The sequence below is a fragment of the Sciurus vulgaris genome (assembly GCF_902686455.1).
Source record: "Sciurus vulgaris genome assembly, chromosome: 5".
Taxonomy (NCBI): Eukaryota; Metazoa; Chordata; class Mammalia; order Rodentia; family Sciuridae; genus Sciurus; species Sciurus vulgaris.
In genome coordinates this window covers 120,069,120-120,210,205 of record NC_136465.1, presented here as the reverse complement: position 1 = coordinate 120,210,205, position 141,086 = coordinate 120,069,120, and the positions used below count along the sequence as shown (strand labels likewise).

The 141,086-nt window shown below is 45.6% G+C and overlaps 8 protein-coding genes, 3 long non-coding RNA genes and 1 pseudogene across 15 annotated transcripts; 5 read left to right on the top strand and 7 right to left on the bottom strand.

The window, feature by feature from the left end:
- The first annotated feature begins 27,161 nt into the window (after positions 1-27,161).
- Positions 27,162-31,924, top strand: LOC306660725 (beta-1,4 N-acetylgalactosaminyltransferase 1-like; annotated as a pseudogene). The gene is made up of 7 exons (XR_013766661.1): positions 27,162-28,651; positions 29,166-29,330; positions 29,474-29,580; positions 29,999-30,039; positions 30,183-30,365; positions 31,331-31,429; positions 31,618-31,924. The product of XR_013766661.1 is annotated as a beta-1,4 N-acetylgalactosaminyltransferase 1-like (transcript).
- LOC306660724 (beta-1,4 N-acetylgalactosaminyltransferase 1-like) lies at positions 31,678-34,547 on the top strand. Its single transcript, XM_079139139.1, is given in 6 exon segments — positions 31,678-31,808; positions 32,423-32,563; positions 32,817-32,898; positions 32,901-33,001; positions 33,003-33,057; positions 33,634-34,547. Coding segments are annotated over 6 exon segments (612 nt in total). The 5' UTR covers positions 31,678-31,793; the 3' UTR covers positions 33,852-34,547.
- LOC306660726 lies at positions 31,786-32,995 on the bottom strand. Of its 2 annotated transcripts, none has more exons than XR_013763724.1 (3): positions 32,862-32,995; positions 32,412-32,560; positions 31,786-31,924 (listed from the first exon to the last, which is right to left on the bottom strand). It is a non-coding gene; the product is annotated as an uncharacterized lncRNA (long non-coding RNA). The 2 variants fall into 2 exon arrangements; XR_013763725.1 differs by lacking the exon at positions 31,786-31,924 and adding an exon at positions 31,948-32,075.
- Positions 34,548-34,607: 60 nt separating the features above from the next.
- Positions 34,608-41,271, bottom strand: LOC306660723 (solute carrier family 26 member 10-like). Its single transcript, XM_079139138.1, is given in 18 exon segments — positions 34,608-35,004; positions 35,120-35,174; positions 35,266-35,348; positions 35,428-35,461; positions 35,603-35,719; positions 35,787-35,856; positions 35,971-36,077; positions 36,443-36,538; positions 36,625-36,702; positions 37,450-37,563; positions 37,666-37,813; positions 37,962-38,044; positions 38,741-38,893; positions 39,169-39,258; positions 39,260-39,334; positions 39,529-39,686; positions 40,209-40,319; positions 40,756-41,271. Coding segments are annotated over 18 exon segments (2,067 nt in total). The 5' UTR covers positions 41,096-41,271; the 3' UTR covers positions 34,608-34,849.
- A 156-nt stretch (positions 41,272-41,427) lies between these two features.
- LOC306662620 lies at positions 41,428-44,628 on the top strand. Its single transcript, XR_013764164.1, has 2 exons — positions 41,428-42,570; positions 44,461-44,628. It is a non-coding gene; the product is annotated as an uncharacterized lncRNA (long non-coding RNA).
- On the bottom strand, positions 42,920-49,869 carry ARHGEF25 (Rho guanine nucleotide exchange factor 25). The gene is given in 17 exon segments (XM_079142499.1): positions 42,920-43,382; positions 43,629-43,840; positions 44,139-44,319; positions 44,432-44,632; positions 44,835-44,912; positions 45,107-45,157; positions 45,338-45,430; positions 45,519-45,608; positions 45,729-45,798; positions 45,996-46,099; positions 46,279-46,345; positions 46,513-46,589; positions 46,671-46,766; positions 46,899-46,969; positions 46,972-47,100; positions 49,327-49,441; positions 49,696-49,869. Coding segments are annotated over 17 exon segments (1,845 nt in total). The 5' UTR covers positions 49,795-49,869; the 3' UTR covers positions 42,920-43,271.
- Positions 49,870-50,202: 333 nt separating this feature from the next.
- On the bottom strand, positions 50,203-55,620 carry DTX3 (deltex E3 ubiquitin ligase 3). 2 transcript variants are annotated; one of them, XM_079142500.1, is made up of 6 exons: positions 55,200-55,620; positions 53,824-53,888; positions 53,563-53,639; positions 52,491-53,220; positions 51,216-51,433; positions 50,203-50,871 (listed from the first exon to the last, which is right to left on the bottom strand). In XM_079142500.1, exons 3-6 carry the CDS (start codon positions 53,589-53,591, stop codon positions 50,796-50,798), a joined length of 1,053 nt encoding a protein of 350 aa, XP_078998626.1. In that variant the 5' UTR covers positions 53,592-53,639; positions 53,824-53,888; positions 55,200-55,620; the 3' UTR covers positions 50,203-50,795. The 2 variants fall into 2 exon arrangements, with proteins under 2 accessions (XP_078998626.1, XP_078998627.1); XM_079142501.1 differs by having other exon boundaries at positions 52,491-53,239; positions 55,200-55,615.
- Positions 55,621-56,600: 980 nt separating this feature from the next.
- Positions 56,601-67,630, bottom strand: PIP4K2C (phosphatidylinositol-5-phosphate 4-kinase type 2 gamma). The gene is given in 11 exon segments (XM_079142510.1): positions 56,601-58,622; positions 58,784-58,887; positions 59,050-59,317; positions 59,684-59,709; positions 59,712-59,796; positions 60,396-60,434; positions 60,619-60,765; positions 62,914-63,057; positions 63,558-63,654; positions 64,631-64,728; positions 67,355-67,630. Coding segments are annotated over 11 exon segments (1,263 nt in total). The 5' UTR covers positions 67,529-67,630; the 3' UTR covers positions 56,601-58,541.
- A 102-nt stretch (positions 67,631-67,732) lies between these two features.
- Positions 67,733-73,476, top strand: LOC306662629. The gene is made up of 2 exons (XR_013764165.1): positions 67,733-67,859; positions 72,171-73,476. It is a non-coding gene; the product is annotated as an uncharacterized lncRNA (long non-coding RNA).
- Positions 73,035-117,321, bottom strand: KIF5A (kinesin family member 5A). 2 transcript variants are annotated; one of them, XM_079142507.1, is made up of 30 exons: positions 116,796-117,321; positions 113,076-113,280; positions 91,394-91,481; positions 91,226-91,299; positions 90,736-90,840; positions 90,435-90,483; positions 89,962-90,017; positions 89,543-89,630; positions 89,159-89,283; positions 88,197-88,301; positions 87,870-88,018; positions 87,591-87,739; positions 87,136-87,311; positions 85,591-85,659; positions 84,945-85,151; positions 84,550-84,696; positions 83,654-83,842; positions 83,195-83,312; positions 82,770-82,834; positions 82,561-82,670; positions 82,093-82,194; positions 81,209-81,269; positions 80,900-80,971; positions 80,639-80,743; positions 77,781-77,997; positions 77,406-77,559; positions 76,828-76,910; positions 76,274-76,301; positions 75,703-75,818; positions 73,035-74,782 (listed from the first exon to the last, which is right to left on the bottom strand). In XM_079142507.1, the coding sequence occupies exons 2-29, from the start codon at positions 113,202-113,204 to the stop codon at positions 75,740-75,742; spliced, it is 3,099 nt and encodes a 1,032-aa protein (XP_078998633.1). In that variant the 5' UTR covers positions 113,205-113,280; positions 116,796-117,321; the 3' UTR covers positions 73,035-74,782; positions 75,703-75,739. The 2 variants fall into 2 exon arrangements, with proteins under 2 accessions (XP_078998633.1, XP_078998634.1); XM_079142508.1 differs by lacking the exon at positions 116,796-117,321 and having other exon boundaries at positions 82,561-82,667; positions 113,076-113,541.
- Positions 116,248-132,865, top strand: DCTN2 (dynactin subunit 2). The gene is given in 15 exon segments (XM_079142514.1): positions 116,248-116,439; positions 117,338-117,406; positions 127,913-128,009; positions 128,211-128,272; positions 128,601-128,699; positions 129,179-129,339; positions 129,512-129,659; positions 129,977-130,042; positions 130,258-130,296; positions 130,436-130,513; positions 130,604-130,675; positions 130,989-131,091; positions 131,196-131,291; positions 132,414-132,464; positions 132,467-132,865. Coding segments are annotated over 15 exon segments (1,383 nt in total). The 5' UTR covers positions 116,248-116,403; the 3' UTR covers positions 132,673-132,865.
- A 158-nt stretch (positions 132,866-133,023) lies between these two features.
- MBD6 (methyl-CpG binding domain protein 6) lies at positions 133,024-140,410 on the bottom strand. The gene is given in 15 exon segments (XM_079142509.1): positions 133,024-133,988; positions 134,150-134,213; positions 134,431-134,483; positions 134,587-135,000; positions 135,118-135,219; positions 135,222-135,292; positions 135,464-135,506; positions 135,508-135,618; positions 135,889-136,550; positions 136,717-137,769; positions 137,961-138,123; positions 138,242-138,344; positions 138,634-138,770; positions 138,962-139,025; positions 140,025-140,410. Coding segments are annotated over 13 exon segments (3,027 nt in total). The 5' UTR covers positions 138,747-138,770; positions 138,962-139,025; positions 140,025-140,410; the 3' UTR covers positions 133,024-133,913.
- Between the last annotated feature and the right edge of the window lie 676 nt (positions 140,411-141,086).

Here is a 141,086-nt window from a genome sequence, read left to right as displayed (position 1 = left end):
ATGAAAGGAATTACAATGTTGCTCAATGATAGTATGTTCATGGATTCACTCTCGAGTACTGCAAAAAAATCAGATTATACATAAAAAATTATTAAATACATAAAGATTACTTCATGATATTCAAAGCTTCCATTTAAAAAAAAAGATAATTTCAAAACCGAATGCAATTATTTATGTTGCTTATCTGACTTTCCCAATTACTGCAGGAATTTTTGTGTTTGGTTCACTGCTGTATCCCCTGGCAACTGGAACAGTGTCTGAAACATAGAAGGCACTCAATAAATATGTGTTGAATAAATTAATAAGTAGCTCCAATACATAAAGCAGCAAGTGACAGAATAATAAAGCATATGCACAAATCCATAATTATAGTGGGAGACATAAATTTGTAAGGATACCGAAGATTTGAATAGCGTGTTTAACAATCATGACCTAAGGGACATACAGAAAGCATGGTAACCAACAATAGAATACACAATCTTTTCAAGCATAGTTGTGGCTCAGTGGTAGAGTGCTTGCCTAGCATGTGTCTCAGCACCACATATAAATAAATGAATAAAATGAAGGTCTATCAACATCTAAAAAACTTTAAAAAAAGAAATAGTCAAGAAATGACATATACTGAACCATACATGAAGTCTCAACAGATTTAAAAAGATTCAAATCAAATGTAACGAGTTAGTCATAACTTAATTAAGCTAGAGTCATAACAAAGAGATAACTAAAATAAATGCAAATGATCAGAAAAGAAGAAATTTCAAAAACCCAATTGGTTCAAAGTAGAATTATAACATAATTAGAACATATACATAATAACAGAATAATATTCCATTGTCTAGATGGAAAGACTTATTTATCCATTTACCCACAGAAGGGCATTTGATTGCATTCAAGTGTTGGCAATTAATCGCAAATTTTCTATAAATATGGAGACTTTTGTGTGAACATAAGTTTCAACTCTTTTGGATTATATGGGAAGATTGCTGGATTATATGGGAAGAGAGTTATTAGTTTGGTATGAAATCACCAAATTATCTTCCAAAGGAGCTGTATCATTTTGTAATGAAAGAGAGTTCTTGCTCTATAGCCTGGTCCACACTTGATGCTGTCAGTGTTTTGGATTTTGCTCATCCTAATAGGTGAAGAGTGATATTGTTATTTTAATTTGCAGTTCCTTAAATATATATGATGTAGAGCATCTTTTTAAAATACTCTCTGTATATCTTTTAAAATGTGGTTACTTGTTTTCTTACCTTTCAATTTTAAGTATTCTTTGTGTATTTTGAATACCAGTTCTTTATCAAATATACCTTTTCAAATATTTTCTCCCATTCTGTGGCTTGTCTTCTCATCCTCTTGAAGGACTTAGTATTCTTGAATATAAAATACTCCCTATACTGAGTTGTGGTATAGATTCAATGCAATCCATATCCAAATCCCAAAAGGATCTTTTGAGGAAATTAACAAGACTATCCTAAAATTTATATGGAAATGCAAAGGACTCTTAATAGCCAATCTTGTGGAGGGCAGTTACTGGGGATTGACCCAGGGGCACTCTACCACTGAAGTACATCTTCAGCCCTTTTTATTTTTTATTTTGAGACAGGGTCTCACTAAGTTGCTGAGGCTGACCTGGAACTTGTGATCCTCCTGCCTCAGCCTCCCAAGTTGCTGGGATTACAGCAGCAATTGGCTTGGTCAAAATAATTTTTATTTTTTAAATTTTTTTCCAAAAAAATTTTTAAAAGGAATAAATTCAGAGGATTTACCCCAACCCATTTCACAACTTAGTATAAAACCTCAATCATCAAAATTGTCACCAGGGACTGGGCATGGTGGTACATGCCTGTAATCCCAGAGGCTCAGGAAGCTGAAGCAGGAGGATGGTAAATTCAAAGCCAACCTCAGCTACTTAGATTGTAAGCAACCTAGGGAGACCCTATCTTAAAATAAAAAGGGCTGTGACTGGGGCTCAGGGGTTTAGGACCATTGGATTCAATCTCTGGTCACCCCCCTAAAAAAAATTGTCATCCACGTGGCTGGGCATGGTGGCACAGGCCCATAATGCCATCAACTCAGGACGCTAAGGCAGGAGGACCACAAATTTGAGGCCAGCTTTAGCAACTTAGCAAGAACTTCTCCCAAAATAAAAAGTAAAAAGGACAAGGAATGTAGCTCAGTGGTAAAGCACCCCGGGTGTTTCATCCACAGAACCAAGAAAAAAAGTTGTCATCAACTTGTATCCACACAAAAACCTCCACATGGATATTGATAGAAACTTTATGCTTAGTGCCCAAGACTTGAAAGCAATCAAGATGCCTTTCTGTGTGTGAATGGATAAATAAGGTATAGAACATCCAGACAATGGAATATTATTCCATTTTTGCGTATATGTTCTAATTATTCTATGATTTCTACTTTGAACCAATTAGGTCTTGTGAAATTTATTCTTTTCTAAATATTTGTGTTTATTCTGTGGGCGCCTGGGAGTATAGTTCAGTGGTAAAGCACTTGCCTATCATGCAGGAGGCCTTGCGTTTGATTCCCAGTACCAACCCACAAAACACACACACACACACAAACTACAGCACTGGGGTAATACAGATAAATGAAATAGATTTGCAAGTCCAAAATAAATCTTCAATTGATTTTTGACAAAGATGCCAAGGTAATTCAATGGAAGAAAGGGTAGACTTATTAACAAAAGGTGCTGGGATAATGAGATATTCACAAGCAAACTTTTCATACTTGACACACACAAAAGTTAAAACAGATCACAGACCTAAAAATACAAGGTAAAACTATAAAACTTCTGCCAGGCAGTGGCGCACTTCTATTATCCCAGCAACTCGGAAGGCTGAGGCAGGAAGATCACAAGTTCAAGGTGAGTCTCAGCAATGTAGTGAGATCTTAAGCAACTTAATGAGACCCTGTCTCGAAATCAAATATAAAAAGGGCTAGGGATGTGGCTCGGTGGTAAAGTGCCCCTGGGTTCAATCCCTGGTACCAAAAACAAACAAATAAAACTATAAAACTTCTAGGAAAAGTTCTCCATGTCTTGAGTTAGGTAAAGATTTATAGATATGACATGGAAATACGACTCATACAATTAAAAATTCTTAAACTGGACTACATAAAGATTTAACCTTTTTGTGGAGAACAGTTCTTTCCCTTTCCTATCACTTTCTTGTAATTATCAAGAGTAACAGAAGAATGTGCTTGGAATACAGTATCTTGAGATAGGGAGGGATTGCTTGCCTGCAACATTCAGGCCTTGTTCCTCCTGTCCTGCCTGGAAAATGTAGTATTTTGAGTTAAGGAAGAACTGCCTGGGATAGCCCAGGCTTTATTCCTCCCTCCCTTGGAAGCAGGACATCCTTCGAAACCTTGCCAGGTAAGTCACGTGGACCCTGAGGTATATATAGCACAGGTGGGTTACCTTTCCAGGTCCTTCAGCTGTGGTGTCAATGGGGATGCATACAATCAAGGTTTCCTCAGCACCTGGTACCTTTTTTTTTTTTCTTTTTCTTTTTCTGCAGTTTTGCTGTTCTGGGTTTGAACCCAGAGCCTCTCAAGCTAGGCAAATGCTCTACCACTGAGTTACAGCCCCAGCCTCTGGCAGCTTTCTTTTTCTAAAATTTTTTTTTCATTTCACTGTTTTTCCATCCCCACCCCCTCCCACCCCTTTTTCCTCTGCACCATCCAAAATTCCTTCATTCTTCTCTTCGCCCCATCACCCCCCATTGTTATATATTGTCATACACTTATCAGAGAAAACATTTGGCCTTTGGTTTTGTGGGCTTGGCCTATTTCACTCAGCATTGTATTTTCCAACTTCATCCATTTACCAGCAAATGCCATAATTTTATTCTTCTTTATGGCTGAGTAATATTCCATTGTGTAAATATAACACAGTTTCTTTATCCATTCGTCAATTGAAGGGCATCTAGCTTGGTTCCACAATCTAGCTATTGTGAATTGAGCTGCTATGAACATTGATATGGCTGCATCACTGTAGTATGCTGATTTTAAGTTCTTTGAGTATAAACTGAGGAGTGGGATAGCTGGGTCAAATGGTGGTTCCATTCCAAGTTTTCTGAGGAATCTCCATACTGCTTTCCAGAGTGGCTACACCAGTTTGCAACTCCACCAGCAATGTATGAGTGTGCCTTTTCCCCCACATCCACACCAACACTTATTGCTTGTGTTCTTGATAATAGCCATTCTAATTGGAGTTAGATGAAATCTTAGGGTGGTTTTAATTTGCATTTCTCTAATTACTAGGGATGATGAACACTTTTTCATATATTTGATCACCTGTATATCTTCTTCTGTGAAGTGTCTGACCATTTCCTTAGCCAATTTATTGATTGGGTTCTTTGTATTTTGGGTGTAAAGTTTTTTAAGTTCTTTATAAACTTTGGAGATGAGTGCTCTGTCTGAACTGTGTGTGGAAAAGATTTTCTCCCACTCTGTAAGCTCTCTTTTCACATTATTAATTGTTTCCTGTGCTGAGAAAAAAACTTTTTAGTTTGAATCTATCCCATTTATTGATTCTTGCTTTTATTTCTTGCGCTATGGGGGTCTTATTAAGGAAGTCTGGTCCTAAACCAACGTGATAGAGATTTGGGCCTACTTTTTCTTCTGTTTGGTGAAGGGTCTTGGGTCTAATTCCTAGATCCTTGATCCATTTTGAGTTGAGTTTTGTACAGGATGAGAGATAGGGGTTTAATTTCATTTTACTGCATCTGGATTTCCAGTTTTCCCAGCACCATTTGTTAAACAGGCTATATTTTCTCCATTGTAAGTTTTTGGTACCCTTGTCTAGTATGAGGTTACTGTAGTTATGTGGGTATGTCTCCATGTCTTCTATCCAGTACCATTGATCTACCTGTCTATTTTGGTGCTAATACCATGCCGTTTTTGTTACTATTGCTCTATAATAGAGTTTAAAGTCTGGTATTATGATACCTCCTGCATCACTCTTCCTGCCCGGGATTGCTTTGGCTATTCTGGGTCTTTTGTTCTTCCAGATGAATTTCATGATTGCTTTTTCTGTTTCTATGAGAAATATCATAGGGATTTTAATTGGAATTGCATTAAATCTGTATAGCACCTTTGGAAGTATGGCCATTTTGATAATATTAATTCTGCCTATCCAAGAACATGGGAGATCTTTCCATCTTCTAAGGTCTTCCTCAATTTCTTTCCTCAATGTTTTATAGTTTTCATTGTAGAGATCTTTCACCTCTTTGGTTATATTGATTCCCAAGTATTTTATTTTATTTTTTTGAGGCTAATGCTAATGGAGTTGTTTTCCTCATTTCCCTTTCAGATGTTTTATCGCTTATGTATAAAAATGTTTTAGATTTATGCATGTTGATTTTATATCCTGCTATTTTGCTGAATTCATTGATGAGGTCTAGAAGTTTTCTGAAGGAGTTTTTTGGATTCTCTAAAGAGAGAATCATGTCATCAGCAAATAGTGACAGCTTAAGTTCCTCTTTTCCTATTCGTATCTCTTTAATTTCTTTAGTCTGTCTAATTGCTCTGGCTAGTATTTCAAGTGTGATGTTGAATAGAAGTGGTAAAAGAGGGCATCCCTGTCTTGTTCTCATTTTTAAAGGGAATGGTTTCAGTTTTTTTTCCATTAAGAATGATGTTGGCCATGGGCTTAGCATAAATGGCCTTTACAATGTTCAGGTATGTTCCTACTATCCCTATTTTTTCTAGTGTTTTGAGTATGTAGGGTGTTGTATTTTGTCAAATGCTTTTTCTGCATCAATTGAAATAAACATATGATTCTTATCCTTAAGTCTATTGACATGATGGATTACAGTTATTGATTTATGGATGTTGAACACACCTGGCATTCCTGTCTAAAATATTTTTTGCCAATGGACCTTTATTTTATTTATTAATGTGCAATACTGAGGATTGAACCCAGGGCCTCACACATACCAGGCAAGCACTCTACCACTGAGTCACAATCCCAATCCAACTTTCTTGAGTCTTGGGAGACTCACTTACAATGGATCTTAGGCTTCTGTCGTCCCTTGCTGTCTATGAGAAGTAATAAGCCTGCTGCAGGTAACTTGTTGAATATGAGTGTCCTGTCTAATTAAACTGAGTCATCCTTGTACCCAGTGCATGGAGAGCCTGCTTCACAAAATTGGCATAGCTTTCTCTGCTTGTGCTGGTTGGGAAGGCAGCAGCCTCAGACTCAACATGGAGAACGACCCCAATTGATATCATGGACCTGTCCTTGCTACGAAGTTTTGCCAGTAACCACATCATTGGTGACAAGGACCATGCGTCCATCCAAATGAACATGGCCAAGGTTGACAAAGTTATGTGCAGGTTTAACTGCCAGTTTAAAATGTAAGCTATCTCTGGAATTATTGGCAGGATGAGTAAGTCAGATGACTCCATTCATTCAGGCCAGTAGCATCATCTCAAAGAACTTCTGACTAGAGAGAATTGTGAATGTGGAATATTTGTCATAAATAAATAGAAACAAAACAAACAAACAAACTTTGGCACAGTGAACATAGAGGGTCTGACAGACCGTAGCTTACAATCAAAGAGGAGGCACTCACTATCTACTAGTACCTGGCCTAGGACAGAGTCCTCAGCCTGGGGGCACAGGGCTAGACATGCAGCTAGATGATTGATGAGAAGGAAGGGTGATAAGTGGGACATAGGTCATAAACCCAGACATACTCCTGCAGATGTGGGTGAGCTGAGTGGGCCAGAAAGAAAGCAATGCTGGATTCCCTGTTGGGTATTTACGTGATTGCTCATTGCAAGAGCTGAGAACTTGGAAAGTGAGCACTCAGATAGATCCTGAGTTATGGGAAAGGGGGACTCAAATGGCCTTTGGGGCACTTGAGAGGGAGCTAACACACACAATGTGGATCTTTACAAAAGGATACTCACTATCCAGAGGAGGGACATGGAAGGAGGCCAGGGAACCCTGACTGGTGTATTTGTTTGATAAAGGGACATTGCAGATCCAAATGCATCTGTCTCAATGGTGCAAATAGGAATGCGGCCAAGGTCTTTGGGTCCTCACTGGAGGACAATGGCCCTATACTTCTATCAAAATAAAGAGGAAATAAAAGGTGAATTCAGATTTTTCTGAGATTCTTAGATATTGGAGTCCACATGAGAGTATTTCCATTTCCTTAGGAGAAAAAATAAATAAACTGAAGACGGTGACAAGTTTTGGAATGGATGTGGTGACTAACATATGATACTTATCTGGCTATTGACCTTATCTACTTATTGGTGGGACCCTGTGGGCCATTCTGAGTGCCAGTGACTGTGATTTCCACCACTGAGAGCATTATAGACATTGAAATTTTGGCTGCTTGTGACACAGGACATAAACACCACTTGAGGGGTATGCTTCTTACAGCTAAGAACGCAAGCCACAGTAGTGGCATTTATCCGCTCCTGTTTGCACCTAAGCTAACCAAGCAATTGTGTGTTATTCAACAAAGGCAGTATTGAAAGCAGATCCTTAGCAGGATGTGGTGGCGCACGCCTGTAATTCCAGTGGCTATAGAGGCTGAGGCAGGAGGATCTCGAGTTCAAACCCAACCTTAGCAAAAGGGAGGCACTAAGGAACTCAATGAGACCCTGTCTCTAAATAAAATACAAAATAGGGCCAGGGATGTGGCTCAGTGGTCAAGTGCCCCTGAGTTTAATCCCCAATACAAAAAAAAAAAAAAAAAAGGAGATCCTTCAGCTGCTTTTATTTTAATTTTAGTTTTTTGAGATAGGGTCTTGTTATGTTGTTGAGGCTGGCCCCAAGTTCCTGGGCTCCAGTGATCCTTCCACCTCAGCCTCTCAAGTATCTTAAGGACTGTGCTACTACCCGCAACTGATACTCCCTTTTTGAATGGCAGACCCTTGCTTGCTGGACAGTCTCAACAAAACTCTATAATCAAATGGAAACAGTACATTCAAGATGGGACCTTAGCTGGGCATGGTGGTGCAAGCTTATAATCCCAGCTATAGGGAGACTGAGATAGGAGAATTGCAAGTTTGAGGCCAGCCTGGGCAACTTAGCAAGACCCAGCCTCAAAATAAAATAAAAAAGGGCTGGGGATGTTCCTTAGCGGGAAAACATCCCTGGGTTTAATGCCTAGTACCACACACACACACACACAAAAAGATGAGGCTCAGCCAGGACTGCAAGGGACTAGTAGTCTCCATAAACAAATGACTAGCTTACCAGGAGGAATGAAGCAACCCATAGGGATGATCTGGCTCCTCCTGTGGCTACCTGGAGTCTAAGATTCAGAGTCATGTCTACCAAGAATATGACATGGTTTACTCATTGCTTTGCAAAACAATTAACAGATGAGGTTCACCATCTGGGGCTGCCATCTGGCCAGTGACTAGTCATTTTTTGTTTGTTTGTTTGTTTGTTTTTTACAGTGCTGGGGATTGAACCCCGGGCCTCGTGCTTGCAAAGCAAGCACTCTACCAACTGAGCTCTATCCCCAGCAACTAGTCATTTTTTGACACTGGGCACAGATATTTTGCACAATGGAAGAACTACATGTCAAACTACGTATAGTGATGATGGCCATGCAGGCAACCTTTACCACCATATCTTGCCAACAGCCTAGCCATCTGGTCAGAAGAATGGCAACTGAATGACTGGAATACTAAAGGACCCCTGTTGAGGGCCATCTTGGACAAGATGGCACCTGGCAGTGAGCCAAAGGGTGCTGGCTACCAAAATAAGGTAGTACCCAAAAAAGGCTGCTTGCTGTTACTAGTTCCTTGGAGTCTTATGATGTGTTAACACCAGGCTCAAGGATTGGCTATCTAATATCAGGCGGTGCATGGACAGCTCATGATTTATATAGTGTTATGCTGGCATTCCTCTGCATGCTCTCCTGCATGAAAGAAAGCTTTGCTATAATTGGCTGATGAGCTAGGAGCCTGGGGGAGGAGAGAGGGAGAGAGAAGGAGAAGGAAGATAGTAGAGAACAAAGGAGACAGAGAAACAGGGAGGACGCAATAAATCTCGTCAAACTAAAGATTAGTGGTGTCTCCTTTCTCCGCGCCGGTTCCTCTGGGCAGAACAAGTGGTGGCCTGTATGGGGAACTTCTTTCTCCTTCTACGTCCTCCCAGGTAAGTAACTTAAGGTAAGCTATAGGAAAACTAAGTAACTTAAGGTAAGCTACAGGAAAACTGTAGGATAGCCTCCCGGAAATCTCTGGACAGAGTGTATAAGGGGGAGGCCACATAGTCCCAGTAAAGGAGGCCACATAACCCCGGTAAAGGGAGTCCACATAACCCCAGTAAAGGGAGGTCTCATAACTCCAGAATGGGATCACAAGTGTCAAAAATCAAATAATAAGAATCATACAAGATGTACTTAAGGCTAATGGGACTGCTGTAAAATGATCTACTGTAACAGCATATGTAACCACACTGGCCAAGGTTAGTCCTTGGTTTTTGGAAGAGGGAGTTCTAAATATTCCACAATGGGAACATCATAAAGAGGATCTTATCAAAGCAGAAAGCAATCCCCGTTACCTAGAGGTACTTTTCCCATGTGGCAGCTCATTAAGGAATGTCTAACATCTGAGAAAGGCATAATAAAAACTTTAGTAGAAGAAGGAAATATGTGTCTGGAAGAGATAAAGGAACAACTAAGTGTAACTTCTCATAAAGAGGAAGAGGAGGAGGAGGGGCTTACTGGGGAGGAATTAGAAAGAGCATCCGGGACACAGTCACCCCCATCAGTTATGTCAGGAAGGAACACCAATCCCTTCCTGGAGGCAGCAGCTCCCCCCCCAAGCAGCCTGCCCCCTATATCCCCCAAAGTACCCTTGGGAGGAGTTAGCTCGTGCTATAAATCAGATGGGTTTTTCACCGCAGGGAGAAGATACCCCCATTAAAGAAAACTCAGCAGTCCCACAACTCTTCCCTGTGCTAGAGGACCAAAATAGACAGAGACTCCACCAACCTCTGGATTTCAAAACAGTAAAAAATTTTAAGGAAGCAGTAGCTACATACAGTCCTCAGGCCCCATTTATAATTAGTATGTTGAAATCAGTATCAGGACTAAATCTAGTGCCGGAAGACTGGAAAAGGACTAGGCAAAAATTTACAAGGTGTTACCTGCCCCATTCAAGCTGAAGGACAAACAGGGACTAAGGGGCTGGGTTTTTCAGAGGGGCCACTGAACCATTAAAGATAACATGGAAATCCAATAATCCTATCTGGGTCCCCCAGTGGCCCCTTTCTAAAGAAAAAATAAGGGTGGCCCATAGATCTTTTTAGTCAACAATTAAAGGAAAACCATATCATTTCCTTCCACTTCCCCTTGGAATACACCCATTTTTGTCATAAAAAAGAAGTCTGGGAATGGCGACTCTTGTAAGATCTGAGAGCCATAAATTCCAGTATGCAGATTATGGGCCCAGTGCAACTGGGTCTACCTTCATTAGCTGCTATTCCAAAACATTATCTATAGACATAAAAGATTGTTTCTTTTCCATTCCTGTTCATCCCGAGGATAGCCCTCGATTTGCCTTTTCTGTTCCTTCTTTAAATAATGAAGGGCCTAATACTAGATACCAATGGGTGGTCCTTCCCCAGGGAATGGCAAATAGTCCCACTATGTGTCAAATTTATGTTGGCCAGGTTATATCACAGATTAGGCAGAGTTGTGAAGAACTTTATTGTCTCCATTATATGGATGATATTCTTTTGGCTCATAGGGAACAGGAGACTTTATTAGGGGTATTTGACAATATTATTGAAACCCTAGGAAAATGGGATTACATGTGGCCCCAGAAAAGGTGCAAACCCACAGCCCTATTACCTTTGTAGGACATCAAATATTAGATACCTGTGTTAGGCCACAAAAAATTCAATTAGCCACGGAAAAGCTTAAGACTCTAAATGATTTCCAAAAATTATTAGGTGATATAAATTGGATAAGGCCAAATTTGGGAATCACCACTGGTCAACTTAAGCCTCTGTTTGATATTCTCCAAGGAGATTCAGACCCTACATCCCCCAGAAATTTAACTCCTGAAGGTAGAAAAGCCTCGAGGTTAGTAGAACAAGCTTTAAAAAATGCTCATAGTGATAGAGTTGATCTATCCTTGCCTTTTAGCCTCATAGTGTTAGATTCTGAATATACTCCTATAGGTCTATTGTGGCAGACTGGACCCCTGATATGGATCCATTTGCCAAAAATGTTGTTTCCCCGTATCCTGTGATGGTGGCAAATCTAGTTGCATTAGGACTTAAGACGGCCCTTCGAGTTTTTGGAGTTCATCCTCAGACAGTTATTGTCCTGTACACAGCAAAACAGGTTGAAATATTAGTTAACAATAATGAAGATTGGGCAATTGTCTATTGTTCCACCATGGCCACATTTGATAATCACTTGCCAAGTTCACCTATTGTAAGCTTCTTCAAAAGACATCCTGTTATTTTCCCTCAGATTGTTAAGGCTCAACCTATCCCAGCAGCAAAAACAATCTTTACAGATGGCTCCTCCTCTGGTACAGATACAGTAGTTTCTGATAAAGTACAGACTAAAATTACCTCTCGTAAGTCTGCTCAAAAAACTGAACTAGAAGCAATAATAACTGCCTTACAAACATTTCCTGAGGAACCTTTAAATATTTATACTGACAGTCTCTATATTGCCCAGCTTGTGCCACAGCTTGAGACAGTTGGACCCATTAGTCCTCAATCTACCTTACAACAATGCTCTTATCAAGTACAAACTCTTCTGTGGGCTCACAAAGAACCTTTATATATAGGCCATATCAGAGCACATTCAGGCTTACCTGGGCCTTTAGCTCAAGGAAATTCTACTGCAGACTCAGCTACTCGAGATCCTCATGTATTTAATATTATAGAAGAAACAATTAATTTCCATAAAGATTTTCATGTCAATGCTACTACTCTCAAAATAAAATATAACATTACAAAAAAACAAGCCAGAAATATAGTAAAACAGTGTCCTGCCTGTGCGCCTCATTTATGTGTTCCTCATTTTGGAGTCAACCCTAGAGGACTCCTTCCAAATCATCTATGGCAGATGGATGTCACCCATATCCCCGAATTTGGTACTTTAAGATTTGTATGTGTAACTATAGATACCTACTCAGGATATATATTTGCTACCGCCATGATACAGGGAAGCAATCTCTCTCTCATTCAACTAAGGTGCAGTCAAAAGCAAGCCTATATAGAGGGAAGTAATACACCTGTTTATAGTTATACAGGGTGCGAGGCCAATTTCACTTCCTTTAATCAATCTTTTCCCCCTACTCCTGTATGTGCCACATCTCCGTTTGTGTTCATTCTGTCTAACAGTTCAATGTTTAATATTAACATTACTAATTACAATGATAATGATACTGAGGACCTTAACTGCACTAACCAAGAGTGTTATGTATCTAGTTGTTGGGATGCTTCATTGTTTCCTCTGGCTGTGATTGCCAGGATTCCTAAATTTATTCCAGTCCCAGTGACCTTAAATCATAGTGAGTGGAATTTTCTACCCGTGAGAGCAAAAAGAGACTTTAGTATCTCAGCTATTATAGCCATCACTGTTGCTACGGCAGTGGCTGCAGCTGTTGTCACTGCTGCTGGACTTGCCCTAGGAACTACTATTCCTACTGCTCACGTGCTCAACAACCTGTCACGAGCCACTGCCGAAGCATTGACAGCCCAAGAAAACATCAACACACATCTCACCACGGGAATCCTGATTCTAAACCAAAGAGTGGACTTACTACAAGAACAAGTGAACGTGTTGACTGTTACCACACAGACAGGCTGTCTAGTGCATGCCCAAGCATTATGTGTTACCCCTATACTCTATTCTAATATTACTGCTGCTGCAAATCTGTCCAAACAGCTTGGAAGCATGCTTAATGGAACATGGACTAAAGAGTTTGCTAATTTGACTACTCTATTAAGAAATTCTATATTTGTGATAAATAGTACTCAGGTCAAGGTCCCGGGTATGCCAGAAGCCATTAGTTTCTTACAGTCAGCACTACAATTTGGAAAACTATGGATGGGAAGTTTTGCTATGATAGAATTGTTGACCTTGCTTTTAATATTGCTGCTCAGATATCTATTGTCTTTAAGGAGTCATCAAAGACAGCAAGCCTTAGTGGTATGGCAAGCCCTTATGGCCATGGACCAAGGCTCTGATCCACAGATTTGGCTCTCCCAATTACAGGGCTGGTAGTCAAAGATGGGTAAACACAGGGTGGACTTTATACCAACCTAAGACATGGATCAAAGCATGCCAACAGCTCTTTGACTCCCAATGACGGGTAGGGATAAAGTCTGACTCTAGCACCTAAGACAGGCACAGTCGCTGTCCTTTTCTTTTAATAAAATAAAGGGGGAGCTGTTGAGGGCCATCTTGGACAAGATGGCACCTGGCAGTGAGCCAAAGGGCACTGGCTACCAAAATAAGGTAGTACCCAAAAAAGGCTGCTTGCTGTTACTAGTTCCTTGGAGACTTATGATGTGTTAACACCAGGCTCAAGGATTGGCTATCTAATATCAGGCCACGCATGGACAGCTCGTGATTTATATAGTGTTATGCTGGCATTCCTCTGCATGCTCTCCTGCACGAGAGAAAGCTTTGCTATAATTGGCTGATGAGCTAGGAGCCTGGGGGAGGAGAGAGGGAGAGAGAAGAAGAAGGAAGATAGAGAACAAAGGAGACAGAGAAACAGGGAGGACGCAATAAATCTCGTCAAACTAAAGATTAGTGGTGTCTCCTTTCTCCACGCCAGTTCTGCTGGATGGAACATAGGAGTAGGCACTGGCTCCTATGTGTGGTAACAAAGATCTCATAAAGGACAGAAGCCCAATCAGTTAACACCTTCTGTCAGGACCCAGGAAAGTCTTTTGTACAGCCACAGACTGCTAGCCCAGCAAAACTTCTCACTCCCAGGCTCCTATCTAGGGACTTTTCCAGTGAGTCTGCTTCACATTTTGCATTTCAAAAGTTACCATTAAGAAAATGAAACAAGGGCTGGGGAGATAGCTCAGTCGGTAGAGTGCTTGTCTTGCAAGCACAAGGCCCTGGGTTCAATCCCCAGCACTGCAAAAGAAAAAAAAAAAAAAAAAAAATGAAACAAGGGGCTGGAGCTCAGCACTTGCCTAGCATGTGTGAGGCACTGGTTTGATCCTCAGCACCACATAAATAAATAAAATAAAGACACATAAAATAAATAAAATAAAGGTATTGTGTCCATCTACAACTAAAAAAGAAAGGAAAGAAAATGAAAAGAACTGTATGGTGGCCCCTGTCTGTAATCCCAGCTACTTAGGAACCTGAGGCAGGAGGATTCAGAGAGTTGAGAATTTGGGGCCAGCCTGGGCAATTTAGCAAGACCTTGTCTCAAAAGAAAAAAGGAAGAAAAAAGAAAAAGGACTGAATATGTAGCTCAGAGGTAGAACATTTACCAAGCATGTGCAAGGCCCTGAGTCCAAACCCTGACCCAGTGCCCTTTCTCCCATGAGGGAGAAAAAGAAAAGAAAACAAAAAAGCCAGATGCAAAAGAATGCATATCTCATGACTTGGTTTCCACAAAATATCCGGAAAAAGCAAATGTTCAGAGAAAGAAAGCAGATCACAGTTTGGCTGGGCAGGGAGTGGGAGTGGCTGTTGACTGAAAATGGGCACCAGGAAAACTTTTGTGGCAAAAGAATGTTCTAAAATTGTATTGTCGTGATAGATGCACAAGTGCACATCAAATAAAAACCATAAACTCACCCTATGTGCACATATGACTACACTACCAACCAGTATAATTCTACATCCTGTACAATGAGAATGAGAAATTATGCTCCATTTATGTATGAGGTGTCAAAGTGCATTCTACTGTCATGTGTAACTAATTAGAACCAAAAAACTCATACCCATTTCAAGGAAGAACTTTATAGCTTGTAAATTATACCTCCATACAATTATAAAAAAATTTGCCAATAAAAGATTTTGAAATAGAGGTGGGGAAAGGAATGATAGTAGAATGAGACAGACAGACCTTATGTATGTGTATGACTACATGAATGGTGTGAAATTACATTGTGCACAACCATAGAAATGGAAAGTTACAACCTATTTGTGTACAAATGCAGTCTGTAAAAATAAAAATGCAGTCTGTAAAAATAAAAATTTAAATAAAAAAAGATTTTGAAATAAAAGATGAAAACTAAAACTAGGTTTTAGGCAAGTCTATGAGCATCTAGGAACTCACATTTGGAAATTTAAACTATAGAAAATGTAAGAAATAGCCAAGCAAGATGGTGCATGCCTGTAATCCCAGCAGCTCGGAAGGCTGAGGCAGGAGGATCAATAGTTCAAAGCCAGCCTCAGCAAAAGTGAGGCACTAAGCAACTCAATGAGACCCTGTCTCTAAATAAAATATAAAAAGGACTGGGGATGTTGCTAAGTGGGTGAGTGCCCCTGAGTTCAATCCCCAGTACCCAAGGGAAAAAAAAAAAGAAAGAAAATGTAAGAAGTGATTAGTACAAAGCTGGAAAAATGGTCAGTCTTGGGGAGAGCAGGGCTAAGACTGGAACAAGGCATGTGGATGGATTTATGGAGTGGCTGGCAAAGTCCTGTCTTTTAACCTGGATAATGATTACAGTTTCTCCCATTGGAATAACTCAGGAAGTTCTACATGTGATTTGAGTTTATTCTTTTCGTAAGGAATCCCACGAAAACCACGCCGGACACGGGAAATCACATAAGGGAGTTTATTAAGCAAACAGAGTGTCTCCCTGCAGGGTAAGAGAGAAAATGAGAGGAAAAGAGAAAGGAAAGAGAAAGGGCATGTGCAAGAAAGAGTGTGAAAGGCAAGGAGGAGAAAGAAAGTGAGTGGGGGGTAGAAAGCAAAAGAGGAGACGGTGGTGAAGCATCTTTAAGAATCCCTCTGGGCTAACAGGGGACCAATAACGGAGAAGGATACTTGCAAGCTGACTGATGAACCAATAGCTAGCTAGGATGTTCACAGACTGACAGTAGTTGGGAGGCGGGGAAATGGCTGCAACGAAAAGGGTGGGGAGAGCAGCTTTGTACATTACACTTTTTTTTTTTTAATTTGTGTGTGTGTGTGTGTGTTGCTGGGGATTGAACCCAGGACCCTGTACATGCGAGGCAAGCACTCTACCAACTGAGCTATATCCCCATCCCTGTGTTTATTTTTTAGAGTTACATTTTTAAATTCATAAAAAGATTAAAGGAGGCTTTATTTAGGCTGCTAGATGCAAAACCGATGTAACAAAATCAATCACATTTCCACATACCAGCAAGAAATTATGAAATTAAATATTTAAAGAGATATTAGCTGGGTGTGGTGGTGCATGTCTTATATTCCCAGCTACTCAGAAAGCTAAGGCAGAGGATTTCAACTTCAAGGTCAACCTGGGCAATTTAGCAAGACCCTATCTCAAAATAAAAAATTTTAATAAAAGGGCTGAGGATCATAGCTCAATGGTAGAGTACTTACCTAGCATTTGCAAATTCCTGGATTCATTCTCAGTACTGGGGGGTGGGGGGAAAAAGATGTTATTTACAAAGGCATTCAGTAAATAATCACAAAGACATAAAGAACCCCATAAATCTATCAAAACTGTGTAAGATTTCTGGGGAGAAAACTGTAAAACTTTATTTTCAGTCATTAACAAGATCTACAAAAAAACCCAGGCATGGTGGCACACACCTGTAATCCCAGCAGATTGGGAAGCTGAGGCAGGAGGATCCTGAGTTCAAGGTCAGCCTCAGCAACTCAGCGAGCCTCTGTCTCTAAATAAAATATAAAAAAGGGCTGGGGATGTGGCTCAGTGGTTACATGCCCCTGGTTTCAATCCCCAGAATCAAAAAAAAAAAACTACAAAAAGTAAAAAGAAAGTGAAAAGATATTCATTTCTTCTTTGACTTTTGAGTTACTATGTCAAAATTTCCAAAGGTATGATTATTTTGTTAGGCTATTTTTGTTATTGATTTATAATAATATCAATAATTTACACTATCAAAGTTGGTTAGAGTATGTGGCTTTCTATGATATTGAACATTTGTTTATGTTCTTGAATTGGAAGATTAAATACTTTAAATACTAAGAATATATTAGTTCTGCACAAATTGAACTATTAACTAAAGTGAAATCCCAATTAAGTTCTAAATTATTTTTGTTGATCCTAGCAAATCAATTTTAAGATACATGTGGCCAAAAATGCCATGAAGATGAAGGACAAGATGAAAGAATTTACCCTACCAAGTATCAAAACATCTTATAAATGTATAATTAATTAAAACAGTGTAATATTGGTGCAGAGAAGGATGAATGAAGAGAATAGTGTAGGGAGTCCAGAAACAGACCCCTTGATAGATGACAGGAAAGCATTGCAGATAAACCTTTAATAAATGGTGCAGGGACACGTAAAAACCCATGAGGAAAAAACATTAAACCCTAAGCCACAGTTTAGATCTGGAATGGTCCCCAAAGGTCCGTTTATTAAAGGGTTGGTCTCCATCTCAGCCCTACTGAAAGATGATGGAAACTTTAAGAAGTGGGGCCAACTGGATGTCTTTAGGACATAGGCATGTGCCCCTAAAGGGAATTAATGGACCCCAGTCCCTTCCCCTTTCTGGCTTTCAGTTTTGTACCACCACAAGCACCCTCCATAATGTGAGGACTTATCAGAAACTCAGAAACAATGGGGTCACAGTGGTGCTGTAATCCCAGCAACTCGGGAGGCTGAGGCAGGAGGATTTCGAGTTCAAAGCCAGCCTTAGCAAAAGGGAGGCACTAAGCAACTCAGTGAGAACCTGTGTCTAAATAAAATACAAAATAGGGCTGGGGATGTGGCACAGTGGTCGAGAGCCCCTGAGTTCAATCCCTGGTACCCAAAAACAAAAACAAAAATGGGGCTAACTGATCATGGACTGAAACTTTTAAAACTATGGGTCAAAAATAAACCATTTTTCTTTATATATTGATTATCTTTGCTACTTGTTATAGTAAAACTATCACACCCTACTTCACATCATTAATAAAAATCAAATCCAGGAGTATTATAAAACTAAGTAATCAAGACAAAACTCTGAAGTTTTGAAAGATAGTAGGAAAAATCTCTTCACAAACTGTACACCAAAAAGCACCACCTATAAAGGAAAAGGTGTTTTACTTTATGAAATTAAGAACTTTGTCAAAAGCTACCATAAAGAGAATAAAAGAGCCTGATGTGGTGGCACACAGCTAAAATCCCAGTGACTTGGGAAGCTGAGGAAGGAGGATCACAAGTTCAAGACCAGCCTCAGCAATTTAGTGAGATGCTGTCTCAAAATTTAAAACAATTTTTAAAAAGCACTGGGGATGCAGCTCAGTGGTAAAGTGCCCCTGGTTTCAATCCCTAGTACAGAGAGAGAGAGAGAGAGAGAGAGAGAGAGAGAGAGAGAGAAAGAAAGGAAAAAGAAGAGAAGCGTTAAAATTGAGAAATGTTGCAATGCTTGACCTTGAAAGGACAAGTATTCATGATATATAATGAACTCTTATTACACTGAAAATATAGACAACCCAATAGAAAATTGAGAGAAACATTTCAATAGACATTTTTTGAAGTGAAAGAATACAAATAACAAATAAACTTATGAAAATACTCTTAGCCTCATAAATAATTAAGAAATTAAAAATTGAGTAAATGGAGTTGGAGAATAGCATGCTAAGCAAATAAGCGAAACCCAAAAAACCAAAGGCCAAATGTCCTCTCCGATATGTGGATGCTAATTCACAGTAAGAGGGGAGGTGCTAGGGAGGAACAGTTACTTTATATTAGGTAGAGGGGAGTGAAGGGAGAGGAAGGTGTATGGGAGTAGGAATGATAGTAGAGTGAAACAGACATTATTACCTCATGTACATATATGACTGCATGACTGATGTGATCCTACAATGTGTATAATCAGAAAAATGTGGAATTACACTCCATTTATATATGATTTATCAAAATGTATAAATGCATTCTACTGTCATGTACAACTAGTTAGAATAAATTTTTAAAAATTGATATCAAAGTGACATTTCATTACCCAGTAAACAGTTCAATGGTCTTACTATACCAAATGCTTCAAGGGCATGAAATAGTTGGAACTTGCTTATATTGCTGGTAAAAGTGTAAATTGGTGCAACCACTTTGGAAAACAGTTTGGCATTACCTAAATAAAGTTGAAAATGGCTTTCCTATGACCTAATCATCCATTCATGTATACAAACGCCACCCTGAGGTAGTACTTGGAGAGAGTGTAAATTTATATAATCTTCCTGGATGACAACTTTGTATTAACTATTCAAATTTAATATGTACATTCTCCTTTCATTTAAAAATCCCATTGTTAGGGCTGGGGTTGTACCTCAGTGGTACAGTGCTTGCCTCGCTGGAGTGAGGCACTGAATTCAATCCTCAGCACCACAAAAAAAAATAAATTAAAGGTATTGTGTCCATCTACAAGTAAAAAAATTTTTTAGAAAATTCCACTGTTAGGGGTTTACCCTAGGGACACTGTAAGTATAATTTATAAATAAATTACTAGGTGATATGATATAAATTCAGAATGATATAACATATTCTATCATCCCAAATTATTTGCTATGATGTATGGGATAGAGTGAAAAGGAGCAATTTTTAAGTAAACATGTTGCCTTAAGCTAATAAACACATTTGCAGATCCACAAGGATACCACACCCAAAGATAAATGTGTATTATTCATACCACTTTACTACTAACAAGCACTTATTGCACACTTTACATTTAAACAACTTGAAATAATAAATGCATTTATAAATATTTAAAACATAATAAATGCATTTATAAATATAAAACATAATTTGTAAAGAAGTAACACCTGTGGTACACAGCCTTGCATACTAGGAACATAAAGCATATGCTATAACATCAAAGAAACAGAATGTCCAGCAATGTCTAAAATGCTCAAAAATCCAGTTAACATTAAAATCCTGGCCTGGGGCTGGGAATGTAGTTAAGTGGTAGAGCACTTGCCTACCTTTGAGTTTGATCTCCATCACCTCAAAAAATAAATTAATTAATTAATAAATTAATTAATTAATTAAAAAATGAAAATGAAAATCTGTAAGAGCATATTTATAAATCATGTATTTGTAATGAACTTGTACCCAAAACACATTTTTAAAAACACCAACCTCCTTTAATTCAATTGTAACTCAATATTTAAAACAAGTGTTGAAAAATTGAATAGCTATTTCACTAAAGAAGATAAACAAGTAATAAGTAGAGGAAATGATTGGGAATCATTAGGGAAATGAAAATTCAAACCACAATCCGATATCAATATATACCACAAGAATTACTGTAATGAAGCTGGGTGCAGTGGCTCACACTTGTAATCCCAGCTACTCAGTAGACTAAGGCAAGAGGATCACAAGTAGAGGCCAGCTTTGGTCACTTAGTGAGACCCTGTCTCAAAATAAAAATAAGAATAGAAGGATGTAGCTCAGCAGCAGAGTGCCCTTGAGTTCAATTCCCAGCACCAAAAAAAGAAAAGAAAGCACCTCTTTGATCTGGAAATGAAAATATTGTGGCTAAGAGCTGCTAGATGACAGAACAAGAAGCAGCGGCTACTAGAAACCACAGACCCTTTTGAGAACTCACTGGAGATTCTGCAGCACGATAGGGGTGTGCATGATGTTGTACCCCTAGCTGGGCTTTATTCAGTAATAGCTGCTTGCTTGGACTGATTGCAAAGAGCAGAAAGGACCAGGCTAACCAGCCCTCACAGCTACCTTGCTGAATGGGACTAAGCCTGCAGCTGGCTGAGGACAGGATCAGCAACATCTTCTCTGGAAGAAAAAAAAAAAAATCCCCGCTGCATGTCAAATGTGAATTCTAATCATGGACTGTGGAGACAGTCTCAAAGCCATTCAACATGAAAAGTCACCACTTGGAGAGAGGGAAAGGTGGTATAATGGGTGCTAAATGTGCCAGTCCCACTTACAACTCCAGACTGGATTGGCACATTCTACAACCTTTTCCTAACAAATCTGGCTATGCTAAAGATGATATTTCCCAAACTCCCTTGCCCTTAGTGTTCTTTGTGTCAATCAAATGCCTCCCTAAGAAACTTAAACAGGGCTAGGTCTTAAGCTGGGGGAGGAGGAAGAATCTGAGAGGGAGAAGTCTACAACCACTTTGTTAAGCAATATGGAGATTCCTCAGAAAACTTGGAATGGAACCACCATTTGAGCCAGTTATCACACTAAAATCAACATACTACAGTGACACAGTCACATCGATTTTTTTTAATATTTTGTTTTTTATTTGTAGATGGACACAATACCTTTATTTTACTTTTATGTGGTGCTGAGGATAGAACTCAGGCCTCATGCATGCTAGGTGAGTGTTCTACCACTTAGCTACAACCCCAGCCCAACACATTGATGCTTATAGCAGCTCAACTCACAATAGCTTAACTATGGAACCAACTTAGATCCCTTAAAAGGATGAATAGATAAAGAAAATGCGGTATATCTATATATGCAATGGAATATTACTCAGCTTTAAATAGGAATGAAATTCTGGCATTTGCTGATAAATGGATGGAGTTAGAGAATATCATGTTAAGTGAAATAAGCAAAATCCCAAAAAACCAGACCAAATGTTTTATCTGATATGCAGAAGCTAACTCACAGTAAGATGGAAGGCTAGGGAAGAATAACGTTACTTTATATTAGGTAAAGGGAAGTGAAGGGAGGGGAAGGGGTATGGGGGAAGGAATGATAGTCGATGGAAACAGACATTATTACCTCATGCAATGTATGACTGCATGACTGATGTGATCCTGCAATATGTATAATCAGAAAAATGAAAGATTATACTCTATAAAAAATTTAAAAATAAATACAATAAGCCATCCCCAATTGGAATTTAAATTTTTTAATTATAAAAGACTTTATTGAGACAACTGGAAAATTTGTATACAAACTGCATATGAATTAACTGTGATTATTTAGGAGAATGTTCTTGTTCTTAGAAGATATATATGGAAGCATTAGGAGTGAGGAGTCACAAGGCTTGCAATAAGAGAGAAACAGAGAGGATATATTAGTATTAGTTAAGGCTAAATACCATGATAGGATAAAATGCTGAGATAGAAGAATTAATATGAAAAATTAAAATTTTAATTATTATAATTCCATTATAAAAATACATTTAATTTTTTAAGTGTGATGGTAATGCACTAAAACAATTCCTCAATACCACCACTAAATTAGTAAGTAGATACTCGCTTTCTTTCTTTCTTTTTTTTTTTGGTACCAGGGATTGAACCCAGGGAAACTTAACCACTGAGCCCCAGCCCCAGCTCCCTCTCTCTCTCTCTCTCTCTCTCTCTCTATATATATATATATATATATATTTTTTTTTTTTTTTTAATTTAGAGGCAGGGTCTTGCTGAGTTGCTTAGGACCTCCATAAATTGCTGAGGTTGGCTTTGAACTCACTATTCTCCTGCCTCAGCCTCCCAAACCACTGATCACTTTCAACTCGCCTAAGTAGAAGAGTTATTTTTACATTTTTACTTTGAGTTTACAAGGTGGCACACGCCTATAATCCCAGCAAGTCGGGAGGCTAAGGTAGGAAGATGCCAAGTTTGAGGCCAGCCTGAGCAAATTAGCAAGACCCTGTCTCAAAATAAAAAGCAAAAAGGACTAGTGAAAAAAAAATAAAGGCAGAGTGGGGGTGGGGCTGAGGCTCAATGGTAAAGTGCCCCCAGGGTTCAATCACTGAAAAATAAATAAATAAATATTTACTTAGAAATAATTTCAAAGTTAGAAATTTAAAGAATAATGTAGAGCACTCCAATGTGTCTTACATCCAGTTTTCACCAATTTTTAGCATTTCACCAATTTTTAGCATTTGTTATATTTGTCTTATCAGCCTCCTCTCTGTATATATAATTTTATGTGATTTATAATAAAATTAATAATTATTAAACTAACATCAATTTTCTACTTTATCATATGCATATTTTATTTTATATATCTCATATACATTATTATTTACTTTTTCTGCACAATTGGAGGTTGTACACATCATGCCACTTTACACTTAATATTTTAGGGTATATCTTCTAAGAACAAGGAAATTTTCTTAGATAACCATAATGATCAACTTCAAGAAATTTAACATATTTACCATTTATATTTTCCCTTATTACTGGGGATTGAACCCAGGGTCGCACATATGTTTGGCAGATACTTACCACTGAGTTACGCCCCAGCCCCCTTTTGAGACAGGGTTTCCCTAAATTGTCCAGGCTGGACTTTTGTGATCCTTCTGCCTCAGTCTCCTGAGTACCTGGAATTACAGCTGTGTGTTATCATGCCTAGCTCTTTATATTTTTAGTTGTAGATGGACACAATTTTAAATATTTTTTATCTTATTGGTTCTAATTAGTTGTACATGACAGTAGAATGCATTTATACATTTTGGTAGATCATACATAAATAGAGTATAATCTCTCATTTTTCTGATTTTACACATTGCAGGATCACATCATTCTTTTTATTTTTTTTAATATAGTGCTGAGAATTGAACCCGGCGACTCACACATGCTAGGCAGGCACTCTGCCACTGAGCCACAGTCCCAGCCCCCCTCTTTATCTCATAACAAAGATAAAACATTAACTTTTATCTAATCTATCATCCACATTACAGTTTTCTCACTTGTCCCCAAAAGGTCCATTATAGCTTTTATTTCCCCCTTGAGTACAGAATCCTTTCTAGGATACCATGATGCATTTAGTCTTTTTAAATCTGGAACAACTTCTCTGGCTTTCTTTGGAAAATGACATTTTTTCAAAATACAGATTAGTTCCATATATATAAATATTCTTCATCTGGGGTCTTCATATTTAGAATCAAGTTAAGTAACCCCAGGCAGAACACTGCATAAGTGATTTGTGTCTTTCTCAAGATTGTATATCAGGAGCACACCATATTTTTTTGCAACTCATTGGTGACATTAATTTTGACCATCTCATCAAAGTGCTATTGAGGTTTTTGTTGTGTAGTTAGAATTGTTCCTCTTGCAACTAATTAACCATCTATAGAAAGACACTTTAAACTATGTACAAGGCTGAGGTGTAGCTCAGGAATAGAGCCCTTGCCTAGCATTCATGAGAACCTGGGTTCAATCCCCAGCACCACAAAATTATAAATAAATAATAAAGATTAAAATAAGCTGGGCTCTGTGGCACACACCTGTAATCCCAGTGGCTCAGGAGGCTGAGGCAGGAGGGTCACTCTCAGCAAAAAGCGAGGTGCTAAGCAATTCAGTGAGACCCTGTCTATAAATAAAATAAAAAATAGGGCTGGGGATGTGGCTCAGTGGTTGAATGCCCCTGAGTTCCATCCCCAGTAGCCCTCAAAAAAAAAAAAAAAAAAAAAAGATTAAAACAAAACAACCATGTACAAATCCTACTTCTAATCAATTCCCCCCCCCCCCAAGAATTAGCATTCATTGATGATTCTTGACCAAACCAATTTTCGTTTTATTTATTTTTGTGGTAGTAGAGATTGCATCCAGGGTCCCTTTACCACTGAGCTACATCCATGGTTTTTTTTATTTTTTATTTTGAGACAGGTCTCACTAAGTTGCTGAAGCTGGCCTTGAACTTATGATCCTCCTGCCTCAGCCTTCCTATTTCTGGGATTACAGCATGCACTATCACACCAGGTTCCCAAATCAATCTTTACTATGATGGCTACAAAATGGTTATTTTCCAACTCTGAGAATTCCCTCCATGCTTATTAATTGAAATTCTCCTTCCCTTTCGTTCACTTAATTTAATATGTATTACCAGTGTGGACTCACAGATTCTACTTTTTTAGTGTGGACTTACACATTCCTATTTTTCAATGGTTCATATTTCATTCCTACCCCTAAATTATTTTGGGTGTTCAAACTGTCCTAGATTCAGTCAGTGCAAGCCCTTTCAAGCTGGCTCCTGTGGTGTTCCTTTTGACATACTCCTACCACTTCTTTTTTAAAGCACTCATTGATTTCGGATATTTCTGGTTTTTCTGTAACTTTTTCTGTCTCAACCCTGGGATAAGACCTGGAGTGAGTCCAAGAAGGCCTACTCTTTTTTAGTGGGGAAGGTATTGGAAGATCTGGGTATCTGTTGTTCATTGTTACTGGGGTGACTTTACTTTTAGGCTCCTTAGTTAGCATTTATAGCTCTACCATTTCGAGCATTTCTCCTTGTAATGTTGACACCACATTATTAACACAGCCTTCCTTTCTTAAAGTATCTACTTAAACAATTGCTCCTGTTGCTCTGAAAGATCTGTCAGCCCTGCATGCTGGAACATGCTGTTAATCCTATCCATTCAGGACACTGAGACACAAGTTTGAGGCCAGCCTCAACAACTTAGCAAGAAAGACCTGGTCTCAAACAAAAAAAAAAAAAAAGACCTGGGCTGTAGCTCACTGGTATAGGGCCCCTGGCTTTTCAATCCCCAGTACTTTAAAAAAAAAAATGACATTGGTGATATTGGAGGATTACAAATGGTCACACATATTTTGCAGCCACACTAATCAAGAAGTACAGCTTAACCACTACTTGAATCTAGATTAGCTTGATGACTTGCTTTGACATATAAACTTATGTGCATATATGTCTACACACATGTATATATACATATATGTATGGAGAAATAACACTGTATGAATTACAAGCAAGACCTCAAAAGGTATAACCTGAAATAGCCATATAATGAAGTCCTTTCTCTGACGATGGAAGTCCACATGAAGAGAGTTCAGCCAACAACAGCACCAACCTCCCATCAGGCAGGGAGGCAATTTGTATCATCTAGAGCCAGTTGAGCTGCCCCACGGCAGCAGCTACATGTGTGAGCCCAGACAATATCAAAAAAACCACCCAACTAAAACTTGTGTACTTCTTGAAGAGATGCCTTTTGAATATTTTCAAACTCTGATAATCGTTCTCACATATTTTAAATGTTTCAGTGATTTATTTATACTGCATATTTTCATTATGTTCTTTTATCTGTATACAGTGTACAGATAAGTATACATTTCTGTATTTTCACAAACTAAGCACACTTAAGTAATCATCAAAGTGGGTTGCAAATATTTTCTCAGTTTGACATTTCACAAGTTTGTTTAGAGTAATTTCTTCACTTAAGTGTTGTTTTTGTTTTTGTGGTGAGGGACATGAACCCGAGGACCCTATGCATGCTAGGTAAGCACTACACCCCTAGACCCTTCAAGTGTTTATATAGGCAAATTTATTAATATTTCCCTTTATCGCCTGCTTAGAGATCTCCTCTGTACTCCAAGATCGCAAACAAAATAAAACAAAACAAAAACTTGATTTCCTTTACTACTTTTATGGTTTAATTTTTAACAGAGTATTTGATAGATTATTTTAGGAAGGTGGGAGTCCCCCTTTTTTCCCAGCTGATGAGTCATTCATTTGTATACAATTCATTAAATAATTCATCCTTCCCTCCCCCCCACATATTTTCATCATGTTCTACATTTCTTACTATATGTTTTTTCTATTAAATCTTGACACATCTTTTATGAGGACCACAGAAGCACAGTTCTTTGATTCTGGACAATGTCTGCTTTCTATGGCCTAAGGCTTGACAGCAGAGATACTACCAAACTGATTGCTCTTTGGGGTTCCCCTGCTCCTGGCAAGTCTGCATAAGGGGCAGTTAGGAAAAACAGGCCCTTGAATTATGCTTCTCTCTTGAGTGTTTGGTAGGCAGTGGCGGTTGCCAAGGCGGGAAGTGAGGTGGAGTGGGGAGGGGAGGGTGTGAATCTGTCTTTGTCCTCCATGCAGAGTGCTTATTTTCCAGGACTTGTTTCCTTTTTTAATTTTTTAAATTTGTTTTATTTATTTATTTATTTATTTATTTATTTATTTATTTATTTTCATTAACTTCTTTTCGACAGTGATAAATATTTTTTTTAATTCTTTTCATACATGTATATAGGGTAATAACGTCTGTCTCACAATCTACCTTTCTTCCCATCCCCACCCACCTGACCCCTCTGCTTATCAGAGATTACATTCGGCAGGGCTTTTTTCCTTTATCTCACCCTAACCAAACCTTCCTTGAAAAGGCATTGTAGGGCGTCCACCCTCTCCCAACGCCCTATTGCCCATCCTTGCCTACAAGCTCTGAAGGAATGGGCAGTAGAATGGCTCTGGTTGGGACAGGCAGCTGAGAAGGTCAAGGTCTGGGGGCGAAGGGATGCGGAGCTAGGAGGGGAGGACCTTCCCGCGTCGGCTCAGCGCCGGGGCAATCTCCTCTGAGCCCCCAGAAGGCGCCGCGGCGCTCTCATTCCCCGCGCGGAGCCGGAAGCCTCTGCCGCAACAATCCGGGAACCGAGCAGCGCTGCGCCGCGCGGTGTGAAAGCCAGGCGGCGGCCTGAGCCCTCAGGCCCTGCAAGTGGGACACCTTGCCAGGGATCCTAGCTTTGTTCCTCGAACTGGTGCGGCGGGTTCTTAATTTCTTTTCCCTCGGCAGGAAACACCCAGAACCATCCCCGCGCCGCGATCTACAAAGCCCCGAGAGTCGAAGGCGGGAGGGGTCGGGCGCTCTCCGGAGGCAGGAGGATCCCTCACACTCTCAGGCACGCCCAGCTCCCGCATCAGGCCGTCCCCAGCTCCATGAGGACCCCCAGGCCGGGGCTGAGAGCCCGGAGCAGCTGGCACCGAAATCTTGCGGCGGCCTTAGAGCGTTAGACAGGTCAGTGCCCAGGCGGGATGCGGGGCCGAGGTGGAGGCGACAGGAGACACGCTCGCCCGTCCATCCTGTCCCCCGCGCAGCTTCCCAAGGCCAGCCAGGGGGTCACCTCCGCCGGGACACCCAATAGAACGAGCGTGATTCTGCATTTTTCCTGATGGGCAAGGTGTGGAGCCGCCCCTCTGCAGCCCACCCCAGCCCAGGTGATGCTCGGACGGGGGGGGGGGGGCAGGGCGGGCGGCGGCATAGGGAAGCCCCCCGCTCTAATAAAGCGGTGCTTTTCTACTTAAAAATTGCGACGTCGAAGCCACCCCATCCAAGTGTCTCTCGCATCAAGATGCCAGACATTGGGTGCGAGAGGAAAACGAGATGCGGGAGAAGGCGAGAAGAAAGGAGACCGGGAGACCCTTGAGGCCGAGGGAATGAGGGAAAGGGTACCGGGAAAATGACTCGCGATTAAAATTCTAGTGCGATGTTTGGAGAGCGCCCTTGGGAGCCCGCAGGAGCCTCCGAGGTCGCTAGGGTCAAGGACTCCAGCCCTCACCATTCCTCCGTGTCTCACCCTCCCTACCCCCAACCCCAGGATGCGGCTGGGCCGCCGGGCCCTCTGCGCGCTGGTCCTGCTGCTCGCCTGCGCCTCGCTAGGTCTCCTGTACGCGAGCACCCGAGAGGCGCCAGGCCTCCGCACCCCTCTTGCTCTATGGGCGCCCCCGCAGGGCCCCCCCCAGGCCCGAGATGCCAGACCTTGTCTCTGAGCCCCGCTACGCACACATCCCAGTCAGGATCAAGGAACAAGTGGTGGGGTGAGTGCGGACAACTGCAGCGGCACAATGCTTGCTGGGGGTGGCCTGGGGAGCTTTTGTTTCCTCGGCTGCTGGGCTCTGATGCCTCCCTTCTCCTGAGTGGAGTAAAGTGGGAGGTGAAGCAGGTGACTGAAGCTTGGGCTGGGGGAATATTTGTCTTCCCTTAACCTTGTCATGGCAATGGGAATGGGAGGATGTGCAGGCAGAGGAAGACCCTGAAAGACTCTCCGATGTCCAGGTCAGACATGAAAAGAGATTCCAGAAGGGTTCCTTAATGATGGGTACCACTATGTAGGTCCTGAAATCTACTAACTAATTTTATTCCATACCCCTGTGAATTCCAGATTTAAGGGATGAGTCACAGGCATGATCCCCCACTCCTGGGGACTATCTGAAAAGCAATGTTTAAGGGAACAGATATTAGATGGGCAGAGTAGAAGGGCCAAAGTACTGGCCCTGTGTGTTTTGTGGAATGAGTGTCGCTGTACTCTGAAGATTCCTCTTCCCTCTTCAGGTTGTTGGCTCAGAACAACTGCAGTTGTGAGTCCAGTGGAGGGAGTTTCCCCCTTCCCTTCCAGAGACAGGTCAGAGCCATTGATCTCACCAAGGCCTTTGACCCTGAGGAGCTGAGGACTGCCTCTGCTGAGAGGGAAAAAGAGTTCCAGGCCTTCCTTTCAAGGTACCAGGGGAAAAAGAGAGCTGGACTTTTTGGGAAGGGTGGGGGAGGGTGGTGGAGGGTTGTGGTGACTGTGCCAGGAAAGTAAGCCCCTCTCCTCCTGACTCTTCCTCCATCCTCTTCTCCTCTGTCCTCCCCTCCTCCAGAAGCCAGTCCCCAGCTGATCAGCTGCTCATAGCCCCTGCCAACTCCCCTCTACAGTATCCTCTGCAGGGCGTGGAGGTTCAGCCCCTCAGGAGCATCTTGGTGCCAGGTGGGGAGGAGGATAGCCTGGGTCACCATAAGGGTGGCAGTGCCCAAAGGTTGGGTGGAATGGGAGGTGAGGACTTCTGATGAAAGGGAGCTTGAGGAGGAGGTGGGGGAGAAGGGATTCTAGGGTTGTCAGAAATTATAGAAGACTATAACTGGGGAGGTTTGGGGGAAATAATCTATTATTTGCTAACTGACCAAAGGTTAGTTGGATATGTAGGTTAGGCTATGAAAGAGATACCACTTTGATGGGAGGAAGTAAAAAAAGCAGTTACTTTACGCTGTGTTATGCAATGTCCTGCTGAGGCCTCAACAAGATGGATGGGTGAAAGTTCTGTGTTGCGTGTGGTGAAAGAGGTGAGAGAATGGAGCAAGAATTCAGGGCTGTCTGTGTGGTTCTGATCCTCCATCATTCCTCCCAGGGTTGAGCCTACAGGCAGCTTCTGGTCAGGAGGTATACCAGGTGAGAGAAAACAGAACAAGGAGATCAGGTGGGCATGAGAATGCTGGGAGGGAGACAGGGCCACCAAGGGAGGGATGGAGGAATTAGGGAGACAAGAGGTGGATCTAGGGCTTGACCCTGCACTTTCTGATCCCCTCTGCCAGGTGAACCTGACTGCTTCCCTGGGCACCTGGGATGTGGCAGGGCAAGTGACTGGAGTGAATCTCACTGGAGAGGGGGCAGCCAGATCTCACCCTTGCCAGCCCAGGGCTAGACCACCTCAACCGGCAGCTACAACTGGTCACTTACAGTAGCCGAAGCTACCAGACCAACAACAGCAGACACAGGTGTGAGACCTGGATGGAGGTAGGGCAGGCGTTGATGAACAGAAAGGATGGAGAAAAGCTGCTGTGAGCAAATATCACAGGGTGTGGGAGGTACCCGGGGAATGACCAGAGCTGCCTGGCCACACAATGGGTGTTTCAACAGGGCAAGCAAGGCCAGAGAGAGAGAGAAGGGGCCTTTGTTCATCTGGGGCCAGAGCAGGCTAAAGAGAAACATGAGTCTTGGGTGTTTCCCACTTCTGGCCAACCATGGCAGGCCCCAGGAAATGACCTGCTTCTTGAGCCAGAAGTCTCAGGCTCTATTCTCAACCCATCACTTACTAGAGGGCAAAGGTCTTTAAATTCCAGAACTTCCAGAACTTCCATTTTTCCTCTAGCAAAAGGGGCATAACAGCCCCCTTCTCCTCTCCAGAGTTTTTCCTATCTTAGGGCCTTTGCACTTGCTGTTCTTCAGCCTGGACTGCTCTTCCGCCAAGATTTTTGCATGGCTGGCTGCTTCTTATCATTTACATCTAAGCTCAAATGTCTCCTCTTCACTATTACTTTGTCTTATTTTCTGTCCTACACTTAACAATACCTGAGCTTTCTTAATTATAGACAGACTAGGTTCCTATCAGCTTTGTTGTTGTGTAAATGCGGGCAAGTTACTTTTCTGTACTTCACCTTCTTTTTCTGTAGTAGGAATCTACTTAAAGATGCTATCATGAGGATTAAAGTAATTCACATATTTAGCATAATTTTAAAGTGTCTGGAACATAGTAAATGCTCAAAGAAGTTTAGTTTTTAACTAACACTTTTTCATTGTCTTTCTCCCCACCCATTAGGAAGTTCCATGGGGGTAACAACCTTGTATTCTTGTCCACCAAGGCCTAGAAAGGCAGGACAAAGAGTAGGCACTAAAATATTACCGGATGGAAAAGAATGTTGTCCCAACCTTAAGGGCCCAATCCCATGTCCTTTCTCCCCAGTCCGGTTCTCCACCAAAGGACATGAGGCTGCCTTCACCATCCGCATAAGACATCCCCCGAATCCCCGGCTGTACCCGCCTGGGTCTCTGCCTCAGGGAGGTGAGAATAGTGGGGGTAGGGAAATAGTAGTCCAGCCTTGGTGGGAAGCAAGTTGGGCTGGTGTGGGCAAGGAAGTAGTAGGTCCTGCCCTGGTGGGGAGTAAGTTGGGACAGAGTGACCCTAAGAAGGGTTGTCTTCCTGCTTCTCTTCCCCCATTCTTGTCTGCATCCAACCCTATGCCCTCGCAGCCCAGTACAACATCAGCGCTCTGGTCACCATTGCCACCAAGACCTTCCTTCGTTATGATAGGCTGCGGGCACTCATCGCTAGCATCCGCCGCTTCTACCCCACCGTCACCGTGGTCATTGCTGACGACAGCGACAAACCAGAGCGCGTTAGCGGTCCCCACGTGGAGCACTATCTTATGCCCTTCGGCAAGGTGCGTAGTCAGCAAGGCTGAACTGAGGCTCAAGAAGACCTTGGAAGGGGGCGTTCCCACAGTCTGCAGCCAGGGTAGTGATTTCAGGACCACCCGCCTCAGAATCCAGAGGGTGCCTGTTAAGCATAAGGATTCCTGGAATGTGAACTCTTAAGAAGAAAGAATTGTGCCTATTTTATTCGTTCTGCATTCTTAGAATGATGCTTATTAGGTGGGGCTGGGGAGATGGCTCAGCTGGTAGAGTGCTTGCCTCGCAAGCACAAGGCCCTGAGTTCGATCGCCAGTCCCGCAAAAAAAAAAAAAAAAAAAAAAAAAAAAAAAAAAAATGCTTCTTAGTAACCTACCAAGGCGCTCAGTAAAATAATTAAGGAATGAATGCACGTAGGAATAAAATAAAATGAATTCCAAGACCCTCCCTGAGAACACTGACTCAGGACCTCTGAGAATGGGGTTGGGAATCTGCATTTTTTAAATTTTAACCTAGCTTCTGATCATTGGAAAGTTTGGAGAGGTGCACAAGCTTTTGCGAGGGGTCAGGGGAAAGAAGAAAGAAAGGTGGCAAAGGGGCAATCCTATTTCTACAGATGCTCCAACTGTACACACCTCTCCCGCAGGGCTGGTTCGCAGGCCGGAACCTGGCGGTGTCCCAAGTAACCACCAAATATGTGCTGTGGGTGGACGACGACTTTGTCTTCACAGCGCGCACGCGGCTGGAGAGGCTTGTGGATGTGCTGGAACGGACGCCGCTGGACCTGGTAGGGAAGGGGCCGGGGAATGTGGGTAGGAGAAGAGCCTTAAACAAGCTAGGGCTACGGTGGGAGAGATGCGGTTGAGAACCGCCAGCCTTGGGAGAGAGTCCCACGAAGTGGAGTATGGGGGACGGTCTGCATTCTGTAGGGGTGAAGCAGAAAAGGATTGTGGCAAGGAAACGAACCGAGGGAAAGGGAGCACAGGCCTACCCTGTTTGAGTCCTGGTCCCCACCTGGAACCATCCTCCCATTCCCGCAGGTTGGGGGCGCAGTGCGGGAGATCTCGGGTTTTGCTACTACCTACCGGCAGCTGCTGAGCGTGGAGCAGGGCGCCCCAGGCCTCGGAACTGCCTCCGGCAGAGGCGTGGCTTCCATCACGAGCTTGTTGGCTTCCCAGGCTGCGTGGTCACCGATGGCGTCGTTAACTTCTTTCTAGCGCGCACCCGATAAGGTGCGAGAAGTCGGCTTCGACCCGCGCCTGAGCCGCGTAGCACATCTGGGTGAGTGGCGCCCCCTCCCGGCAGGGCCTGGGAGAACATCCACACGCACACCCCCACTAGGCTCCATGCACGGAGGGCATGGCGCTTTCTCCCTGCCCACTCCTTCAATTACCCAGGGTACCCTAGAGCAATTCTGCAAGGATTCACCAATTCCTGCACCCGGTTGAGAGACAGAGTGCCCAACCTATCCTCCCCCCCCCCCCACCCCGGGCATTCTTTTGAAACTCCTACACCTAGCACAGCCGCTGGGTCCGCTCTGAACTTCTCCTGGGTCACCACCCTTTACTCCACTCCCAGCCGCGCTCTGCCTGGTTCAAACCGCACTCCAAGCAGCCCATGAGGTACTTATTCAACCTCTGGGGGGGGTGGGTCTTTCCATTTCAAAGCACAAGAAAATCAAGCTGTTTTACACAGAGTATAACCAAGACCCAGAAGAGTTAATTTACATGCCAGAGTTCTTGGAAACTGAGTTTTCATAGGCACCTTCATTACCCTAAATTTTAGTTTTTCCTTATGGGTTGACCTTCTGCACGCTCAGAAGCCCTCATTATTTACTCCCCTCCCTTCCAACCCCAGAATTCTTCTTGGATGGGCTTGGTTCCCTTCGGGTTGGCTCCTGCTCCGACGTCGGTGTGGATCATGCATCAAAGTTGAAGCTGCCATGGGCTTCAAGGGATGCTGGGGCAGAGACTTATGCCCGGTTCCGTTACCCAGGATCACTGGATGAAAGTCAGGTGGCCAAACATCGCCTTCTCTTCTTCAAACACCGGCTGCAGTGCATGACTGCGGAGTGATGGCCACTTGGGCCTTCCCCCTATCGGGCTGGGCCTGTCTCCTTGTCCCTGCCACGATTGTCCAGCCAACCCCTCCATCCGCTGAAGATTCCTGACCACCTTGCCCTTCACCTCTCCCCTTCAGAACCTGATCCCAAATAGGGGTTTGTCCTGGTGACACCCCTCCTTTCTGAGTGCCCAGGGGCCTGAGGAGCCATAACCTCTCCCACAGCCAGTGCCAAGTCCTCCCCCCACCCCATTCTTATGGGGCAGGAAATGGGGGGTGGTAATTTTTCCAAGTGCCAAAGAGCCCAGGAGGACTCTAAAACCCTGAAGTGGAAGCACTCTCCCTCTTGCCTCCTTGGGACTGAGGGGGTGAGAAAGCTCCCAATGTGCAATCCCAAGGCTGTGCCTCCCCACCCCCAGCTCGGGATCCAGGACTCTGTACCAGCTCCAGCCCACCCCCACAGAGACAACTTGTGACTCTGGAGTTGGGGGGGGCTGGTGAACACATGGTGAAAGCCATTTTTACTTGTTTCTCTGTGATGCTGTGGGCAAGGAAGGAGGGGCACTAGGGGGGGCATGAGACACCCAGACCCACTTCATGGATCCCAGAGGGTCTCAGCTTCATTTTATTCATCACATTAAGTAAGAGGCTCAAGAATCATGGCCCTCTTCACATACATACACATAAACACATCATTGGGGACCTTCATATTCCAAGTGACCTGGTCAGATCCACACTGTTGCAAATCTTAGGGCCAGTAAGTTTCCTGGAGGAGAGAGTGGACAGGTTGGGAACAGATTTAGTAGCCCTTCCCTCATGGAGATTTGGCAGTGCTCTGAGTGGCATACCACCCATTTTGGAACCTTAGTTCTTCAGTTCTTCACTCATAATTTGTCCCTGTCTCCCTGACTTGTCTTGAATCCACTAATCATTCTTCCCTACCCCTTCCTTGATCTTCCTTCTTTCCTGAAACTAACTCTGGATCTTCAGGCACTCTCCTGCCCTCCCTTGCCTAGTGCAGCACCTCCTGGCTCCCACTCCTGATGCTGCTGCCCCTTACCAGTCTGTCCAAGGCATGAGCAGCTGCATCCTGGACACTCACAAACAGCTGTTGTGGGGTCACTCTGTCCAGGACTCCTGCCCGGGCCAGTGTCTCCAGCACAGAGGCTGTATAGGGAAAGTGTCAGGCTCTGGGGCCCTTAATCCACATTGTGTCCTCTTCCCTCCCCAAGAGTCCAATCATTCTCTAGTCACCAGTCCCTCCACCCTCCATACCACTCACCATTACATTGAGCTAGAAGAAGGTGGATCCCCACATCCCTGCATCGGCTGACTAGCTGCAGAGGTGAAGCAGAAGGGTTAACTCCCAAATCAGAGAATATGAAAAGGATGATAAGTGGTTTTTACTCAACCTACTTCTTCCCTCACCTGTGCCACTTCCCTGGCCCCAGCAGCATCTGCAAAGGTGACACCACTGAAGTCTAGGATCACAACCCTGACAGGCTCAGCAACTAGGATGGGAGAAGACAGGAGTACCAAGATGCCTCCATGGGTCCTGCCCAAATGTCCCTCCTTGTCATCCTATCTTACCTGTGTCAGGTAGGCCATCTGGCTTTGGTGACTCCTATAAGTAGAGAAGAGTAGTCACCACCACCCCCAGAAAGAAGCATGAATGTACACATCTCTTGAGCACAAGGATCCACCTCAGAACATATTTGCCTCGAATCACAGAAAATTCACTTTCCTCCTTGGCCAAGTTCCTTACCTTGCCTCCTTCTCCAAGCCTCAGATGCCACTCCAAGATGCGGCGAAACTTCCCAAGAGTCCCAAAGTAGAGTGGTGTTGGATAACTCAAGATACAGAGACCTGGGACCTGAAGGAGCTAAGAGGGAGAGGGTCACAGAAACATCTAGGTCTAATCTTCTTTACCTTCTTTAGTCAAAGCCCACCTTGCGGCTCTCTTTGAGTGGCCTGTAGAGTTCTGTCCCCTCAGCCAGTCCAAGCTCCAGGCACTGCACCCTAGGGAAGAAGCTGGGATCAGGTTTCCAGCCTAATCTGGCCTGACCAGAAAGTTACCCCCGCACCTGGTATCTCCCCTCCCCTCATCTCAACTCTGCCCATCTCTTTGCCCACCTCTGTGTACGGCAGACCACCATCATCATGGAGAAGACCACACCCACGGCCAGACCCAGGTCCACATTCAGTGTCACTACAGCTAACCATGTGACCATCCACACAACCTGTAGGACGTAAATAGGGGTGAACTACCCAGAAGACTGATCCAAGGGCAGTGATTACCAAGGCAAATGAGGGGAAGGGAGGACCCAGAAGGAAGTAGGAAGTATGACAGGAGGAAGAAACAGGATTAACTCACGAATATACACCTCAGACCATGTGCTGTTTGGGAGGTTGCAAATATTCCTAGGGGTTCAAAACCCTTCCCTTGTTTCTAAGTAAAGGGTTTTAGGAGGTATGTGTAGTAGTGCAGGATGGGTTGAAGGACTTAGGACCAGGACAGTTAGCACTGGTCCGTGGTAGAGGCCAGGATACTGAGGGTGTTGGGAAGATGGGAGGGGCAATCTGGGGTAATGCTGCCATTTCTCACAAAGTCCACACGACTGATGTGCCATAGCTGTGGAAGTTCCTGCATCTGGAAGAACATCTGGCGCATGCTGGAGATGTTGATGCAAGCCAGGACAGCCTTAGGGTAGAGGAGGTGAACTGACTACCACAATATCCAGAATACACCACCACTCCTGGTATGACCATGCTTCCTCAGTCCCTTACCTTTGGCAGATAGTAGAAGAAGGGCCCCAGCCACAGCAGCACTGAAAGGACAACTATGCAGGAGAAAAGGCCTGCCAGCTACAGGGAAGGAGGGATGGAAGCAAGGAAGGCAGAGAGAAGATTGGTAGATACCCCAGTAGCATCCCTCACGCCCATGAGAGAGCTGGTCTCTCTGCCTGCTCTGCTTCATCTTCCTCAGAAGTTCCGCTCCTCCCAAACCTCCTTCCACATGGGTAGCCCTCACTCCTCAACCCCCTTCTTGATATTCAGCTACTGACATCCCTCCTTTCTCCTTATTAACTGTCCATCTTTCTCCAGACTCTTCTGAGGTAATGTAGCTCATATGTTTTGTTTCCTATTTTTATTTATCTATTAAGTTTCCTATTTTCATAGCCTACCTCCATCTTAAAAGCCACTGTTGAATCACCCTATAGGCGGGCACCAGCAGAGTAAGGGGAAAACAAAAATGTTAGGGGACGACTGATATGTGATACTTCTTTCTAAAGAAAATATCCTCATGGGGGGAAAAACAGAATTTCATCTCTTAAATTTGTAGTTTAGTATTGTTTTTATTTTAGATTACATCTGGAGCACCACAACTTTTTCAGTGTTTAAACTCTGCAAAGGTCCTTTATGGAGACTTGTTATCTTCTATCTCACCTCTCTATAATCCCATTCCCTCACTCATCCTCCCTCTGATTCCCATCCTGCTCTCTCTATATAGATGCTACTAGGATATCTACCAAACTACTACTTGTTTTTCCATTATAGTCATCCCAGCCTGAATGTCTTATCCTTTCTCCTCACCCAACGATACCCTCTTACCTGTGTATTCCCACCAGCATCCACTAGTAGGCTGGTCGTGGCCAGTGAGGCAGAGTTGGGAAAGCAAGAGAAGAGGGAGGAGATGAGGTTGGAGACACCATGGGCCAAGAGCTCCTGGAGGGATGCAGCGAGATGAAGAGAGAGACAAAGGCATGGGGGGAATAGGCCAAAGGGTTATCTTCTAAATAAGGCTGGAGTCCACAGCTGGAGTCATACCTGATTGGGGTCAATAGTATAGCTATACTTGTCTGCATACATGGAGGCCAAGGAGGTGGACACAGCAAAAGTAACCAGTGCAATGGGCATCGAATCAGCCAGAATCCTGGGCAGCTCTGCCAGGCTAGGGAGGAGGGGTTGGGGAAATCTGGAAAGGGAGGGATCCCTGGTAAGGATAGGTTGGGTGCTACAGGGAGATAGGGAAGGAAGAGCAAATAGGGTGGGGCAGGACAAGAGGAGAAACTGGTGAAAGAGGTGGGAGAAAAAAGTGCCAGTGTCTTTTCATTTTCTCTTACCCTCCAGGCAACAGCCCCACTATCTGAACGTTATATCTTGTGTCCAGGGAAGAGGTGAAGCAGAGCACGGAGGCCAAAAGCACCTGGGGAAGATACCACATTGGGGCCTAGGAGGAGATGGGGCCCATGGCAGAGGCTAAAAGGGGCTCAGCATGAAAGAGGGTCACAGTGCAGAACTAGGGAGTGTTTGGAATGGGTGCCTCACAACTCATTTAGAGTGAAGGTGTATGGGGAATAGGAAAGAGAAATGAAGTAGGCCTGGAGCTGTGGAGCAGTCGCAGGGGGGTCCTATGAAGGTAAAGGATATCAAGAAAGCAACAGTCATTTACACATGAAGCTGGACTATATCTGGGCATATGTGGGGAATCTGTGGAAACATGTAATGTCACCATGTAATCATGTGACGACATGTATTTAGTTGCAAAGAGGGCAACCTAAGTGGGGAGTGGAAAGGGAGGATACCCTGTGAATTAGTGAAGGATCTTGTAAGGAGAGGTGAGAGGAGGTGCTGAGGCAATTGAGACTGCAAGGGGGCTCTTCAGGGAGGAAGAAGGCATTCTAAAAGAGGTCTAGAGGGGACTCTATGAGAGGAATGAGTGCGGATTGGGATTCTTCATGGTCAAAGTGTTCTGGCAGGAGGCCTGGAAAAGTACAAGTGTGTGAAGGACCTCTCGCTTATGATCTCTCTGCATCCCACAAGGGGGCGGCAGCAGCCAGTTCCTACAGGATAGGCAGGGTACTTGTGGGGGCGAGGAATCCGGTCCCTAGGCCATCCTCACCATGACGACTTCCCCTGGAATCGGGGTGGGTAGCCTGTCTCGGAATCGCACGTTCAATTCCTTGATGGGCACAAGCAGTGCCAGGCTGATAGCCGATATAGTCAGTTCGGCTGGACTGCTCCGGGGCAGCGATGTGAGCACAGCCGCCAGCGTCTGTGGGCAGGGGTCGTGAACAGAGGGCCACGTGCCAGGTTTGACTGCCCCTTTCCCACTCCAACGCCCACCCACCAGACCAGACAAGGTCCTCTCTCCCCAATGCCACCAGAGCTTCTACACCTACAGCACCCCCAAGTAGCCAGAGTTCTGTAACCTCTTTCCTTCCTCCCGTTCACACACTAGCCCTTCACCCTCATCTTTTTTTCCCATTTCGGGTTTCCCGCTTCCCCCGAGACCTCTAGAAATCTCCTCCGCTGTTTTCCCACCCCCACCTTGAAGAGAGAGAAGCAGCCGATCTGACGCGGAAGAGACAACCCTAAAAGGCTTGGAAGCTGGGACACAAGCACGTGCAGCGCGGCCCCCGCTGGTCAGCGCCTTGACCACAGGCTCCGACAAAAAGGTGGACAAAACGCCGAGCTGCAGCATGAACATCCCCAACTGTTGGGGGAAAGATGTGCACTTACCTACAGGAGCAGGAGCCGACCTCCCAGGGAGCAGTGTGCCAGCTTCCCCGCTGCACCCCTGCCCAGTTGGATCTGAGCAAGAGATTTTCCCTCCTCTCTTCCCTTCTCCAATTCCCCTGGCCCTAGCGTGGCTCCATTCCCCAGGGGCTTCTTGGGCTCCTCCCTCACCATCAGCGCCCCACTCCCGAAGGCCACTGCCGCGGCCGCCCCAACCCGCTGAGCGTCCAACTGCTCCTTCTCAATTCCGCTCAGGTTCCGGGTGAGGGGTTCGGGCACCAACCGCTCCACTGCAGAGCCCGTCATGAGGCTGAGTACAGCGAAAGTTCCTGGAGCCAGGGAACAAACGCAGAGACCACCAATTGTGTTGCCTCAGGCGGGCAACAGCCCAGGCCTCCGCTGTGTGAAGCCAGGGATGCTGCTGTCTGACCTAGCTCTCCTAGAAAGCTGCTGCCTGCATTGAAGACTGTGGGGCCATGAGCTGCCAGGAAACCGTGGGGAGGGACAAAAGGAGAGTGCAGCAGCCAGCAAAAACTGCCCCTCCGCAGACTCCGGGTGAATTCTTTGCTCCTGTGAGGGACTGTGCATCTCTTCACCTTCAAGTCCTGGAGATGCTCGTGTTAACCAAATTTCACGAGGAGAAAAATGTCCAAGTAAACTCCCTTGTCTGTACCCACTGCAGCAAGCATGCCTAGGTCAGAGTTCTATGGCAAAGTGGCATGCAGAGGAAAGGGAAGGTGGAAGCGGTGAAGAGGGGAATCGAACTCGGAGCTTACAAGACAGGCCCTTCAAACCCTGTCCATTCTCACCCCAAAGAGGAGAGAAGTCATTAGCAGTCCCTAGCCACTCACCTGTGGACAGGTGTCTTCCAGTGCCCAGCAAGCTGTAGATGAGAACGGGAAAGAAAGAAGTGTACAGTCCGAACACCGGAGGTACCGAGGTCAGAAGGGCAAAGGCCATTCCTGGGGGAGAAGTAGAAGTTGAAAGGTCTGCGGGAGGAGTGGGGAGGGTTCCAGGACAGCGCCGTCCCTGGCACCAGGGATACTACAAAATGCATGAGGGAACTGAGGGGGTTAATGGGCCTCAGTGGGAGGCCCTGAGGCAAACAAGGTCACAAATCAGTGTCGCCAAGCTTCTGGGGGGCAGCCCTGTGCCTCTCTTCAGTTCCCTGAAGCGGAACCAGTCCAAAACATCTCGTCTCGCAGGATTGCGCAGATGAGGGGAGATGGGGGTAGGGATCCGATGAAATCTCACAGTCCTTCCCCAGAACTTGGTCTGAGGTCCCTCTCTCGGATCAGTAGCCTACCACCTCCCTCCCGGATTCCCAGATTCTCACGCCTCCTCCATGAAGCCCTTTAGAGCTTGGGCTCTGGACAAGCTGGTGTTGGAGCCTCTCACCCTGGGGTACATGCACGACGCCCACGGTCACTCCGGCCACAGCATCCCCGAGCAGCCAGGCCCGCCAGCGGTAGCGGGGCAGCCAGCGCAGCAGGGGCAACCGAGCCATCAGTAGGCGCCACGCCCCCGGCCGAGAACAAGCACTGGCCGGTCTCCTCCACAACCTGAGCCCTGGCCAGCGGGGCTCAGTCCGTAGCTCCTGCTCCTTCTCTGCGTCCCCAAAGAGCTGCTGGAACCGAGCTTCGGTAAGGGGCTCCCTGAGCCTGGTGCCCAGAGGGTACTTAAGGTCTGAGGCCTCTCCTGGGCCTGAGCAAGTCCTAGCACCCACTAGCCCACTCATTTTGTCCTTGGCCCCCTGTAACTCCTCACGGTCTTAAATACCCCTTCCTCTGCTAGCCCAGAGTCCCGCCTCCAAGAAGCAGGGTCCAATCCGGCCTTGGAGGACGCCATCTCTTAGGGACCTGCGGGTCAGCCTTGGGAGGGAGAGCCCTCACTTTAGGCGTTTCCTCAGACATCCTTGGCTGGATCTGACCGCTTTCCTTGCTGTGAGGGTGGCTGAGGAAAGACGTAGCCATCCGAGATAGGCCAAAAGACAAGCGAACTAAACAACCACTCTTAGACACTCCTAAGCCTTTTGATTCCCGCCCACCCCACCCCAGCCTTCACCCTGGGTTCCTTTCACCATCTGTACTTTAAGCAGAGAAAGAGGCAGACTCCTCTGGGGTCACTGGTCCTTTCCTGATGGGCTGCATTTTCACAGTTCCAGAGTAAGAATGTTCAGCACTGTTTGAGATCCCTGCCCCAGATCTAAATCCTCATGAATCACAGTCTGCCACAAGAAAGTATAAGGGGCTTTATTGGCTTCAACGGTTTCACAAATTACTGAAATGGAAACAGCTACATGTATTAGACAAAGACAATGACAGAACTACTACCCCACACCTCTGGAGGGAGTGGCTGGGTCTAATTTAAGTGAAATGGTCAACTAATAGGAAATTTTATTTCTTCAGTGTCAAAACAATGAAAAAAAAAAAACTCTGAAGCACCGTTTATTATATTTAGGTGCTATTCTCAAAGTAGACACTCAAAAATACATGCATGGTTAAACTAAGTACAATGGGGTCAACTACACACCTAATGTATCCCTGTGAACCATAAAGATATAAAAAGGTTCTAAGTTCCAGAATCCTGCTACTTGCTGCTATCCCCTCCTCCATTCACAAGAATCTTCAGCACCCCTCCCCATCACCCTCTGGTCCCCCATCCCTGACCCCAAAGCCCCAGGGGTACGGTGCAGAGAGGGCGGGTCTCACCTCTTCAATTCCTCCTATTGTTCCCCAGAAATCTTATCTGGGTCTTACGTCCTGTCTCCCCATTACAGATCCCTCCCCTCATTGTCAGCTAGAGGGACCTAGGGCCCACAGGGAGACTCCAGCATCTCCTCACCCTCCCACCCCAGCAGTCTATTGTCTGCTGAGGAAGCCCCAGTACACGTGATGGAACCCAGGGGACAAATGGACATAGTGGACACACAGATGCACAAGGACCAGAACAGGGCATGTGTATGTTTGGTTCTCTGTATATTTGGCTCTCAGACCAGGAGCTGTGCCAGAAGTTGGTAGGGTTGAATACCCCTTTGGACTCTACACTCTTGGATCTGAGTTTGAAGAAGAATCCTTGCCTGATCAGCATGGACATGCCCTATGACTTCCCAGAAAGCAAAGACGACCCAAACCAGAAAGGGGCCCAAGACACCAGGCTCTTCTTCACCTTCCCATTATACATCAGCAGAACACAGAGGCCTCAGAAGGAAAGGTACACTGGGTATTTGTGCTTTAGTATCTGGGTATTGGGGGAATGGTGGGAAGTCACAGGACATTGAATCCTCTGGTGGGTCTAGACCAGAGGGTGCCTGGGAAGGAAAGAAGAAAGGAAAATACATAAAAAAAAATCTAGGGTTTTCTAGTAGCCTGAAGTCCCAGGTCTGGTTTGTGAGATGCTGAAACTATAGGTAAGGGACAAAGATAACAATATCTTTTATCTTACACCATGTGCCCTTCTTTCACCAGACCCCTCCTAAAATAAGGGGGGCCAGCTGATCTTTTCCATAACACTTCATAGCCCCTGCAGTTTCTCCTTCCCTCTGCCAAGACAACAGCCTCAGTGATATAACAAAACCTTTATTCTCAGAAAACAGAAAAAAAAAAAAGTCAAAGCCAAAACCAATAATTTCTATCTGGCTCCTGTACCAGTCTTCCCTCTGGACCACCCATATATTCTCCTTTTGGAGGGACCATGATGCATGCATAGGGGTGGAGCTGAAAGATCCTGGGTTCCTTGATCAGAAAGAAGTCCTTTAGGGTCTAGGTACTGTCCTCCAAGTTGACATCTTTCCCAGCCTTGCCACCCTCCAGACATAATAAGAAGGAGGAACTCTGGAGTGGCACCGGAGGATTGCCCTGAAGTTCCTTGGGGAATAGGTGGCTGAATCCACACTACCCCGTGGCCTTCATCAGTTACAGCTCATCTTCATCCAACTTGGCAAGTCTGGCCTGGCAGGGAGGGGTGTTTGGAGTTGGAAGGACTGGAGAAGAGTCATGGGGTACCTGGGGGGTGTCACTGAGGGCCTAAAGAAAGATTCAAGTCAGAGGATCAGCAAAGACCAGCAATCCACCCTCACTCCTTTCTTATCGTTTAAGTCCCTGGGCAAGTCACCCCCACCCTTACCCCAGAGTTAAATCAGAGGGATAGGAAATAGAAAGGGGCACATAAAAGGTGGTGGAAAAAAGGAATGATATGGAGGGGGGTTGGGAATCCAGGTACACCAGAGGCCCTCCCCATTCTGCCCATACAGAGAATTGTGTTCCTTATACCTGTGTTTCCAGGGACAGCGGGGCTCTGGCCACTTCTCCTTTGGGCAACAACAGCAGGGAGGGGAGAGAGCCATTAATGGGTGTGTGCATGCTGACTTGAGACCGGTTTCCAGGCCGCATTCTCCCAGGGCTCCCTACCCCAGGCCCTCCCAGCCGTCCCAGGCTATTGGTTTGGCTCTCTCGTCTCTGGTACTCAATGGGTGACTGCAATGCTGGAGCAAAGAGAGGAACAGAAAAAAGGTTACAGCAGAGACAGTTCCCTTTCTTTAAGAGCTCTACTTGTGTCATCTTCCCATTTTGCTTTCCCTCCTTCCTGAGGACTGTTAGTCAATGTAAAGTGCTTGGGGCTTTACAGGATTCTGAGTTACCAAATCTTGAGCTAATATTGGAAAAGTGAGGGTGGAGAGAAACTGGGATCAGAAGGTAGGTGTTGGAGATTGGATGGTGAAGGACTGAGGGGGCCAAAGGGCTGAGGGAGTGTTTTGGAGGAGGGGGAAATGAGAGCCTCACCATTGAGAAAGTCCCTCTGGCTTTCCAGGATCTGAGCCACTTGCTTGATCCAGGCCTGACTGACTGCAGGGTCTGAAGCCTGCAGGACATAGCGCTGGATCCCACCTTCTGGCCCTCTGGAGGTCAGCGCAAAGCGGCAAGGGTCACCTTGGAGGTTCCCCTCCAGTCCTAGGCAGCTCACCTGAATTGGAAAATAAGAGAGAGTTCCCAGGTTCTTCAGACCCCTCCAACAAATCCAAGAGCCAGACAGTGTCTCAAGAGACCTCACCCCATTCCAGTTGTCTTCAACCCACCTTAATGCTGCTCTTGTACACATATCCAGGTTGTGTGCCACCTCGAGCTCCTCCACCCAGAGCCTCACTGAAGATGATGATTTGCTCAAAGAGGAAGACACGCCTCTCTCGACCCCGGGACGAGAGTAGCCCCAGAGCCTCAGGTTCTGTAACCCAAAATGTGTCCTGGCCCAAGAGCTTCCCTTGAGCAGTCAGTTTGCCCTGGAACCAAAGAATATGATCTTTAAGAAAGCTCAATAGGAGGAAAAAGGCAACTTTCTGCTCCTCCCTCCCTTCCTTCCCCAGTACTCCCAACCAATTGTGGTATCAGACCCAAAGAAGATAATTCTCCATAAGGACCTTCAGAGTGCCAAGACCAAATGTGAAATCACTGGCCTGCTAGTCTCCTGCCCCATCTCCATACCTCAAATCCCCGAAGTCTCCCCAGGGTCATCATATCATTGCAGCGCTTGGGCACAAAGCACATGACCTCTACCGCTTGCTGGGATGCAGGTGAGAAACAAGCATTGTTGGGCAAAGAGAGGCATTGTTGGAAAAAAGTTTCCTCAACCAGCTGCTTCTTCACACATCTCCACACCAACTGGCCTCTCCCTAAAACCAGACAGCTCCAAACCACCCACCAGGCTGGGGGATCTCCCAAACATGGTATGTCCTTGAGGATCTGGAGGTTCTTACCTCCAGCTCTTCAGTATCCATCCCAGCTCTACTGTAATACTTGAGAAAATCCTAAGATATAAAGAAGAAATCTCAGGGTGGTCTTGAGGACACTGTCAAATGCTCTCACAGCCTCTCCTGAGGACACAGAGGAGGACCTCCAAGAAGTATGGGGAGCCTTAAGAACCCTGGGGAGACAGAGAAAACTGCTGCCCCAGTCAGCTGAATCCCAAGGGAGAAGGTGATCCTGACCTTGAGCAGCAGTTGGTATTTCATGATCCGCTGCACAGGTTTGATGAGGAGGTCATTGAGCTGCAGGCGGTGCCCCAGCTGCTGCCTTAGCTCCTGGGGACAGGGACAGAGTAGTTATGCACCTGGAAAATCTGGTCATGCTGATTCTGTCTTCCGCCCCCAAGGCACCTCAGCCACTGACCTCAAAGTAGCTGTCCCCAAACTCTGACACCACATGCTCTGACTTGGGCTTATTCTGACAATACACCACATACATATGCAGCCGACGCTCCTAACAGGAACAACACAGAAGAGAAAATAGGGTTAACATGGAGAGAAGTGCACTTCTCCAGATCACCCCAACCCATTCCCCAGCCCCTCCCCTCTGAAGCCCCACCCTCTGGAGCCTCACATGTTTTATGAATAGTTGAGCCAGCCATTCAGGATCCTTCAAACACCGTTGTAGCTCCTGCAAAAAATAGCTGGAAGGGTTGGTAGAAAAAGGCAAGTCAAGTACTTTTTAGACTACTTACCTCTCTAACACATCCCCGGTTTTAAGCTATGTGCCCTAGTTGTGCTCCCTACAACTCCAGTCTTTGGTATGATGGGAGGTTGGATACAGAGACTACAGATGAATTGTCCCTTCCCAGGACCTGGCTCTCAGGGCTCTACCACTCACTCTCGGTGCCACTCATAGATTTGCTGGATGTTCCCAAACACAATCCTGTCACGACCTCGAAGATTCTCCGGGACCCCCTGAGCAGCCATGGTGGCCATGTAACCCTGTGGGAAGGTTGGGGTAGAAGCATGAGAATGTAGCTCCAGTCCTGGTGGTTTCCCCAAGCCCAGGAAGTCCAGAAGTAGGGAGGACTGGGAGGGTGAGAGAGCAGAGCACCAAGGCATCTCCCAGGCAGAGGGAACTGGGCAGGTGGGCTGGGGCTGGAAAGGGATAAGGAAACTACCTCCACAATCTGCCCCAAGTCGTCCACGTACACTTTCTCTGTTTCTACCAGTTCACTCAGGACGTACCTAGGAGGGAAGCAGGAGGGTGCCTCACTTCAGAGTCTGGGCCATCCTTGGTTTAGCCAGTTCACTCTTGGACTAGAAGCCCTTCCATCACCACAGTCAACCTCAGAGGCATTCCATTCACAGTCTTGTGGAAGTTCTGCAACTGAGGTGGGGGTAGGGACACTTACATACTCCTTTCCAGAGCCTTCTTCTTCTGTTCCTCTTCACTCTCAGGGGCTTGGGACAAAGCCTCCTCTTCAAGTGGCTGGAAGGAAAGAACATCCTAGGGTAAGAAAATGAATGCCTCTTGGGTGATGGGAGCCTCCCCATACCCATTTCTTCATACCTGTATCTTATCTCCAGGGCCCTCCAACAATGTGGTCAACAAGGTCAGTTCTGGCAGCTCCTTTCCTGTGGCTAGAGCTGGCTCCAGCATCCAGTTCTGAGGCCAGAGTTCAAGTGTCAGAAGACAGGGACAATAGCTGGGTCTCCTAATGACCAATGACCCCAACCTGCCCACTCTCCCAGTGTCATGCAAGGATGTCTTACATGCTTCTTGGCACTCCCTGCTCACCTCATATGGTCCTGCTTGACCATCATCTGCCTCAGTTTCCACACTGAGACAATGTTTGGAATTATCCAACATCTTCTCCGGCTACCAGCTGGCCCCGGAGGCCTGGGGGAACAGGGCCCAGAGCTGGGGCCAGAGGGGACAGCCAGACCAGAGGCAGCAGAAGCTGATACACTCCCCTCACTGCCAGCAATGGAATAGGATTCTAAGGGGGGGGGGGGGAAGAAAGGAGGCAATAGATACTGTTCCAGCTCCAGACTCAGGGTCTCCAGGGAACTCCCAGGGTCTCCTCTCCATGACAGTCAGCCCCCTCTCCCAGGGTTCAATCTCTTGTCATCTTCATTTGAGTTGGCTAAGATAGAAATTTCACCAGGGTACCCTGGGGAGGAAGGACAATAAACATCTGGCTCTCTAGGCCTGGACCCCATTACATGTGGAGGTTCCCCATATCCTCAGTATAGCACAGATATGGGGGTGGGGGCAGCCATCTGGGCAGATACTGGAAGCTGGGGGTAGCCATCTGCTCTCCTACAACCCTCCCCCTTCCTATGGGTACAAACTATTCTCTGGGAGAGGGGTGGGAGAAAAAGAGCTAAGAGTCCACCTGTCACCCCCAGATCCCTTCCTCCTCCAGTTGCAGTAATCACTATAAGAAGAAAAGACCTCTGCAACCCACCTCCCAACACGTGTACCCGCCCAAATGAGGGGGCCAGTGAGGAGAGCTCATCAGGGTTATCTTTGATCAGCTATTGAGAAGAGTTGTGATTTGAGTTTTTATAAAGCCCCTTGTAGGATCCCCTCATTCCTCAGTCCTCCATTCCCTGCCCCTCTTCAGAAGTAGAATCCCAGCAAAATGATTTGAGTGAAGATACACCATTTTAAGTCCGAGGGGATTGTGGGTGGGTTTTTCTCATACATAATTGACTATAAGAAAGAGATAGGAGTTTCCTGTCCCTTCCCCAATTTTCCTAACTTGAACTAATACAAATCTGAAGGCCGAAGAGACCTTACAGATCATCTATTAAGTCACTTTCCTGGAAAACACACCTAAGCCGCTAGGGCCAGGACAACCAGATGCCCAGAACCTCAGCCCGCACCCCCCTCAATACTGGACCCCTGTGACCTCGCACTCACCACGTCCCCCCGGGGCGAAGCAGCAGCCGCATTTTGCCAGCACTTTTCGAATCACACGGGGACAGGCACAGCGACCCGCCTTGTGCCCACCCCGCATGGCGCCCGGGCCCCCCCGCGTCCCCCACCCGGGCCGGCCATGCAGGGGGAATCACGGGGGGCGGGGCGGGGACGGCGCAAGGCGCACACCCCCCCTCCCTCCTACCGGGGTCCAGGCTGGGGGAGGGGGACAGGGAGAGCACAGGAAGCGGGTGTCCAGGAGTAGACCGAAGTCTGGTCTGGAGGAGGCTGGGGTTCTAGAGAGAGGGTGGCGCGGGGCCTGGCCGCGGAGCTAGGCGGGGAGGGTTTCCGGAACCCTGTAGGTGCGGGGCCCAGGGTCCAGATGTCCAGCCAGAGGGAGGGATGGTGGGGGAGGCTGAGCCGGGATTCGGCAGCCGTTCCAGCTCGATCTCCGGCCTCTGATTGTGGATGGCTCTAGGCCCGGGCGGGGAGGAGGCGGGGGCCGATTCCCCGAGCCTCGGGCGCTGCGCGGGTCCGGGTCAAGCGGCGAGCGCAAAACAGGCCAGGCTGCGGTGCAGCTGGGGGGAGGGGCTTCTGCGGCCCTGCTCCGCCTCTCTGGCGCGTTACCCCCTCCAGCCCCCTCCAGGTTCCCGCCCCAATCCCTCCGCCCCCAGGCACCACCACTTTTCCACTCCACATCCCCAGCGGCTCCGCCCCTCCTCCTCCGTCTGGGTTCCCCCGCACGGGTTTCCCCTCCCTCTGGCTTCTCGGCTCCGACTGCACAGAGTGGCGGCGGGGTCTGCCCGGGTTGCCCCTCGGTCTCTGCAGTGGAGAAGGACTCGGGTGATGGGTCCTTGTACAGGGTGAAGATGTCTTTGGGTTGGGGCTCTCCCCGGCCTCGCGGGGAGTAGGCCAGTCCCCGCCCGGTAGGGGGTACGTGTATGGGGAGCTCTTTGTAGGGAACTACCCAGGTGCCGCCCTCTTGCAGGACCCTTCTTTCCTGCAGGCCCAGGGACTCCAGCTAAGACTAATCACCAATTAAGGCGAAGTCCTGGAGCCTGGGCTGGCAAGGAGCCAAGGGTGGGGCGCGGGGGCACTCCGCCTGCGGGGGCTTGGGACTGGCCGAGGTGGGGGACACACATCAAACTACAGGGCGAAGAGATGCGAGGAGGTCTCTGAGATTAAATGGGTCTCATGCAAATTAGATGCAAACCTTTATGCTAATAAGAGCAGAATATTTTTGAAATCGCCTCTTGGCGCAGGATGGCAAACTGTGCCCCACCCCATCCCAGTTTCTTACCGGGCTGCGGAGCCCAGACGAGGACCTCACGTTCGCGCTCCCCTCTCTGATCACCCCCGGTACAGTCACTCTCTGGCTCGGTACACCCCGGCCCTAGGAAGCTTCTCTTCGGGGGCTGTGGGGACAGAATGACTGTAAGGAACCCTCCATTCTGGGTAGCCTTGATCTCTCCTTCCTCTTCTCTCTCCTGTCAAAATCCACTTTGTTATGAAAGGGTCTCCGAGAACGTGGCTGTGTCCCTCGTAATTAAACTCATGGATCCTTGAGTCTGTTCCGAAGAACTCTTTTGCGGGTAAACTGAGTTGTGGGGTGCAGCCCTTCTTAAGGCCCCTAAAGACCCCCGACCCCGCAACGGTCCCCCCTTCTTACCCCCTCCTGCCCGGGTACGGCGCATGCGCGTAGCATGCCCCCCATGACCCCCAGTATCCGGTCAGTGCGGCCAGGGGTGGGGCGGTCCGGGGGCTTCATGCTGGACCCCTACTCTGCTTCAAGTTTCAGGGCCTAGGGGGCACGGAAGCTGGGGGGGGCTCTGAAGCCTGCGTGCGTCCGGGGAGTTCCAGCTGCGGAATCCGCCCCCTGCCCGACTCCGCCCCACTCCCACCCCAGCCAAACTTCGCAAAAGGGGGTAGGGTTGTTCCTTTCTCTACAACCATAGTTCAACAAAACAAACCCCTCTTAATCCCGTCTTCAACATCGATGCGTGGCCCAGGACTTCTTAGTGTTATTAGAGCCCACTAGTTACATCATGTAACGCAGAGTCCTCAAGAGGCTGTGAAGGCACGAAGGGATTTCCTCACCATCCCCTTCCCCTTCTCAGCAGGAGGTCCCGCTCCTCATCCACCCCCACCCTCTCCATGGAAGAGAATGGGTGTGGCATAGAGTTGCATATTTTACTTTATTTTTATTAAATTAAAAGCTACAGTCTGGCGGCGATTCCAGAACAGGGTAAGGAGGCTCCTTATAGGGGGTAGAGAAGAGCGAGAGAAAGACAGACTGACAGAGACACAGGAGTGAAAGGATAAGGTTAAAGTAGGAGAACTGTATCTTATGAACACACAGCTGGCTCCATGGGAATGGGGGACTCACATTAGCCCAAAGTGGAGCAGTATGTGGGGGCGGGGGTTCAAGTGACGCACCCAGGTCCTTTCTCAGCTTGGTCACTGGAGCACAGCACATACCAGAAGCCAAGGGCAATGGAGGGGCAGAGGAACTAGGAATATGTACATGGGGAGCAGAAAGCAGAGCCTTGGAGACCAGCCTCAGACATAAGGGAGTGGCTCACGGGGCACTGAAGCACTTGGCCAGTGGGGGACAAGAGAGGGGATTGCCCCTTTCCCCTCTGAACTCCCTCCCCAGTCAGTCAGGTCCCCTACATGTGTGGAGTGGGGGCAAGGGGAGGGAGGAGAACAGAGGCTTCCGCTGGGTCCTAGAAGAGGAGGATGGCAGGGTCTTGGCATAGGGGCTGTCCTTCAGTCATCTGTGATACCCTTGGCTCTCAGTTCCTCTTGCACCCGGGTCAGGTAGGTGGGATCCGGGTACCCAAACCTGGGAGCAAAGAGAAATGAGGGTCAGGGGTCGTTTGGTTTGTTCATTTTATCCACATGCCCACACTCATTCTAGGCCACTCAGTGGAGGCCCCATTCAGACTCCTCCCTGCCTCCCCTGAGGGATCTCCAAAACCAAGCCCAATTCTGCATATTTTGGTAGATTAAACTGGGTACATCAGGACCAGATTGAAACTAGGAGAGACTGGGATGAAAGAGATGGTTGAAGAGTTTGGTGTGGTCCTCTCCAGTTAGGAGGCTTCCAGAGGGAGGGGTTTGATATTGTTCCCTCAGTGGAAATACAAGGGGAGAATCCAGGAGGAGGGAAATGAAGAGGAGTCGCACAGCTGGGGTCCCCCTGTGCAGCTGGTCTTGTGGTGGATGTCGTTCCAGGTGATGACATTTGGTCTCCCTGTGGTCATGGACGTGCCAATAGTGAAGGTGAGACGCTGGTCAAAAGCCTTGCGGAACAGGGTCAGCACCTTGTTGCCCTCAGGGCAATCCGGGAGGTAGGCCACCCGTGTGGTGCCAGGATACCGAACTCCTGGGTTTGGGTGTTCAGCCTTGTAGGAAGAACAGAGTGGAGAGTGAGCAGCTGAACTCCCTAAGGCCTAGATGCTAATGGGGGTGGGGGTGGGGTGGGGGGTGGGTTCCTGGTCAGCCTTCTGTCTATGCACCCTCAGCTGGTGCTGACAGGCAACAGCAGGCTGACAGCCTTCCATAGAAGGAGTGACTCTCAGGTCTGGGCAGCAAAAGCCTGTTTCTGGACATAATCCTTATTGTTAAGAGGTTCTTTTGGCTGTCACAATCCCTCAAGCCTAAATTCAGCAACAAATGGATTCTCAGAAGTAAAAAAAGGTAGCTGGTCCTTAGGACTCTCCAGATAACTCAGCATAAAGGTGAAGACAGAAAAATTTATCTTTCTGCCTTCCCTCTTTCACCTAAAAACACCCCTTATATTTCTGCCACTGTCTAACTTGCTCCATTTCTCTATTTCTCTTCTCAGAGCTTCCTCATCCCTCTGTGAACCAGAATTGGACGTTACTCTTCTGTCCAGCAGAAAAATACTTGGAGGCTTTAGACCACTACAGTTTTTACCTTTCACTCTCATCAAGCTTTTAGTATCTCATAAGTCTGGAACAAAGAATATTCCCAGTTGTGAGGATAGTCAGATCCCTTCCTGTTGTGCCTGCCTACACTGGCATTACCATCTCCACAGATCTTACCACTGTCAAGAATATTTATCAACAGTCATGTTCATTAGGGAACAAGTATGCAATTCCTTTCTCTCATACCATTTTGGGTTTTTTTTTTTTTTTTTTTTTTTTTTTTTCTTTTTTTGCAGTTTTGGTTTTTTTATTGAACCCAGGGCCACTGAAGGTTGGGCAGGCACTCTACACTGAGCTATACCCTCTGCTCTCACACCTGATTTTTATGTGTGCCTTGGGGTCATGAAGAAAGATAAAGCTGGGCTTCCAGGGGATTGAGTAGGAAGGCATATTGGGAGACAGCAGAACTACATCACTTCTAACAAACACACTCATTCTTACCTAGTTTTTCCTAGGTCAGAGACAAAGCTTAGGGAAACCAGTGGGTAAGGGCAGGTTGTGGTTTTCTTACCCCCTGGACACCGGGCGGGAAGACGTACTGGATGACAATGGTGCCATACTTCTCATAGCTGGGCAGTAGGAGGGTGGCATCCTTGGAAACCAGCATCCTCCCATTCTGGGGCTGGTTGCCCACCAGCTGCCCATAGAAGCGGCCGCACATGGGGCAGGCCTTTTTCACCTGCAGTGCCCGGGTGATGCAGCCCTCGCAGAATGAGTGCCGGCACTTCTCCAACGTCTTGGCATTCTGGATCTCCCCCAGACAGATGGGGCAGGTGCTCTCCTGCTCTTCTGCCTCCTCCCGAAGACGGGGAGGAAGAGGAGGGGGCAGGGGAGGAGGAGGAGGGGGAAGCCCCCGTGCCCCTGGGGGCAGGAGTGGGGCTGCTCGAAGAGGGGGTGGGCCTGGGCGGTGCAGCTCAGGATGCTCCCCACCACCCCCCAAAGCCAGGCAGCCCATAAGCTCCCCCTGCCTTTGAGCTTTCTTCAGCTCTTTCTCTGCCTCTTTTAGAAGCCCTTTAAGAGCCTTCCGGGCCAGGTAGAGCCCATTAGGAGGGGCTGGGGGAGGGCCCTGTGGGGAAAGCTGGAGAACATAGATGTCAGAAGTCTCGCCATCTATGAGGATGGACACTCGGTGCTCTTCCCGAAGCCGGGCCAGCCGGGCTGGGGTCTCTTTGCTCAGGAAGTCCCACACAGGCTTGGAGACAGTCACTTTGTTCTTGCAGGTGCCTCCACAGGCTGCCATTCTGGACAGGACGAACGACACTGCCCCCAGGGTGAAAGGGACTCAGGGTGGGGGGGTCCCCATTTGACACATATAAGTGCCTCCTACTTCAGGTTCCTTCCAATCCACACATTACCTCTAATGTCTCAAAGTCCAACCCCCAAACCCTCCCCCAAATTTATTTTCTATCTCCCATGTTCTGGTACCCCCTGAAGATCAAGAAAGCTTCCATACTTTATTATTACTTAAGCCAAGCATCAGTCTTGGTTCTTCTTTCATTTTTCCCATAATCTAGAAACAACCAGTCCAGCCCCACCCTCTAGGTAAAAAATGGGAGGGAGACTTTTGACTGTTTTTTGCTCACTTTGATCCTGAAGAGCTTAAAATTGGCATGCAGGCTCGCTCACTCTTCCCCTGCTCCCTACTTGTAGGTTGTATGACCTGTGGGATGGTAAAGAAAAGGAGGGAAAGTGAGAAATCCATTCCCCAACCCCCATAGGCCCCAATCCAGCAGCTCATGTGACAGACAGGAAACTGGGTGTAGGTTAGTGGGAATAGGATTACTTGGAACATTTGAGGAAACCAGTGTAAGGGTTGAGGTTCTCTTGGAGGTGGGGGCAGGTACCTGAAAAGCCCATGGAAGATGATGGCAGCAGAAATCCCTCTGTTTCTACACTCAGCTGACCAGGGCTGGAGTGAGGGGGAAGGTAAAGGGCTATGATGGCAAATGTGATCATTTCCATCAGCCAGCACAAAAACAAAACTCCTTGCCCATTTCCTCTCTTCTTCCCTGCAGTATTCTGTGCCCTGCCTCTCTCTCCCCAAGATGCTAAAGGAACTTCAACAAACTAACCTCCCCCCAACACCCAGCTCTGAAGGGAGGGTGGGGGGAGACTCAAGCACAGATAAGAGAAGTCAAAAAAGAAAAAGCCCATACAGATGGAGGCCATTCTTGCCACCTTTGTCAAATCACATGAACAGGAATATTATTCTTCCCAACTCCTTGACCTGTTCCACATTCACAAAAAATTCATGCCCTGTTGTTGAAGGGGAGCCTTGAGAGCTAACTCAGTCCCTTCTGCTGAAGTCTGTTAGGATGCCAACAAAGTGGTAACAGCCCCTGCAATAACAAAGTTCTTACTGTCACCTTTTAAACCCAGTGCAGGCAACCCTGCCTGTCAGTTTCCTACCTGCACTTTGGAGGGGTGGGGCTCAGTTGGAGGGGCATGATGTTTCCCCTGAGTCCACGTAAGTTCAACTACAGGAGTGTCCCCACAACACCTCTGAGTGCAGCTCAATTAGAAAGCGGTGCCATTAGTGTGACCTCAATTTCCTGACTGATCCAAAAAGAAGCCACCGTCTATTTGTGCCTCCATGATAGTCCCCTCAAGGCCATATGCCCCTCAAGATTCAGAAAGTGAAAATGGAACCCTAGAGTCTCAGCCCATACTGTTTGTGCACAGTAGGACGCCCCCTCCCCATCAGAGGGGACCCAGAATGTAGGTGTCCTAGCTCCAAGTCCTGCTGGCACAGTAGAGGGAGGCGGGGCCACGTTTAGGCTGGGTCCGTGATTCCTCTGGGGCAACCCAGGCCGGACACCAGGCCAGTCCCTTCCTACAGACAGCTGCCAGTGGCAGGGACAGCCGGGAAGGGCAAGGATCCCCAGGGGCATCCACTGAGGCAGCTCCCCCCTCCCCCCAAGACCTCCTCCAAGACCCGACCCGGAACCAACTCCCCGCACCCCACTCGCGGAAGCCCCCGGAGCCCCACCGCTGGGTGGGGGTGCACGGCGGACCGCCTGCGGCCCTCGGAACCCCCAAATGGAGGCCAAGGCTGGAGACTGCTAGAAAGATGATCAGTCCGGCCCCAAGGAGGGCCCGGGCGCTGCATGGAGGGGAGGAGGGCGGAGGCGGGGGTGCAGGGGGAGCGGGGGGCTTGCGAGAGGTGTGAGCAGGGTCCGGGGGACACGCGGTGGGTGTGGGGGGCGCCGGGCTCACCTACCTCTCGTCAGCGCCGCCATTGCCGGTCACATGACTGAGGCTGTTGCTGGGATGACGGTCCGGGCCTTAGCAACAAGGGGGGGGGGGGAGACCCCGAGAAGGTGGAAGGGGGTGCAGGGGGTGCAGACTTTAGGAACTGGAGGAAGGACAGCACCCCCTTTCCTCTCGCAGGTGATAACCATTTCCTTTGACTCCTTCTACTCGGGGGCTCCTGCCCTTCCGCCCCAAAACAAAAATGGAGGCGCAGTCCCAGTCTTTGGAGGGAGAGGGTGGTGTCATGGAACCGAGGGTAGGAGGTTAAATCCCTTAGAGACGCCACCCTTCTCGCTTGCCTCTCCTGGAGAAGCCCGCTGCCTTTTCTTTCCCAGCCAGTTTCGTGACAGCTTTTGGGAATTGGTGGTGGATGGGCGGGTGGGCAGTGTCGGTGATTTGAAAGGATGGGCAATTTTTTTTGAAACCCTTTTGCTAGACGGGCCTTTGAAGAACAATGTAAGACGGGAAGCCTTCGTGGAAAAAAAAAAAAAAAAAAAAAAAAGCATTGGTACTACAAAACAAATAAACCCCATTACTAAACTTCAATCGCGCCCTCATCTCTTGCCTCTTTCTAGATTGCAACCTTTTATGACCCGCCCTCCACAACCTGCTCTCTTCAGATAGACCTTGCGTGCCTTTCTTTCTTTCCACAAATAGGGCCACTGAGGCTGGAGCAGAATGGGAAGTGAACAGACCTTTTTTTTTTTAAACGGCTTGGGTTGGTGGTGTCAAGTGTATGGCTCAAATAGAGTTAAAAATTCTCAAAGGAAAAAAAGCTCTGCTCTGCTTCCCACATCAGAGCAGTCTCCGCCCCTAGTCCAACTCACTTCCCTGGGGCCACATCAAGCCAGGTTTTTCCACCAACCCAAAGACCTCAACCAAGACTTACTGACTCCCAGACTAGCAACAACCTCTAGTTATCCACCCTTTTTTTCACTCCCCCCTCTGGTCTGGAGGGCTGTCACTCCCGTCATTTTCCCAGGACCCTGCTGTCCTCTAAAGAGAACAGCTTTCCCAGGAAGCCTGGGAGAACACCAAATTCCTTGTTTAGCTCGTACCCTGAAAGGCCCACTCACCTTTACAAAGATGAAATGATTAAGTCCAGAGTCCTGGGGTGTGAGGGCTACATGACCCCACTCCTCCATGGACCCCACTACTGCTTAGCTCTCACGAAATTTATTTTCCATTCCCTTGTCCCCCCTCACCACCTTTTTAAAGTTCATAGCCATATGAGAAATCTACATCTTTAGTTAGGGGCCCAACACCTTGAGAACCAGAATACTTCGGTTGGTATTTGCACTCCTAAGCATAGGATTTCTCAGAAAAGGCGGGGGGGGGGGGGGATACAAAACATTTCTGTGAAGGAATATGGATTGAATAATTTATTTTCTGTGTTGTGATAGTAATGGGAGTAAATACATAGGATATTTTTATTAATTAATAAAACAAAGACAAAAAACAGAAGCAACAAAGACCATAGTGCCCATGATACATCAGTTTCATGGTCAGAAAAAACAGTTTTGTTTTGCTTTCCTTGAAATGCTGGGAATTGAACCCAGGGCCTCACACATGCTAGGCAAGCACTCTACCACTGAGCTTTCCCCTGGCCCCCAGAAAATCCAGTTCTAAAGAGCAACAGCTGCTGGTGTCACAGAGTTTTATTGCATTCAACAGGGGAAAGGCAGATGGTAGGAATGGAAAAAAGATCCAGCAGGCCCCTGCAAGAAGGTATTATGGGGGATCCAACCCCTAACTGGGGACTCCTCTTGCTACCTCCTTTGGAAAAAAGATGGAAGGCAAGAGAGAGCTTCTCTCTTATGACCTCATGACTTTTTGTGAAATCGATCAGTCCAGTCAGACACTGAGAAAAGCAGCTTTGCATCCCCACAGGCCCAGCTGCTAGTACCTATCTTTATATCCAAAAAAAAGTGGAAGCCTCAAGGAGAATGGGGGATAGCAAGATGGATGGGTGCTGTATCCCCAAAGGCATTGGGGGGAGGGGAAGACAATCTGTCTATTCTCATCTGGGTCCTCTACATTCTGAGAATATTATGCATCAAACTCAGCTATCTTTGGAGGGGGCTGGGTGACTGAGTTATGGCTCTGACTCCTCTCTGGGGGTGGAGAGTGAAGATGACAAAGAAGGCCATCTGTCCCCTGGGAGACACAGTAGCAGTATAAGATAGAACAGAACAGAATGATAAAGTCAACTGGAAAAACTCTTTGAGAAAGGGCAGAGGAAGGAGGTATGCAGGTGCACACATCCAGGGAGACAGGGAGGTCCCCACACTTGAGACCTCCATCCTCTTGAAATGACCAGAATTGACCCAGGTAGAGATATTCTTTCCTATTGGAAATAAACATTGGGGATAGCTAGGCAGGAAGAAAAGAAACTTATCATGGGGAATAAATCCCATCATCCCAGCCACCAGAACTGGCCACATACCCTCTTGCAGGGTTCCAGCCCCAGGAAAGGCCATGAGGTACTGGGATAGCACAGCAGTAGTCAAACACCTTCACCTAGACCTGAACACTTCTGGACATCTCCAGCTCCTGTGACCAGAAGTGCAGATGGATGGAGGTGGAAGTACAGTGGGAGAAGAGACTGGAGAGTAGTCAATTCTTGACAGACTCTCTCCAATTCCCTGCATAGTCACAAAAGTCCTCTTAGGTCCTGCCTCTGTGAGGTGCCAGTCTGCTGACCACTCCTCACCCTATTTCCATGTGTCAGATTGGCCATTTTTCATCATGTGTGTGCAGGCCTGCACCCACAGCTGTAGTATTCTGAAAGTCCTCCATCCCAGGGCCTACCAGGAGGGAAGCATGCCACAGTGAGTTCTATAAAGTTAACAGCAATATTCAGACACTCTCAGTTCATCTCAACAGCAAAGTGCATCCACTGTAGTTGCTTGAACCAGGTCCATCTGTCCAGTCAGGTCCTGAGGATGGCAAACAACCCCCTGCCCCCAGCTCCTCCTATTTTATAGAAACAGGATATTTTACAAAGATCAAGGCACTTAGGAGAAAGTCAACAATACCTCTCTAATGAAGCAAGAGGGCTTATTGGGGTGGGGGAAGGAGAGAGGGAAGAAAAATGGATAAAGGGGAGAAAGAACAATGTATATTTCTGGGGACCAGGAAGAACCTATTCAATGGAATGGAGTTATATGGATGGAAGGAGCCTGCAGCATGAATTTAGCAAAGGAGAAAGAGAAATATTGGCCAGAATATCCACAATTCCCCCAAGCCTCTCAGAAGCCCACCACCTTTTGAACATAAAGCAGCAATCACCACGGAGTCAGGCAGGCTCTTAGGCAAAGATGTTGGTAATAAAATCCAGGAATCGTTTGGCATACTGCTCCGGATGGACAGTAGAGATCTCTGCCCCCGCCTGTGAGAGGAGATATGGATCAGTATGTCAATCCAAATCGCCACCTTCCTCATTCCCCATCCCCCAACCCATCCCACCCCATTTTTCTCCTTTTGCCATTCCAGAAGCTCTCTTCTCAAAGCATAATCATTACAGCATAGGAAAGGCTCTGGGAAACTCACCCCATGCTTGACAGTTTTGGCTGCATGAGCTGCTTTTTTCTTGGCATCATATTGTGTTAGGATGTCAATGAGGCCCATGAAATATACCTCCTTCTGGGGGGCACCTGGGGAGAGACCAAGGATGAAAAGTTATAGTTCTAATTCCCTTCCCCAGGAACCAGTCAGTTTTGTTTTGAAAAGCTAATCTCTCCACCCACCACCATAGTCTCTCTCCCCAAGGACAATCCTCCCCTCTCCACCCTCAAAATTTTCAGGATCTCTCTCACCCTCAGCACTCCGGATGGCATAGACATCGATGAAGGACTCAAACTCTCCAGGGCCCAAGGGCCGATGGGAATGAATGTAGCCTCCAATACCCTCAGGGGAAGTACCATAGGAGCCCACCAGAGCAGGAGGTCCAGTCAGGTTACAGTCCCCATCCCACTCTGACTCATCTTCCCGTATGGGCCCTTCCTCCTCTGGTTCAGAGCCCCGGATGATGTCGTGGATGCCCAGTAGAAGACTATAGTCCATGATCTTCAGTTGCACTAGAAACTGAGACCCATTGACAAATCAGACACCCCAGATCTCCTTCACCACTTCCAGGTACCACTCTTACAACTCTACTCTTGACTTTCTGGGGCCCTCTTAGGGAAAGGGCAGGGTAAAAATTGAGGCTGGAGTGTATTACTGCCCTGTAGTACCTAAATATCCTGAAATCTAAGATCACCCTTTTACTCATTCCAGCCACCCCCTCCACAGGTGACTCTAGATCATGTACCTGTCTCATATCCAACCCCGCTACATGCAGAGGACCCCAGAATAAGGAGAAAGGAAGAGCTCTCTCATACTGTGAATGGAAGAGACAACTAAAGGGGAAAAAAAAAAAACAAAGGCATTTCCAAGCACCCCAATTATCACCTCCACATCTCTCTTTAACTTCTCCGAAATACTTTCTTCTCCTCCTCACCAATATACACTTTCTGGTTCTTGTTGAGGAAGTCTATATCCTTAAGGGTAGGCAATTCCTTAACCTAGAACAGGGAAAAAGATGTCTTGGGGTCCCCTCCCCAGGGCTTGAAGAATCCTATCTCCAGGACTCTTATCTTCACCTCAGTGGCCTTGAGAGCTCCTATGTTTGCTGACTTCGCATTGTGATGCTTGCCCAGGCTGTCACTCAGTTGTACCCCACATCACAGTTCGTTGTTTTGTTTTGCAGTACTAAGGACTGAACCCAGGACTTCATGCATGCCACTGAGCTATCACCTCAGCTCTCACCCCACCACGTTTAGTTAAGACCCTCTATGATGAATGTTCTTCCTCCTTCAGCATTTAGCTACTTGAATACAAGAACCCAGAATAGGAGATGGAGGGTGAGCACTTTGCTCTTAAAGTTTGGCACCCCCCCACCCATGCACAAACCTATGTGGAATAACTATGCCAATGACAACACAGTTGTTCTTCCTGCCCCTCCCAAACCATCCCCGGATCAGTCAAAATTTATATCTCTCTTCTTTTCAGTGGTTTAAACACCTGGTGATCACCATCTTTATGGAGAATGACCTCTTTGTCCTAAGAAGATTTCTTTTCATTCACCCCCATCCTTTACCCTATCACCTAAAATGAGTTTCACCTTTTCCTTATCGCTGGCTTCCCGGGATACTAGGGAACCCTGTGGAGAGACCCAAAGATCAAGTCAGCACAAGTGGCTAAAAGAACAGAACCCAGCACCTAAGATAAGTACTCAAATCCACAGCCTTCTTTCCTGTAAAATGAATCATCAATGCCCTCCCAGTCTCTTCCCCATTCTCAGGCCACCAGGATACTCCCCCAAATCCTAGCTAACCTGTCCTTACCTTGAGGTCATACTTCCTGTGCACAGGAAGACGGTGGCTAAACATATTGCGCATAACAAGCATGTAGCTGTCTTCATTGTCCACGCTAACTCGGTACATCCCCAGGAACTGAGGCAGCAGTGTGTTGCCATGGCACTTCACTATGTACTAGGGTGGGAGAGGGTGAAGAATAAGGACAGGCTGAGTAGCAGACACACAAATAGCCCAGAGATGGGGATACAAACACTACCCTTCTAGGATGGGGCAGAGAACTTCAAGTAGAGAGGTTACAAGAAGATCAAAAGTAGTGGGTGCTTCCTAAAACTGCCTCAAACAGTTTCTGAATCACCATCTCTACTGATTTCTTCCATCTGTATAATATCTCTTAATTTTTGTGAGGGTTGGGGTGTGGTACTAGGGATTTAATCCAGGAGTGCTCTACCACCGAGTTACACTCCCAGCCATTTTTTTATTTTTACTTTTGAGACAGGATCTAAGTTGCCAAGTCTGGCCTTGATGATTCTCCTGCCTCCCTAATGTCCCTTAATTTTAATTTCTTTCATTTGACCTGTATCATTTGTTGAGATAAGGAAGACCAGGTTTCCTTATCCTTGTTTTAGGCCCTCCCAAATGCAAGTAGTCAAAGAACCAGGATTAGAATTTATATCTGCTTATCAATGAAATTATTTCTAGGCCAGTGTTTCTTGATGGGCTAAACTCCTGTAGTATAAATGCCTACATGATGGCCTATAATTGGGATTCTTAAAAAAAAATTTTCATTTTCAGAACTGGGGCAACAGCTCAGTGGTATAGCACTTGACTAACATGCTTGAGGCCTTGGATTTAATTTCCAACACTGCAAAAAAAAAAAAAATATATATATATATATACAAAAGACAAAAGAAACAATTCCTCTTTCAATGCTTACCATCTCTCAGTTTTTCTGCCTACTTCTCTTCAAAGCCAGCTTTCTCAGAAAAGTTATCAGCAATCAACTGATATATGAATCTATCATTTATATATCAAACCACTGAACTTGAATTTATACCCTTATTTCCCCTCTTATGTCTCCCCCAAATCCCTCACTTGTCAAATCCAATAGGTAGTCATTGTTATATTTCAACTGTGTGGTACCCGATCTTGTTGACCAATCTCTCCTTAAATTGCTCTTCACTCTTAGCTCCCATTGTACCACTCTTGAGCTCCTATCTTCAAATCCTTTATGGATTATACTGGGCATAAATAATGAAAAGTGCCCATCTACTCTTAGCCTCCTTAGGTTCTGTCTTCAACCTTCTTCTCATCTTACTCCAATACTTCCCTTCAATAATCTTACCATTTACCTAAGTGATTTTAAGTAGTAATAAGTGATTTTAATGACCACTTACTTACTCATGTACAACTCCCAAACCGTATTATACTTCTAGCCTACTCCTCTTTCCTGAATTCCACATTGGTACCCCAGGACATCTGTATCTGAATGAACTACAGAAACCTAAATCTTATCATGTCCAAGTCAGAACTACCTTCCTCCAAAAACCTGTTTCTTTTTCTGTTGCACAATTCTTGATAAATGGAAGCCTAAAATTTAGAGGCTCCCTTGCCTTAATTCACACAATCTTCTCAGAGATCTTCCTTAGCCACTTCTGCTGACTTGGTCTTTGGGTCTCTCCACAGGATTCCCCGTAGTGTCCCAAAAAGGCAGCCATAAGAATAGAGTGATACTACTCATTGCAGGTGATAGAGTGAGGGATGGTGGGTGGGGTAAAAAGATCTTCTTAGGATAAAGCAGGTTTTAAATTGTAAATACCAAATGAGAAGGAACACATCAAATTCTTCTGTTAGATTAAACATAAATACATATGCTTTTTTTTTTTTTTCTTTAACTCCTAGTTTTCTTTTTTCTTTCTTTTTTTTTTTTTTTTTTTAAATTTGGTACTAGGGATTGAACCTGGGGGGGTCATTCTACGACTGAGCTACATCCCAACCCTTTCTGTTTTTGAGTAGAGTTTCCCTAAGTTGCTGAGGCTGACCTTGAACTTGCAATCCTCCTGCCTCAGCCTCCTGAGTCACTGGGATTACAGGCGTGCACCACTGTGTCCGGCTTAAATTCCTAGTTTTCAAAAACATGATATCAAGTGCTTCTGGGGGAGATAGTTTGTAGGGGGAAAAAGGGATAGGAAGTTTCTGTGTGCTCTGGCAGCTGAGTTATGTATGAGTAGGGAGGAGAAGGAGAAGGATGAGGAGGAAGAGGAAGAGGAGGAGGAGGAGGAGGAGGAGGAGGAGGAAAAAAATGGAGCTGGAGAGAGGCCTGACCTGGTGGTAGTTGGAAAGGTTGCTATGCATGTCAGCAATGTCCTCACTGGATACTTCCTTGATGACTAGAGTTCGATCATAGGAGATAAGAAAACGGCCATCACTGCCTTCACTTTCACTTGGGGGGCTTCGGGTAAGAGATACCTGGAAACAAAGAATAGGCTAGAGGCTCTTCCTTGTGCTTTATATGGACATACAAGTCATAGGATAATGGCCACCCAAATGCTTCCAAAAGTGAATAAAACCCTGGGAGATTCACTGGGAATTCTTAATCTGCTATCCACATATGGGACTGAATTAAACTGAACACATAATTTTTAGTGTATCTGTATTTATTTTTTCCCAAGGACAGCTTCATTTGCTTTTATTAGATTTTTAAAAGATGTCTGTGACCACTAAAAGATAAAGAATCACATTTGCTGAGGCTTTTGTTTCACCAAACATAACTCTCCCAAGGACTCCCAGTTGCTAGGGATCACCCTCACTCTATAATATACTCTCACCAGGGCTGGGGTTGTGGCTCAGTGGTGGAGCATTTGCCCAGAATGTGTGAGGCACTGGGTTCAATTCTCAGCACCACATATAAATAAATAAATAAAATAAAGTTCCATCAACAACTAAGAAAAAATAAAAAACACTCTCACCAAATAATCCTGATCATCAATGCCAAATCGATCACGGAGGTTCCTGAAGACCTGGGGACAGTACTCCTTGAACTTGAAATGACTGGGCAGATTTTCTCTGTAATAAGTGTTTTCAAGACAAGACAACAAAGTGTCAACGTCACCTTGCATTTATATAAGGCTTGGCAGTTTATAAAGCACCTCCCACTTTTTTTGGAGGGGTGGGATACCAGGGATATAATCCAGAGAAGCTTAAGACTGAATCACATCCCCACCCAGTTTTATATTTTACTTTGAGACAAGATCTCAATAAGTTGCTTAGGGCCTTGATGAGTTACTGAAACTGGCTTTGAATTTATAATCCTTCTGCCTCAGCATCCCAAGCCACTGGGATTAGAGGCATGGGCCAATGAGCCCAGCTGCACCTTTACACTTATTACCTCATTTGATTCTCATAAAACCCCATAAGGTACTTTAAAAGGCACATTGCTCCCATCTTATAGAAGGGGAAATTGTGTCTCAGGGTAGTTGACTGACCTGCCCAAGTCACATGGCTAGTAAGTAGTATAAGTAGATCAAGGATCTACCGTCCATCCAAATAGGAGCATTCCCCAAATCTTAAGCAGATTAAAGACATTCTGAAGTTGATAATAGGTACCATTGTTTTGAATGGTAAACACTAGGGGTGCTTAGAGGACTAAAGTATTTCTTTCAAGGAATCCCTATTAGAAGCTAATGGTAATGCATATGGATGTATTTACTCCATAAAACTTCAAGGCTAAGGGAAAGACAGCACTGGTAAACATAAGGATGAAGGCAACACTGGAAATTATTTTGTTTTTTGCACAAAAATAATTTCTGCATTGAGAAGAATGTTAGATCATACAATGTTTTCTTTGTGTGTGTGTGGCACTGGGGATTAAACCCAGAATCTCACACATGCTGGGTAAGTACTCTACCACTGAGCCACATCCCAGACCCTAGACCATAAAACTTGTAAGTTGACTTCTAAAATCTTTAACTCACTGAATCTTTTAAAAATTATTATTTTTCTAGGAGGTTGCCATAAGAAGGGCAAGGATTCCCCCACTTACCTGTGGAAAAGATGATTATTGACTTTGATCTTGGAACTAGCCTTAAAGTCATCTGGCAGCAGCATCACTGGGGGAGGCACCTGGCTGAGCTCATTTATCTGATAAGTCAAAACATGAAGAGAGGGTGTGGAGAGCACTTACACACTGTGCTGGGCAGGAGTCAGAAAAGGGCAATTCTAACATTTTTCATTTAAAGACACTGGCTGTGCATATGCTTAAAGTGAGAGAATGTGTCTAATCCATTCTGCTGCCCAAGAAGGACGGTGGTAAGCAACCCTCACACTCCCTCCCCCGTGGAACTTCATGCTCACAACAGGAATTTTATATTAGGCAAACCCTGTAAGCAACTTAGGGCTATTTTCAAAGCTGTGAGGAATTCTAGAAAAAAAAAAAACAAAACTCTGCAGACTCAAGACAAAGTTACATGTTTTCCATTTACTTTAAAAAAAAAAAGCATTTTTAAAAGTGTACAGAGTTAATGGGCCTCCTGAGGGGATAAAAAGTAGCAAGAAAATGAAATGTCCATATCCTACAAAAGGTATCTGCTTTAAAACAGGACAGTCCTTCCAGAGCACTCTAACCCAGTTCTCTGCAGCAGGTGCCCACCTGCCTAAGTGTAAGGTAAATGAAGAACAGCTGATCTCAGAGGGAATGTCAGCCCTCAGAAAGTATGAGGTGTCTATTCCTTAAAGTTAAAAGTCAATACACAGCCCAAAAGATACAAGCATCACATGCTGTCACTCCCAGGATCTACAGCCTGCTATTCACAGTAGATAGGGGTTTCCTGTATTTAGGTATCCCAAGGAGATGTGCTTTCTATGTGGTGTTGCTATATAGCACCTTTTATTTGCCTTTAATAGTACATGTACCACATGACTCTAATCGTCAGTTTATGTAAGCACACCCCCCCCCAAGACTGTGAGCACTTCATGGGCAGGGCCTGTTCTCATCGTGTACATTTCTTGGATGTGAAGCTAGCACAATGACCCCCACTTAGACCAAATACCATCACTCCAGGCAACAATGGGTGTATGTGTGTGTGTGTGTGTATTCCTGAGTTGCACTAACTCAGATCTAGGCTCAGGGTGGAGGAGCTTCTCTGAAATCCTGTACCTCTGGAAGGGAAAGGAAAGTTGTGAAATGTTTATTAACTGAATAAATGAATGCCTTGCTTATTTTTGCTTGATCATTCGAGAAAGGTTATGAATTGCAGTCTAACCTAAATCCCACACGCTGCAATGCATGTAACTCCTCCCATTCTCAGTAGAAAAGGAGGACAGAACATATTCCTCTAGGAAAAAAAAAAAAGTCACTTGAGATTCCCAGCCTAAAATTTAGCTGTAGCTTTTCCTGCCCCCTCCTCACCACCTGCTAACCAGGCTGAATCATCACTAAGGCATATGTTCAAGGAAGTTCTCCATTCCAGATGAAGTAGATATGTGTTGGCTGGAAGGTGCCATGCTGGAGCTCAAGTTTATATACCTAAAGAAGCTGAGGCAGGTCTTACATGTATTTCCCCCAATCCTTACCAAAGGAAAAGCCTTCCTTAAGCTTCCCGCAGGGATGGATGAGTCACCTGAAAGGGACACGTGCAGAGGCAGTCCTTCCTCCATCAGTCTTGCCCATATCAAGTGCCTTAGACTAGATACTTGATAACAACACATTACCACTGGGCAAGCTGCAAATGCAAAAGGGGGCCAAATGACCCCAAATGACACTCTAAACTACAAATTTAAAATGTGATAAAAACTGCATTCATCTGCACCCCCTTCCACCTCCACAAGCCCGCCATTAGGATAACAATTCAAGGAAACGGACTACTAAAATATCCCCTGCCACATTAAGATCACTGAATCCCTCCCACTCCAGATCTGAGGGAAAGGGGGCAGCTCAGATAGAGGCCCCCTCAGGAAAGGAGATATACTAGCCTTCTTGGTCTCCTCCTGACCCCAGGCCATACCCTTTAGAGCACTTTCCTTCTACTAAAGTTCATCAACATTGGTGTCTCTGGGACCAGAGCTCCTGAGCCTTTTCTTTGTACAAAAATGACCCCTATTTATACCAAATAACATCACTCCAGCCAGCAATGAGGATGCAGTTAAGACCAAATGCATATATACATTAAGTACTGAAGTGAGTATAATCTCTAGGCTCAGGGTGGGGTGGCTGCTCAGAAATGCTGTACCTCTGGAAGGGAAAGGAAGGGACAAGCAGGATTAGAAGGTCCAAAAACCCTGGAGCTTTCCCTAGACAAAGCCAAGACTCCAAAGTCAAGGACTGGAGCTAGAAAGCAAGGTGGAAAGGAAAGTGAATAATCCCCTTCATCCAGCTACTCTGCCCCACCACTCCCTTCTACACACCAAGACCTCACCAACAACAACCTAAAGAACCACTCCCCCAATGTCCATCCGGCGGGAGCCGGATCACGGCCAGTTTCCGTAGCCTGGGGCCGAGGTTGGACCTGGCGTGAGAGCCAGGGAAGAGGAAGCTGGATTTCAGGTGGAACTCTACTAGAGGAGTAAAAGGCGGAGGGCAAGACTAAAGTCTACAACCCGAAGGTAGCCTGGGGGTACACCTGGGGGTAGTTGGACAGGGACCGGGACGGCCCAGGGGGGTGGAAGTGGCAACGCGAGAGGCTGGGAATGCTGGAGCAAGGAAACAGAGACGCCCCAAGGTGCGGGAGGGACTTTTGCCAGGGTTGCGAGGGCTAGGGTTAGTTCTCACCGAGTGGGCTACGCCCCACAGGAACACGCCCACCAGCGGGTCGGCAGCCCGGAACACCTTCACCTTCTGCTGCACGAAATGCTTCTTCTTGGTTTTGGAGGCGAAGCCGAAACCCGGGCCTGGGCCCGCTGTTGCCGCTGGTGCGGTGGCTGGCGGGACCGAGGAAGACGCCATAGTCTCCCGGGCACCCGACTGAGTGGAAGCAGGAGCCGGTCGCGATCCCGGCACCCGACCCCGGAAGCGGTGCTTACCTGCGCCGTCGTCACGTGACCGGAGGCTGGACCGCAGGCGCGCGAGCGGGGCGGGGCGGAGCGAGAGCTCCGCCCCCTGCGCCCACTTGCCCAACGTCCGCGAGCTGGGTGTGCTCACCTGTTTCCTGCCCCGTGTGTTGGAGCCCAGGGTCTCAGAAGGCATCCCGTCTCCCGCCAGGGTCTACCTGAGCGGTCAGCTGAGCGGTCAACCAGGCGGCTGAAGGGCATCCTGTGCCGGCCTGATTCACTCCCAGGTAGGGGACTTATTCGCTGAAAAGTCACCGTTGTCCGGCTTTACCCGGTTTCTGATGAGTAACCTCCAGTTAGGCTAACGCGAAAGCGTTTCCTTACCAAGTAGGAATTGGATAGGAGACGATATGGGAAATCCGAAATTCTTACCAGTGACCACGAGCGTCTTTAAATTCGTTCATTCTTTTATCTATTAAACAAGTACTTATTGGTCACTTACTTGTACCCAGTACTGTTCTTGGGGCTCATTCTCCTTGGATTGAAGCAGGGAGATATGATAGTTCCCTCTCTAAAGGAGTTGGGAGTTTAATGCTACTAGCCGGCGGGAGAAAGCAACATTCGAGATAAGTGCTGCACTAAAGTTCTGTAAGAGACAATGCTAATGACAGAGAGGACAGTGGAACTCGCAGGGAAGCCTTGGAAAACAACGGAGACTGTGTGCTGGGTATAGGAAAGCTGGATAAAGTTCAGAACTAGGAGTAAAGTTCAGAACTAGGAATTAAAAGGCTCTCTGGGAAAAGGATGGTATTTTTTTAAAAGCCCTGGAGATGGGAAAGAAATAATCTGTTTCTGAAATGTAAGTAGTAAGGTAGAACTAGAACTTGAGAACCAGAGGGAAGAAGCAAGGTTAGGGAGGGTAGGCACTGAAGGTCCTTCAAGTAGTTTTAATCTGTTGAGTGTGCTTTTTAGAAGAACCATTCAGGCATCATTTTGGAGGGTGACTGGAATGTGGCAAAAGTTTATACACAGATGGTGAACTAAAGCTGTGGCTGTTGGGTTGGGAGAAGGGGATGTAATTTTTTTTTCCTTCCAGATACTGGGGATCAAACCCAAGGCACCTTACCTAAGCTCTTTTTTTTGAGAGTGGGGGGATACTGGGGATTGAACTCAAGGATACTCGACCACTGAGCCACATCCCCAGCCCTATTTTGTATTTTATTTAGAGGCAGCATCTCACTAAATTGCTTAGTGCCTTGCTTTTGCTGAGGCTGGCTTTTGAACTCAGCCTCCGGAGCCACTGGTATTACAGGCATGCACCATCATGCCCAGCTATCACTGAACACTTTTTAATTTTTATTTTGAGAGAGGGTCTCACTAAATTGTGGAGGCTGGCTTCCAACTTGAAATCCTTCTTCCATCTTAGCCTCTTGAGTCCCTGGATTACAGACATGCACCACTGCACCCAGCAAAGGGGATGTAATTTAAAGAAACAGTTTGATGTCGATTTTGAAAATTCATAGTGGATGTGGGGTTTGGGGGAAAAGGGAGACATTGAGGATGAGTCCCAGTCTTCTGGGTAAAATGGTGAGATGGTGGTGAAAAAGAGCAGTTTTGGGAAGACAAGTTTAGTTTGGAATATGTGAGTCATCCGAGGGCAACTGGTAAGACATATGGGCCCAGAGTTCAGGAAAGTGATCTGGCCTAGGGATACAGATTTAAGAATTGTGGAATCTATGGATGTGTATGACATCTCCCAAAAATAGTAAAGAAAGAACCAAGGGCTGAACTCTGGGATAGAGCAAGCATTTAAAGAGGCTGGTGGAAGCCCGGGACAGTGGCGCACACATTAAATTCCAGCAACTTGGGAGGCTGAGGCAGGAGGACCACAAGTTCAAAGCCAAACTTAGCAACTTAGCAAGGTCCTAAGCAACTTAGTGAGACCCTGTCACAAAATAAAAAAGGGACTGTGTGGCTCTGTGGTTAAGCACCCCTGGGTTCAATCCCCAGTACCAAAAAAAAAAAAAAAAAAAAAAAAAAAAGAGAGGCTGGTGGAGGAAGACTCAGAAGGGGTAGGCAGAGGTCAAGGAGCCAGGAGAGCAAGGTCACAGAAGCCCAAGGAATAGTTATAAGAAAAAAGGAGTAGAGCCAGGCGTGGTGGCACATACCTGTAATCCCAGTGAATCAGGAACCTGAGGCAGGAGGATTCCAAGTTTGAGGCCAGCCTCAGAAATTTAGCAAAGCCCTAAACAATTTAGTGAGACCCTGTCTCAAAATAAAATATAACTGGGCACAGTGGTGCATGCTTGTAAGCCCAATGGCTCAGGAGGCTGAGGCAGGAGGAACACAAGTTCAAAGCCAGCCTCAGCAATTTAGCAAGGTCCTAAACAATTAGCGAGACCCTGTCTCAAAATAAAATATAAAAGGGCTATGGATGTGGCTCAGTGGTAAAGCACCCCTGGGTTCAATCCCTGGTACCAAAATAATAATAACAATGATGATGATGATGATGATGATGATGATGATGATAATAATTTAAAATAATAAAAATAATTTAATAATGGGGATGTAGCTCAGTGGTAAAATGCCCTGGGTTCAATCTGAGTACAAAAAAAAAAAAAAAAGGAAGGAGTGGAGAACATAGAGAGGTAAAGCACTGAGAAATCCCTGTTTTATTTGGTAAGAGGTAATCTTTGGAAAAGCAATTTGAGCAGAACAAGAGCCAGCAAGACAGGTTGAGAATGATCGGGAGGTGAGGAGGTGGGGATAGGAAATTGGTATTGTTTCTGGAAATTTGGGGAGTCTCTTATAGAGAAGCACACAGCAAAGTAGGGACTCATGGTGCGGGACACCTTAAAAGGAGAAATGATTGAGACAGATGTTACTGAAGAAGATGTAATTGATCCAAGCCTGCAACACTTTTTCAGAGTGGGGGGGTGGGTACAAGGAATTGAACCCAGGTGTGTTCTACCACTGAACTAGTCTGGTTTTTTTTTTTTTTTTTAATTTTTGAGACAGGATTACCCAGGTGTCTGTGTGTCTGTCTGTCTGTGTCTGTCTCTCTCTCTCTCTGTGTTCTTCTCTTTCTTTTTTGTGGTGCTGGGGATTGAACCCAGGGCCTGTGCCTGCAAAGTGAGCACTCTACCACCTAAGCTATATTCCCAGCCCAAACAGGGACACTTTTTTGGGGGGCAGGGGTGGTACTGGGGATAGAAACCAGGGCCTCATGCATCCCAGGCTAGTCTCAAATTTGTGATTCTTCCACCTCAGCCTTCAGAGTTACTGGGATTATAAGTGTGTGCCACCATGTCAGGCCACTTTTAGTTATATACTGGGGTTCTAAGTAAATAATCTCAAGACTCATGTATCTAAGGGCTGGGAATATAGTTCAGTGTTAGAGCATTTGCCAAGAGGCAAGAGTAAAGAATATGCAAAGACCCTGGGATCAATCCTCAGCATCCTAGGGTGAGGGAGAATTAAGTACCTAGAAGAGATTCACTTCAGTCCAAAGAAAAGAAATTCATCACCTGTCAGAAGGAAAAATGAAAGGATAAATGCAGATATAGGTAAATATGTAGGCATGTATGTGGTGGTTGAATTTCATGCTTGATCATATCAATTTTCCTTTTGAAGCAGATGATAAAGTTGCCTGGGAGTGGTGGATGGGAGATCTTGAGGTATGAGGGTTTAAGCTAGTTGCTCTGGAAGGCAGGAAAGGGAACTGAGCAGGGATGCACAGGAAGAATACTGAGCAGACCTGAAGGTGCAGATGTGTTTGTAGCTCTTCATATTTAGTTGCCCATTTTCCCCTCCACCATGAGGGATTGAACCCAGAGCTTCATACTTGCTAGGCAAGTGCTCTCTATCACTGCGCTACATTCCCAACCGCGTCTCGCCCCCTGTTTTTTGTTTGTTTGTTTGTTTTTTACTTTTGAGCCAGGATCTCACTAGGTTGCTGAGGCTGGCCTAGAACTTGTGATCCTCCTGCATCAGCCTCCCCAGTTGCTAGGATTACAGGTGAGCACCACCCCATTGAGCTTGCCCCAGTTTTCTGGTTATATGCTTTTCTCCATCTTAGAAGCTTTGATTGATGAGCAGAGAAAAATAGTGGTAGATGAAGTTGGAACAGAATTGAGCTGTTAGCAGGGGAGGAATAGTGACACCGTGGAGCGGGGAAGGACTTGATTCTAGAACTGAGATGATGAGGTCTGGGTAAAAGATTAAGAGACCAGGATACTATTTTTTTTATTCAAAATTATAACATCCTAGATATCCACCAACCTAGGTATCTGGAATAGTTGACAAACTATAGGATAATATGTGAAAAATTATATTTGGATTTTTTTTTTGGGGGTACCCAGGGATTGAACCCAAGGGCACTTAACCACTGAGCCACATCCCCAGCCCTTTTTAAAAACATTTTATTAGAGACAGAGTCTCACTGAGTTGCTTAGGGCCTCATTAAGTTGCTGAGGCTGGGTCTGAACTCCTGGCTTAGCCTCCCCAGTTACTGGAATTACAGGTGTGTGCCACCGCACCCAGAAATTACATGTTTTAATGAGGTAAATCAGTATACACTGACATGAAAATATTTCCAGGATATGGTCAAGTGAAAAAAAAATGTGATGTGAATATGTAGAAGAACATCTGGAAGGATACATACCACAGTGTTAAATGCCATTATATGCAAGATGATCAAGAAGATTTGCAACAACACACGGAGTCATCATTGAATTTATTTATTTTAAAGGTATCTATGTACACCAAGTAAATACACACTGGGGTTTGTGCAGTTTGGTTTGTTTTCCACGATGGCATGCAACATTTTGGCAGATGTGAGTGGGAAGGCCAGATGCCCCTTGTGGTGACCCTGGCTTTCTGGAAGGGATGTGGTGAATGTAGAGAACAGGAAGAGGCGGAGGAGGATACAGTGTGAAGCTTCTGGTGGAAGGTTGTGCGTGTGTTGTTTCTTATTTGTGTAAGTGAATTATATTTCTCTTACATCTTGCTAAAGAGAAGGCTGCTCCTCTGTGTCACCTCTCTTTGTCTGCCCTACACCTTCACATCTTCTTATATATTCTTTTAAAGAATCATTTGGTGGGAAGATTACATAAAATTTCCTAGATTCTAGGTTTTCCTGCTGGCAAATACTAAGTTTGCAGGTGTGCTGGTACCTTCCTTCTTCTCTGACTGGGTCTGGGATAGCATGGCTCATCTACCTTACCCCATCCCTTTCTTATGAGTTACAGGTTTGGTGTAGGAGAGCCAGATTGTACCCCCTTCTTCAGGGCAGTCATTTTCAAACTACTCTGTAGAACCCTTGGGGTCTCTTAGGACTTTTCCAAGGCTCTTCAACTAATGAAGCATTTTCCGCCAAAAAATAAATAAATAAATAAATAAATAAGAGGAGGAAGAAAAAATGCAAACTGTCTAGGTCTGCATTATTTATCTTCCTACCCCCGCTCCTTTTTTTTTTTTTTTTTTTTTCTTTTTTGCAGTGCAGGAGATTGAACCCAAAGCCTTGCACATGCTAGGCAGTCTCTACCACTGAGCTACATCCCTAGTCTGTTATTTTTTATGTTGGAGTTCTACATAAGATTTATTTTGAAAAGTGTTTGAAAATCACCAGTTTGGCTTTATTTCATACCCCTCTGATTTTGTCCTTAACTGCTAAATTGCTCAACAGGTAAAGGGAACAAGGACTCTTTCCTTTGAAGGACTCATAGGCCCTATATCTGTATTTACCAGCTGGCACTGGCACTGAGCTTCTTTCCTAACTTAGAAGAAGCCAGGTGATGGGCTTCCTTGATGCTGAAGGTTCCTATCTTCTATCATAGGTAAGACTGGATATCTGAACCCCAGACTTCACTTCTTGGTTTGGGCTACCTAGTGACCTTCATCCCTGTAGTTACCTGAAAAACCACCTTAGCACCATGTGGAGGGAAAGGACCATCTGGAACTCAAGCAACCATCTTCTTAACTGTGGGAGAACAGGGGTACATGGGCTGAGAATGGCTGGGGAAATGGCCCTGGGTCAAGCCCTTGGGCTCTGCCACCTCTGGAAAATCTGCCCGGCCTTTCCCTAAAGTGCACTTGATACTACAGAGGGACGTTAAAGAAGGAACTCTTTATGGGGAACAACTTATACTAGAGGAAAGCCAGGCTCCATTTTGAAATGAAAGCATCTGAAACAGCTTTTTTGCCAATGAACTGGAAGTCCCCAAACCAAAAGGTAAAGATGGAAAGAACACATAACCCAATATGGGAGAAAGGAATTCAGCTCATTACGTCAACCTGAGGACACTGTGACACAAATCACTTAGCAATTTTCCACCCTGTTCAATCCCCAAACCCAAGGAATCAATCTTTCTGACTATACTTGCCTATAACTATTTCCACAGAAAGATGAGCAGCCATTTGGCAGACTGTGGGAAGGGGTCTGCCTCTTTAATTTTTCATAATATTCAACTTTGGAGAATATCAAAAGGGGCTTGGACAAGAAAGGAAAATGGTCACTTGAGCAAGCCATGGTCTCCATCTGGGAAAAACAGGAAGAAAGAGGCAAAAGGCAGACTTTGTAGGACAGAGGTAAACATTTGGAATCCCTTGATTTAGGTGAGGGGAGTATGAAGAATTTATCAGCCCTTCCATTTTACCCTCCCCTGTGCTATACATTAAAGAGAAGGGAGGAAGAGCCTATTTTTCTGTCTTCTTAGGATGCTAAAACATTCTTCTGCTTAAGGCTTTATATGTATGTGTATGTGTGAGAGAGAGCGTGTGTGTATGCGCGCACGCGTGTGCATGCATGTGCACACGTGTTTGTGAGAGAGAAGGATCACAGCCCTCTAGCTCCCATTTCTCATTTTATCATCTCTGTGTCCTCTGCTCAGTGACTAACACCATTCAGTGTGAGAGATGAATATATGAGAAAGAAGAAACATTCCCCCGCCTCCCTAGTGCCCCCAATAAGGAGGATAGACTATGCTTAGAAATTGCTAAATACATCATTAGATACTTAAGAGTAGGATAGACAGAAGAGATACATAGCAGCAGCTTCTGATATATAGATACAGAGTACAAAGAGATACATAGTAAGTGAGAGAAGACATCAAACAGTACAGTCCAACAAAAGGGGTTGGGGAGGGAATTAGTATCAGAGACCACAGGATTGCAGCATGCTGAGAGAAGAGGCCTCAGTCCCTCTTAGAAACTGGGGAAGAAAGAGAAACAGTATGTGAGGAACCAGTCTGCAGCCCAGCAGCTGTGGAGGAGCAGGTGGTATTTGCATATACTTAGTTCATAGTCCTGTTCCTGTATCCCACTACCCTCCACCTTCTTCCACACCCAGGAGTTTCCCTAATCCTCCTTCCCTGTTCCTATTTCCCTGCTTTTCATGTCTTTCTGCCTATGTGTGCCTAGCCTGCTATCCTGGGAAACCTCTGGAGAGGACTCAGCTTGGATACAGCCCAGGAAGAAACTGGCCATGTTCTCTCATTTCTAGTTCTCTAAGGATCCAAATGGATGACAAAACAGTATCATAGTGCCCAGTTATGGGCCCTAAAGCAATTGCGATAAGAAGTCTGGTGATACACAAAAACCAGAAAGGTGCCTATGCTAGAGGCAGGGTTAGACTCATGGGGCATTTCTAAAGATTGTTGGTGGTATATGCAGATATGAGGAGAGGTGATGGGTGTGGGAATAAATTAAACATCGCCTTTACTGAAGATGTCTTAGTTTTGAAAATCTCTTTCCATCCAAGATTACTTTAGAGTGGAGGTAGAGGAATATTTGAGATGATCTCCCAAGGTCTCCTATTATCTAAGATCTGTGACCAGTGTGTGGTCCTACGTGGACAGCAGTCCTTGCTCACATCTTCTGACATGCAGCAGTGACCCCTAGTGGTATACAACAGTACTGTGGTTGCTATTATAGCCAAAGGGAAAGCATTGAGTACAGGTAAGGTCAGTATCCACACCACAAACAGCAGTTGGGCAGATATAGCCCCAGCAGGGGAAAGCAGGAGTTGAGAGTTCACTATATAGCAAATGTTTTGAGATGGTTAAATTTTTTTAGAAAAAGGAGCTCTAGAGGCTGTGGACAAGAAAGAAAGCCATCTGAGGCCAGAGCTACCTGAAAGTGCAGGTTATATAGCCATTGGTGTGGGAGGTTAGCTGGCTGCTGTCTCTTGGTGGAGAGGGAAAAGCTTGGCCTGATCCTCAGCTTCATAGCCGCAGGGCAGGTCACTCCTGGAGGAATAGAGACACCACAATCCGCTTCATATAAATAAAAGTATTCCTGTCATGGTCACTGCTCTGATAGCATTCCTGTGAGATAACAGGGCAAGGGCAGGGTCTACTCATGCTTTACAGGAACATAGGGAAATGCAAGGCCAGGGATATGTAAATAATTTGCCAAAGATCACAAAGTTCCCAGTGGAGAGAGAGACCACATCATCAGAAGTCTACAGCCCCATAACTAGCATGGGGAGAGGCCACAGAAGGGGCTGGAGGAGGGGAATGTTCTACACTGAGGTACAGGAATGCCTGGGATCTTCCCAATGTCCAGGGATGGAAAGAATGATCCTCATTTCCTCCTGCCTCCCCTCAAGGCTCCAGAGACACTCGTAAGTAGGGCAGAGGGAAGTTTAATCATTTCTTCTGGTGCCACTCAGAGAACCCAAGGGTAATGGGGCCTGGTATACCTATTGTCGTTGATATCTGTGGCATTTCCTGAAGAGATCATCATTGAGAACACAGGGTTAGAAGAAGAAAGGAAACTGAGTATTAGGAATGGTCTCCCCAGATTTTCTCCCATCCTAACCCCTTAGAGAAAAAAGTAAATTGGGGCACTCTATCCTCAGCTACATAAGCTGCATCATTATTTTGTTTGAGAAAAGAGAGGGACAGGTGGGGAAGGTGGAGACAGGCACAGTCAATAATAGAAGGAATCCACTTCTAAGAAAGATCTGAGATCTGAAGACATGGCTATATACACACCCCATATCTCTCTCTAGATATAGATATAGATATAGATATAGATATAGATATAGATATATAGTAATGCTAGGGATTGAACCTAGGGCCTCATGTATGCTAGGCAAGCACTCTTACCACTGAGCTACATCCCCAGTCCTATGTATCTTTTTATTTAAATTAAGCCCAACACATGAGAAAGGTTTAGTCAGTGTTATAAAATGGGGTCACTTACTTTTCTCATACCTCCCAACTTGCACTGGAGTTCCCAAAGATCACTCACCATTGTCCATGTTGGCCTTCTGGTAGGAAGCCAAGGGGCCACCAGAAGATGGGGCTCCACTGCTGGTACAGGAGTTAGCAAAGCTGGGTACAGGAGAGAGATGCACCCATTGGATTGGCAACTACCCTCCACTATTTTTTTTTTTTGTACTGAGCATTAAACCCAGAGGTGCTTTACCACTGAGATACATCTCCAGTCCTTTTCATTTTTTATTTTGAGACAGGGTCTCACTGAGTTGCTAAGAGTATTGCTTGGTTGCTGAGGCTGGTCTCAAACTTATGATCTTCCTGCCTCAGCCTCCCAAATCATACCCTCCACTATTTGTGGACCACTAATCCACATTCACTCTCAGCCACAGAGCCATGCAACCCTCCCATGCCCAAGAACAGAGGACAATAAACAGAGCACGCAGGGAGAACAGATGCCTACCTTCTAATACCTATGATTAGGCTGAGAAAGATTTAGAAATTAAGCTACTTAGGAAAATAATTTTCAACTAGTAATTGACTCAATCCCATGCCTTCCAGGGTTCAGAGAGCTTTAGGTTCAGACTGCAGCCCACACCCATGGTCACTCACTACACATCTGAGGTGGAGCTAGGTGTGGCTTGCAGGTACAAATTCTGATAGTTCTGGAAGAGGCTGTTGGTATAACTGATGCACTCAGGGCTCCGGGTGCCATAGGGGTTGGTGGGAGAGGATGCTGGATAGTGACCAGGCCGCACAGGTTTGGCTGTGAAAGAGAGGAAATGACCATGAGGATGTGATTACCCTGGTTCCTGAAGTCATTTTGCTGGGGCTGAACCAAGTTGCTTGTAACATGGTTCATCACTTTTTTCTTCTTGAGGAGTGGGGAAAAGGATCTAGAAGCAATACTTTAGCTGCTTGGCACACAGGAATTTACTGAATTTGCTTCAGGTGGTAATCTCATCATGCACGGTGACATCTACTCACCAATCTGGGCAGAATGGCCCCTCTTGCCCGAGCTCTTGTACCGCACAGCCTCCTTGATGCGGTCTACCTCTTGCTGGTACCGGCGCTTGTCCTTCATGGCACCCTCCTTGGCCTCCTTCAGTGCACCCTCCAGGGCCTTAACTCTCTCAGCCGTAGCCCTAAGTCGTTTTTCCAATTTAGGAAGCTCACAACGCAGATCTGCATTGTCACGTACCAGCTGTGGGGTGAGCCGAAGGGAAGAGGCCAAAAGAAAGCAGAGCAACCCAAGATTGAGTCACCCAGTCATGTGTGGGGTGAGGGGTGGGGAAAGAGAATAAAGAAAAATCAAGTGTCAGCAAAGATGGAGACCACACTGTTTCTTCAAAAAACCATATTCTCTTTATGTAATATGCTATTCTATCCAGTTCTTTTCTTCATACATCATTTTCTAGGCAGCAAAACCTGGCATCTCTACTATAGCCCAGAACTCTGCCTTAACTGGACACTCCTCTTTACCATGTATCACAGCTTGTGCCAGACCAACAGCTTCAGGGCCCCCATGGAATGAGGTACCCCTTCCCCAGAGATGGATGTGTGGGCATGCAAAAGGCAGGGCAGGAAGAGCATGGCCACAGTCCGGAGGGTGGACATGAAAATGAGGAGAATGGGTGCAGGCAGGTGCAGTGCGGAGCAGGGGCAGAAGCTGGAATTCAGGAGCCTCCACACACATCCATATACACATGGTGCCCCACAGGAAGGAAAGAAAATGTTTGAGGTCTCACAAACATTTGTGTTCATTCCCTTCACATTCAAGGACTTTCTGAACTGTCCTTCTCCTATTTAAATTAAGCTAGACTACGGTAGCAGCCACCTTGCAGCCAGAAAAGACTCCCTGATCCTTCCACGCAATGAGTGGGGGCACTACAGACTGCAAAAGGAGCAAGGCCTTGGAGGATATCAGGCAAATCAGCATAGCAGGGAACACTGGGAGTATAGGGGAAGAACTAGAACCTTCCATGCAGCTTTAATATGGACAACTTATGGATTTTAATCAATGTTTTGTTGTGATAAAGTTTAGCTTAAAAATTGTCATTAGGGCTGTGGCCCTGGCAATTAAGATTCTATCTTAATTTTTACATCTTTCTCTTTTTTCTTCCCATACTCCTATCTGCTGATGTAGAACACTGTGGTAAATAAGGCCTCTGTTCTTTGGGAGAGCGTTTTTTGATATTTAGGACTCAGAAGAGGCAGAAGCTTCAATGAAGGAAAAGCAAATGGTCTCTGGTTGTTTCTTGTTTATTCATTTGGGTTTGGGGGGCGCTGTTAAGCAATTTAATATGCATTTGGACAGAGAGGTAAAGTGAACACACAGGAATGAAAATAGAATGACAGAACTGATTAAAAATGATTCCTGGCTATGTTTCAACTTTTCTATAATGTTGTTACATTGTTTTATAATAAAGGAAGGAAAGAAAGATGGTAGTAAAGTCCTCTGGAGGCCCAAATAAAATCAATAATCCCTGCAGATTAGCACTGGGCTGCAGGTTTGGAAATTCTTTACAAAAAAGATGTACTAAGTATTTACTATATAAGCTGTGCATCATACTGAGAGGAAAAGAAGGCAAAGTTCTAGGCTAGTGGGAATATGAGTTAGCTGGAATTTTAAGGAGGATTTTGGGGAGAGGTACTAGAGATTGAATACAGGGGCGCTTTACCACTGAGCTACATCTCCAGCCCTTTTAATTTCTTATTTTCAAACAGGGTCTCCCTAAATTGCCCAGGCTGGCTTTGAACTTGCAATCCTCCTGACACAGATTCCCCAGCTGGGATTATAGGTGCCACTGTGCCAGCCTTAAGGTAGATTTAAAAGGAAGAGAATGAAGTCTGGTTTGGGTTTTCCAGGACCCTGCACATGCTAGGCAAGTGCTTTACTACTGAGCTACAGGCCAGCTACAGGGTTGGGCTTCTTTTACGAATCAATTGAAGAAGGCCGTGGAGACTGCAGAGGGTCTCCAGGCTCAGCTCCTTGTTACTAGTGCAGGTGCTCCTGTTGTGCACACACCAAACATTTCCTGTCCTGACTCCTCTGGACTGCCCTTTTACCTCTCCAGCCCATACCTTTGAAACCCAGTCATCCACCTAAGGAACCGCAGCAGGAAGGAGGGGGACAGAGAGGCAGCAGCTTAATACACAGTAGTTCTGACTGGCTCTGACCAGGGGCTGGTTGAGCCATCTCAAACACATCATTTAATGTCCTATATGCTTGCCCCAGGCCTATGCAGATGGAGTTCCCTTCATGGGAGAAAGCCCAATTCCCCTTTTTGTCTCCCTGCTTTTCCATCTCTAACTAAGATCTGATATACCAGTACTCCTCTTTTTGTTTTCTTTTTTTCTTTTTTTCTTTCTTTCTTTTCTTTCTTTCTTTCTTTCTTTCTTTCTTTCTTTCTTTCTTTCTTTCTTTCTTTCTTTCTTTCTTTTTCTTTCTTTCTTCCTTTCTCTCTCTCTCTCTCTCTCTCTCTCTTTCTTTCTTTCTTTTCTACCACGGAGCTATACCCCCAGTCCTCTGCTATTCATTGTGTACAGTTAAGGCCATATGCCTCTTCAACCTCTGTCCATTTCAACCTCTCCCTCCAATTTAGGCCTGGGGAACATTCTTTGAACAGAAGTGGGTCAGAAACTTTGAGAAGTGAAAACAGGAATGAAAGAAAGAACAAGGTAAAAGTGGGACCAAATATGATATAAAGACAAGATTAGTAGAGAAAAAAAAGTAAGGAAAACACACAACTAGATTTTCCTAAATCTAAGGGACTTCCAAGGATTTGGGTATCATAGGGGACTTGACCTCAAAAGTTCTCTTTACCCCTTCTCTGCATTCTTACCTGTTTGTGAACCTTTGTAAGTTGTTCCAGGTTGTTCTCAAGAAAGGAAATTTTCTGCTTTTGGGAGTGAATCCCCCCACTGTCCTCGGGCTCCATTTCTGCACTCTGATTAAAGATGGAGAGAAAAATGTGGCTATCCTGAGGCCAAACCAGTCCCACCCAGGCCAGGCCAAGCCAATTCCACAGGGAACAGCAGGGCTGCAGAAGTCTGAAGAGGGGAGGAATATATGGAGCTGATAAGATGAGGAGGATGTCACTCACTTTCTTGACTCTAGTCGTGACGTCTTGAACGAACAGTTTGCGAAGGTTGTGGAGGGTCTGGAGTTCCCGGGCCTGGAAAGAATGATGAAAAATTGGGGATAGCAAGTCACCAGGTCTGCCTACTCTCTCCAAAACTATTGGAAGCTTCAGTCTATACAGTCAAGTGTCACTCATCCCTTAGGAAAAGATGTGTTCTGATTACGCCACAGACTAAATGCAAAGGAGAAAGCAATGTGGTAGGGAAGAAATTGGGGTAGGGAATGCAGCCCTGCCCACCCTGTTAACTTGGTACAGAAGGAAACCACTCACAACTGTCTCCTCCAGACCCTTGAGGTCCTGCTTGGACTGCTCATGTCGCTCGTACAGAAATCTACAGCAAAAGAATAAGGAGAAGAAAACAAACTGTCAAGACTCTCCTCCTCTCACCTCCTACTCCATTCCTTTTATCTATATTTTACTATTATTTATTGTATGAGTTACTAATGTTTACTGTGCCAAAATTAGAAAAGAATTTTTAAAAGTTAGAAGTTTTTATAAAAAGTCATGATTCTACCACTTATAGCTTAAACTACGATGAACCCTGGTGTCCATCTTTGCACATTATTTTTTAAATAATAAAAATTTTTTTGGTACTAGGGCTTGACCAGGGTCCTCTACCACAGAGCTACACCATCACCCTTTTATTTTGGGATATATTCTCACAAGTTATCCAGGCTAGCTTTGAAGTTGCCATCCTCCCTCTTTAGCCTCCCAAGTAGTGGATACAGGCATGTGCCACTGCTCCCAGCTTGCAGAATATTATTTCTAGGCATATATATCCACATACAATTGTATGTGTGGTGTGTGTGGTTCTGGGGAGTGAGCCCAAGGCCTTGTGCATGTGAGGCAAGCACTCTACCAACTGAGCTATATCCCCAGCCCCACATACAAATTTTTATCAGATTAGACCATTCATACTGCTTTGTAACCTGATTTTCACACTTAACACTGCAAGCCATTTGCCACCATGTCAGCTAATCCTCAGCTGCACTTATTTCTGATGGTCTCCATTTTTCTAAACCTTTCCCACCCCATCATATTTGCTTCTTGTGAGTCACTGCATCACAGCTATGTGTGTGACCTGCTTCTGCAAGTGCATCTGAGCAGGTCAGAGTCTATATGGACACTGGTCTGCAGGCAAACCCCTCACTCACGTCAGCTCCTGAAGCTTGGCGCTCTTCTCATGTTCTTCATTTTTCAGCTTCTCATAGTCAGCCTGAAGTTTCTCTAGCTCTAACTGCAGCTTCTGATTCAGGCTACAGAGGGTCAGGAGCATTGGAGAGAAAAAGATGTTAATGAAGAGGAAGGAAAGACCGGCCCTTCAAATTGTGCTTTCTTCTTGCCTGAGGGAGTCCAATTAGATATCTATCTTCAGATATCAGGGGCAGACTCAGGTCATATTTACATGACAGTAAGGAACCCTGAGCTCTCTAACAAGGGCAAAACGTACAGGGACTAGTCTTTAATGTTTGTATCTCCTGAATTTGGGCTGTGAAGTTATGTCATTGTTGAGGGAATGACACATAGAAGTTAAAAGAACCTGATCCAGAAGGATTATTTGAGTAGGCACAGCAAGGTAAGCGGGCCCAATGGAGACTTGAGCCACCCTCAGGGACCCTTACTCTTTGAGCTCATCAATGGTCTTCTGCTTTTCATTGATCTCATCCCTGAGCCGGGCCAGCTGCCGGTGATGAGCTTCCCGGTGATTCTCCATCTGCAGCTCCAAGGCCTTCTGCAAACAACCCCACCCCATGCTCAGAGCCAGATTCCATGGGTGCCAGCACAGCCCTGGCCAACTCCCAGTCACCCACCGCCCAACCTCCCCACTCGCCTTCACTTCGTCTGCATCCTGAGTGTCTGGCTCCTTGTCCTTCAAGGCTACTTCATTCACAGTTTCTAAGGAAAAGTGGGGAAGACATCTTACATCAAACCTACCTCCTTCAGAAAAAAAATTTATGTTGTGACCAAAACTCCAGGCAGGTCAAGGGATGGGCCTGCAGGGAAGTTCTTCTAGTTAGGACAGTCCAATTTGATACAGCAGGGAAAGAAAACAAGGGAGGGTATAAGGTGCTCATAAAATGAGCTATATGCTAAAGCCTGACTAAATAATATATGAATTGGCACTGATGATTCAGGCTGATGCTTTGAGTGAGTGGCTACTGGGTGGTTTCTACTGATGTTTGTGACTTTCCCTTCCTGACCCTTTGGAATCTCAGATTCTAGGATGGCTGTGACAGAGGTCTAAGAAGGCCTCACCCTGGGCCTGGAGCTTGGCCAACTCATCACTCAGGGAGTCATAGGACTCCTCCAGGTGTCGCTTCTTCAGCTCCACACTCTGCATGTATTCCGTTAGCGAGCGGATCTTAGCCTCATGCTGGTAGAAGAAAGGATGGGGAGAAAAAGAAAATGGAGTAAAGCACAAAACTCTAAGCAGCACCAACCTCGATGAACTCCAGCTCTACTCCCAAGCCCTCCCTTCCTGCTGCACCATCCATGTGGATGTAGGGCTAGGGGCCATTCCCATGGAGACTCTTTCTTTAGAGCCTCAGCTCAGATAGCAATACTGCCTGAGCCTCCATTTCTTCAGCCTGGATCTTACTCCCTTGCCACCCAGCTCTTCTGTCCTTGACTTTCATAGGATGCTGACATTAAGGTGAGTGTTAAGAGTTTTACCCATAACCACACAATAGCCTTCTCTCTCCTCTCAGGACTCACCTGTGAGATGAGGAGCTGGCAGGATGAGAGCTCCCGCCCAGTCACTTCCATCTTGCGATGACATTCCACCTGGAGGTTCTCTAGCTGACGGCACCGCTTGACTACGGACTTAACCTCCGATTTGATTTTGCTGATGTAGAGTCTGGCCACAGTGAACTCTTCCTCAATGGCCCCACTGATCTCCACTGGCTGAGGGTGGGCAGAGGAGGAAGAGATGCTTCCCTGTGGTAGAGAAGCCTTTACCCTCTCCTTTCCACCTTCTGCATAAACCCACATGCACAGGGATTCAAGTAGGACAAGTATTTTCCAAGGATTTTTATCAGCTATCACCTGGCATTTCATTCTAAGACCCTCTATCTACATTTAAAGATCCATTTCTGATAATCTTCCTCTTCCATCTTAAAAATCAATTATGATTTTCTGTTTCTTCCTATTTATTTTACTTTATTTTATTTTGAGGCAAGGTGTCATCATGTTGTCCAGACTAGTTCTAAATTCTGGACTCAAATAATCCTCCTTCTTCAGCCTCCCAAGTAGCTGGGACTACTGGTACTTGCCACCATGCCTGGCTTGATTTTCTTCTGTAGACAAACTGATATGCTTGATTACCCAGGTCAGTCATTCTCACTGCACAGATTTGCATATGTCATTCCTAACTCTGTGCTCCACTTCTCGATCCCACCACTAGCACACCTCACTTCTTTGTTTGTACCCTTTAGAATGCATCTTTTCAGTGGAGGCTACACAAACCTCTGTTTGTATTTGTGAGTCTAGACTGAAGACAGATTTCTGAGCTCTTTGGGTTACCTTTTGAGGTACCTCAGAGGATCTGGATTGTCCCTCCAGTGCCCAGTGCAAAAATGACCTGAACTAGACTGCCATTTCTCTCCACTCACCAGCTTAATCTCCCCGTTGCCCACGATGACACTGAACTCACTCAGGTCCTTCATCAGCCCATTCAGCACTTCAGCAATTCGTTTTCGCTGGTGTCCACTGACCTCCTGGAGTCGCTGCAATTCAGACTCCAGGGACAACATGGTGGCCTGGGGACAGCCCCTCAGGTCATTCCCATTGCCATCCTCCTGCTTCCCTCCCCAGCCCGAACAGAGGCCTCTCATTTCAACATGGCAAAGCACAGTGGCATGGTGAGGGACAGTGTCATAACACACTGACATAACACAGCAGTACACAGATGCAAATATCACACAGCCCAAAAGAAATCAGTGGTTCCCTTGGACACGGATGGTGTTTTGAGGTCAGGGAGCCCTTAGACCACTGGTAGGCCACTCACCACCTTCTGGGACAGCTCATCCACCAGCAGCTGATTCTGCTGGCTCTTTTCCTCCACCTCCTGGGACTTCTGGTCATAGTTTACAGCCAGCTCCTCCAGGGCCTGCAACACTTCTTTCACCTCATCTTTTGCAGCATCATTCTCTGACTGCAAGTGGCTCAGCTCCCGCTGGACCTTCTCATTGTCTCCTCGAGTGGACACCAGCAGCTTCAAAGGAGAGGATGGGCATGTGAGGGAGCAAGCAGTTAATGATCACTTCTATGGGCCTGGGGGAGCCAAGGCCCCCCACAAAGCAAAAGTCAAAAAGAAGTAGGCATTAAGCTTCACAGAAATTGGGAAACAGAATAAAGAAGCACCTGGACTCCAACAGCTGTGCTTTAGTAACAGCCCAATGAAGTTCTCAGACTGCTACAGTTTGGGGTGACTAGCCCCTAAGCAGAATGCCCCTTCTTTCATCTGATTTGTGTGCATGTGTGTATGTGTGGTGCTGGGGATTGAACCCAGGGCTTTGTGCATGCTAGGCAAGCACTCTACCAACTAAGCTATATCCCCAGCCCCTTCCATCTGATTTTAAAGAGGCCTTTTTCACACTTTTCAAGGATGAACACAAACCCCTTCCCTTTAGCATTTTGCCCTCTCCCACTACCTCCTCCTGGTCCAGCATTTGCTGCTTGAGTTTTTCGATGAGCTGGCTCTGCTGGTTGATCTCATCATCCTATTGGAAACAAGGGAACACAGTGAGGGAACCCACTCCTTCTAGTTTAGAGTTCTAGAGCTTTGTGGGAAAGGCAGGATCCAATAAAATTCCAGGTAGTTTAGGCTTTGAGTTAGAAAGCTCATATGCTCAAAAGAGGTCTTTTCCTCAGCTTCTTTCTCTGACCCCAGCATACTCTAAATTCCTTTCTTCCAGGATATTGATATAACCTTGACAATATTCAGCAAAAATCTTTCACATCTTTCAATGTAGAAATCTCACTCTAGCATTCCATTCTAACCAAATCAAACAAAATCTTGTGCATAAAAGGCAGTCATTTCAGAGTTATTTATAATAGTAAAACAAAAAACTACAAGCCCCGTAATAAGTGAATGGTTAAATAAGTGGACCCTTAGGCAGTCATTTAAAAATATTTTTAAGTTGTGCATGGTGGCCCACACCTGTAATCCCAGCAGCTCCGGACCCTGGAGGATTGCAAGTTCAAGGCCAGCCTCAGTAACTTAGCTAGGCCCTAAGAGCTTATTGAGACTCTGTCTCAAAATTTGAAAAAAAGGGCTGGGGATGCTATCCCACTCCTCAGCCTATACCCAAAGGACTTAAAATCAGCATACTACAGAGATACAGCCACATCAATGTTCATAGCTGCTCAATTCACAATAGCCAGATTGTGGAACCAACCTAGATGTCCTTCAATTGATGAATGGATAAAGAAACTGTGATATATACACACACATACACACACAATGGAATATCAGCTATAAAGAATAATGAAATTATGGCATTTGCAGGCAAATGGATGAAATTGGAGAATATCATGCTAAGTGAGATAAGCCAATCTCAAAAAACCAAAGGACGAATGATCTCGCTGATAAGTGGATGACACATAATGGGGGGTGGGAGGGGGGCAAGAATGGAGGAAAAAGGGACTGTATAGAGGGAAAAGAGGAGTGGGAGCGGGGGGAAGGAAAAAAAAAAAACAGAATGAATCAAACACCATTATCCTATGTAAATGTATGATTATACAAATGGTATGCCTTTACTCCATGTACAAACAGAAACAACATGTATCCCATTTGTTTACAATAAAAATAAATTTTAAAAAAAAAGGGCTGGGGATGTGGCTCAGTAGTAAAGCACCCCTGAGTTCAACTCCCCAGTGCCCCCCAAAAATATTTTTATGAAGAATTGTTAATGGAGTAAAAAATGTTCATAACACTAAAAATGAAAAAATAAGATGTAAAATTATGTATACAGTATATCTCAATTGTATGATGTAGGCATAGAGGAAAGCAAAATGTTAGCAGTATTATTTTTGAATGGTCAGATAATGGATGGTACCAATTTTCTATATTTTTTAATTCATTTTCCACATTTTAAAAAATGAGCATTTATCTCTTTTAAAATCAGAAAAAGGCAGAATAAGCTAAAATTTTAAATCCCGTGTCTCCTGTCTATTGTGCCCTGCCTGTGCCTCACCTTGTCATCAAGCTGCTTATAGAGGCGGCGGATCTCCTCCTCATATTTCTGCCGCTCCTCAGGTGCAATACGCACCACAATGGATGAGTTGTCATTCACAGGGGTCTCCTCACAGAGTTCAGCCCCCAGGGCTGCATCCTCCCCAGCCAAACGCTCTGTCTCAGGTACATTCTCTCCTGGCAGAGGGGCAGAACAAGGGGAGAAATAGGAGAAGAAAAAGTTACATGCACAAGTCCAGTCCCCCTCATTCCAAGTCTTCATCTCTCTCCCAAGTAGACTTTCCACCTTTTGGGGGTTCCAGTGGGGTAGTCAGTCCCCTTATTCCCTTCCCTCATGACTGCTGCACTGCACTTTTTCAGAAACACAGCCCTCCCTGAAGACAGCCTGGCTCTAAATACAGCCAAGCAGGGCTGTTCCTCCTAGTGCCTCTCATCCCCAAAGAATCCCCATCTAACCATTGCGCCACCGGCTCAGCTCTGCCTCCAGCTTTGCAATTGTCTCCTTCTGGGCCTTAGTCTTCTCCTTCTCCTTCTCATATTTCTTCTTCCACTGCTCAGCAGTCAACTCCAGATTCACTGAGGCAGTGTTTTTAATGGTTTTTGCCCTGGATGAACAGAAGAACAAAGAGATGAATGAAACCTGTGTGAGGCCTGAGTGACACCTGAGGGAGAGAGCCCCAGGGTGTGAAAAGGGACCTGGGCACCAGTTGTCCCTCTGGGGACTCTGCCACTGACCTCTGTCCAAACATCAGGGTGGACTTGGTCTCTGCATCATTGTAGCTGGAAGGTGAGCAGCAGATGAACATAGTTGTACGGCAGTTTCCTCCCAGAGAGTCCTGAAGAATCCGTGTCATTTTGCTATCACGATATGGAACATAGCTTTTCTGGGAGAGGAGGGACACCATAAATTAGAAAAATAAATTCAAAAGGAGATCAGAAAGAACAGTGGTGATACCTAAGGATCAAGCAACCCACAAGTTGGGGTATAATTATAGGGTGGCACTATGAGAAGGTGGGGAGATGAGGTGCAGTTGGAGTGAAGGGGACCAAGGAAACACTTACAGTGCCCTCTGCTAATGCAGAGATCACATTCCCCAGAGCAGACAGTGACTTGTTGATATTCTTTGCCTCATCCAGCACAGCTCCCTCTGCTCCAGTCTTGCTGACCTGCCAGGGCATTAGGGGACAAGTGTGACAGGAGCAACTATAAAGATTGTTACTACCTCTTTTCCACTTGGGGACCCAGTCCAAAAAAAGGGGAAGGGAATGGAGAAGAGGACAAAGTAAGAGGTGTTAGCCAGAATCAGGGAAGGCCCTTCCTCCATTCCACTATACTCTCTTGCCAAAGGCCACTCCTACTCCCATATTATATAATTCCATTTATTTGAAATATTCAGGACAGGCAAATCTATAGAGACAGAGTAGATTAGTGGTTGCCAGGGGACAGACAGAGGGGAGAATGAGAAGTGACTATTAATGGGTGATAAAAATGTTCTGGAATTAAATAGTGGTAATGGTTATACAACCTTGTGACCACACTAAACCCACTGAATTGTACACTTTAAAATGGTGAACTTTCTGATTGGGAATCTCAATTTTTTTAAAAAAAAATTCTTTTAGTTGTAGATGGACGCAATATCTTTATTTTTATGTGGTGCTGAGGATTGAACCCAGTGCCTCACATGTGGTAGGCAAGCACTCTACCACTGAGCGACAACACCAGCCCTGAATATCTCAATTTTAAAGGTTTTTGTTTTGTTTTGTGTTTTGGTACTAGGAATTTAATCCAGGGTCACTTAACCACTGAGCCACATCCCCATCCATTTATATTTTTTTATTTTGCTTAGGGCCTTGCTAAATTGCTGAGGCTGGCCATGAACTTGTGATCCTCTGCCTCAGCTTCCCAAGTCAGGGATTACAGGTGTGTGCCACCACAGCCAGTTTAAAAAAAATTTTTTTTAAATTATAAAACAAGCAACCTCCCCACAAGGCTTTCTTCTCCACCAACCCATAGGATTCCAAACCTTCTCACTCCCAGCCAGGTCCACGAGATACAGCTTCCCACTGAGTTTCTGCTCAGTCTCCATGTTTTCCTGCTTAATGTTGATGAGGAAGATGCTGTGGCTTCGAGAGCTGTGTTCATTCATGTCTGTAGGAGCAGAGGAGAAATGAGATCTGTATCAACCCCTGTGAACCTGCAGCACTCAGTCCCAGCTTCTACTGGCTGTCATTCTCACCCACTGAGAGAGAAGGGACCTGCCAGGACCAACCCATGCCATCTCAACTCCCAGGTAGTAGGCTGCACACAAAGGGGCCCCTCTGCTGAAGGACAAGGCCCTCCCTTGCTTGCTTGACCCCCAGGGGACATCAAAGAGATGCATGCCCCTGGATTCAAGATCCCCACTCACTGGTGACAGCTACATGACGATTTGATTTCCCTTCATCAATCACATCCAAAATCTCCTCCGGGCTGGACACAAAGCGTTCAGTACAACCCTGTATGGGACAAATAGACAGTGTCCCATAAACACTGATCTGCAAATTAAGTTGCCTGCACACTTACCAAGTGACCTTTCAAGATGCTATCTTTTGGGCTGGAGGTGTAGCTTAGCAGTAGAGTACTTGTCTAGCATGTGCAAGGTCTGGGTTTGATTCCCAGAGCCACCAAAAAAAAAAAAAAAAAAGCCATCGTGACCAGGCATCCTGACTTTTTCCTAGACCTCTTAGCACATCTCACCCCTTCAACTACTGGGTCACTGACCCACCCACCTCCCTCACCCCCATTCTCAATATACTGACTCCACACTAGTGTCACACCCGCTCTCACCTTGACAAATGGTACTCGGTTCTTGTCCTCGTGCACAGAAAGGTTTGTCTTGGTCACTGAATCAAGATAATGCAGTGTGAGCAAAATCAGCACTTCCACCCCACCCCTCTGAACCCTGTAGTCAAATTGGATGGTGGTTTCTTCTAAGTGCTAATCAGAGGAAGGCTTCCCATTGAAGCCCAAACTCCACATTCCCACTGAAGGCTCAGTTCCTCCTCCTCTGTCGCCTCCTTATCCTCCGCTGGGCTCCAGCTGCAGGGTTCTCTCTCTTCTTGAACTGTGTATGTATAGATCTGGGCTTCTAAGCTCATCTTCTGAGCTTACCAGTTTTTAGAAATTCTTGGTGAGTGGAGCTAAAGGACCTAGGTATGAGGATATATTGTATACCAAACAGCACCTAATCCCCAGAGCAAGCTGATCTTCCTTTCCTCACCCTCCTCACACACCCTCACCCACTGAAGCTAAACACTCACCATCCAGAAGGTCACGAATTTTATCCAGGTAAATCTCAAAATAAGAGACCTGGTTAGGGAGAAAGGAGTATGAAGTGAAGAAGGCTTATCTTAACTCTAATGTGGGAATTCCAAACTAATGTGACCCACTCAAAGGGTAATGGTGGGTGGGAAGAACAGGAAAGAACGTCTTGATGGAGAAGAATGGAGGTAACCAGAGGGGGAGAGTGATGTTGGGAGCCCAAGATCTTCAGCAGGCTCATTCTAGACCTTCTCCTCCCAGTCCCCATCTGAAGATGCCCAGCTGTCATGCCCTGATCACCTTGATGTGGAACTCAAGGTTCTCATCCATGGAGTAGATGTGGTTGAAGATATCTCGGGCAATCCGAGGAATGATTCCCATCAGCTGGGGGTCATGCAGCTTTCCCTGGGGAATGAGGATATTCCAGTATGAGACTGAGACTCAGGAAGGATGAGACAACTCAAGGTATGCAAGTGAACACAAAGGTAAGAGGTGATAGGAAGAGCATCCTAAGGTAGGAGATGGTCATCACCATGTCTACCTTGTAATGGAAGGAGATAACTGAGCAGTCCTTTGGACTTTGATTGCTGCTACTTTTCCAGATCAAAAGACTACTGGAACAGTGGAAAGGAGATAAACTGCACCAGATTGAAGGGATTCAATTAAACTTCCTTTAAAACATTGCCCCTCAGTTCATTCTCTGTACCCATTTGCATCTGCCCCCACTGAGAGTCCTTGGTCTTCCACTAGCATTCCTAGCTCCTTACCCCAATAGAGTCAGAACCCTCACCTCCATGGTATGTGTTTTCCCTGAAGATGTCTGTCCATAAGCAAAAATCGTGCCATTGTAGCCAGCAAGGACATCTGGAAGAGATAGCAGATAAATAGTGCAAGTAGAGATAAGTAAGATAGGGAATGAGAAGCCTGAGAAAATACATTCTAAAAAGACATCCATTACCTTTGACAATCTGCATGGCACATGCATGATAAACTTGCTCCTGAGTCGTATTTGGGGGGAACACACGGTCAAAGACATATGGCTTCCCCTGGAGTGAAAATAAGAGATGTGAGACATCAGCAGGAAAAGTGGGAGGGAGAAGAAATGCCACAGACCCTTCCATCAGCCTGATAAAGGTACCCCATTCTTCGATCCTCCAAATACATGGGAAATATGGGAGTTGAGAGAAATTGGAGAGAGACGCAAACTGGAGGAAATCCAAGATGGTGGACTAGAGGGAGGCTGTGTTCCTTGTCGCTCCATAACTCGGGTTTCAAGCAGAGGATATCTGTGTCTTGGTAAGGCAGTTTTTGCTGCTTATCAATCCCCTGCTGTTTACCCCAATTGTCTACTGTGATCACCTGCAGTCTGCCAGCATATCGATGCCTTTTTCGGTTCAGATTGCTCACTGTCAGGCACCTGTCATCCACCATTCGCCTGCCTCTTGCCTGTCCATCGCCTGTCTTTCACCTATCCAGCATCCACCATCCAAGGTTCATCTCCCGATCGTCCAACAGCAGTCAGCAAACTGACCTCAGACCACCAGTGAAGCGCTAGCTGCCTGCTGTCGCCTGGAAGTTCACTGTCAACAGTACCTACAGGTTTGATTACACATGGTTGCCACCATTTTGAGACAATAGTCAGGACCTGTAGGACCCCTGGCCGGACTGACTGAGCCCCGTCTCCAGGATTCCTCAGCCTGATCGATCACTCCCTGCCTCCGGGGCCCTCACATAGACTGACTGCTCCCTGCCACCAGGACCCCCATACCAACTGACTGCGCCCTATCACCAGGACCCCAGACCGACTTATTGCACCCCGCCTCCAGGATCCTGCAACCAGACCAACCACACCCCACTCCAGGACCCATGTCTGACCAACCATACCCCACCTCCAGGACCTCCAGCCGACCACGCCCACACCCCGAGCTGTAGCTCCCCATTTGCCAACACATTGGAAGCCAGAGCAGTCATCTTGGATAATCCTGGAAGCCATAGCTCTGATCTTTAGGTGAGGCAAATCCCATCCTGAGATGCCTGCTGGAGACTTGAAGCTCACTGTCAGATACCTCTCATGTATCAGGCTACTGAAGACTGGGAGGTTTGAATACTATATGACTCTTATAGTGTAGATTTTCTTTTTTCTCCTTATTGAAAATTTTTAAGTTTTTATTTCTTTACTTTTCTTGCTCTCTTTTCCTTTTGTTTACCTATTCCCTGAGTCTCTTTCTCCCTTTTTCGCATGCTAACAACCAACTTCTTCTTTTGATTACACTCTCACTCTTTCTATTATCTAGAACTTCTAGATATTCTTTTCTTATCCCATTAACAGCTACATCCTACACACCCCTGTGCATCCTCTTTGTCCTCCATTAGAAACTACAGACCTTATTGCAAATCTGTTTGTTTTACTGAATATAATAATTGAATTCATTGTTTATTTTGACAATATTGTTAATGCCCTCATAGGGGGTATTTGGTCTAGGATTGCATACTGTCTGAACTGGGTACCGCTAATATTGATCTCCCCCTTAAAGAAAAGGTTTTGGAAACCTATAGGGTCACTATAAGCCTATGGGGGGAAACTGCAGTACCCCAGATCTGCACTGCTAGAGGGGAAAATGCATGAACAACATGAAAAAACAAGGGAAGAAAATGATCCAAACAAATCTAGATTCTATATTAATAGAATCCAGTGACAGTATGGTAGAAGAAATGTCAGAAAAGGACTTCAGATTATACATGATTAAGATGATTCACGAAGCAAAGGATGAGATAAGACAGCAAATGCAGGCAATGAATGATAATACGAATAAGCAGTTGAAAGAGCAAGTAAAGGAAGCAAAAGATCATTTCAACAAAGAGATAGAGATTCTAAAAAAAAAACAAACAAAAAACCAGAAATCCTCGAAATGAAGGAAACAATAAACCAAATAAAAAAACTCAATAGAAAGCATCACCAAAAGACTAAACCACTTGGAAGACAGAACCTCAGACAATGAAGATAAAATATTTAATCTTGAAAATAAAGTTACCCAAATGGAGAAGATGGTAAGAAATCATGAACAGAATCTCCAAGAACTATGGGATATCATGAAAAGACCAAATTTAAGAATTATTGGGATTGAGGAAGGCAAGAGATACAAACCAAAGGAATGAACAACCTATTCAATGAAATAATATCAGAAAATTTCCCAAACCTGAAAAATGATGGAAAATCAAATACAAGAGGCTTACAGAACACCAAATGCACAAAATCACAACAGATCCACACCAAGGCACATTATAATGAAAATGCCTAACATACAAAATAAAGATACAATTTTGAAGGCTGCAAGACAAAAGCATCAGATTACAAGTAGGGGGAAACCAATACAGATATCAGCAGATTTCTCAGCTCAGACTCTAAAAGCTAGAAGGGCCTGGAACAACATATTTCAAGCTCTGAAAGAACATGGTTGCAAACCAAGAATCCTATACCCAGCAAAACTAACCTTCAGATGTAAAGACGAAATAAAATCCTTCCATGATAAACAAAAGTTAAAACAATTTACAAACAGAAAGGCTGCACTACAGAATATTCTCAACAAAATATTCCATGAGGAGGAAATGAAAAACAAAAATGTAGATCAGCAAAGGGAGGAATTACCTTAAAGAAAAATCCATTCAAAGGAGAAACCAAGCCAAGTTAAAAACCAAAAATAAGCCCAAATCATATCTCAATAATAACCCTGAACTTTAATGGCCTAAACTCATCAATCAAAAGACACAGACTGGGGATAGCTGGGAGCGCCGTAAAGGAGGCTGCTCAGCACAGCGCTGGGACTCGGAGCAACCACTGGGGATCCGGCGGCTGCCCAGGGGAGGAGTGGCGAGGAGAGCTGTGTGGACTCAGAACACCGGGGCCTGCCCTGAGGAGGAGGAGGAGGAACGTGGCCGCTTGGATTCGGAGTGACTGCACCAGAGCTACAGGCGGTTGCCGGAGGAGAAGCCGCGCAGCGAGCTATTTGGACTCTAAGCGACCGCTTCTGAACACCGGGGCCTGCCCTGAGGACGAGGAGGAGGAAGAGGAGCGCGGCTGCTTGGATTCAGAGTGACTACACCAGAGCTACAGGCGGTTGCCAGAGGAGGGGCTGTGTGGCGAGCTGTTTGGACTCAGACCACTTCTGAACACCGGGGCCAGCCCGGAGGAGTAGGAGGAGGAGGAGGAGGAGCGCGGCTGGTCGTGTGGACTCGCAGTGACTGCATTAGCGCTCCAGGCAGCTGCTCAGAGGAGAAGGCGAGTGGTGAGTTGTTTGGACTTAAAGCGACCGCTCCTGAACACAGGGGGGGCTGCCTGGAGGAGAAGCGTGGTGGGTCGCTTGGTCTTGAGTGGCCGCACCAGAGCTCCAGGCGGTGCCCAGAGGACCCGTGCAGCGGGTCACGTGGATTCAGAGCCACTCAGAGCAACCGCTCCTGAACACCCGGGGGGTTATTTGGAGAAGGAGGAGGAACGGGGAGGGTCACTTCAACTTGGAGTGATTGATTGCCCAGGGCTACGGGTGGTTGGTGGGTGGAGGAGTCACACAGTGAGTTTCTTGGACTCCTAGTGACCGCACCGGAATACTGGGCGGCTGTCTGGAGGAAGAGGTGTGTGGCAGGTCTCTGGGACTCAGAGCGATTGTACGGGGCCCCAGGTGGCTGCTCAGAGGAGGGGCCGCATAGCCAGGCGATTAGGTGCAGAGCAGGGTCCCAGGATCTAGGAGGCTTCTTGGTGGAAGAGCCGCACAGAGACAGGCTTAGGGCGGAGCGAAGGTTCCAGGCCTGCGGGCAGATTCTCTGAGGAGGGGCAGCCTAAGGAGATTCATCTGTGAAGGGTGAGGCTCCAAGGCCCAGGAGGTAGGGCCGGGCCCCTGGGAACTTTGCAGAGGAAGGCAGCCCAGCCCAGGCGGTAGCTGTAAATTGAGGGGAACCTCTAAGAGGGAACTGACCAGCGAGACCTCCCCACCGGGTGAGTCTTCCCTGCCAGGTGAGGTTTCCCCACAAGGACGGTAAAACCAGAGACTCAGGCCCAAACAGGCCTTGCCTCAGCCCGCAGCCTAGGTCCCCTTTGGATGACCATTGGTCAACAAGTGGAGGCACCTCTGCCCACTAGCAGGGATTATACCCCACCTGAAGGCCACCACTCCTAGAGAGGCAGCTTCCTTGTGGAGCACCGCATTATCAACTTCCTCCAAGACTTCAGCCTACTGAAGGCTAAGGGGGGATATATATAGAAATCTTCAGGGACATTGTAAGTCAATAGAGGAAATCTGCAATATCTCAGCGGTCCACTGATACCTGAACAATATGAGAAAACAAGGAAAGAAAATGCTGCAAACAAATCTAGATGTTACATCAATAAAACACAATGACAGCAGGGCAGAAGAAATGACAGAAAAGGAGTTCAGAATGTACATAATTAAAATGATCAGAGAAGCAAACGATGAGATGAAAGAGCAAATGCATGCACTGAATGATGAGATGAAAGAGCAAATGCACCAATCGACAATTAAAAGAGCAAATACAGGAAGCAAAAGATCATTTCAATAAAGAGTTAGAGATATTGAAAAAAAACCAAACAGAAATCCTTGACATGAAGGAAACAATAAACCAAATTAAGAACTCCGTAGAAAGCATATCCAATAGGATAGAACACCTGGAAGACAGAACCTCAGACATTGAAGACAAAATATTTAACCTTGAAAACAAAGTTGAACAAACAGAGAAGATGGTAAGAAATCATAAACAGAATCTACAAGAACTATGGGATATCATGAAAAGGCCAAATTTAAGAATTATTGGGATTGAGGAAGGCCTAGAGAAACAAGCCAAAGGAATGAACAATTTATTCAATGAAATAATATCAGAAAATTTCCCAAATCTGAAGAATGAAATGGAAAATCAAGTTCAAGAGGCTTATAGGACTCCAAATATACAAAATTACAACAGACCCACACCAAGGCACATAATAATGAAAATACCGAACATACAAAATAAAGACAGAATTTTAAAGGCTGTGAGAGAAAAGAACCAAATTACATTCAGGGGGAAACCAATACGCATATCAGCAGATTTTTCAATCCAGACCCTAAAAGCTAGAAGGGCCTGGAACAACATTTTTCAAGCCCTGAAAGAAAATGGATGCCAACCAAGAATCTTATACCCAGCAAACTTACCTTCAAATTTGACGATGAAATAAAATCCTTCCATGATAAACAAAAGCTAAAAGAATTTACAAAAAGAAAGCCAGCATTACAGAACATTCTCAGCAAAATATTCCATGAGGAAGAGGTGAAAAACAAAGAAGCAAATCAGCAAAGGGAGGAATTATCTTAAAGGAATTGTCAAATAAAGGAGGAAACAAGTTGTGTCGAACAAATAAATAAATAAAATTTAAAAAATGAATCAAATGACCGGGAAACCAAATCATATCTCTATAATAACCCTGAATGTTAATGGCCTGAATTCATCAATCAAAAGACATAGACTGGCAGATAGGATTAAAAAGAAAGATCCAACAATATGTTGCCTGCAAGAGACTCACCTCATAGAAAAAGATACCCATAGACTAAAGGTGAAAGGATGGGGAAAAACATACCATGCACATGGACTCAGCAAAAAAGCTGGAGTATCCATCCTCATTTCCGATAATGTGGACTTCAAGCCAAAGTTAGTCAGAAGGGATAAAGAAGGTCATTTCATACTGCTTAAGGGAAGCATAAATCAGCAAGATATAACAATCATAAACATCTATGCCCCAAACAGTGGCTCATCCATGTATGTCAAACAAATCCTTCTCAATTTCAGAAACCAAATAGACCATAACACAATAATACTAGGTGATTTTAACACACCTCTCTCACCACTGGACAGATCTTCCAGACAAAAATTGAACAAAGAAACCATAGATCTCAATTACACAATCAATAATTTAGACTTAATGGACATTTATAGAATATACCATCCAACCAAGAGTGAATACACTTTCTTCTCAGCAGCACATGGATCCTTCTCTAAAATAGACCATATATTATGCCACAAAGCTAATGTTAGCAAATACAAGAAGATAGAGACACTACCATGTATTCTATCAGATCATAATGGATTGAAGTTAGAAATAAATGAAAGAGTAAAACACAGAAACTATTTCAACATCTGGAGATTAAACAATATGCTATTATATGATGAATGGATAACAGAAGATATTAGGAAAGAAATTAAAAAATTCTTAGAGGTAAATGAGAATAAAGAAACATCATATCAAAATCTCTGGGACACTATGAAAGCAGTACTTAGAGGGAAATTTATTTCATGGAGCGCATTTAATAAAAGAAGTAAAACTCAGAAAATAAACGACCTAACACTACAGCTCAAAGCCCTAGAAAAAGAAGAACAGACCAGCACCAAAAGTAGTAGAAGACAGGAAATAGTTAAACTCAGAGCTGAAATCAATGAAATTGAAACAAAAGAAACAATACAAAAAATTTGACAAAATAAATAGTTGGTTCTTCGAAAAAATAAACAAAATTGATAAACCTTTAGCCACACTAACAAAGAGAAGACGAGAGAAAACCCAAATCACTAAAATTCGGAATGAACAAGGAAATATCACAACAGACAGGATTGAAATACAAAACATAATTAGAAGCTATTTTGAAAATCTATACTCCAACAAAATAGAAAATTTCGAAGACATCAGCAGGTTTCTAGAGACATATGAATTGCCTAAACTGAACGAGGAGGACATAAACAATTTAAATAGACCAATTTCAAGTACTGAAATAGAAGAAGTCATCAAAAGCCTACCAACAAAGAAAAGTCCGGGACCAGATGGGTTCTCAGCCGAGTTCTACAAAACCTTTAAAGAAGAGCTCATTCCAATACTTCTCAAAGTATTCCATAAAATAGAAGAGGAGGGAACCCTCCCAAACTCATTCTATGAAGCCAATATCACACTGATACCTAAACCAGACAGAGACTCATCAAGGAAAGAAAATTTCAGACCAATATCCTTAATGAACATCAACGCAAAAATTCTCAACAAAATTTTAGCAAATCACATACAAAAACATATTAAAAAGATAGTGCACCATGATCAAGTGGGTTTCATCCCAGGGATGCAAGGTTGGTTCAACATCAGGAAATCAATAAACGTAATTCACCATATTAATAGACTTAAAGTCAAGAATCACATGATTATTTCAATAGATGCAGAAAAAGCATTTGATAAAATACAGCACCCCTTCATGCTCAAAACACTAGAAAAAATAGGGATAGTGGGAACATTCCTTAACATTGTAAAGGCCATTTATGCTAAGCCCATGGCTAATATCATTCTAAATGGTGAAAAACTGAAAGCATTCCCCCTAAAACTGGAACAAGGCAGGGATGCCCTCTTTCACCACTTCTATTCAACATCGTTCTTGAGACTCTGGCCAGAGCAATTAGACAAACCAAAGAAATTAAAGGGATACGAATTGGAAAAGAAGAACTCAAACTATCCCTGTTCGCTGATGACATGATTATATATTTAGAGGAACCTGGGAAATTCCACCAGAAAACTCTTAGAACTCATAAGTGAATTCAGTAAAGTAGCAGGTTACAAGATCAATGCCCATAAATCCAACGCATTTTTATACATAAGTGATGAATCTTCAGAAAGAGAAATTAGGAAAACTACCCCATTCACAATAGCCTCGAAAAAAATAAAATACTTGGGAATCAATCTCACAAAAGAGGTGAAAGACCTCTACAATGAGAACTATACAACACTAAAGAAAGAAATTAAAGAACACCTTAGAAGATGGAAAGATCTTCCATGTTCTTGGATAGGAAGAATTAATATTGTCAAAATGGCCATACTACCTAAAGTGCTATACAAATTCAATGCAATTCCAATTAAAATCCCAATGACGTACCTTACAGAAATAGAGCAAGCAATTATGAAATTCATCTGAAAGAATAAGAAACCCAGAATAGCTAAAGCAATCCTTAGCAGGAAGAGTGAAACAGGGGGTATTGCAATACCAGATCTTCAACTCTACTACAAAGCAATAGTAACAAAAACGGCATGGTATTGGTACCAAAATAGAAAGGTAGATCAATGGTACAGAATAGAGGACACGGACACAAACCCAAATAAATACAATTTTCTCATACTAGACAAAGGGGCCAAAAATATGCAATGGAGAAAAGATAGCTTCTTCAACAAATGGTGCTGGGAGAATTGGAAATCCATATGCAACAGAATGAAACTAAACCCATATCTCTCACCATGCACGAAACTAAACTCAAAATGGATTAAGGACCTCGGAATCAGACCAGAGACCCTGCAGATTATAGAAGAAAAAGTAGGTCCAAATCTTCACCTTGTTGGTCTAGGATCAGACTTCCTTAACAGGACTCCCATAGCACAAGAAATAAAAGCTAGAATCAACCACTGGGATAGATTCAAACTAAAACGCTTTCTCTCAGCAAAGGAAACTTATCAGCAATGCGAAGAAAGAGCCTACAGAGTGGGAGAATATCTTTGCCAATCATACTTCAGATAGAGCACTAATCTCCAGAATCTATAAAGAACTCAAAAAACTCTACTCCAAGAATTCAAATAATCCAGTCGACAAATGGGCTAAGGAAATGAATAGACACTTCACAGAAGAAGATCTACAAGCAATCAACAAACATATGGAAAAATGTTCAACATCTCTAGTAATAAGAGAAATGCAAATCAAAACCACCCTAAGATTCCATCTCACCCCAATTAGAATGGCGATTATCAAGAATACAAGCAACAACAGGTGTTGGCGAGGATGTGCGGAGAAAGGTACACTCATACATTGCTGGTGGGGCTGCAAATTAGTGCAGCCACTCTGGTAAGCAGTGTGGAGATTCCTTAGAAAACTTGGAATGGACCCTCCATTTGACCCAGCTATCCCACTCCTTGGCCTATACCCAAAGGACTTAAAATCAGCATACTACAGAGATACAGCCACATCAATGTTCATAGCTGCTCAATTCACAATAGCCAGACTGTGGAACCAACCTAGATGCCCTTCAATTAATGAATGGATAAAGAAACTGTGGCATATATATACAATGGAATATTACTCAGCCATAAAGAATGATAAAATTATGGCATTTGCAGGCAAATGGATGAAATTGGAGAATATCATGCTAAGTGAGATAAGCCAATCTCAAAAAGCCAAAGGACGAATGATATCGCTAATAAGTGGAGGATGACACATAATGGGGGGGGAGGGAAGGGTTAGTGTTAGGGATAGAGTTAGAGTTAGGGAGGGGGGCAAGTATGGAGGAAGGAAGTACTGTATAGAGGGTAAAGAGGGGTGGGAGGGGTGGGGGGAAGGGAAAAAATAACAGAATGAATCAAACAACATTATGTAAATTTATGATTACACAAATGGTATGCCTTTACGCCATGTACAAACAGAGAAACAACATGTATCCCATTTGTTTACAATAAAAAATAAATAAATAAATAAATAAATAAATAAATAAATAAATAAATAAAAGACACAGACTGGCAGAATGGATTAAAAAGAAAGACCCAACAACATGCTGCCTTCAAGAGACTCATCTTATAGAAAAACACATCCACAGACTAATGGTGAAAGGATGGGAAAAAACCTACCACACACACAGACTCAGTAAAAAAGCGGGGGTTTCCATCCTTATTTCAGATAAAGTGGACTTCAAGCCAAAGTTAGAAGGGATAAAGAAAGACATACTACTTAAGGGAAGCATAAATCAGCAAGACATAACAATCATAAATATTTATACCTCAAACAACGGTGCGTCCATGTACCTCAAACAAATCCTTCTCAATTCCAGGAATCAAATAGACCACAACACAATAATTCTGGGTGACTTTAACACATTACTGTCACCACTGGATAGATCTTCCAAACAAAAACTAAACAAAGAAACCATAGAACTCAATAACACAATCAATAACCTAGACTTAACAGATACATAGAATATTCCATCCATCAACGAGCGAATTCACTTTCTTCTCAGCAGCACATGGAACCTTCTCGAAAATAGACCATATGTTATGCCACAAAGCAGCCCTTAGGAAATGCAAAAAAAATAGAGATACTGCCTTGTGTTCTATCAGATCATAATGGAATGAAATTAGAAATCAATGACAAAATAAAAAACAGAAATTATTCCAACACCTGGAGACTAAATAATATGCTATTGAATGAAGCAGAGAGACGCAAACTGTAGAAATGAAGAACAATTCATTAACAATAAAAAGTACCTCAAAGTTTAAAAATATCTTCCTCAATAAACCATTTGTCTTCATATGGAAAGGTCTTCAAGACAAATTAAGTGAAAGATGCACGGTTAGCAACATAAGCATAGCATGTTCCCTATAGTGTAAATGAAATATACACTGAGAGCTTTTGTGAAATGGATATATGAAATCAGAAATATAGGTTTCCCTTTAAAAACGGGAATCAGGGGCTAAGAGGTATGGCTTAGTGGTAGAGTACCTGCCTGGCATACATGAGGCCCTGGGTTCAATCTCTAGCATTGCAGTATATAAAAGTGTAGAAGCAAATCATTCATACTAACAAGTGCTTTGTTTAATTTAGGTAATATGTTGCAAGCTATATTAATTGATAAGAAAACTAAAGATATATATGTAATATATAGAATATGTGTGTATATATTATATATACCTATATATATTTCTTTTCTTTTTTTTTTTCTTTTTTTTTTTTTTTTTTTTTTTGTGTGTGTCAGGGATTGAACCCAAAGGTGCTTAAGCACTGAGTCACAGTCCTTTTTATTTTTTATATTCTGAGATAGTGTCTCACTAAGTTGCTTAGGGCCTTACTAAGTTGCTGAGGCTGCTAAGGCTGGATCCTCCTGCATTAGCCTTCAGAGCTGCTGGGCCTACAGGTATTTGCCACTGCCCTAGCTAAATATACAAAATATTTAAAACTCGGGGAGCTAAACCAAGAAAGTATTTGACATCTAATCATATTAAAGTTCAGATCCTTGCTAAGATTAAATGTTTGTTCTCTGAGTGACAAATTTCCCAGGAGTGTTTACCTGCCAGTCAGTATAAAGAGACTGTAACTTACTTGTCAAATTGTATAACTAGAGTTCATCTTCATCCAACTGAAATTTAAACCTCTAGATCTACAGATGCCAGAGTTTGGGAGAAATGTTTTAACACATGGAAGGCCATAAAATTTAGCTAAAGCTTGACATGTGGCACTAGATGTATATTCCATCAATATACACAAAATTTTTTTCCTAGAAGGAATTATGCAAAACTCTAGACAGTGGTTACTGTGAAGAGAAATTGGGAGAGAGATTTTTGTTTTTCATCATGTATCCTGTACTTTACATTTTTTAAAACTATTTAAAAGTAGTATATGCAAGATTTTTTAATGTCAAACATAATGAGAAAATAGTGCAAACATATGTTTTCTTCTCTTAAAGTTTTGTTTTGAGACAGGGTCTTCACTAGGTTGCCCAGAGTGGCCTCAAATTTGTGATCCTCCAGGCTCAGCCTCCTGAGTAGCTGGGATTACCAATCTGTGCCTCCACACCTAGCTGTTTTCATAAGGAAAAACAAAAACTGAGTTTCTTTGTTTCGTGGTAATGGGGATTGAACCCAGAGGTGCTTTATCACTGAATGACATCCTCAGTCCTTTTTATTATTTATTTTGAGACAAGGGTTCACTACCCAGGTTACCCAGGTTGGCCTCAAACTTGTGATCCTCCTGCTTCAGTGTCCTGAGTAACTGGGATTACAGGTGTGTGCCACTATGCCCAGAATAATAAATGTTATTTTATAAATATTTTAAAAATTAAATCTGGCTTCTGGAAAAAAAAATCAGCCAGAAGTATGTATACGGTCTCTTGGCAGTGAAAGTCTCTAAGGCCCAAGAAACAGCTGGGGTGTAGTTGTAGAACACTTGCCTACAATGCACAAGGCCCTGGCACTTGCCTATAATGCACGAGGCCCTGGGTTAGATCCCCAATACCATAAAAAAAAAAAAAAAAAAAAAAAAAAAAAAGATTAAAGCCCAAGAAATAGAATCCACAAAGGAAAAGATGTTGGAAAGGCACTCTCTATAATGAAGGAAGCATGTAAACTGACAGCACATTTCTGAAGAATCATTCTATTGGATAAAGAAACTGTGGTATATATATACAATAGAATACTATTCAGTCATAAAGGAGAATAATATTATGGCATTTGCAAGTAAATGGATGGAACTGGAGAATATCATGCTAAGTAAAATAAGCCAAGCCCAAAAAACCACAGGCCAAATGTTTTCCCTGATAAGTGGAGAATGATATATAATGGGGGTGGGGGGTGGGGAATGAGAGAAGTATGGGAGAACTTTAGACTATGTAGAAGGAAATGAGAGGGAGGGGGGTATGAAAAATCATGGAATGAGACAGACATCATTACCCTATATACATGTATGATTACACGAATGGTATGAATCTACATTGTGTATAACCATAGAAACAAAATGATGTACCCCATTTGTGTACAATGAATCAAAATGCAGTCTGTAAAAAATCAAAAGCTAAATTAAAAAAAAAATTCCTAAATGTCCAGGATGTTCATACTTTATCAGAATTCCAGTGCAGAAAACACATTTTACAAAACGCTTGATGAAGCACTTAAAGTTGGATGTAAAAGGATGTTTACTGCAGTGGTTTGTGTTAAAGAAAAACTGGGTCAAGTATGGTGGTACATATCTATAATTCCAATACCTGGAAAGCTGTGGAAGGATGATTAAAAGTTCAAGAGCAGCCTGAGCAATTTACCAAGACCCTGTCTCAAAATAAAAATAAAAACCAGGTGTAGTGGCACACACCTGTAATCCCGGCAGCTCAGGAGGTTGAGGTAAAAGGATTGCAAATTCAAAGTCAGCCTCGGCCACTTAGTGAGACCCTAAGAAACTTAGCAAGATTCTGTCTTAAAATAAAATATAAAAAGGGCTGGGAATGTAGCTCAGTGGTTAATTGTCCCTGGGTTTGATCCCCAGAACCAAAGAGTAATTAATTAATTAAAAATAAAAATAAAAAGGGTTAGGGGTGTTGTTCAGTGGCAGAGCATTTGCCAAGTATGTGCAAGGCTCTTGAGTTCAATTCTTAGCACCACAAAAAAGAAAGGAAGGGAGGAAGGAAGAGAGCAAGAGAGGGAGGGAGGAAGGGTAGAAAGAGAGGAAGGAAAAGTAGAAGTAATTCAAATATCCATCAAGAAGAGGCTGGAGACCAGCACAGTAGTGCACATCTGTAATCCCAGTGCCTCAGGAGCCTGAGACAAGAGGATCTAGCAATTTGGCGAGCGAGGCCCCAAGCAACTTAGCAAGATCCTGTTTCAAAAACAAAAACAAAACAACAACAGAGAGCTGGGGATGTAGCTTAGTGGTAAAATACACCTGGGTTCAATCCCCAGTACAAAAAAAAAAAATTTTTAAAGAGAGGCTGGAGTGTGACTCAGTGGTAGAGCATGTTTAGCATGCACAAGGACTTGAACCCTGAGTTCAATTCCCAGTATCGGAAGGAAGGAAGGAAGGAAGGAAGGAAGGAAGGAAGGAAGGAAGGAAGGAAGGAAGGAAGGAAGGAAGGAAGGAAGGAAGGAAGGAAGGAAGAAAGGAAGGAAGGAAGGAGGGAGGGAGGGAGGGAGGGAGGGAGGGAGGGAGGGAGGAAGGGAAGAGAAGAAAGAGAAAAGGAAAAGAAAAAGAGGTTGTTATTACTTAATTAAAATGAGTGGGATTGGGTCAGGTATTGTGGCGCACACCCCAGTGACTCACAAGGCTCAGAAAGGAGGATGGAAAGTTGGCAAAACTTTGCCTCAAAATAAAAAGTACTTGGGTGTGGCTCAGTGGTAGAGGACCCCTGGATTCAATCCCCACTACGACACACACACACAAAAGATTTGTGCATTGTATGTAAATTATAACTCAAGAATTGCTATCATAAATATATCATAAATTGATGTTATGCCAGGCATGGTGGTGCACACCTGTAATCCCAGCTGCTTAGGAGGCAGAGGCAGGAGGTTTGTGAGTTCAAAGCTAGCCTCAGCAATTTAGCAAGTTCCTAAGCAACTCAGCAAGACCTTGTCTCTAAATAAAATATAAAAAAGGGCTGGGGGTGTGGCTTGGTGATTAAGTGCCCCTGGGTTCAATCCCTGGTACAAAAAAAAAAAAAAAAATCAGTATCAGTAGGAGTCTGTTTAAATAAATTATGGTATATCTCTACAGCAAATTATACAGATGTTAAAAAGAGTGAAGTAGACCTTTATGTGTTGATCTGGAAAGATCTCCAAGACTCAATGGTGAGTTAAAAAAAAAAGCAAGGCACAGAAGGGTTTATAAAGTATGCTGTCATCTATATAAAACAAAGTTTTTTGGTACTGGGGATTGAATCCAGGATTGCTTTACCCCTGAGTGCTTTTTTATTTTTTATTTTGCGACGGGGTCTTACTAAATTGCTGAGGCTGGCCTCAAACTTGCAATCCTCCTGCCTCAGCCGCCTGAGTCTCTCGGATTACAGGCATATGTCAATGGCTGGCAACAAATGCCTTCTGAAAGGAGAACTAAGTGACCAGGGAAGAAGATAACAAGATGGAACTTTTCATTGACCATCTTTCTCTGTCATTTGAATTTTGACACCTAGACATATAAACCTTATTCAAAAATTAAATTAAAAATTGTAAGCCAGGCATGGTGTCATGTGCCTGTAATCCCAGCAACTCCAGAGGCTGAGGCAAGAGGATCCCAAGTTCAAAGCCAATCTAGGCAACTTAGTAAGACCCTGTTTCTAAATAAAAAATAAAAAGGACAGGGGATATAGCTCAGTGATAGAGTGCCCTGAGTTCAATCCCCAGTACTACAAAAATAGAAAAAGAAAACCAAAAAGTAATAATAGAAATAAATAATAATAGAAAATTAATAAATAATAGAACTGCTAAAATTAAAATTGTAAAATAATAAATAAAACTATTTTAAAATATTTAATGGGGTTGGGGATATTGCTTAATGTACAGCACTTGCCTAGCATGTGTGAGGCCCTGGATTCAATCTCTGGTATCACAAAAAAAAATTATAAGAAAATTGTAATGAGCTCATTTTCTTCAACAAGGCTCCTGAGCTGCAGATGCAGAGATGCAGATCTTGTGAAGACCTTGATGGCCAAAACCATCACCCTCGAGGTGGAGCCCAGTGACACCATCGGGAATGCCAAAGCCAAAATCTAAGACAAGGAGGGTGTCCCATCTGGCCCACAGCATCTGATATTTCAGGCAAACAGCTGGAGAATGGCCGCAGTCTCTCAGATTACAACATCTAGAAAAAGTACAGTCTGCACTTGGTGCTTCACCTTCAAGGTGGCATCACTGAGCATTCCCTGAGCTAGCTTGCCCAGAAATACAACTGTGACAAAATGATCTGCCACAAGAGTGGCAGGCGGGGGGTGCCCACCTGCACCCCCGTGCTATCAACTGCCACAAGAAGTGTGGCCACACCAACAACCTCCATCCCAAGAAGGTCAAATAAGCCCCTCCATTGGCTTCTTTCCCCAAAGGAGCCTAAGTCCCATGCATGGCCTTGAGACTTTAATAAAGTTTCCCTTACATTGGACTGGCGTAGTTAAAAAAAAATTGTGATGAGTAAAATAGTCATGAAGTTTTATTAGTAGATAAAATGGATTACAAAAAATACATAGGGCTGGTATATAGCTTAGAGGTAGAGTACATGCTTAACATGTACGAGGACCTGGATTCATCCCCAGCACTAAAAAATGCTTTTAATTACACACACACACACACATATATGCATATATATATAGACATATCTACAGACACATGTATATATGTACATATCTACACATGTATATACATGTACACACATATAATTTGTGATACAATTTTATTAAAATTAATATATATATATATATATACACACACACACACACGAAGAGTAAAACTAACATCAAATTACTTAGGGTGGTAAGATTTGGGGTGACTTTTAATTTCTTCTATAATTATAATATACCTCAATGTTTTTCCCACCCAGTGGCCAAGAACCAAACACAAATAAAACGGGTCTATCTCAGGGCAATGATACTTATCTTTTCTCCACTGATATCTCTATCCATGCTTCATGAAGCCAGGCATCCAGCCAAAAGGGATTAAATATAACTCACAAGCCAGCCTTGCCCCTCCCTTCTTACCTCCTGGGAACATGGGCACCAACATACCCACATACACACACACATTTACTCAAAACATTCCTAGTCGTAGGATTCCAGAAAGCTCCATGGATGCATTAAAATGTAGGGTGCTCTCCAAATGCTGAAGCCAATTATTGCCTGAGGAACCCTTTTTTCTTAGCCAAGGCTGGGAAGAAGGAATAGAGCAGAGGGAAGAAAGATGCGGTTTTCAAACCTATGAGGACAAAAAAAAAAAAAAAAAAAAAAAAAGAAAAGAAAAAGAAAAAGAAAAAAAAATCCAAGAGCTAAAAATAGGTGCATTTAATAATCTCATGAGCAGGAAAAGACATGTGAAATACCTTGCGATTTCAGGGGTTCTGGAAAGACCTCCTACTTCCCTTCTCTTGGTTGGGCCCTTAAATTCCAAAGCTAGCTCTTCTTTAAAATATTTATTTCTGTTAAAGTATAATTTTTTAAAATTTTCTATGGATTACTCTCAAGATGAATTATTTTTTCTACTCTGATCATGAGAATAACTAAGCCAGTGGTTTTCTACTTTTTTCTATCTCTAGACTAATCATATGGGAAACATCACCCTTATTTACATCTTTCATTATTACTCTGAATCAAACTCTAGTTTTATGGTGGGGATTCTTTATCAGAATGTGGAGGAGCATACATTTAGCTAGCCAAAGTTATTTCTTTTTCTTTTCCCTTTTTAAAAAAGTTTTGAGATAAAGACTCACTAAGTTGCTTAGGGCCTCACTAAGTTGCTGAAGCTGGCCTCCAACTTGCCTCGGCCTCCCAAGTTGCTGGGATTACAGATGTGAGCCACTATATCCAGCTCAGCAAAGACCATTTCTTATGTCCTTCTCTCCTGCCTCTGCCCAGGTCACTTCAGAGACTGCGGACCACCATCTAGATCCAGTTTACTGAAGGCAGGAATTATTTCCAAATCCCCAACACCAGAGTCCCTGGCCCACAGGATACTCTTCATAAAAATATGTTGAATAAACATAGATATTTATGAAGAAGAAAAGAAGATACTAGGGACCTGGAAGTTTGGATGAAACTACTTGTAAGAGGGAAAAGTGTTAACCACTTTCCAGTTTTTAGCTTATAGGGAAACAGCATAAACAATAATAACAACATCTAACTTCCCATCCCACACTTTTTTCTTTGAGACAGGGTCTCACTATGTTGCCCAGGCTTGTCTCAAACTTCTGGGCTCAAATAATTTTCTGACCTCTAACTATTGAAGAGTTGGGACGACAGATACACATCTGACGACAGATACCATTCTGGGCTCAACATCTAACTCTTATTGAGAGTTTATTATGTGCCTATCACGGTTAAGAAGTTTATACACATTATTTCATTTACTGATCACAATAATACCATTTTATAGATAAGAACACTGAGGTCAGTTAGCTTGCCCACAGTCACACATCTAAGAAATGGTAGGGCACAATTTTAAATCCAAGCAATCTGATTCCAGACCCATACCCAAAGTGATCAGAGAACTGCAATGTCAACCCTGCATAAGATCCTTATCATGGCTTTTCACTCCCTTCCCTTTTGGGCATTCCTCCAAGTATTTCTGGATGGAACTAAAGGCTTTCATCACTCCCTTTTTCCAAACTCAATCCCATTTTCAGAAATATGCAGTTCTCCTACCCATCCTTTCAGAGGGCCATTCTCGCCCTCTCCCCCTTCAAGTAATTGAATACCCTGCAAGTTGGCACAGTGTCAGAGACCAAAAGACCTGTTCCATTAGAAATACTCTAGGATTCTCTCCACCTTTTAGGAATGTTCCCGAGACAGGTATCTTTCTCGGCCCTGCATGCTTGGCACTCCTCATAGCCTTCTCCAGAGGGCCTCTCTTTGTCAATCTGGGCTCTGTTCACCTTTAACCTACTCTTTATTGTCTTCTTGTCCATTTGTGCAGAAAAGGTCCAGGAATTTGCTGTAGTGTTCCATCATGTGTGCTGATTGAAGCTAATGGGGGACCTAAGATCAGGGGCCCGAAGATGAACAAGCTTTCAACTCTCAGTAAAGTACTTGGTAGAACCCAAACTTGAAGCAGCAGCCTCGATTTCCATGGTGACACCCTTAGGGATTGTTGCTATGGAAATGCTAGAGAGACACTGGCCACAGTGATCATTACTTCCCCTCTCCATTTTCCTTAATGATACTTCCCCAAACTCTTTAGATATCAAAGGAATCTAAGGCCACCCCAAACCAAGCAAACTCTGTTCCAACAATCCTTCAGGTTCAGTGTAGCTTTTCTAAACAAGGTATTTGATGATCCTGGTTTCTTGCATCTTTAAGAACCCTCTTAACTTTTGGGAGTCTCGAGGGAGGTAACCTGTGGACATTTGAATGAAGGAGAGGGAGAGGGAGTGTGATTGGGTGTGTCTATGTGTATTCTCAATGTCATCTCCTCCAGGTCTGGCACGGATGCAGCAGCACAGACAGTAAACACTGGGATACTGATGCGAAAAACCAACGCAGAGAATGGCAGATACTTAAATGGGTTCAGTGAAAGAGTCACACTGGATTCTAAGTGTAAAAAGAGCAAAACAAGACATATACCACACAGTGACCCAGACATCCTTCCACTATGACTTAGGCCATTAACTTTGGCTATCCCCAGCCCCCAAATTTCTGAGAAGTCAGAGGAGTGCAGGAGAAATAAGGTGCACACAGCTGTCTCTCCAGCTTATCCTTCTAACCCTCCGCAGAGAACAAAGCCCAAGAACATAAGGGCCTCCGAAGCCCAAGCCAGCCGCAGTGCAGCAGAGGTGAAGGGAAGAGCTGTCACAGGAAGAAGCAGGGACTGGTTGTGGAGAGGTTATTTTCCCTTTCTTTCACTCTTCCCTTATCTTCTCGGACATCCTGAAGCAGCTTCCTCCACTGTTCCTCAGTCAGTTCCCCAAACATTGGGCCCCAAAGAGATCAGGAGGAGAAAAGAGGTAGGAAATGTCATTCCCTGGGATCCTCAAGGATCTCCTCAAAATCATGTCTTCTGCCAGGCACAGTGGTGCATGCCTATAATCCCAGCAACTTGAGACTAAAACAGAAGGATCACAAGTTCAAGGCCAATCTCAACAACTTAGTGAGGACTTCAGTAATTTAGTGAGACTCTGTCTAAAAAATAAAATAAAATAAAAAGGGCTGAGGATGTAGCTCAGTGGTAAAGCATCACAGGGTTAACTCCCCAGTGTCAAAAAAAAAATGTCTCTTAAAGCCCTCATTCAACTGAATGAGGAATTAATAGTAAGTCGAAAGCTCCAGGGATATTGCCTGAGACAAAATGGCCCCCTGTAAGCATTTATCTTTAGTGAGACTGACAGGATAGCCAAGGCAAGGGAAGATACAGAGTGAGACAAAGGTACAGACCCACAAATATCAGGCAAAATAGACAAGGAAATATCAGCTGTGCAGCTAAGATAGAATCTAAACTGGCAGGGGCCTGGGCTTCTTTCCATCTCTTCTCCATCCCATCTCCCCCAGTGTCTCTCCTGTTTTGCTGGACTGACTGGACAGATCAATACCTCATCTTTCCTCTCAACATGTCTCCCTAACTTATCCCACACACCAAGATAGCCCAGAAAGCCTATAGGAGTCACCTCAGACTTACTGGAAAATCCTTCCAGAACAACCCTCCAAAACAAGGAAGTTACACTTAAAGTAGAAACCTTTTGTGGATTTGATTCCCATAACTAGCCCCCTCCTGTTTCTCATCCTTTATATCTCAAGCAGACCTCAAACTCCAACTCCCATGGCTTGTTGTTCTGACTACTCAGAGAGGGGCCCCCAAGGGTTGATATGAACTTTCTTTTACACTGGCCAGGCTAGACTGACCAGACTGCAAGCCCTGAGGTCCTTGAGGCAAATGAAATAGAAATCCTCTTCTTGTGTCAAACATACACTCACACACACACACACACACACACTCACACTCACACATACATCTATAAACATACATACAAGGCAAAAGTACCACTGGAATTCAGACAGTGGGTGAGGGTGGAGACAGGCTGGGGGTGGGGGCTTAGAGCCCTCCCTAAAGCATGTGTACAAAACTCATTACTGACTCAGAGGGCTCAGGCATCCTGCCCCCTTTTCCTTCATTCCTTTAACAAGCACGTTTCCAGGTGCTTTTGTACCAAGCGCTATGGATCAAAGATACATAAGAAGCACCTCTGACCTTGAGGATTGCCCTCATACATGCCCCTCCTTCTCAGACTGGCAATACTTTCCTAGCCCAGCACTCGTCAAGCCCTACAGGATTTGACCCCAAGTCTTTTCACCCCACACACAGCCTGGGAATGGTGGAGTGAGCAAGGCCTAGAAACTCCCTTTGGGACATCACAGAAGAAGGTTCAGAACAGAAATCTGGGAAGGCAATGCAATATGAAGAAAAGGTGATTTGCAGACTTGGATTCAGATCTATGGATTCTCAGCATGACCTTGAGAAAGTCATTCAACTTATTTTGGCCTCAATCTCCACATCTGTAAAATGGAAATATCAATGCTACTTCAGATTTTTTCAAAGATTCTACACTATCCATAGAGTAACAAGTCAAGGATAAATACTAGTTCTCCTAAAGATCTCCACGGATAGGGGCTGTCATGATGAGGTAGAGGTCAACTGCTACTTTTTATTGGATCATCAAGAGGAAGGATGAATAAGCAAGTATGCATTACAATCTCAGGGTCTGGATATATTTACTTGGGGATGATGGTTGGGGAGTCTGAAATTCTCTTTCTACTGTACCTGGGATGGAAAGGCAGATAGGTCCTTAGAATTCCAGAGGCTTCCCCCCAAACTGGGTGTGGCATCAATGTATTTATTTCCCAGAAAACCCTTCATCAGTCTTGCCCCAACCCTTAAGTACAGACTGTAACTACTTCAAGGGACTATAGAGGACTTGGACCTACAGCCCATTCCCATTCATACTTCCACAGAGACCCTGGACTGCCCACCTCCCTTCTAGCCCATCCATTATCTTTCCCCTTCTTTATTGGGAGGCAGGGGTAAAGACCTAAGCCAATAACAAAGGGAAGATGCGCTTTCTCTGGGGGAGAGAGAAAACATCAGAAAAACACGGGGCTGGCTCCAAGAGGTGGGGAGGTGGCAAAGAGCAGCAAAGGGGAGTTGGGTCTCATGATGGCCAGGAAGGGCCCCCTCCCACTCTGCAGAGACTTGGCTGCCGGCCTGGCCAGGCCACACCCAGCCATCCTGATGCAGGCGAGAAAAAGGAGGGGCTGCGGCGAAAAGGATGGAGGTTGAGCAGCGGGGAGGGGGCGCAGAATGACAGGAAAAGGCTAAGGCTCTGCGGGGAAGAAGATTCAGCCTCCCGCCCCCTCCCCGAATTCCGTCCTGGAGTAGCACTCACTCCGATAACGACGCTGTCGTCCCCTTGGAAAATGGGGATGAACTTGTCTCCCCGCAGGATCTCTGCCTGGTTCAGAGGCCGAAATCGGCAGAGAACCTTGATGCTGCATTCGTTGTTCGTCTCCGCCATGGTGGTCGCCGGCGTAGAACTGGGGCACTTCTCAGGTTGCAGAGGTGGTGTGTGCTCGGAAGGAGGGGTCGCTCAGCTGAAACCGAGACGGAGAACAGGTGCTCAATCGCTGAGGTTGAGAAAGCAGCTGGGTCGCCCGGATGAGGCGGGGGAGCAGGGCTGGGGAGCGCTTTCTGGCTACTGCAGCTCTGGGATGCGGGAACCTGAGCGTCTGGTCCTCTCAGCTCTCCGCCTCTCCGCCCCTCGCGCTGCAGCCGCGCTGCGGGCCTGGGCGGGGCGCGACCGAGCAGTGGGGGGCGGGGCTTCCCTCGTAGGGGGCAATCCGCTTGTTTTGGACCGAAAGGTGGGGCCTGGCCTCACTCCTCGCCTTCTTCCTCCGTCCCTAATGCTCGAAAATAACCTTGCCTTCACCCTTTCCCTACCCGACTCGCTCACATCATCCCACCCCCACGCTCTCGACCTGTTTGTTCCTCCCTCAGGCTCCACCTCCGGGAAGGAATGGAGGGGACTGAGGTGGGCCTGTTGCCTGTTTTGGGAAGAAGAAGGTCCACAGGACTTCCAGTCCCTTTATCACAGTGTATCCCAATTACAGTCCTCTCTCCAACTTGGGAGCACATTTCTCATTCCCCCTCCCCCAGCCCATTCCACAGATGCACAAAAGCTGGACTCCTAACCCATTCTGCCTTCAAAGACAACCTTCCGAACCTCTGCGGAGGTGGGTATCCAGATTCCATTGCCAGGGGAAAGTGTCAAAGGAGGGTCTGCTACTCCCTTCCTCTTCTACATCCAAAAGTGCACTCTCTTCTCTTCACAACGTACACACCAGGTCCCTAGGTTGAGGCAAGACAAACTCCCATTCTGGATTATCAGAATTTAAAAGTAGACCATATTTTCATTTTTGCCTCCTAGGTGGGTTGGGACTAGGATGGAGATGGGCAAGAGTAGCGGGATGGTGATGGGAGTGGGTGAGGCTATAGGGACTTGGAGAGAATCTCTAGGGCAAACATCTACATTTGGTTTTCAGGTAGGCTTAGGCACCGATGTGAATGTGTTTCTAGGCCCAGTTACCATTGGATAGGATCGCTACACAACAAGCTAGTTCCTTTCTTCACTGCTTCTCCCCTTTCTCTGGAAAAACAAAAACAAACAAACAAAAACTCCCCAGAGATTCCTCGTCCTTCCTGCACTTGGGTCAGACTCCTGCTGCAGCCCCTGGGCAGAACCACTCAGGAGCTAGCCAAATTGATTTTTATCCAGAAGTGGCTAAATTGATTTTTATCCACATCACAGTCCTTTCTGGCCAAAAGAGAAGTGGACTGCAGAAGTTGAGACTCTAGGTGAAGGGGAGGGGCAGGGTGATGGGAGAAGGGAGGAAGGAATGGAGGTTCTGTTTAGAAACTGGCCAGTATACAAGGTTGCTTAGACACTATGGGGCAAGGGTAAGAGACTAATGGCTTGGCCAGAAAAGACCTAACTCAAAACTCAATGAGGAGCTTACCCATGTTGGGCCTATACCTCTAATCTACCTTGAATCTTACAGAAACTGAAGGAAGCAGCTGAATGAGAAGGCAGTAGGTCTGTGGGAGAAAAAGGCAGAGGCTTGGGGAGGAGCCAGGAGAGAGAACACAATGAGTTCCAAACTCAGGAACTCTCCAGTCATTTGGTTTGGCACTATTTCTAAGGGTTGCAGCATCCTGTAAGCTCAGGAAATGTCCTAACCTCAGGCCCTCAGGCGCTACAAGGTGGTATCCTTAACAAGGAAGCTGCAAAATACCAGTCCATGAGGATCACTAGTCAGAAACAAAAGTTAAATGGGTGTGCCCCAACCTCCAAAGAACAATGTGGTGAGTTACATAAAGCTGAATTTGTTAAGTCTCAAAGGACTTTTAAGAGTTTGTCCTTTTTTTTTTTTTTTTTTTTTTGTACTGGGGATTGAACCCAGGGGCACACAACCACTGAGCCACATTCCCAGCCCTTTTTTGTATTTGATTTAGAGACAGGATCTCTGCGTTGCTTAAAGGCTTGCTAAATTGCTGAGGCTGGCTTTGAATTCGTGATTCTCCTGTCTCAGCCTCCCAAGCCTCTGGGATTACAGGCGTGCACCACCACTCCCAGCTAAGAGTTTGTCCTTTTATTTTTCTACCAAGTAATGGTGGTAATGTATTTGCCAGGTAAAATAAAAAGGTAGCACCACTTTGTGTATCTCTCTCTCTTTTTTTTTTTTTTTTTTTCCCTTCTTTTTTTGCGGTGCTGGGGATCAAACTCAGGGCCTTGTGCTAGAGAGGCAAGCAGCCTGCCAACTGAGCTACATCCCCAGCCCTTGTGTATCCTTAAGAAAGGTTTGTTATTTTAATTTTATTGAACCATGAAATTCAGAAGTCTGGGAACTATTAATGAAATGATTAAGAGGATGGAGAATGTTCAGACAGACTCAGAGCTGTCACTTGTCCATTTGTCAACTTAAGATAGGATTACCAGACTTGAAAAACAAAAACAAAAGCAGTGTACCTAGTTAAATTTGAATTTTAGGAAAACTACTTTTTTATGTGTCAGTATGCCCCAAATACGGGACAAAACAGAGCAAAACCAAACAAAACACCAATACTAGTTGTTTATCTGAAGTTCAAATTTAACTAAGTGTCCTGTATGTTATCTGACAGCTCTAATTTAAGAAGACTGCTTAACTTTTCCATTTCAAACATACACTAAGCCTTAACTAAATTTTACTTACTACTGTTTTTGAACCCCTGTGACACGACACGACTGGGTGATTTTATCTCGTCACTAATTTATAGGAGCCCAATACGGGAATTATAAAAGTTCCTTCACAAACTTGAGGTAAAAATTAAAAGAAAATAAGTTGTATGAAATAGCTCCCTAAGGCGCGCTATTGTCGTTCTCCACCCAAGCCCCAAAGAACCAGGACTACATATCCCACAATCCTAAGCGGCGACCCCTCGCCATTACCTCATTGCTTGGACTCGCTCTCGCCAATCCCAGCGTCTCCAGGTAGCGGGTTGTTCTCGCGACTTTTGCTTTACCCTTCTGGTATGCTACTCCTGTCGCGAGACTTCCCGCTCCTCCACCACTCCCTTTGCCGCCGCCTTAGCTGGGGACCGGGACCCAACCTCTCCCCTACCCGATCACCCGCCCCGGCTCCACCGAGGCTCCGGTCCCCCAGCCCCGCCTCGCCGCCGCCATGGCGGACCCTAAATACGCCGATCTTCCCGGCATTGTGAGTACAGGGCCGGCCCTGCCTCCCCAGGACCGCGTCCCCGACCTCCCAAGGACCCCTAACAGAAACCAACCCGCGACCCTTCCCCCCTGCAGCCCCTCCTCCGCCCCAAGGGCTCCCGCCGCTCGCTTCCCTACCGGCTGCAGCACCTTCCGGACTCCTCTGACCTGACTGGGCCCGGCCGTCGGACGGTGCACCAGGCCCCCTTTCCGGCAGTAGCCGGTTTTCTTGGCCCAGAAATCGTCTCAGGGTGCTTACCACTTGTGCCCGAGTGTTTCTGTCATCCGTGTCAACACCGCCCGTGCCTCCCCAGATCTCCCAATAAGCCCTCCCATCCCTACCCTGGACATACTCACCAGACAACTTGGTGACGGTCTTCATCTTGCCAAAGGAAGAGGTTTACTGTGGCATGACTCTTCTTGTGCCCGATGGGAACTTTTCTTTTGGGGGACCTGTGTCTGCCCCTCACTCCCCATGCACAAGTTGGAGTGTACCCTTTTGTGCTGCCTGCCTGCCTTCTCCGGGTGGGGGTTGGGGCACAGAACCTTAGGAACTAAGGTCCTGAGTCACTCTCAACCAATATCACAGGGGCCTAATTCGAGGAAGGCCCGCACCTACCTTGAACAAAATGATTACCAAGGACCCTTCCCGTCCAAGTTCAGGATAACATCTTTGTTATCACATTCACTGTTTACCCTTAGGTCCCATTTGTACTGCTGTCACCCCCACTTCACTGAGACAAGGAAACTAACATGCCATTAGTAGGCAGATGGAGAGGAAAGGATAGAATCCTGGTATCACAGAACCCACCTTCTCCATTAGCTTGTTCAGATGGAGTGGGGTAAGAGGTTGGTGGATGCTAGGTAGTGAGGTTGGTGGTCACTGCTTCTACCTGCAGGCCAGGAACGAACCAGATGTTTATGAAACCAGCGACCTACCTGAGGATGATCAAGCAGAGTTTGATGCGGTAAGACTATGTGCTGCCTCAGGATTCCTTAGACTCTGACGTCTCTTCCCCAGATAGATCCTTTCCCTACTCTGGCAAGCCACCACAATAAGTGGGTATGCCAACCCCAGCCTGGGTGGTATGTAGGTTGCAGAGCTTATAGCCACCAATGAGCAATGCCAAAGGAGAGTCATGTCCGTGAAATTACAGCTAATAAGATCTGTTTGCAAAGCCCTGATTCTTGGTCCTTTTAAATAAAATTGAAATATCTCAAAACTATTATATTTGGGACTAGTAACTTAATTAGGCTTTTGGGTTCTAACCCATTTCAATGAGTCATAAAGCCTGAGCATTTATAATCTGTTTGATGGTAGAAAGTAGGCCTTTTATTTCACTATTTCACTCAATATATGTTTACTGGTCAAGGAATAAGAAAATGATTTGGAGATTCTAGAAGGATAAGGATCAGAGCCAAGTAAATTTGAGGGAAAACATGTCTTTCATATCAGCAGAGGAGAGGTCATGGCAGCACTTTCAAATCCAAGAACTCTGAGGATGATGGAATTAGCTGTGTATACATTTTAACCATGAGAAAAGCACTTAACATTGTTTATTGAATATGTTCAATTTGTGTTGATTTGTTTTGGTTTTTGGTACTGGGGTTTGAACCCAGGGGCACTTAACCACTGAGCCACATCCCCAGCATTTTTAAAATTTTTTCTTATTTTGAGACAGGGTCTCAATAAGTTGCTTAGGGCCCCAGAACGTTGCTGAGGCTTACCTCAAACTTTTGATCTTCCTGCCTCAACCTCCCAAGTCATTGGGTTTACAGGCATGGAACACCAAACCTGGTTTCTGTGTTTATTATTTTTTCTAGATGTTGATAGACTTTTATTTTATTCATTTATTTATATATGGTGCTGAGTATCAAACCCAGTGCCTCACACATGCTAGGCAAGCACTGTACCACTGATCCACAATCCCAGCCCCTCCTGTGTTGATTTTTGTGCAATGCAGAGGAGGAAATGTCCCTGCCCTCAAGGAGCCTCAGACTAATGGGGGGATTAGGATACATATGAGAAACAATGGAAGAATTGAGATGGATACATATAGGAAATAAGAAAGAAAAAAATGAAATTGGAAATTAATATAGTAAAACTATGTAAGTGCCAACAAAGACAAAGATCTGTGAGCATTTCTTATATGTTTCAGGTTTTATTTCCACAGAGATCTGGGCTGGGGTCACACTGATGCTATGAAATAACAGTGAAGGTACAACCATAGGTCATGGGACAGTCTTAGTATACAGGCCCAGCTGGTGTGTCTTTAAGTCCTGTGGCCATGTCTGTGGGGCTGGTTAGTTCTGGGGATTGCTGGTTGCTGACTTATAATGTATGGCTTGGCGTACTCACTTATTCCCTATTTGGTTCCCCATGTGAAAGTGCTTCCTACATTGTAGGGAACACCTTCCCTGTCCCTTCTCTCAGTGGTATGTTCCTTGTGGCTTCTGTACTTGCTGGCATGTCAATTTGTTCCCCAAGCTTGAGTATCTGGAGATAATGTATATGATGTTGTTGCCCAAGGACCTGAGTGTGCACCTGTCACTCCAAGAGGGTACTAGTGTGAGAGGAACCTGCCTCTATCCTCACAGGGTAGCAATGTGTGTGCTGTACTACCACAGTTTAAAGACTGCTCTCCCTATGCTTAGGACCCTTGCCTATAAAATATCAAGACTTCATGGTGAAATAATGAACAGAACTCTGTCCCTTTGTCACTAACTGTGATATAAATGGATAGTTGTCACATTAGTCCCCTTTGCAAACAAAAAAGTACATTTTAATTTTCCTTTCAAAGATACTTGGATAGCTCTTAATAAAAAGAAGTTGGTGCCCATTCTAGTTGTGGAAAACCTGAATGTGTAGCTCTAAATGTGTGGCTCTTTTTTCCCCTCTATATCACTGTACTAGCAACTAGTACAGTGACTGATGGAGAGGGCACACCACGAGAGTTTATTTCCTGTGGTATGTTGCCCAGGATGCCAGTGTAGTAGTGCCTAGGAGCTGGATGGTTAAATACAGGAGTTGAGTTGCCTCCATCAACCTGAGGCTCAGCTAAGTGACTCAACATCATTAGAGAGTAGCAGGTGGAATGGGAAGAACTTCAGCTGCTTTAGGAGCCTGATGTTTCCTGATGTCAGCTAATATCTCTGGTCCTTGCATATCCCCATGGCCCTAGGAAAGCAACTTTCAGGAAATCAGCTGAGTAATGGCCTTATTGCTGCTCTTAATACTCAAGTAAATGTGCAACTGAAGGAACAGTGAGTTGTATTCTTAGCCAGCCAGAAACATTGCAACCATGAGGCCTGAATTCTCACTAACATCCTGTCTCCTTATCACCTACCTGCCTAAGGTCTAGCACAAGTAGCAGTGCATATGAAATATGAGTTTTTCAGTTACCTTCTTAATGCCTGGCAAAAGCATTTTCTGTCTTGGTCTCCAGATTATTTCCAACTTTTAATCTTTTGTTTGTTTATATATGTATATTTATTTATTTATTTAGTACTAGGTATTGAATCCAGGGGAGCCACATTCACTGAGCCACATTCCCAGCCTTTTGAGACAGGGTCTCGCTAAGTTGCTAAGGCTGGCTTTGAACTTGCAGTCTTCCTGCCTCAGCTTCTCGAGCTGCTTGAATTACAGGTGTGCACCACCATGCCCAGCTATTCAGCTTTAATTTTATTAGCATTTTTTTTTTTCTTCTTTCTTTTTGGTACTGGGGATCAAACCAGTTGCTCTACGTTGAGCTATATCCCCAGTCCTTTTTACCTTTTGAGACTGTCTTGCTAAATTGCTGAGGGTCTCTCTAAGTTGCCAAGGTTGATCTCGAACTTGTGATTCTCCTGCCTCAGCCTCCCAAATGACTGAGATAACAAACATGCACCACTACACCCAGCTAATTTTATTATTTAAAAAAGTAGGTAATACATGCATAGAAAACAAAACAAAACAAAAAAAATTCAAGGTGGGGTAATGAAAACTCTCCCTTACCTCTGCCTACTACCACCACTCAGTTCTCTTCCCTGGAGATACCAATATGGCCAACTTATTGTGGAACATTTTTGGAGAGTCTCCAGATTTTTATTTTAAAGGACTATCAAGTAGTGTTGATGCTCACTGTCCTTTAGCCTCCTTTCTCTAGTTTCTTCACTGCAGAAGAAATTGAACTACTGAAGCAAATAATGTCTTCTAACATCCCTTAAAGATCTTAATGGTGAGATAAATATAAAAGTTTTATTATTACCATAGTGGAGGAAATGGAAAAAGAAAGCAGTGGAAGATTTCAGTTTTTCTACAGTAGATCTTGATTTTTCTCCTCAAATCCTTTAAAACAATTTTAGCAGGAAGTAAAATACTCTAAAACAAGAATGGATAAGAAAACTGCACAGACTCACCCTTTCCTTCATGATCAGGGAAAATCTCTCTGCATTTCACATACTCCCAGGTTGATTAGAGCAATAGGCTTATTTGGAAACTTTTCTTAAAATGTCTTGTTAGGAAAACTAGTTCCCAAATGGAATGCCCACTGCCCCCAGACCCACAGCCTGCCTTGGGTCAGTGAGGCATTCTGCTCATGGCTTTTGAACTACTGGAGTGAGGGGCATCAGTTAAGAAAGCCTCACTAGAAACAAGATTTTGTTTCTCCCTTTACTGTGTAACTAACCCCCAATGCCATGTAAGAGAGAGGAGAATTAACTTGCCATTGTTTGGTGGGGTCCCAGCAGAGGCTGCTGAATACTCCCCAGTCTGAGATGAGAAACAGTAGGTTTTCTTCCTTAGAGTTTAGAATATCTAGAGAATGCTTGATTGTGTTTGTTGACTGTTGGTGCACTTGAACTTAACCTGAGTTTTTCCTAATGCTTCCCCCATCCTCCCTCCTCACCACCCTGCCTGGACACTAGTTTGCACAAGTAAGACCATTCAATGCTTCTTCTTTGCATGTTTTTTTTTTTCATCTGCCATCTCGCATGCAATGCTCTGCCACTGTGCAATTGTTGTAGCTAATCGTTTTTAATTCCAATGAGACCCTAGCTGGGTCACTGAGGAGCCTGCTGGCCTTATTATTGAGATCATTAATCAAGGTTTAGAAACACAACTATGATCCATATATCATTGTCTCTTCCCCCTTGTGAGGTCTGAAGAATAAGACTGTCCAATGGAGGATGCTATAGAAACATGGAGGCTATGAATGCTTTTAAATGTGGCATTTAGGGACCAGAGTTAGAAAGGGAGTACCTTTTTCCTCTTGAGATTATATGGAATTAGATTTTTAGGGAATAACTTTGAACCATTCTAGACAAGGGTAGAGAACAAGGGACAGCCGAAGTCTTCCCTTCTTAGTTATATGGAATTATTCCTGGGGAAAGAATCCTCATTTTAATATTGTGCCATGCTAGGCCTTTAGAGAAAAGTAAAGAGGATGGGAAGGAAGTATTATATTGCAGTTCTAAGATAATAATTTGTGTTGTGTTTTTGCAAGTCTTTCTGTTTCTGCACCCCTCCTTTAGAAATGGATGAATGGTCAGCATTGTGTTGGTCCATCCTGGACAGTTTTATTCTTTAGCTTTCTCCACCTTCCTTGTCATCATGGTTCTGAAGTCTCCCTGCCTGCAGTGTTGGTATAGAGCTTGAAGAGGCTCATGGGCAGCAGTGACCACTTCCCCTGCCTGATTTAGAACCTCAGATCTTGTCCTCTGTGCCCAAACACTTAGTCAAACAGCTCTGGGGAGTCTTGGAGTCCATTAGTAAGAGGGACTGGTAGTCTTGTACCAGGTAAGGTATTCAGAATCAGGGCACTTGAAATTTTTCTGTCAAGGTGACTGTAGTGTATTAGGTTTCCAAGGTGACTGTTACTACACCAAGTTATAGAAATTTTGCACAAAATCTCATCATCCCTCAACCCACCCATAAGATAGACTTGGAAGTGGTATGTACTATTTGAAAACAATATACCACTTTTCCTTTTCTGCAATTTTTTGGTCCTCCCCATTGTACTCATTCCTTATTGTTTGAAATTGAGTTTATGGCCCATTGTCCCCCCTAACCCTTTGAGTTTCTCCCCTGCTGGTTTTAGCTTGGTGAGACAAGTCAGAAATAGTGCATAGTGTGTATACCTCCTTTGTGTGTCTGCATGTATGCACCTGTGAGTGCTTAAGCCCACTGTGTGTAGAGACAACTCAGCCTAGACCACAGGACCTGGAGCCACTTCTTGCCTGGGCTAAAAGAGGAGCATTGCTGGGATGGACCCTGGCATTGGCCAGGGACTGGAGAGATTGAGAGCCAGTGTATCTGGCTGAAATTTGGGGGTAGGGAGCACTTGTCTTTTCCCACCATGGGTTTTCATATATATGTAACCATCCTCAGTATTCCCTCCTTCCATCTGCTTATCAGCGGAGCTCCAGAAAAGCAGGACGTGCAACTGGATTTCCCCTGCCAGCAGTCTAAACCAGTGTTGTCTAGAATCAAGACCTTATCTCTGTGGCCTGAACTAAAATAAGGCCTTTTTAAAATACTCTCGCCTTTACCCCTTGTCAATCCTCTAGCCCCTTATAAACAGGGGGTTCAAGAAACATTTTCTGCTCATAGACTGGTAGCTATGAATCTTGGTGTCCTCTGGGCTGTTTGTGCTAGTGCATCATGGCAGAATTGCTCTGCATCACTCAGAACTGCTGGGTGAGTTACCAACCACTCAGGCTGAATACAAGCATACCAGACTATGAGAGGGACCCAGTTTTGCCCTGCCTCTCTGGCAGCAGAAAATAAGAACAAGGCTGCAATTGGGTACTTCATGTTTCCTTATACTCACCATCTGTACCTGACATATCTTGTTCTGCCTGACCTAAAGTTCTATTAGACCACCCATAGGAGTACCTTTTGACTTGATTCGGCCATCCACATGTCCAACTTTTCACAAGTAGAAAAACCAGGAGACAGGAAGACTTAGACATGAACTAGTAAGGGGAAATTCCCCAGCTTGAGAATTAGGAACCTTCAGTCAGCTACAGGTCCTCAGAGTCTCCATATCCTCTGCCTCCATATTCTGCCATTTCTATAGCTTCCCCTCTATCTCAGCCTTCTCTTCTCACACTTTCCTGTTCTATGCCACCAGCTTCTAACATCTAACTCCTAGTTCTCAGATGATACTAAATTGCTGCTGTTAATGGCAAAGCTTCATGACATCCTCACCACTAGAGAGAAAAGGGTGTCATGGTCTTCTTTTCCCTTGGGGTATATGATGACATCAGCTAAAATTTCTTGGCCCCCAAATTTTGCTAGACTCCCCTGGGGCCCTGTGGTATGGTGTATTTGAATATTGTCATATAGTGCATGTGACAATTTGCTAATAATAATTTTGTCTTTTTTCCCCCTCCCTCATCCCCATTCCCCAACTCCCTCTCCTTTTAACTCTTTTGATTTCTCACCTCTGGGGAATCCACAAGGAGCTGGTAAGAAGCCTCACCTTTCATCTGCTTTTTAACGGGGTGTGCTGTATGGGCAGTTATTTTTCTGTCCTTTTGTCTCTACTAAATCTTTATCCCTCTATTCAGTCCTATACCCAGCTGACAAACTTTTGCCATCTCACAGGTCACTGTAATGTAATGACACTATCCTTAACCCATGCCCCAGATCTTTAAGACACTGATGGAGCAGATGCCACTAGAGGACTCGTGTGTGCCACCCACCTGAGTCCCCTGAGGCCATAGCCTCTAAGAAGCTCACAGAGGATGCCAGTGTCAAATAGCCCTCCTGCCCAAGTCATTTTCATACAGCAGGGAGCAGTGGGAAAAGTGCTGTCCATTTCTCTGACTGTCCAGAATCTCTAAGCTTTACCTTTCAAAGTGTTGACCATTTTTTACCTGCCTTTCCCCTGCTTTCCTTACTTAGGAACATAAATAAGAATGTAGGTTCTCATCTGTGTAGCACCTGTCTATAATAATGGCTTAACAGATGGTGGCTATGATTTCTTTTCTTGGTCTATAGATTATGCCTCTCATTCCTTATTTATTTATTTGTTTGTTTTGTGTGGTGCTAGTAATAGACCCCAGACCCTTGAGCATGCTAGGCAGGAGCTCTATTCTCAACCCCTATTCTCTTTCTCTCTCTCTCTCTTTTTTTTTTTTTTTTTGGTACCAGGGATTGAACCCAGGGTACTTTACCACTGAACCACATCCGCACCCCAACCCTTTTTATTTTTAATTTTGAGACAGGGTCTCACTAAGTTGCTGAGACTGGCTTTGAATTTGGAATCCTCCTGCCTCAGTCTCCCGAGCTGCTGGGATTACAGGGTGTACCACCACACCAAGCCCATTCCCCTTTTTAAAAGGATTTAAAAATTTAAAGATTTCTATCTCATTGGCCTTGATCGGGGCTTTCATGGGGAGAAGCCCCATATTCGTGTGTGTGTGTGTGTGTGTGTGTGTGTGTGTGTGTACACAACTCTGTGTATGTGTGTGTGTGGAATTGGGAATTGAACCCAGGGCCTTATACATACTAAGCAAGCACTTTATCATTGAGCCACACATCCCCAGTCCTTTAAAAATAAATTTTTTTTTTTTTTTCGCAGTGCTGGGGATTGAACTCAGGACCTTGTACTTGCAAGGCAAGCACTCTACCTACTGAGCTATCTCCCCAGCCCCTAAAATAAAAATTTTTTATCTTCTTTTTTTATTTTGAAACAGGATCTTGTTATGTTATACTGCCAAGGCTGGCCTTGAACTTGAGTTCCTCCCATCTCAGCCTCCTGAGTAGTTGGGATTATAGGCCTGTTCCACCAGGCCCAGAAGAGCATATTCTTTTTGTTTTTAATTTTGAGGTAGGGTCATGCTAAACTGCTGAGGCTGACCTTGAATTTGTAATCTTCCTGCCTTAGCCTCCCAAATTGTTTGCGCTTCCATGCCTGGAGTAGAGGTGGCATACTCTTGATTGTCAATTTTAGAGAAAGTGGTTGTCTATACTAAGCCTGAGTTCTTCTCAGTTTATAGAGACCAGAGACCATGCACCTATTTGGCAAATGGATGCTTTAGGTATACAATTTTAGAGAATGTTATTTTTTTTGCAGGGGAGGGTGGTTCTTTTTTGTTTATTTTTTTTGTTTTGGGGTACCAGGGATTGAACTCAGGGGCACTCAACCACTGAGCCACATCCCCAGCCCTATTTTGTATTTTATTTAAGAGGCAGTCATCTCAACTGGATTGCTAGCACCTCACTTTTGCTGAGGCTGGTTTTGAACTCAAGATCCTCCTGCCCCAGCCTCCCAAGCCACTGGAATTATAGGCATGAGCCACTACACCCAGCTCTTTTCAGTTTTGGACCCAGGACCCAAAACATACTGAGCAAGCTCTCCACTACTGAGTTACATCCCCAGCCCTCAACTTGTGATCCTCCTATCTCGACCTCCCTAAAAACTAGGATTACAGGCCTGTGCCACCATGCCCATTTCAGAGAAGGTTAAAGAGAAAATCATTTGCATTTTCACATGCAACTTTGAGCCCCCTTTTTCCCCCTAGCTCTATAGCTCCTGCCCTTCCATCCAGCAGCCCCTGAAGAAGAGGGAGAGATTAAAGTTGATACTTGCTTCTTACCATTTTTTTGGGGGGGGAAGGTACCATGTACTGAACCTAGCGGCAGTTAGCCACTGAGCCATATACCCAGCTCTTTTTATTTCGAGAAAGGGTCTTGCTAAGTTGCTTAGGCCCTCACTAAATTGCTGAGGCTGGCAATCCTCCTGCCTCAGCCACCTAATCCACTGAGATTACAGGCATGTACCACCATGCCCCACTTCCAAACCCTTTATCTTTTTTTTTTTTTTTTTGCGGTGCTGGGGATTTGAATCCAGGGCCTTGTGCGTATGAGGCAAGCACTCTACCAACTGAGCCATATCCCCAGCCCTATTTTTTTTAATCTTTTTTTTTTAGTTGTAGATGGACACAATGCTTTTATTTTATTTATTTTTTTATGTGGTTCTGAGGATCAAACACAGTGCCTCACACATGCTAGGCAAGTGCTCTACCACTGAACTACAACCTAAGCCCCCCCCCCCGCCCCACTTATCTTTAAAGCTGCCACCCACACTAATTTCTTCTCTAATAGCAGAAGGTGAAGGACAGACCCTTCCTCTGTCTGCTGCTAGCTCTTTTTTTTTTTTTTCGGTACTGGGGATCGAACTCAGGGCCTGGTGCTTGCAAAGCAAGCACTCTACCAGCTGAGCTGTCTCCCCAGCCCTGTCTGCTGCTAGCTCTGTGATATACATCCATTTCCCCCTTTCCCCTTCTCACATAGCCACACAGGCAGAGGCTCTGTCCTTGCTGCAGTTTAAAATGGACAGAGTTGGCCTTAACTCCAGAACAATTAAATCAGCATTTAAGAGGTGGGCCCAGACCATTTAAAAAAATAATTGTTCTTCTAAGTGATTCTAATGTGCAACCAGTGTCAAGAACCATTTTCCCAGGTGAAGGAAAGAAGTCAGTTTGCCTTCCTCCTGTGGAAAGTGGTGCTATCACCCCCAAGAGAAAGGGACTCATGAGTCTCCTTTTCCCTTTCTTCAGTGCTGTAACTGGAGCTGAGCTGTCAGGCTTCTAACTGAAGGAGGGATGTGAATCAGAAGTGCCCAGTCTTGGTGTAGTTAATGGAATCTGAACAGAAAATTGATGTCTATTAAGGGGGAAACTTCTACTTCAGCTTCTGGGGTACAGTCTCTCTTACTCTCAGCTGTGTTCTCTGCTATGCAGAGCTTCAGCTCTTCAGGTGCAGAAGAGGGGCTAGGGAGAAAGCCAGTGCCATAGCTGCTCTGTGAAGAGGCACTGTAGTATCTCCATTTCAGGGCTTAAATGTGCTCATGGCAAGCAGCTATTGCTTGTTGTAGCTACTAAGATATCCCATAAGCCTTTGCCTCTTCTCCCTATCCCCCCTAATTGACTGACCTCACAGCAGTGTGGAAACCAAGCTTCTTAAGCCTTCTGTTGGCCTTCCTTTTCTATCTAAGAGCTGGTGTCATATCTTTAGCAGGTTTAAAGTCCTAATACTCACACTTAAGAGTTATTGGCCTTTCTACCTGCCTTCCTCCTTCTTTCCTCCAGCAAGAATGGGAGGTTACTCATTCGCAAGATTTACTTTTGGGAGGGGGAGGTTAAGAGAGGTCAGGTTGGTTTCTTGCCTTGAGTGCATGGTGTGTGTCAGATAACTGGGAGGGGTGGGGGCAGGGAGGCTTATGTACAAAGTGGGTGGGGAGGTTATGCTGCCTCTGTTCCCAGCTGAATCAGGGTGTTAATATTTATACAACTGAGGCTCCAAATTTACCAGGAAGCTTCTGTTTCCTAGGTTGAGCCTGGGTCGGCAGTTTGGAACAGAATCACCCTTCTTTCCCTTTGGAACATTAGGGCCTAGTTTCCTAGTATGTGCAGAGTTTGTGGGATAGAAGTAGTTCTAGACTGGGAATGAGTTAACCCCTCGCCTGAACTACCTATTCCTTCAGGAGGAGCTGACGAGCACAAGTGTGGAGCACATCATTGTCAATCCCAACGCTGCCTATGACAAGTTCAAGGACAAGAGAGTGGGGACAAAGGGACTTGGTGAGACTGGGCTGGAAGTTGGGTGAGGGGAACCCTATAGGACAAGAATGAGAAGTGGCCTTCTGTCCTCATACCTTAATGAATTTTGCTCTGGGGAAAGGGTACCTCAGGGAGATCTCTGTTGGAATCCTTCAGTTAACTGAGACCATGACTGCCCTGGACCTAGATTAGGCCCTCAGTCCCATCTTCTTTTCTTGGCAGATTTCTCAGATCGCATTGGAAAAACCAAGAGGACAGGATATGAATCCGGAGAATATGAGATGGTTTGTTGTGTGTGTGTTGATGGGAATAGTGTGGTGATCCTGTCAACAGTCTAGGGATTTTAAAAGGGGATGAAGGGGTATAGTTAGAATTCTGAGTTTCTCTGATTGGATTCCTCAGAAACCTAGCAGGATACAGCTAACCATGTTCTTCCCCTGCTGTTTGTTCTAGAGCATCTCCAGACCTCTGGGCTATCTCCACATCTTTTCTGGGGTGTTGAGGATTCAGTGTGGGATATGATACCTTATGACTTAGGCCCAGGGTTTGGATAAATTCTGGAGGCTTCCTATAATGGGAGGTGTAACATCAACCTCCATCCTTACTCTTTAGCTTGGAGAGGGTCTGGGAGTGAAGGAGACACCTCAGCAAAAGTACCAGCGACTACTACATGAAGTCCAAGAGCTGACAGCTGAAGTTGAGAAAATCAAGGTAACTGTATACTCTTTCCTCCTCAGCTCTATAGTGACTTACATAGCAGAGGAGGACCTCACAGCAGGAAGAGAAAGATTCCCTAAGCTCCTGGATAAGGACATCACGGTTTTCAGAGTTTGGGAATACACACACATCTACCCTTTAGTGCTGTTATGTAGGAAGTTTGCTATGTGACTTCTAGCCACAACTATCCTTAAGGCTTTTTTTCCTCCCTTGGGGTACTGGTGGTACCCAGGGATGTTCTACCACTGGACTACATCCCCATCCCTTTTTTTTTCTATTTTGAGATAGGGTCTCATTAAGCTGTCCAGGCTGGCCTTGAACTTAGTGATCCTCCTACTTTGGCTTCATGATTGGGATTATAGGCATGTACCACCCTGCCTGACATTCTTATCCTTAAAGCTGTTGATCTTTTTTTTTTTTTTTTCTTGATTCATTCCTGCCACCCCTCATTATGTACCTTTTTTTCATACTAGACAACAGTGAAGGAGTCAGCCACTGAAGAGAAGCTGACCCCAGTGGTGCTGGCTAAACAGCTGGCATCCCTGAAGCAGCAGCTCGTTGCTTCACACCTGGAGAAGCTGCTGGGACCGGATGCCACAATCAACCTCACTGACCCTGATGGAGCTCTGGCTAAGTGGGTGCTCCACTTCATTGAAAATCATTACTGATTGGAATTATGGAGGGACTCAGCCAGCTTCTGATAGGGAAACTAAGGGGAGAAGTAACCTAGCTGTTCTATTATGCCAACTAAGGCAAGAGAGAGAGTCATCCTTCAAGTCATGATATTACTTGGTCTCCTGACCCAGGCGCCTACTGCTGCAGCTGGAAGCAACAAAGAACAGCAAAGGGAGTTCAGGGGGAAAGACCACCAGTGGGACCCCGGCAGACAACAACCTGGTCACTTACGAACTACATTCTCGGCCTGAGCAGGACAAATTCTCTCAAGCTGCCAAAGTAAATATGTATATCGTATTGGTTGCGGGGCCAGGAGAGATGTGACCCTATAGATTTTCCTGCATCCCTCTGAAGGATCATATCTGGGGAGAGAGTACTGGGAACACTTCTGGGCCTTCTTGATGTCTCATTCTCAGTGTTTCCCCTGCCCATCTACTTTCAGTTAGAATTTTAAGATTGTGGCAGGGATATGGTCTGGGGAAGGGTGTCCCTTGAGGCAGGGGTGGGGAATGGCATACAGACAGAGCTGGTTCTTATTCCTCCCACCTTAGCAACAGAGAGGTGGATAGCAAATCTTACCTTCTTCCTCCCCCTAGGTTGCAGAACTTGAGAAGCGTCTGACAGAGCTGGAAGCAACTGTACGCTGTGATCAGGATGCTCAGGTCAGGTGTTCTCCTATTGTTAGTCTGAGCCTTAGATCTTGCACCCTGAGCCCTAAGGTCTACATAACATTCCACACAAACCTGGGAAGATAGGAAAGGGCTTCAGTTACTGGAATCAACCAGTAGGTTGCCAGCTAGAACCAGGAGAATGGGAGAAAGCAGTAATCATGTAGAGATAGAAGGAGAATTGATTTCTTCTCTCCCTTTCCCATCAGAATCCCCTTTCTGCAGGTCTGCAGGGAGCCTGTCTTATGGTAAGTGTGACAAGAATGGGAATATTGGATTATAGAGGGGATTTGGGGGTTGGGTCTTGAGAATTACTTTGGGGTCTGTAGGTATATAGGAGAGGCCTCTTCCTAGTCTTTTCCTTTGGTGATACTTTTCCCATCCTAGGAGACTGTAGAGCTGTTGCAGGCAAAGGTGAGCGCCTTGGACCTTGCAGTTTTAGACCAAGTAGAGGCTCGGCTACAGGTATTAAGTGGAGGGCAAACTGGATTCTGGGTATCTTGGGACTTTGGAAGCCCAGATGCCCTCATTATCAACCTCAAAATCTGCTTTCAGAGTGTCCTGGGGAAGGTGAATGAGATTGCCAAGCATAAAGCCGCTGTGGAGGATGCAGATACACAAAGCAAGGTCAGGAAAATACCTTCTCCATCTTCATACCACTCAACTCTCTTGGGTTCTCCCTCCGAGTGGTAACCGTGAAACAGGAGAACACGGTCCTCAGCTCCCATGAGCTGTGTGTGTGTGTGGTACTGGGATAGAACCCAGGACCTCATACATGCTGTGTAAGTACTCCACCAGTGAACCACATCCCCAGCCCTCCCATGTACTCTAATTACCTGAGAACAGGAAAGTGCCTGTTGATCCTACCTCTGTCTAGTGAAGTAGCAGTCAGAGGGTTCTTCACTGTCTACTTCAGCCATTGTCTGTCATGTCTCTCCAGGTGCACCAACTATACGAAACCATACAGCGCTGGAGCCCCATTGCTTCCACCCTTCCTGAGCTGGTACAGAGACTTGTTACCATCAAACAACTGCATGAGCAAGGTGAGAGGCCAGATTCCAGTCATTCTGGGAGTTGAAAAGTGAACTTTTGTTTCCCCTCTCTCATCTTGGATTCTAGTTTCAACCATACCTTTCTTCTTTTGTAGCAATGCAGTTTGGTCAGCTCCTGACACATTTGGATACTACCCAGCAGATGATTGCCAGTTCTCTCAAGGACAATTCCACCCTCTTGACCCAGGTGTGTGCCCCTTTATTGATTTGATATCACTTTCTTCCAGCATGTAGAGACTAGGTTCTCTAGCTTTCTCTCACAGGATTTTGCCTTAGCCTATTATGTAGCATGGTGGTGTGGCAGGGGCTTGGTATGAGCTTTCATACTGTTTTTCTGTAGTTGTGGGACCTTTGACAACTTAATTAACCTATGAACCTTCTTCGATCCATGTGGAAATTGTACCTTCCTTAGAGCTATGAGGATCAGGTAAAATAATATAAGCCAATTGAGAGAAGGTAGTTGACGTTTTTTCTTACTGTTTACCTCTGTGGTCAGAGTGGCTTTACCTTTCCTGGGTCCTTTTCCAGATACTCCTGAGCACAGTACATTGGAAAGAATGTAGACTTGGGTCCAACCTGGCTCTGCCACTTCCTTTCTGACCCTGGACTGTGAGCCTCACTTTCATTCATTCATTCATTCATTCTTTTAGCAAGCCTGGAATATACCAAGTCCTCAATTTCCATTGGAGACACTATTCTGAGTGTTGGAGGGAGCATTAAAGTTGAGAGAACATCATAGGACCCTCAAGATAAATGAAAAGTCATAAAAAGTACTTGGTATAATAATGTTTCTCTAATTTTCTAAAATTTTGAACCAGTGAAACTCTCACTTCAATAAAATCTCATTTGGTTCTCATTGCCTAAAAAAGATAACTCTTTTGAAATCAGGATGGAATTTTTAGGGAGTCTTACATTTTTAGGGAGTCTTAGCTAGGCCCAGGGTACGCCAAGTGTAGTATGAAAACTTGCAATAAACATTCCCCCTCTGGCATGGTGGCACACACCTGTAATCCCAGCAGCTTGAGAGGCTGAAGTAGGAAGATCACGAGTTCAAAGCCAGCCTCAGCATCTTAGCAAGACCCTGTCTCTAATTAAAGATACAAAAAGAGGCTGGGTTTGGGGCTCAGTGGTTAAGTGTACCTGGGTTTAATACCTGGTACAAAAAAAAAAAAAAAAAAAAAAATTCTTCTTTGGGGACCTTAAGTTATTTTTGCCATTTCTTTCTCCTCTTAAGAGAATTTCTTCTGGAGATTCCTCATCCAGGTGAGCACCTAGACCCAACAAGTGTATAACCTCTCTACCCTTCTTTGTAGGTACAGACACCATGCGTGAAAACCTGGCCACAGTTGAGGGGAATTTTGCCAGTATGACGAGCGGATGAAGAAGCTGGGAAGTGAGCAACCTTTGGGAGGTGGAGATCAAGGGTTAACCTCTACTCCTCTGATATTAACAGCTTACACAGGGTTTCCCTTCATTATAACTCTCAAAATCCCATCCCATTTGACACTGGGGGCAAGGGTTCTTCTTGCATGTGGGGTTTATACCCCTCCCCTGATGAATACAGAGTGGTAGCTGGGGGATGTTAGATGTGGGCTCCCCTTAGGCCCAGGGGAAGAAGACATGGGCCCAGCTACATGCCAGCTCCTGGCCAAAACTGCTTTGCCTGGTGGGGGGGGAGGTTTGGGCCCTGGCCTCCAACACAGCTTTTGTGGCTGACTATAATACTGTACAACTGTTTCTGACCATTAAATGCTGTTGTACTCTGTGTAGCCTCTGCTATATTTCCTGGGGGAAGAGGCAGCACTGATACACAGACATTCAGAGCACAATAGGCAATCTAAGCCATTCTCTACTGAAGACAGACTTCAGTTGTAACCTGTTCTTACCAAAGAACTAAATAAAAAATGAGTACAGAGCCAGAGACAGAGTTTCAAAATATTCTCATCTGTTAAATTAAGAGTGTCTCCCATAGAAAAGCAGTGGAGGCCCCATAGGGCAAGTACAAAACAGAATTAAAACTCCCAAGGGTCTTGTCTTTACAAAAGAAAAGGCAGGCGGCAGCCCCTGGACAGCTGGTCATGCTGGCCGCTCCGGTTGGACCACGTTGCATAATCCTCAGTCGCATCATCACAACGTCTCTGAGCATTTTGATGGGGGGAGAGGGGCATGTAGTGTGTATGGGAGGGAGTAAGACCCGAGGGCTCTCTTTGCCCCTTACCCCCTTTTATATCCCAGAGGAAGTAGAGGAACCTGGCTACACCTTGAAAAGAGGCTATTGTGTTTCAAACCTGGGGACAGGGGTAAGAAGGGATCTGTGCTTGAGCAACCTGAGCCAGAGGCAGAGGGGTGTTGAAGAGATGAGGGGAAGATGCATGATGCTTATTGCTTTGTACCTTTCACTGGGAAGGAGGGCAGCAGCCAACAGTAACTCACAGGTTTGTAAACTGAGCCTGCTGGCTTTAAGAAGGGAGGCAATGAAGTCGAATTAAATATAAAAGAGTCATTTGTGCAAAAATAACTTAAATAAAAGACCTGGGGAAGGGGGTGTTCCCCTTAGCGCCTGGTGAGGAGAGGGCCATATGCTACCCCCCTAGGCCTTTTCAGTGACATGGCTTTGGGGGGGAGGGGGGGAGCTTCCCTACCCCCTGCAATGGCTCAGGATGGGATTGTAGGGGAAGGGGTTGCATTTGTGCTCTGAGTGGGGAGTAGTGCCCCCACCCACTGTCCACAGGTGCAAGTGGCTGGCAGGGACTCCCAAGGCTCAGCACTCGGCTCTCCCCAATCAGGGTCAGATCCAGCTCCAGGTATGGCTGCTATGGGGCCAGTTTCCTCCTCTTGTTTTTGGCAGGACGGCCAGGGCGGGCCCGGGGAGGCAGAGGGACAGCCGCCTATACCAGAGGGGAAGTTGAAAGAAGGGATCAATCAACTAGGTATCAGGAAGTCTTTTATTTTTTCCCCATTCCCACTAAGCCTCCTTTTTTTTTTTTCCTGTCTCATCCCTTACATATTCCTACCCATACCCAAACCTACCCAAACACAAAACACTTACTCGGGTTGTAGGGCTGGGTTCCAAGGTAATATCCTGGCGGGAGCTATTGCTGTTCCGGGTAGGGCTGCAATAAGGGGCACAGATGATCAGGAACAGCTCCCCAAGCACCAGGTGAATTTCAGAAGGTTGGGTGGGAAACTTTCTACATTTGGATAGTAAAGGCATAATATCCTTATTCATATTCAATAAATATCTGCCCTTTTTGAAAATCAAACCACTATTTGGACATTTCTATAATCCCAAGAAGGTAAAGCCAGTATAGGGGCGGGCCTAACACTCACTTGTATTTTCTCCTCCGGCCACGACGAGACTTTCTGACTATCCCCAGGGGTACCTGAGAAAAGATGGACCGTATGTATGGGAAAGTGAGAAAAGGGCACAGCGTTCCCAGGCTTTCCTCAGAGCCCTAGAGCTGGGACCTCCATCACTGCACTCACCTTAAGGTCCTCAGAATGGGGCCCAGGAAGGGGTGGATCCTTGGGCTCAGCACCCCCTTCAGCCAGCTCCCCATTATGCTGCCAGTGGTGGGTCCTTCTTGGGGACCGTTCCATTTGTCCATTGAAGCCACCACGCGTCCCCCACTTGAGGGCCAGTCGGCTAGGCTCACGTCTGCTGCCAGGCTTTCGGCCTCGGCTCGGCCTGGCCTCACCATTAATGCCCCTAAGTCCCCCTCCTCCCCTCCGGCCCCGTTTCCCTGACCCCCTCCCAGTGAGCAGCTCAGGGACTGGGGGGTCGGGAGAACCATGGGGTGGGGCTAAGGCACTGAGGGGAGGCCGGGCAGGCTCCGGTTCAAGGGCTGAGGTGGGACTCTCAGGGGGCAGACAGGGGGCTTCTGGCTGCTCTGGAGGAATCTGCTGGCAAAAATAAGATCTCAGTCAGTCTCAAATACAGTCCTCCTTACTCTAATTCAGCTCTTAATTTCAAGTTTGAGAAGATTTTTCTGACAAATACCCATCGCATGCCTCAGCCTGGAGACTCTGTAGCAGGCAGGCTAAGGGACTAGAAGCCTCTGAGAGGGGTGGAGGAGCTCCCCCCCCAGGGAGGAGCTGCAAGCCCCAACTGGCCAGAAGAGAAGAGAACCAGGAGGTTGCAAAACAGGCTGGGGAGGGTTCCAGGGCTGCTGCGTCAGTGAAGACAGGTCACCTGTTGAGAGATCATAGAAAGAGTCCCTCACTGGGCAAACCAATTAGGCTAAGCAGATCCTAATATGTTCCTTTACCCAGTGGTCAAAGACTTTCTTCCTACATCCATCCAACCTCTGCTCCTAATTTTTACTGCTTCTCTTTCATACCAAGAGTCCTTCTTCAGACTCACCCAGCAGGCTGGCACTCAGCAGAGGGCTAAGGAGTTGGGGGGGGTCTCCCTGAGTTGGAGGGGGCCTTGCCCAGAGAGGAGGCCCCCGGGTCAGTAGTTGCCATGGTGACACTGGAGGTAGGTGGTCCAGGTTGGGGGGCACTCAGGACACAGGGCTAAGAAGAGACAATGGTTATAGCACTTAATACTTGTAAAGTATTTCACAGACTTAGTACTTTTTCACCACAATCTGACTGAAGCTCAAGTGAGGCAGGCTATGCTTACTACACACAGAATACATCCTAGCAGCCATCCTATCCCCAACCAGACTAAGCCTTCCCAGAACATCTGAGAAGAGCTCAGGTGTGAAACAGAAGCCTTTGATTCCCAGCGTCCATCTGATTCTACTTCTTGTTCTACCCTACCCACTCATTCCCTATCCTCACCTGGGGGGGTGTCCCGGAGGGGGGATCCAGGCTGGCAGCCAGCAGCGCGGAATTTAAAGCTATGAGGGTGGGGGGGGCTGAAAGGGGAGGGAAAAGCAGGGGGGGGGGGTCTCCCAAACCTGAAAATGGTTCCCCACTTGGACCCCCAGCTCCCTCTGAAGATCCCTCCCCATCCCCAGCTGTGGGGCCCAGGGCCAACAGGGGCAGGAAAGAGGCAAGGAGGTTGCTAGGAGGTGCAGAAGGGGGTGGCAAAAGATCTGAAGGGGGTGGTGGAAGCAAGGAAGCTACCAGAAGTGAAGGCCCTTCGGGCTCGCCTGGGGCTAAGGGAGGGCCAGGTCCACCTGGTGGGGGTAGCAGGGGTTCAGGAGGAGGTTGTCCTCCTCCCCCAGCCAGCATGCCAAATAAACTGTGGCTGAGCAATGGAGAAGGTGGAAGCTGCCCCAGATTCAGAGGGAGAGGCAGGGCCCCCAGCATCCCAGGGAAGCCAGCTCCACTCAGTGCCAGGCCCTGCTCAGGACTGGGGAAAGGGAAAGCCTCCCCACCAGACAAGGGAGGCAGAGGGCAGGCTGGGCCCGCTCCCATCCCCAGCCCTTCAGATGGGCTTTGAAGCACAGGGCTAGGGACTATGGGGGCTTTGGAGGCAGCTGGTGGGGCAGGGGCACCTGTAAAAGAAAAGAGATTCAGCTTAAAGGAGGCCCTTTTCTCCCAGCAAACAACCCAACCTCCTTGCCTCAGCCCAGAAAACCACTGAAGAGCTCTCTAAACTTTCCCCTAAATGCCCTTACTGCCTCTATCTTCAAGGCTAAGGGCTCCACAAGACTCACATACCTGGCACACTGCTGAGGCTGCCACTGGTGGTCCCAGGCAGAGAGGGCTGGATGGGGTGCCTGGGCTGGGGAGGGCTCCCTGAGGAGAGGGTTGGGGGAGGAGGAAGGTGTGCATCTGACCCCAAAAGGTTAAAGCTTCCATCAGAGTGAGAAGGGCCAGGGGTGGGGAGTCCCAGCAGGGACAGCACAGAAGGGAGAATTGGTTGGGATGGCTCTGGAAGAGGAAAGGGCTGGGGGACAGGAGCAGGGGCCCGAGGACGGCTCCTTCTAGGGTTTTGAGGACTTCCCCCTTCAAGCAATCGCAAGACAGTGGGGGGTCGTCGGGGACGACGCTGAGAGGGACGGGCTGATGAGTGGTGGGAAGCTGAGGGTGCCTGGGCACGGGGCCTTCGGCCCTGTAAAGTGCTGGGAGTGGGGAGTGGGGGATGCTGTGCCTTGGCCGCTGCAGAGAGTAGGCTGCTAGCAAGGAAGGAGGGTGCCCCAGGCCCCTCCACAATGGGGGCCCCTCCCAGGGGTCCCAGGACCAGGGGCAGGTGCATAGTGGCTGAAGACACTGGTGGCTGAGTGGCAGGGCCAGGGGGGCCAGAGGGGCCAGGGAGATTATTGCTTGGGGGCAGGGGAGGGGGTGTTAAGGCATCACTACAGTGGAAGAGAGGAGGGTCTGAAGGTGGTGAGGAAGAGGCATGAGGGGCTGGAGGAGAGCCCAGGTCAGAGGGCACCAGGCTGGATCGGAGGGTGGCTCCCCAGTTGTAAGAAGGGGCATTGAGGCTGATAGCAGGTGGAGGAGGTGGGGCTGGAGAGGGGGCATTGCCCCTTGGGAGGAAACAGGGGCTGCTGCTGCCCCCAGAGGGAACTGGATCAGGAAGCCTTGGTGGTGGGAAGAGTCCCCCAGGGCCTGCTACAGATGGGAAGGCCTGGGGAACTGAGGGTTGCTCTTGGGGAAGGGAGCCAGGACCCCCATTAAGTGGAGTTGTAGAAGGAACTCTACAGGAAGGGCGGGTAGAGGGAGGCCCTGGGGACACAGTGTGGAACATTTGGGGGCTTGCTCCCTCTCCTGCAATAAAAGAAATGAAGGGTTAGCCTGCAGCTTCCTTATAAGAACTTTGTTTTCTATTTTCCAGTCCCATCTCCCCCAAATTCCCAACCTCCCCTCCCAACTCCACCCTTATCCTTGTACCCTCCCACCATTCACCTTCCAGACCCTTAGGTTTTCCTCAGTCTTTAGTAAAGGGGCAAAAGACTCACCAGGAGAAGAGTGTGAGCAGGTGGTCTCCATGCTGCGGTACAAAGTTGCCATAGCAACAGCTTTCCGCCGGTGGTTGCACAGCTTGGTCATGTCCTCCTCTGATGCTGGCCCCACCCCAGCCCCACCCAGGGTCACCGGGGCCAAAGGGTCAAAGTTGAAAACCTATAAAGTAGAAGGCATGAGGAGGTGGAATACATGAGGAGGGCTATCCATGGTCAGTTATTTGCATTAAGTCTTTTGGCATATCCCTGTACTCTATGCCACCCCTCACAACTCTCACCTTGGGGACATTGAGTGGACACTCCAGACCGCACTTACAGGTCCCATCGCTAAGGAGGTAGCTCCGGGTTTGCTCCAAGGAAGACAGCTCTGTGCCACTTGGGCTGGAAGAGGACAGTATCAGAGAATATGAAGTTAGCAGTGTCTCAGAAGATAACTCACTAAAAGGCAGTTCCCAAATTAAAGATCTTCCCAGGAAAAGCAGAGAATAAGGAATATGAAAAGAAACAAAAAGGAGAATGGATTCAAAGGCTCAGAAACAACAGAGTAAAAATGCTAAGGAAGGGAGAGGACAATAAGATACCAAAGATCAGAACTTTGAGAGGATGGGTAGGAGAAAGAAAACCTAGGCAACCAGGCAGATAGGTCTTGGAGAACTTCGAAGATCTATACCTGATATAGAGCACAGCACCCTCTCGCACACAGCGCTGCCAGCCGATGGGGACAGATGTGGCCACAGGGCCCCCAGCTCTGTCTGCTCCACTGCTCTCATTGCCCCCATTCATTGTGTGTAATCAGCTCCCGCGTGCCTGATAACACAGACATCCATGTGGGCATTAGGAGGATTAAACTGGACTGGATACCTGAGGGAGGACTCCCATAAGGCAAAAGTTGTGGGCAGACCCAAGGAAATTCAGGAGAAGCTTCAGAGTGGCAAGGGGAGCCCCTCAGAGAGCTGGAAGGGAGAATGAGTAAAGAGTTCTCTACCATACCACCCTACCTGAACATCTCTGCAAACATTGTGGGGTCCAGTCTAAAGCCGGGGCAGCCAGCTTAGCCCACACCTGCAACCATAAGGAGTGAGAAGGGACTGTCAGAAATCCACCCAACTTGAAAGCACCACAGCCCAAGACACTCTCAAAGATCCTTAATGATGTGAAGTAAATGCCTATAAACATCTCAGGGATCTGCTGGCCAAGTCCACAACCATCCTTTTCAAGCCTAGCCCCCACACGGCAGATGATCCGTTTCAACTCCTAGGGACCCGAGAATCACGGCCCCATTTTTAGACACACGAAGGGCCAGGTCCCTTTGTCCCATTAGGGACACCTACCTCTGTGTGTAGAGTGTGGGCAAATTTCTATAATGGCAGGCCACTAGGAAGTTGCCCAGTTTCTGGCCCCTGTTGTTCTCTACCCAGGAAGATCATATAAAAAGTAGATTGCCCCACAGGTTACCAGTTGCCTGCTGGGGTGGTACCAGCAAAAATCCCCTATGCTTGATCTATCAGACAATCATTGATCTAGTTCGTTTGGGGCTTGAGAGAGGTTAGAATCACAACTCTGTCTTCTCTTAGGATCTTAAGAAGCTCTTGAATCTCCCTCAAGCCTAAGGCATAGGATCCTTAACCTTCCGTCCCGCTGGCCTCCAATTAGCTCCAAGAGATATTCTCCTCCGATAAGTGGGGGTGCCCCTCAAACCTACAACCTTGCCATCGCTATCACCCCACACTGACGGCTTCCAAACTTTCCCTCTCATAACAAGACGCCCTGTCACCCAGACTGCTTCCCTCAGCTTGGGGAGGAGGGGAAGGCGCACGAAGTAGGAAGGAACTTGGGGAGAGGGCGGGCGGAGGGTGGGCGAAGCACTAAGGGAGGTAGGTGAGGAAGGCAGAAGTCAGGCTGTGAGAGGGAGAAACAGCGGGGGCAGGTGAGGGCGGGGGAGTAGGGATGGGGCCGGGGAAAGGGGCCAAGAGGACGCGGAGGGGGCAGAGGGTACCGACAGGAGAGGAAAGGGGAGGGGAGGGGGAGGGGCGGGGTGGGGGGGCCGGGCCCCGCACTCACCGCGGCCCATGGTTCGGCCGGCCCCGCCCTGCGCAGTCGCGGCCCAGAGGGTGAGTGGGAGGGGGTGGGAGGAGGGTCGGCGGAGCCCGAGCCTCCGGTACGGCCCCGGCCGGTCCTAGCAGGAAGCGCCGCCGCCGCCGCCGCCGCCGATCACCGAGCGGCCTCCCGCGCATGCGCCATAGGGGCCAGGGGCAGCCCTGGGGATTCCGTTCCCAGAAGGCACCGCGCAGGCTGCTGCCGCCGCCGCCGCCGCTGCCGCCGCCGCCGCCGCCGCCGCAGCCTCCGCCGCCGCCACCGCTGCCCGGACGGGAGAGGGGCGGGGCTGGGCCCCCGCCCAGCGGACAGCAGCGAGCCAACAGGAGGGGCCGCAGTGCGCATGCGGGAGCGCGCCTACCCCTCCCCCACAACCTCCCATTAATCCCCAAGAGAACAAACACCCCCCGCGCCCCCCCCCCCCCCCCCCGCCGTTCGCGGAAGGATCTGTGCCTCTTCCCAGGCCACTGGTGGCCAATCCCAGCCTTCCCCGGGGAGGGGCCCCTTCCAACGCCACAGTTTGTTGGGGGAGCCAGGAATGCCAAATCCGGGAGGGGCCGGCCCGAAAGATGAAAGTCGCGACTTGTCCTGCCCCGCCCCAAAGACTTCCCGAGTAGTGTGCTGGGACTTGACCCGCCTCCCCAGGTCAACATGTCACAACACGACCTCGGCCTGTCAAGTCACATGACCTCTGCCTGTCACTGACAACCTGGTCTGTCTTTAGGCCAGAAGAGACCATCTGGTCCAATACGCCCCCATCTCCATTTACAGAAGGGGAAATGGAGGTCTAAAGCAGCGGGGCAGCCTGGCCAAAGACCTGTCACTACTATACCATATAGTCACAACCGACCTTGGGACAGTTGTCCTTAGACAAACTCTGGCTGCCCCCATGAGGGTATGACAGGATATGTAAAAGGCCACCACATGGCCTGTTTTCAAGGCAGAAGAAAAATATCTTGCACTGTGCTTTGTACTTTTGTCTCCAAGTGCATAGTTCTCTCGTTTTACTTTCACCACTAGTTATCTTTA

What these genes read in the sequence shown, in the direction of transcription:
- KIF5A (XM_079142507.1), bottom strand. Translation starts at nt 113,204, where the DNA reads ATGGCGGAGACGAACAACGAATGCAGCATCAAGGTTCTCTGCCGATTT. An exon ending in ATAAGCAGCTTGATGACAAG is followed by an intron (nt 85,660 to 87,135) that starts GTGAGGCACAGG and finishes TGTTTCCAATAG; the next exon opens with GATGATGAGATCAACCAGCA. An exon ending in ATGAGCTGTCCCAGAAGGTG is followed by an intron (nt 84,697 to 84,944) that starts GTGAGTGGCCTA and finishes GGCTGTCCCCAG; the next exon opens with GCCACCATGTTGTCCCTGGA.
- DTX3 (XM_079142500.1), bottom strand. Translation starts at nt 53,591, where the DNA reads ATGCCAATTTTAAGCTCTTCAGGATCAAA. An exon ending in TTAAGCTCTTCAGGATCAAA is followed by an intron (nt 53,221 to 53,562) that starts GTGAGCAAAAAA and finishes CGTCCTGTCCAG; the next exon opens with AATGGCAGCCTGTGGAGGCA. An exon ending in TGCACAGGGGGACCCCAGCT is followed by an intron (nt 50,872 to 51,215) that starts GTGCGACTCCTC and finishes CTTTGCTCCCAG; the next exon opens with GTTTGGGTACCCGGATCCCA.